Here is a 144,179-nt window from a genome sequence, read left to right as displayed (position 1 = left end):
AAACTCTTTGTCTGGCCATCATATAAGGACAAGGGAACCTTTCCAATGTGTGAAATTGGGTGGCATGAATCATCACCCATCTACACATAACCTGGGTTTTGTAAGTCATGCATCTCTCCAAACCATTCAACATGACTGGTCATATGATTAGATGCACCTGAATCGACATACCATACATCATCATGTGTCCCCTTTCCTGTAACTGCATTTATCATATGTTGCATAACAAATAGACGCTCATTTTTGTCTTCATTCTGTCATGAAGACGATGCATAGTTTCCTTGCTGCAATTTACCACTGCGAATATCATCCTTCTTTGCATAGCAATGGGTTGCAATATGGTCTGTTTTGCCACAATAATGGCAAACAATAGCAGAATTTCCAAAACCTCTATTCTGCCATCCATCTCTTCCTCTAGAGCTCCCCCTACCTCTAAAGTTTCCTCTGCCTCCAGAAACTTGCATTTCACCAAACTGTTGATTGAACCTGTTTTGCTAGTTATCGCTAGCACGTCCCATACCACGGCCTCTCGAAGAGGATCTACCACGTCCCCTTCCTGAACTCGAGTAAAATGCTTGGACCTGTTCACCATTTCTTTCAGACGAATCACCGTGCATATTGATCTCTTCAGTTTTCATGAGAGAGATCAACTTATCAAAATATGGAAATGGCTTCCGTACATATACTGAAGCAACAAATGATTTCCATGCCTTCTCATTGTTAAGGCCACTCAGAGTGGATGAAAGCAAATCATCATCATCTGGCATTGCATCAATCACTGCTAAAGCATCTGCAATGCTCCTCACCTTCAACACATACTCATTGACAGACATTTTTGCTTTCTTCAAGGCATTCAGCTCTTGCTTGAGTTGAATGTTTCGTGCCTTTGTATTTACTGAAAACATGCTCTCAAAAATTATCCAAGCTGCATGTGAAGTTTCTACATTCTTGATATGTTCCAACATAGTATTATCAATGACTGCAAACAGCCAGTACATCACCTTTTTGTCTTTCGCATTCCACTCTTTCCATGCTTTTAACTCATCTGCAGTCAGAGGGATACCCAACTCTGGCTCCTTTTCTTCACCTGAAAAAAATTCATAAAGACCCTTTCCAATGAGGAAGTTCTTCACACGAAACTTCCATGAAGGGTAGTTGTTTTTGTCGAGCTTCTCAATAATGGGATTTACGCTATTCTCTGCCATTATCACAAACAAGGATGCAACACAGCAAGCTAGTCTTCTGCAATCTTTCACAACACGTGCACAACACTACACCAAGCAACGTTTTTCATTGATTGCTTAATAGTACATATAATCTGCAACTTGTTTGCAGATAAACCTTATGTTTGCTTCTTGTAAACACCTCAAAAATTACATATTTGCAATCTGTAATCTGTGCACCCACTTTCGGTCAATACAGCCGAAATCATAGTGTACCTTGAAACTGTTGTCCACAACCTTGCAACTCTAAAATGGGGCCTGAAACGGCCTCATATGCCCAAAATAACTACGGGAAAGCCCTAAAGGACCTATCTGTAGAATATACAGTGCTTTTCTTGCACACCAAATCTCATAGCAATCTGAGATTTTTGCTCCACCCTGCTTCCAGTGCCTCCACATGCACTATCCAAGAGAGAGAGTGGAAGAATGGGATAGCTTCTTACCCGTTTCTTGCTTGCTCAAACCTTGCTTCTTCTCCTTCACTTCAGCCTTCAAAATCAGCCTCTCTCAGTGGCATGGTTCTGATACCATGTCAAGAATCGCGTGGTGGGGGACTTTGCTTAAGCTGCTGCGCCAAACACACACTGTATACACAAGAGGAAGCTCATCAAGAACACAAGTAGAGAGATGGAGGCCAAAACGTTTTCTTGCTGGTTTCTTCTTCTTCTTCCACACACTATACAATGTACACAAAGTATAGATAAGATACAAAATAAAGAAAAGTGGCCTACTAAGTCAAATAGGGCATAATCGACTACACTAATCGACTGGTGCTATATCTTTTTAAGCTGTAGGTAGGTGTAACAAACTAAATATAATAAGTGATAAGTCAGTGGCCATGTGAGTATCATAATTACCACCAACATGCTAAGTGTAGACGTGCGGACCCATCTAGCCAGGCGGTCCATCATCAATATCCGCAGGTATTGAGCTTGCCATCTCAAAAAATATGGACCGAACCCGCCATGAGAGGTCTGGTCTCTCAGTGGATTAATTTGAATGTAGGAGGATGCTTGGATGCCAGGTGGTTGTGGCTGTAAATCCTTGGGTCCTACTCAAATGGTCTATGTGACTCCAGATGGATTCTCGAGGCCATGTTACTAGTGCAAGGGTGAAAACTTAGAGGATAATAATACGCATCCTTACAGATTGCAGGAATTGTTCTATGGACGAAATTTGTATCACAACTAAAATTTTAATATAGAGTTTACTTTTCAAGAAATTTTCCTGAATTGTTTTTGTGTCAGTGCATAAATTACGTAAAGGAACATGTGACTAACGGGTTAATTAAGGAAGCTGCTTGAACGTGTTGCCACTAATGTGCCCTTAGGTAAGTAGAAAACTAAAGTTATCAAGGGAAGCGGGTGGACACGGCTAGACTTGTCCTATGCCAAGATGGTTCGAGAAAACTAGGAGGCTTTTCAATATTCAAATTGCGATGATGTATTGACCTTAGATAATGTAGGGTAAAACCCCGGATCATATCGTTTTAGGGGACCGGAATGGGACTTTACCCTATGGGTAGAGAGGTCGAGCTATGCATCCCTCTCATTTTCCATTCTCTTTGAACCAAGTGCGATATAAGTCTGCTGCCTCGATTTAGATACTCTATGCAAAGTAGATTGTTTGAAGACTGATGCTAGAAGGCTGTAGCATGACTTGACCATTAGAAACCCAAAAGATTCAGGTCGATCCTAACAGGGTTGGCCGACATGCTTCATTGTGGAGTAGACTCGAGATTCACTATCCGACAAAACCCATGACATTTCATGGGCATGTCAGGCAACATCTTTTAGATCAGACTACTAAAATGTATCTCAACCCGAGCATGTTACAATTGGTATTAGAGCAAACCAATAAATAAAATAATCAAGTTAAGAATAATCAAGAAGAGTGAAGTGATGTTTTCACTAGAAAATATTTTTTAAAACTCACTTCTGGATTATTGCTGCTTCCAGACCTACAAAGCATGGAGCAGGTTCCTCATATTTCATATCATTTTCATGATGACTATGAATACTTCAAGTTTTCGCAAAAGAACTGACATGATAGGGACCCTAGATCGCCTCTACAACCCTTCACCACTATATGGAGAAAGGCATTGGACTTGGAGTGCAAGTTACTGCTACATAGATTCCAACCGACTTGCCTATTTTCAAAACAATCTGAAGAGGCTAAAATGGTTGGAGGACTTGAAGGTTATAAAGTTATTCATCTTCCATGAGGCACATGTAAACTTGATCCTACATCGGATGTTGGCAAGTTGAACAAACCCGCTACATCTATGAGAAAGTGGTCAAAGTCTTACCAATAGATAGAATTAAAGTAATGGGATGAAACAAATGTCATGGCTATCAAAAACGGGGATTTCCTGAACTTTCCATGACTTACCGCTTCCTGAGAATCCATTCCCCAAACCCATATTATTCTTCTATTCCTGTAGCTGAATGCAATAAGGAATTATTAACCTGGCACTAATGTATCTCTTGAAAGAAAAATCATCCCAGCCTATCTCTATCTATCCTCAAATAATTGTACTTAAGGCTTATGCCTCTTTATGGATAAATAAGAATTTTATGATTATCTGACTTGTTGCACAGTATTGATGAAAAGTAATTTATGCATTGAGATAAACTGTGAAGAGATGTGTAAATGCAATCCTAATGCGAAAGTTTAAATCGAATAATCAGATGCAACCCCAAATGCAAAATCAGAATCTTGTTCCCACACTAAGACAGAGGCACAAGAGAACAAGTTTCTTCTCAAACAAATCAAACCACCAGAATTTGATGGGAAAGGGAAGACTATTGAAGCTAATTCGGAAGTATGGATTGAATCCTTGGAGGATTACTTTAGTGCAGTAGGAATAGCACCTACAAACCAGGCTATGATTGCCAAGCTCAAACTCATCAATGAAGCTAGGCTTTGGTGGAAGCAGTGGTGTAAAGATCAAGCAGTCATGGAAAGAACGGTAACTTGGGATAAGCTAAAAGAAGTAGTCTAGGGAAGGTACATGTCACTTGCATATAGAACTCAGAAGATGAATGAGTCCTTTAAGTTGAAACAGTTGAGCCTGTCTCTAGAGGCGTACTACTCAAAATTTGTCTCCTTGTTAAAATATGCCCCGACAATGAGTATTTTCCAAAAAATCTCTTAAGTTTTGTGATGAGTTGAATCCGCCAATGAACACTCAATTGGAATCAATGAGTCCTTTGGATTTACAAGATGCATTGATAAGAGCAGGACCCATTGCCCAAGAAGTCTAGCCAAAATCTAGGAATAACAGGCCTTGGTCTTACAAAGACCAGAATCTAGGGTTTTCAAAAGCTCAATTTAAAAGGGCGCAAGGATAGAGTCAAGGCCAATGGAAGAAGCTGAGGGAAAATGTAGTTAGTGGCTTTGTTCCCACTCAAAGAAACGACCAAAGTCTACAATGTTTTTACTACAAGGAACCTAGGCACTTCAAAAGAGAATGTTCCAAACTTAGCGAAGATCATCGTCAAGGAAAATTTAGTGGCCAAGCTAGGGCTACCCGTGGATGCGATCATGCAGCAATCGGAAGGGAAAAATTTTCCAATATCACCATTAAGGAAATCAATGAAGAGGAAGATCCGTCCATGGAAACTGAGATTGAAAGGGTATGACTTCATGCCGCTCTCCATAAAAAGGGTCTGAATCACTAATTTTCGGTGATCCAAATTCCATCGGATTACCAAGGTAAGAAATTCAAAACCCTGATTGATTGTGGCAGTACTCATTCTTTCATTTCACCAGCTTGTGCAGCAAGAAGGTTAGGAATAGCCACTGTAGCTGCACCTACTTTGCTTGTCGAATTAGCAAACAAGCAAGAAATTACTTTCACTAGACAAATTGCTACGGTGGAATTTCTACTCAAAAAAGAGCCCACATTTGTTAAGTTTAGGGTAATGAATGTAGGGGTCCATGAGTACCTACTCGGGATGAATTGGATAGTCCCCAACGATGCTCACATCCATTGTGGAAAGGCCAAGTTTCCTTTGGGAATCCCAAGAGTGGGTTAGTTACAACTCAAGGAGAAGTAGGTAAACCAAAGATCTAGCTAGCCAAGGCAATGCAAATAGCTCAAGGAATAAGGAAAGGATTACCCATCTATGTGATCAAGCTAAACAAGTCGGAATAGGTAGAGGACTCCAATGAAGAACTGTCATGGTTAAAAGAGTACACGGACGTATACAACTTATGTTCTATTTCTATGTTCTCACTCTCTACCCTCTGTCTATCTCTATCACTATCGTAGCAGAAATTGTGTCTCTTTATAGAAGTGAGGCTAGTTTCATTGTGTGATTGTTGAGTATATATGGACTTCTTAGATGATGATGACATATATCTTTATTTTACAATCCAAGCCTTGATTTTAGATGTATCTCCTTGAATCTTACAAGTAGGTGCTTACTGTCTTATAACTATGTAATTCTCAGAGGTAGCTCTACTGGCAATGCAAATGCATAGCATTGTTTATTATCTCTTTACATGTGAAGCTCTTTTCTTTTCTTATTGGGACATAGTAGACATTGAGAGAGTAGTTAGAGATAATGTGATGCAAATAATTCATTCAATCATGTGAATATAAAGCAAGATAAACAATGCAAATACTAATGCACCTTTTAATTATCAAAATAGAAGCTAAACATAGCAAGAAGTTGGATGTCTTCATTATGCAAGTATGTCCTCAATTGTCATAATGTGCACATTGACCCTATCTTCATAGTGATCAAAAGGTCACCATCCATCCAAACATCAATTCTTGAATGCTCCCATCATTCGGTCTTGGATCATTCGCGACTTGGCGAGATTCCAGGGGCTTGGCAAGCTAGGTTGCTTATTTCCCCTTTTTCTTTGGGTTAGGGTTCGGCCCTAATTATCCTTACCTTAGGTCTCCTTGTAAAATAGATCATGGACAACCCCGTCGTCCTCAGTTGGTCAACTTGCTGGTTATCTCCTAGATCCCTTGTAGTACATATGTACCTTTATCTTTGATCTTAATTGATCAAGATTGTCTATCCCCTTGACCATGGTTGGTCAAGATGGTTCTGTTTAGAGCAGTTCCTACTCCGTCTTAAGTATAATCTTCTTAAGCCCTCTTAATAATGCTCGCATGCACTAAGCTTTTACCTATCCCTCTTGAAGTCACTAAGGACTTTGACATGGGACTCATGGATCTCAATGCCATTTGGTAAATTACAAACAACGTTGAATTTTCCCAACAAGTTTAATGCACGCAACATAATGCCATGCCTTCATTTCAATGCTTACAATTTTGATATAATCCATACAATATTTTATGCCACACATGCGAAGGTACTTTCTATGCATGCAATCTTAACATTATCCTCTATGTAATTATTTACATGATCTATAACCTTATTGAATGATCTGATCTTTATAACTTTATGTGATTATTGTATGAGTCTAGCTACACTTTGATCTTTTCTGCAGTTTATTACATGTACCTTAGAATCCATCTGCGATATAAAGATGCACTTTGCTTCTTTTGATGTCCTCTGAAATGTATTTTGCAAGAACTTGTGCTAGGAGCAATGCACTTTATGCAAGAATTCATGCAAGAAATGTTTGGGTAATTTATGATGCCATTACCTAATCAATTTCACCTATTATGATGTCATCTTACAACAAAATTTATCTTGTTTGTTACAAACATCACAACTAAATTCATACCAAGGCAATTACCCATCAATCGCACAATCAATGTGATGCATGTGAATATGATTTTCACCATGATAATTATAATCTATGATTCAATAATAGAGCAACCTGGGTTTGGAGTGATGTCTTGATTCCAATGGTATTTATGCCTGATGATAGACCATTCATGGTTGCGGTACCGTCTTGATTCAAGCCGCCATCCACTCTTGCGGGGTTTTTGAATATCCTTTTAGATCTACGCTTTGGGGCCATACTCAAAGATGCGAGTACGAGAGATAGAATTCTTGCACTCTACGTCAGAGTAGCGTGTCGGGGCATCTCCTTGCGATGATGATGAGGAGGGGGGTAGCATCTTCGGATCACGGGGGAGGGGGGGTTTTTCTTGACGATGAGGGGAGGGAGCTGCCTGTCAACGAGGGAGAGGGGGCTCCCCTTTATAATGGGGAGGGGGGTGGTATATGGGGGGGGAGACAGCCGTCTAACGGCCGCCACCCCTCCACCTGGGGGGATGCATGCCCCCCTCTCCTTCTCTTTACTCCCTCTCTCTCTCTCTCTCCCAAACATGCTATCGACGGGGAGAGAGAGGGAGAGTTTTTAAAAAAAATTAATAATTGAAAAAAAGGGGGGGTTTCATGGGGGAGGCATGGAGGGGGGGGGGAGATATTACATCCTCTCCCCCTTAGACGAATCAAGATGTCCTCATCTCGAGAAGACCTAGGGGTATTGTTGGTTGAGAGTATTCTCATCCATCTAGTTGGCATCCTCTTCTAATCTTTCCACTAGATGAGGTATTCTCTCAATGTCCTTGATCTCAAATGCCTCTCCCTAACATCTAGGATTCTATCAGGCCGTAGCTCAAGGAATCCTTTACTAGGCATTACAATTTGCTGATCGTCAAGTACATGATTTAGATTAGGTAGATACTTTTTTAATAGGCTAACGTGGAATACATTATCAATATTTAGAGTTGCGGGCAACTGTAGTCTGTAAGCATTAGGCCCTAGGAACTTGATGATCTTATAAGGTCCACAATACCTCGGACTTAGCTTATTGTACTCTCCCAAGGACAATGAACTCTTCTTAGGGCATACACAGATGAAGACCATATCACCTTCGATGAAGGATCTGTCTTGCTGTTTCAAGTCAGCGTAAGCCTTCTGTCTATCCTTGGCAGCTTGAATATCTTGTCTTATTGATTTGATTTGATCATCCATGTCTTCCAGCATCTATTTTGAAGCTTCTATCCTCAAAGTTGGATCCGAGAAGTTCAAAGGGGTACGACAATCATGCCCATACAATGCTTGGAAAGGGATCATCTGAATACTTTGTTAGTAAGAAGCATTGTAGACAGACTCAACCAGGGGTAAGTATTGAATCCACTTTTTGGGTTCGCGACAGCAGTATGCCCTAAGCATATCTTCAATGACTTGATTGACTCATTCTATTTGACCATTAGTTTGGGGATGGTAAGCTGTACTGAAACAGAGTTGAGTTCCAATAGCCTCAAAGATAGCCCTCCAGAAGTGTGATGTAAAAAGAGAGTTATGATCACTAATGATTCTTCTGGGTAACCCATGAAGTTTGAATATTTCCTTGATGAATAATCTTGTGATGTCTGAAGCTTTACAGTTTGTCTTGATAGGGATGAGATGTGCGACCTTGGTGAGCATATCTACTATAACCAAAATAGAGTTATATCCTCCCTGAACTTGGGGTAAGCCAACAATAAAGTTCATACTAATGAACTCCCATTTCATTTGTAGAATGTCAAGTGGTTGCAATTTCCCAGGCATTTTAACATGCTCTGCCTTAATGCATTGACAAGACAAACATTCCGTGACATATTTGAGTACGTCTCGCTTGAGCCTTTCCCAATAATAGCTCTTTCTGACCGTATCAAGGGTCTTGGCATAACCAAGATGTCTTGAGAAAGGGGAGCCATGGGCTTCCCAAATTATATTCTGCTTGAGATTTTGGCTTGCAAGGTTACATAATCTTGTCCTAAAGTAGACAAGTCCACTACTGATGGAGAATTCTTGATACTTCATGTTTAGCTTCGAGTCTTGATCCTTGGTGGGGATCTCCCTTAGCATTTTCTAATAGACTGGGTCATGAGGGGCCCCCTCTTTTTCTAGCTCAAGAATCGGGTTGTTTGGCATTGATACCTTTGTGGCTAGAGACCTTGCTGTTGATGGATCTTGCAAAATGAGAGAATTTAGAAATGTCTTACGACTGAGGGAATCGGCAACTACATTCTCTTTTCCAGGCCTATATTTGATTTCAAAATCATATTCTTCCAACGCTTCGATCCATCGACGTTGCCTCATATTGAGCTCATTCTGAGTGAAAATACATTTAAGACTCTTGTGGTCCTTACTAAGGAAATTTTTTCACCTAGCAAGTAATGTCTCCAAAGTTTGAGAGCATGGATGATAGCCAATAGCTCCAGGTCGTGGGTAGCATAATTCCTTTCATGGCTCTTCAATTTTCTTGAATAATATGCTATGGGATGACCTTCTTGCATAAGTACACATCCTAAAGCAAGTGAGCTAGCATCAATTACCACTTTAAACTCCTTACTAAGATCAGGAAGTTTCAGGATGGGTGTTGATACTAAGCTTTGCTTTAGTTTGTCAAAGCTGGTCTGTTCAGCAAGTGACCATACAATTACTACTTGCTTCTTTAGTAGATCGGTTAGAGGTGCTGCAATCAAAGCATAATCTTTGATGAAAATTCTGTACCACCCTGTCAACCTAAGAAAACTACATATTTCTTTGACAAAAGTTGGTGTTGGCCATTCCAGAACATCTCTAACCTTAGCTGGATCTACTGAAATTCCTTATGCTGATACAATGAATCCCACATATTCAATCTGTCGCTTGAAAAATGCGCATTTCTTCTTCTTGGCATAAAGCTTGTGTGCTCTCATTGTTTCAAGAACAATGCGAAGCTGGGGTTCATGATCCTTTCCCTGTTTTGAGTAGACTAGGGTATCGTCAAAGAAGACGAGTATGAAGTCATCAAGATAGGGCCTAAAGATATCCTGCATTAATCTATTGAAGGTAGCAAGAGCATTCATCAGCCCGAATGACATCACTAGGAATTCAAAGTGTCTATACCTTGTACTGAATGCAGTCTTCGGGATATCTTCTTCTTTGATCCTTATCTTATAATATCCAGATCTGAGATCTATCTTTGAGAAGATCTTTGCCCCTTGAAGACGGTCAAGTAATTCATCTATTCTTGGAATGGGGTATTTATTTTTTGTGGTTTCTTGATTCAACCCTCTGTAGTCAATGCATAGGCGAAGCGTTCCATCTTTCTTCTTTTGGAACAGCACTGGAGCTCCCCATGGAGAACTGCTAGGTTGGATGTAGCCTTGATCTAACAGTTTCTTGAGTTGCTCTTTCAGTTTGATAACTTTCGGAATGGACATCTTATACGGCCTCTTTGCAACCGGTGTAGCTCCTGGCACAAGTTTGATTTTGTGATCAACTTCCCTTTGGAGAGGAAATTCCGTCAGATCTTCAGGGAATACATCTACGTATTCCTTTAACCATGAAGGTTCTTCTCCAGATTCCTGATTCTGATCTAGCTTATTCAGTTTAATCACGTAGACAGGTAGACCCTTTTGAACACCTTTTATTATCCGTGTTGCTTCTTCCAACTGTATTTTTGGCTTACCAACCTCACCTTGAGTCGTGACTAGTTCCCCTTCAGAATTTTGGAAGGAGACTTGGCCCTTCCCACAGTGGATGTGGGCATCATTGTGTATTAGCCAATCCATTCTGAGTAAACATTCATGAACATCTAGGTTCATTACCCTGAATCTCACAGAAGTTGGCTTCCCACCCAGTAGGAATTTCACCTTAGCAGTTTGCCTAATACAAGTGACCTCACGACCATTTGCTAATTCCATAAGTAAAGTAGGTGCATCTATTGTGGCTATCCCTAATCTTTTTGCACAGATTGGTGAAATGAAGGAATGTGTACTGCCACAGTCAATCAATGTTTTAAAGCTTTTACCTTGATATTCCGATGGAGTTTGAATCACCGAGAATTGGCAATTTGGACCCTTCTTGTGAAGAGTGGCGTGAACCATTGCCCTCTCAATGTCAGCATCCATGGATGGATCTTCTTCATTGTCCAGCTCCTTGTTGGAAACACTGGAGTTTCTCCCTCTGGCCATAACAGTGGTTCCTTGGCCATGAGCAGCTCTATTTTGACCTTAGAATTGCCCCTGGTGATTTCCTCTACCAAGCTTGGGATAGTCCCTCTTGAAGTATATGGGCTCATTGCAATGGAAGCAATGTGGGTTGTGATCATTGCTTTGTGTTGGAACAAAGTTGTTGACAGCATTGACCCTAGCTTTCTTCCTTTGGCCCTGATTCTGACCTTGCACTCTCTTAGTCTGAGCCTTAGACATACCCTTATTCTGATCTTTGTAAGGCCAAATCCTGTTATTCCTTGGTTTGGTCTGCACCTCTTGTATTATTGAAGCAGCTCGAATGAGTGCATATTGTAGGTTCGTTTAGCACATCGATTCCAATCGAGTGTTTATGGGTGGATTCAACCCAACACAGAATTTTGACACCTATTATGTCATATCCATTGGGGGTGCATACTTTAGGAGTGAAACGAACTTTGAATAATATGCTTCTAGGGATAATCCTAGCTGCTTCAAGTCATAGAATTTATTCATCTTTTGTGTGTGGTAGGCAGGTGGCAGATACCTCCCTCGCACAGCTTCTCTTGTAAGCTTAAGTTTGGCGAGCATGGCTTGGTTAACAGGTGCAGTTCCTGCTACCTCAAAATAGTCCTCCATGGACTCAATCTAGATCTCAGTGTCATCTTGAACAGTCCTTCCCTTGCCATCAAACTCAGGTGGCTTAATTTTCTTGAGAAGGAATTTCTTCTCTTAAGCAACAGCTGGACTTAGTGCAGGAGTAGAATTTGAAACCTGCGCTTGGGGTTGCGTCTGAATAATAAGATTCTATATGTTCACATCTTATCATACGTTCCCATATTATGTTAATATGACTAGCACAGCTTTTAGCTAAGTGATTTAATCACTTAACACCTTAGTTAATATTTATGATCAAGATAAACAATTGTAAAAAGTCTTATTTATTCATGAAAGCATAACCCCTTGAGTACATTTATTTTGGATAAGTAGGATAGGCTGATTGATACAACAGTTTGGGGAAAATAGGATTGTGTTACAATCGGCTACAGGGACGAAATAATAATATGGAGTGGGGTCATGGATTTTCAGGAAACTGTAAGTCATAGAAAGCTTGGGGTATCCCTTCCTTTGATACCCGTTCTTCTCATAGCGCCCCTTTGATTCTGTCAGCAGAGATTACCTGGGTCACTTCTTCATAGACATACTTGTTCTGCTTGACTTACCGACCACTAACATGCAAAGTTGTGTTTACGCGAGCTTCAACAAAGATGAACAGCTTCACGATCTTTAAATCCTCCATCCACTTGATTCTCTTCAAGTTGGTCTGAAGGTACGCGAGTCGGTGGGCTGCTACGTAGTATATTCCTAAGTCTCCCATCCATCTCCGCTCCTCATGCAAGGGCGAAGGATTATAGATGCGGCCCAGAATATTCATCATGCCAAGCCTCTGATGATAATTCAAAGCATGCATTGCAGTCATGAACATGACCTGGAACACCAAGAACTTGTTCCATGCTTCGTGACTCTGCAACCCAGCATCCATAAGTGAGTAATAAAATGTTTTCAATAGAAAACACTACTCTGTTGCACTCACCCTCCCTTGTTTATCCCCTTATTCCCTTTATTTTCCTCCATTAAGTTCCCTTACTACCTTTAGATCTCGTTGGTTTGCTCTAGACACGTCTTAGCAACCCATTGGGAGGGGAGTCTAAAAAGCACCACCTAGCACTCACAAGGAATGTCACAGGGTTTGCGATCTAGGTCTTCTCAAGTCTGCCCCGAAGTGAAAGTAACCGGCCATTCCCACTTAGGACTGACCTGAAGTCAGGGTTTCTTTCCTATCAACCAAGTCTCTAGGCAGTAGCTAGCGTCAAGCTCCAGATGAACCACTTTGCATAGGAACAATAGAGTCGAAGCGGATTAATGTTGCACTTGGTTCATGGAGAATGGGAAACGAGAGGGATGCGAAGCTCAACCTTTTTGCCCATAAGGCATAGTCCCATTCTGCTCCGCTAAAACAGCATAAATCGCGATTCTAACTCTATTGATGCTAGGTCTTCATAGTTTCGTTATCACGTCTTTTGAGAAAAGTTCCCAGCTAACCAGGACCACCCTTTTGTAGGACGGACCCAAGTCATGTCCACCGCACTTTCCTCGGGTTGCTTAGTTATCTAATTACCTACCACATTATGTTTGACATGCAAAAGCATCTTCCTTAATTAATCAATTTAAACATAGGTTCCTTCACGCAACTTAGGCACTGACATTTAAAAAAACAATGTCAAGCAAGTTACTTTTTCAAATATCTGATATTTATTTATCATACTCTTGGAATACATTAAGTATCTTGCCCGAAGGCTATCCCAACAATCAACAAGATTGCTGCTCCAAGTTTCGCCCGTAGACTAGTACACAAGCCTCGAGATCCCATCTCTAGAGGCAAGGAATTTATGGCTAGAGCCTCCCTTGGCACCCAAGCATCCTCCCACTCCAAGCAGCACCCACAAAGAGACCTCTTGTGGGGGTTTGGTCCATGTACCTGGCGTGGCTAACAACCCCCTTGGATAAGGCCAGGCGGGCAGTCGGAGGTAACTGAACCAGCCTCTCCCTCCAAGCTATTAACCTAAAGCATTAAATGTTTGGCCTTGAATTAAATCCTTGAGAAAAGAAGTTCAAACAATGTACCTAAGTGTACAATCACGATTGTTTCTATGGTCGTTCGTACGACCAACTGCTAAGGTGTGATTCCTTCTTCCCGAATGCTCCCAGCATTCAGTCCTGGATCTTTTGAAACTTGGCAAGATTCCAGGGGCTTGGCAAGCTAGGTTGCTTGTTTCCCCTTTTTCTTTGGGTTAGGGTTTACCGGCCCTAATTATCTTTACCTTAGGTCTCCTTGTAAAATAGATCATGGACAACCCCGTCGTCCTCAGTTGGTCAACTTGCTGGTTATCTCCTAGATCCCTTGTAGTACCTATGTACCTTTATCTTTGATCTTAATTGATCAAGATTGTCTATCCCCTTGACCATGGTTGGTCAAGATGGTTCTGTTTAGAACAGTTCCTACTCTGTCTTAAGTATAATCTTCTTAAGCCCTCTTAATAATGATCGCATACACTAATCTTTTACCTATCCCTCTTGAAGTCACCAAGGACTTTGACATGGGACTCATGGATCTCAGTGCCATTTGGTAAATTACAAACAATGTTGAATTTTTCCAACAACTTTAATGCATGCAACGTAATGCCCTACCTTCATTTCAATGCTTACAATTTTGATATAATCCATACGATATTTTATGCCACACATGCGAAGGTACTTTCTATGCATTCAATCTTAACATTATCCTCTATGTAATTATTTACACGATCTATAACCTTATTGAATGATCTGATCTTTATAACTTTATGTGATTATTATATGAGTCTAGCTGCACTTTAATCTTTTCTGTTTTTATTACATGTACCTTAGAATCCATCTTGCGATATGGAGATGTACTTTGCTTCTTTTGATGTCCTTGAAATGTATTTTGCAAGAACTTGTGCAAGGAGCAATGAACTTTATGCAAGAATTCATACAAGAAATTTTTGGGTAATTTACGATGCCATTACCTAATCGATTTCACCTATTATGATGTCATCTTACAACGGAATTTATCTTGTTTGCTACAAACATCACAACTAAATTCATACCAAGGCAATTACCCATCAATCGTGCAATCAATGTGATGCATGTGAATATGATTTTCACCATGATAATTATAATCTATGATTCAATAATAGAGCAACTTGGGTTTGGAGTGATGTCTTGATTCCAGTGGTATTTACACCTGATGATAGACCATTCGTGGTTGCGGTACTGTCTTGATTCAAGCCGCCATCCACTCTTGCGGGGTTTTCGGATATCCTTTTAGATCTACGCTTCGGGGCCATACTCGAAGATGCGAGTACGAGAGATAGAATTCTTGCACTCTACATCAAAATAGCGTGCCGGGGCGTCTCCTTGCGATGATGATGAGGAGGGGGTGGCGTCTTTGGATCACGGGGGGGGGGGGGGGGGGGGAGGGTTTTCTTGATGACGAGGGGAGGGCACTGCTTGTCGACGAGGGAGGGGGGGGCTCCCCTTTATAATGGGGAGGGGGGTGGTATATGGGGGGGAGACGGCTATCTAACGGCCACCACCCCTCCACCTGGGGGGCTGCATGCCCCACTCTCCTTCTCTTTACTCTCTCTCTCTCTCTCTCTCTCTCTCCATGACATACTGCCAATAGGGAGAGAGATGGAGAGTAAAAAAGTTAAAAAATTTGAAAAAAAGGGGGGTTTTCATGGGGGAGACACGAGGGGGAGATATTAGATAAAATTACTATTTGCAACCTTACAGAGATAAAATAGAACCCAAAATGGTCTTATTTGGCTAAAAACATAGTGGGAAATCCTTTATGAGTATATCTGTAAACTATAGACCATTCTACTTACATACTAGATCTCATAACAATCTAAGATTTTTGTTTGGCATACTTTCAAAGCCTCCATAGGCACTATCCAATGAAAAGGGTAAGAGAATAGAGAACTTTTGGATATTGCTTTCTTGATCAAATCCTTGCTCCTTCTCCATTACTTTAGCCTAAAAAACTAGCCTCTCTCAATGATGCAACATGAATACCATGTCACAAATTTCTTGGTGGGGGAACTTGCTCAAGCTTCTGCATCAAACATGCATAATACATATAAAGAGAAGCTCACTCAAGAACACAAGAAGAGAGATAGAAGCCCAAGTGTCTTCTTATTACAGGTTTTTTCTTTTTCTTTTTCTCATACAATACCATGTATACAAAGTGTAGATAGGGTATAACATAAAAGAAAGTGGTGGACTAAGTTAAACAATGCATAACTAACTATACTAATCCTTGAGGGATTCACTATGCATATATCCTCTATATCACAAACATTCAAGTCTTATTTATAAGTAGCCTTATTTGTGAATTTTTTATTAATAAAACATAATCCTTTTCTATTCAATATGTAAATAACCCCTTTATATGATACCCTTGTGTTGAGATATCGAGCTCCACTCGTGATACCTAGGGTGACCGTTGTGTATTTATGTCACCGACTTGTCAGTTGCAGACGCGGTTGGTACACCGCCCATGAATAATAGCTACATGATAGCTATCCTTATCTACTCTAGTTCGTGGCTCAGTTAGTATGCCACCTTAGTTAGTTGAGTTTGGTTTGAGACCCATATATAGGGTTCTTCTATTTCTTTGTACTTGAGTTCTTTTGGCTTACACAACTAAGAAGAGGAAAACTGTTTTCAGCCTCCACCCTTGTGTGTCTTCCCCCATTGTCCAAGCAAGAAAGCTTCAAGCGAGACTCCTTCCTTCTCTCCCACAATCTTGACATGGTATCAGAGCCTTGTTCGTGGTAAGGAGCTCAAGAAAGCAAGCCAAGCTCGCGGTGTTCTGGTAAGAGGAGCAGTGTTGCTTTCATTTTCTGCTTCGGGAGCAGATCTCTGTAGGTAGCACAGCCGGAAAGTGCAGGAGTGCATTGTCTCAGGTTGAGACGCCCTTCGCGGTGAAGCAAAAGGCGACCTTGTTTTTTTTTATTTGAGGCCATTTCAGGGCCTATTTTGGAGGCACAAGTTTTTTGCACACACTCAGGAAAAGGCCCAGTTTTATGCTGTGCAGCCACTGTTCTACAGGTCGGTGAATAGTTACTGTAAAAATTGCATTGTATGCTTGTGCGCAGAGACATTGGGAGTTACAGAATCATCCATGTTGCCTGTTGATGCAAAATCGTCACTAGGAAGTGACTGTGTGGTCAAATACCACTTTCGCCAGTTTTGCAGATTTTCCCTTGTGAGGGTGAAGCTGTGGTTTTTGCAGTGACAGAATTTTTTGCAGTCTTCTGTAATGGCATCTGATTCTCTTTCACAGATTGTCACTGAAAAGCTTGACAAGAACAACTTCCAAGCATGGAAGTTTAGAATGATGAATTTCCTTATGGGAAAAGGATATTGGGAATTTGTTGCAGGAAATGAAGAAGAACCAGTTCTTCCTGATGTTCCCAATCAACAGCAAATGCAGGCATTTAAAGCATGGCATGAGAGAGCCAGGAAAGTTATGTATTGGCTGTCTATCAGCATTTCAGACTCTATGATTGTGCATATTCAGGATGCAAGTACGCCAAAGGAGGCATGGGATACTTTGTCAAAAATGTATAGCACAAATACGCAAGCCAGGAAAATGCAGCTCAAGCAAGAGTTGCACAATGTGCAAAGAGAAAATATGAGCATCAACGACTACCACATGAAGGTGAAGAAGATTACAGATGCACTTGCTTCCATTGGGTCACCAGTGGAAGATGATGATTTAGTTTCTGTGACCTTGAATGGTCTAGGAAAGGATTATGCACAGTTTCGGACATCCATTTCAGTTCGTGAAAGATTTCCTGATTTTGAGGAGTTGATTGCTCTTCTAATTTCTGAGGAACAGAGAAATGGTGGTGCATCTTCTTCAGGAGGAACTTCAAAAGAAGCTGTCTTCTACTCAAATGCTGGAAGAGGTAGAGGCAGAGGTAGAGGAGGCCGATTTGCAGGCCGTGGCAGAAATCAGAATATGCAGCAAACTCAAGAAAACCAGTCCTATGGAGGAGGACGTGGTAACTCTAGAGGCAGGGGGAGCCAAAGAGGTCGTGGTGGATGGCAAAGAGGCCAAAATGCAAACAGTAATGTTGAATGCTACTATTGTGGTAAAATGGGTCATATGGCTAAAGACTGTTATAAAAAGCAGAATGACATCATGAATGGAAAACTGCAACAAGGAAATTATGCATCCTCTAGTAGACAGGGTGATGACAGAAATGAGCATCTGTTTATGGTGCAGCACATTAACAATTCTGTGACAAGTGCAGAAGAAAGCAACGATGTATGGTATGTTGACTCAGGTGCATCAAACCACATGACAGGTCATGCAGAATGGATGGAGGATGCAAGGAAAATGGAAAAACCAGGATTTGTGGAGACTGGTGATGATACTGCACATCCTATTGTGCAGATTGGAAAAATTCCCTTGTCTATGCAGGATGGGAAAAAGAAATACCTGTCCGATGTATTTCATGTCCCGAATATCACCAAGAATCTGGTTTCAGTTGGTCAAATGGTTGAACAGGGCTTGCAGGTCAGATTTAATCCTCATGGATGCTTTGTTGAGGATATGAAAAATAAAGGTCGCTTGATAGCAAAAGGAAAGAAGAAGGGCAGAATGTTTACATTGGATGCAGACATGTCTGAATTGAGTGCAGGAATGTTTGCACATGGGACCGGTGTAGTTGCAGATATTGATATCTGGCATAAACGCATTGGTCATGTTAATGTACAGCGACTTAAATCAATGCAGGCCCAAAATATTGTTGCAAGATTGCCCAAATTCAAGGTTGCAGAAATGCATAAGGTATGTGAAGCCTGTCAGTTTGGAAAACAGGCAAGGAAACCATTTCCTAGACATGTTCAAGAGAGTGAGAAGCCATTGGAATTAATCCACTCTAATGTGTGGACTACTAAAGCTGCATCTCTTGGAGGCTGTCATTATTTTGTCACTTTTATTGATGACTATAGCAGAAAAGTTTGGGTGTATTTTATGAAAAAGAAAAGTGAAGTTTTTGGGCATTTCAAAACCCTTAAAGCTATGGCTGAAAAAGAAACAGGTCTGCAAATAAAATGCCTAAGGTCAGATGGAGGGGGAGAGTACCTCTCAAATGAGTTTGCAAAGTTCTTGCAGGAGCATGGCATAAAGCAGCAATATTCATGCAGTTATACCCCACAACAAAATGGAATTGCAGAAAGGAAAAACAGGCATATTGGAGAGGTATCTCGTGCCATGCTCAATGAAAAAGACTTGCCAGATTTTTATTGGGCTGAAGCAGTTGCTACAGCAGTCTACATAATGAACAGGACTCCCACTGCAGCAATACATTGAATGACTCCAGAGGAGAGGTATACTGGTAGGAAACCAGATATTTCTCATTTGAAAATTTTTGGTTGCATTGCCTATGTACATGTGCCAGATGAGTTGAGATCCAAGTTGGATCCAAAAGCTGAGAAGTGCATCTTTATTGGTTACTCTCTGCAGCAAAAAGGGTATAGATGCTATAACCCTTCTACTCGTAAGTTTACAGTGAGCAGAGATGTTGTTTTTTATGAGATGAGTAGCTGGTATAAACCAGTAAATGTGATTGATGATGTAGATGCACAAAATGGTAATGCTACACAAAATTCACAGCAGCAGTCACAAAATATTAGTGGACCTGGAGCGTCCTCTAGTAGTGGTTCACATTCTTCACCATGGACAGGCAGATTGAGATCAGGAGAATCTTCTCAAAGTAATGCAGATAGTGGTATGCAGGTATCACGAAAAGGAAAAGAAAAGGTTGATCAGTCCATGTTTGATGTGAATGCAGGTCACTCTTATGTGGATGGTGAATCTAGTGGCTCAGAACAGAGCATTGATGATGAGTTGGGTATTCCTTCTATTGTTACACCTGGAGTAAGGAAGACCAGGGATGTTTTGAGAGCACCTGGGAGTGAACCTACTTTGCACAGGTCTACGAGAGCTAGGTATCCTGTGGATAGGCTGAAATATGATGGATTTACAGCCATTCACTATGCATATATGGTCAAAGTGATACAAGAACCAGAACCCACATCTTTTGAGCAAGCCATGGGAAAAGAAAAATGGGAGAAAGCCATGGATGAAGAAATGGATGCCTTGGAAGCAAATGCTACATGGGAGTTAGTACCTTTGCCTAAAGGTAAGAATGCAATTGGCTGTAAGTGGGTTTATAAGGTGAAGCACAATGCAGATGGTTGTGTGAACAGATACAAGGCAAGATTAGTAGTCAAGGGGTATGCACAAACATATGGCATTGACTATGAAGAAACATTCAGTCCAGTTGCAAGGATGGCAACTGTAAGAGCAGTCATTGCTATGGCTGCATCAAAGGGATGGTCTTTACATCAGATGGATGTAAAGAATGCCTTCTTGCATGGTGATTTGCAAGAAGAGGTCTATATGGAGCAGCCACCAGGTTATGTGCATGCTGTTCATCCTGAGTTTGTTTGCAGGTTGAAGAAAGCCTTGTATGGCTTGAAGCAAGCACCTAGAGCATGGTCTGACAAGATAGGACAGTATCTTGTCACTATTGACTTTGTGATTTCCAAGGCAGATTTCTCACTTTATGTGAGAAAAATAGAGAAAGGTATTATGCTACTTGTCATTTATGTTGATGATTTGATTATGACAGGTGACAGTGATGAATATATCCTTCATGTGAAAATGCTATTGAAGCAGAAGTTTGAGATGAAGGATTTGGGAGAGTTGCGTTATTTCTTGGGCATTGAGGTGATTAGATCACCAAGTGGGATACAGCTCTTACAGAGGCAGTATGGATTGGACATGCTGTCCAAATATGGGATGACAGGCTGTAAGCCTATTTCAGTTCCTTTGGAGCAAAATGTGAAGCTGAGCACAAATGCAGGTGAGCTTCTAGAAGACCCTACTATGTATAGATGCATAGTAGGAAGTTTGATTTATATGACTATTACCAGGCCAGATTTGAGCTATGCTGTTGGATTGGTAAGTCAGTTTATGCAGGCTCCAAGGAAACCACATTTGGATGCGGCTAGACGCATACTCAGGTATGTGAAGTCCACATTGCAGTATGGACTATTTTATGAGACTGGGGTTCAGATACAGTTGCATGGATACACTGATGCTGATTGGGCTGGTAGTATTTCTGATAAACGATCTACCAGTGGATATGTGTTCTCTTTTGGGAGTGCTGCAGTCACTTGGAGCAGCAAGAAACAGCCTACAGTTGCCTTGTTGAGCACAGAGGCTGAGTACAGGGGTGCATCAATGGCTGCATGTGAGGTAGCTTGGTTGCATAAGCTACTTTATGATATGCATCAGTCTATAGATGGGCCAGTTGTCATTTATTGTGACAACATGAGTAGTATACGCTTGGCAAATAACCCAGTCTATCATGCTAGAACAAAGCACATTGAGGTGCATTATCACTATGTGCGAGAGAGGGTTTTACTAGGTCTTATTGATCTAGTTTATGTCAGCATAGAGGATCAGGTAGCTGACATATTCACGAAGGCATTGGGCGTAGAGAAGCTGCGCAAGTTCAGAGACCTGCTTGGTGTGCAGGAATTGGGATTGAGCTCGAGGGGGAGTGTTGAGATATCGAGCTCCACTCGTGATACGCCAGGGTGACCGTTGTGTATTTATGTCACCGACTTGTCAGTTGCAGACGCGGTTGGTACACCGCCCATGAATAATAGCTACATGATAGCTATCCTTATCTACTCTAGTTCGTGGCTCAGTTAATATGCCACCTTAGTTAGTTGAGTTTGGTTTAAGACCCATATATAGGGTTCTTCTATTTCTTTGTACTTGAGTTCTTTTGGCTTACACAACTAAGAAGAGGAAAACTGTTTTCAGCCTCCACCCTTGTGTGTCTTCCCCCATTGTGCAAGCAAGAAAGCTTCAAGCGAGACTCCTTCCTTCTCTCCCACAATCTTGACACCTTGTATATGTAAAAATGTATCAAATAGGATATAAAAGATCCCTTATTTTGAACCCACATGCTACATAGATATATTCATGAGTGACACCCCTCCCCCCCTATTGAGATGGCAAGCTCAACGCGTGCGGACATTAATGATGGATCGCCTGGCTAGATGAGTCTGCACTTTTACACTTAGCATGTTGGTGGTCATTATGATATTCACATGGCCACTGACTTATCACTTATTATATTTAGTTTCTTACACCTACCTATAGCTGGCAAAGATATAGTGCAAGTCGATTAGTGTAGTCGGTTATGCACTGTTTGACTTAGAAGGCCACTTTCCTTTATGTTATATCTTATCTATACTTTGTGTACATTGTATAGTGTGTGGAAGAAGAAGAAAAAATCAGTAAGAAAATGTTTTGGCCTCCATCTCTCTTCTTGTGTTCTTGAGTGAGCTTCCTCTTATGTATACAGTGTGTGTTTGGCACAACAACTCAAGCAAATCCCCCCATCATGTGATTCTTGATATGGTATCAGAGCCGCGCCACTAAGAGAGGTTGATTTTGAAGGTTGAAGTCAAGGAGAATAAGCAAGGTTCAAGCAAGCAAGCAATGGGTAAGAAGCTCTCCCATTCTTCCACTCTCTCTCTTAGATAGCGCCTGTGGAGGCACCGAAAGTAGGGTAGAGCGAAAATCTCATATTGTTCTTAGATTTGGTGTGCGAGTAGAGCAATGTATATTCTGCATATAAGTCCAGTAGGGCTTACCCACAATTATTTTGGGCATCTAAGCCATTCCAGGCTCCATTTTAGAGTCGCAAGGTTGCAAATAGCAGTTTCAGGGTACATTGTGATTTCGGTTGTATTGACCGAAAGTCGATGCACACATTACAAATTTTGAATTTGTACTTTTTGAGGTGTTTGTAGGAAGCAAACATAAGGTTTATCTACAAACCAGTTGCACATTACATGTACTATTGAGCAATCAATGAAAAAGGTTGTTTGATGTATTGATGTGCACGTGTTGTGAAAGATTGCAGAAGACTAGCTTGTTGTGTTGTATCCTTGTTTGTGATAATGGCAGAGAACAGTGAAAATCCCATTATTGAGAAGCTCGATAAGAACAAATACCCTTCATGGAAGTTCCGTGTGACAAACTTCCTCATTGGAAAGGGCCTTTATGAGTTTGTTTTAAGTGAAGAAAAGGAGCCAGAGCTGGGTATCCCTCCGACTGCAAATGAATTAAAAGCATGGAAAGAATGGAATGTGAAAGACAAAAAGGTGATGTACTGGTTATCTACAGTCATTTATGATACGATGTTGGAACATATCAGGAATGCAGAAACTTCACATGTAGCTTGGACAATTTTTGAGAACATGTTTTCAGTAAATACAAAGGCACAAAAGATTCAACTCATGTCTGTCAATGAGTATGTGTTGAAGGTGAGGAGCATTGCAGATGCTTTAGTAGAGATAGCTGCAATGCCTAATGATGACAATTTAGTTTCATCCACTTTGAGTGGACTAAACAATGAGAAGGCATGGAAATCATTTTTTACTTTAGTATATGTACCGAAGCCATTTCTAGATTTTGATGAGCTGATCTCTCTCATGATTACCGAAGAGATCAATATGCAGGATGATTCGTCTGAAAGAAATGGTGAACAGGTCCAAGCATTTTACTCAAGTTCAGGAAGGGGACGTGGTAGATCCTCTTCGAGAGGCTGTGGTATGGGACGTGCTGGCGATAACCAGCAAAACAGGTTCAATCAGCAATTTGGTGAAATGCAGGTTTCAAGAGACCGAGGAAACTTTAGAGGCAGGGGGAGCTCTAGAGAAAGAGGTGGATGGCAGAATAGAAGTTCTGGAAATTCTGCTATTGTTTGCCATTATTGTGGCAAAACAGGTCATATTGCAGCCAATTATTATGCTCAGAAGGATGATATTGGCAATGATAAATTGTAACAAGGAAATTATGCATCATCTTCACAATAGAATGAAGACAAAAATGAGCGTCTATTTGTTATGCAACATATGATGAATGCAATTACAGGAAAGGGGACACATGATGATGTATGGTATGTCGATTCAGGTGCATCTAATCATATGACCAGTCATGTTGAATGGTTTGGAGAGATGCAAGACTTACAAAATCCAGGTTATGTGCAGACAGGTGATGATTCATGCTATCCAATTTCACACACTGGAAAAGTTCCCTTGTTCTTGTATGATGGCCAGACAAAGAGTTTGACAGATGTATTACACATGTGCCATCAATCACAAGGAATCTAGTGTCTGTTGGCCAAATGGTAGAGTAAGGGTTGCAAGTCCGAGTAGAGTTGGCCGCATGTTCACTTTAGATGTTGGAATTCCTACAATGGATGTTGCATAAATGTATTGGACATGCAGATGTGCAAAGGCTGAAATTAATGCAGTCTAGAGGATTGGTTACACGCTTGCCTTCTCTTAGAGTTGCAGAATCGCATAAAGTCTGTGAAGCATGCCAGTTTGGTAAGCAGGCAAGACAACCCTTCTCCCATGACAGAGATGTGAGTAGAAAAATACTTGATGTAGTGCATACAGATGTTTAGGGGCCTACACAGAATGTATCTCTTGGTGGCAGCAAATACTTTGTCACATTTATTGATGATTGTTCAAGGGAGATCTAGGTATACTTCATGAAGGAAAAGAGTGATGTGTTTGAGCACTTCAAATATTTTAAGGCAGTTATTGAAACAGAAACAAGGTTAAAAGTGAAGTGCTTGAGATCAGATGGAGGGGGAGAGTACCTCTCTAATGAGTTTAGTGGCTTCTTGAGGACTCATGGGATAAAGAGGCAATTTACTTGCAAGTATACCCCACAGCAAAATGGGATTGCAAAAATAAAAAATAGGCATATTACAAAAGTTGCATGGGCATTAATGGCTGAAAAGAATATGCCCAAACATTTTTTGTCTAAAGATGTCCACACTGCTATCTATATTATGAATAGAACCCCCACAGCTGCAGTTCATGGGATGATTCTGGAAGAATGCTTTACTAGCAAGAAGCGCGATGTATCATACTTAAAGGTATTTGGATGTGTTGCATATGTTCATGTTCCAGATGAGCTATGGAAGAAGCTTGATCCAAAGGCAGAAAAATGTATTTTTATTGGACTCTCTTTAGAGCAAAAAGGGTATTGTTGTTATAACCCTGTCTAGGTGAGTTCAAAGTGAGCAGGGATGTTATTTTTTATGAGATGGACAGCTGGTATACACTTCATGGTGATGTATTAGATGATGATAATGATCAGGACAGTTATGTGCAGGAAGAAAAACAAGAATCACAGAGTCTTAGTGGACCAGAAACATCATCTGGTACTGCACCTACAGTGAGCGCTTGGTTTGGGAGACTAAGAAGTAGCCCCACATCTTCAGGTGTATCTATAAGTGTTGCAGGAAAAGACAAAGGAAAGAAGAAATCATTGGATGGTAATGATGCATCTACCAGTCATTTGGGATTTGATGGAGATTCTAGCGGTTCAGAGAGTTTGGATGATGAGCTTGGTATTCCTTCAGTCAGGACACCAGGTATACAAAGAGTTCATAGTAATGTAAAGGCTCCATTGAGTGATCCAGTGGTATGCAGGTCTAGCAGGGTCAAAAACCCTGTTAAAAGATTTAGCTTTGAAGGTTATGCAGCTCACCATTATGCTTATATGGTAAAACTAGTTCAGGATGTTAAGCCCACTTGTTTTGAGGATGCTGTTGGTCATACTCATTAGGATGCAGAAATGGATGAGGAGATGGCTGCATTAGAAGCCAATAAGACTTGGGATTTGGTACCCTTGCTTAAGGGTAAGAAAGCTATTAGCTGTAAGTGGGTTTACAAAGTCAATCATAGTGTAGATGGTTCAGTTAGCAGGTATAAGGCTAGGCTGGTTGCAAAAGGCTATGCTCAAACATATGGCATAGATTATGAAGAGACATTCAGCCCAGTTGCTAGGATGGCAATTATTAGGTGTATGATTGCCTTGGCAATAGCCAAAGGTTGGAGTTTGCAGCAAATGGATGTTAAGAATTCCTTCCTGCATGGTGAATTGCAAGAAGAAGTGTATATGGAGTAGCCATCAGGTTATGAGGATTTAGAGCATCCCACATATATGTGCAGGTTAAAGAATGCACTCTATGGGCTAAAGCAAGCACTTAGAGCATGGTCTGACAAGATTGGAGAGTATCTTGTCAATATTGGATTTTGTATTTCTGATGCTGATCACTCACTTTATGTGAGAAAGGGAGATGCAAGTTTGTTCATCATAGTCATCTATGTGGATGACTTGATTATTACAGGTGACAGTGACAATGGGATTACTGAAGTTAAGGACTTCTTGAAGGAGAAGTTTGACATGAAAGATTTGGGTGAGCTGAGATATTTTCTTGGTATTGAGGTGATCAAATGTGATAATGCTATATGGCTATCCCAAAGGCAGTATGCCTTGGATATATTATCCAAGTATGGTATGACAAAATGTAAGCCTCTTTTAGTACCAATTGAGCAAAATGTGAAGTTGAGTGCCGACGTTGGGGATGAGATAGAAGACCCTACTATGTTCAGGACAATAGTAGGGAGTTTGATTTACATGACTATCACAAGGCCAGACTTGAGCTATGATGTTGGTCTTTTCAGTCAGTTTATGCATATGCCTACAAAGCCTCATTTGGATGTAGTTAGATATATATTGAGGTATATGAAGTCCACTTTACATTATGGACTTTTTTATGAGGTAGGTAAGGACAAAGAGGTCTTTGGATACACATATGCGGATTGGGCTAGTAGCATGTCAGACAGAAGATCTACACGTGGATTCATCTTTTCCCTTGGTAGTGCAGCAGTTACATGGAGCAGCAAAAAGTAACCTACATTTGCTTTATCGAGTACAGAGGCTGAATATAGAGGTGCTGCTATAGCAGCATGTGAGGTGGTATGGCTGCAAAAGTTATTATAGGTGATTTGGATGTGCAGGGAGATGGTCCAATTGTCATTCATTGTGACAACATGAGTAGCATACAAGTAGCTAGGAATCTAGTGTTCCATGCTAGGACAAAACACATTGAGGTGCACTACCACTTTGTGAGAGAGAAGGTACTTGTAGGAAAGAGTGACCTGGTATATGTTAGCACACAGGATTAGATAGCTAACATTTTCACAAAGGCATTGGGTGTAGAGAAGCTTCAAAAGTTTCGAAGCTTACTTGGAGTTGCAGAGATAGAGTTGAGCTTGAGGGGGAGTGTTGAGATGGCAAACTCAACACCTGTAGACATTGATGATGGATCGCCTAGCTAGATGAGTCCACACATCTACACTTAGCATGTTGGTAGTCATTATGATATTCACATGGCCACTGACTTATCACTTATTGTATTTATTTTGTTACACCTACCTACAGCTGACAAAGATATAGCGACAGTCGATTAGTATAGTCGATTATGCACTGTTTGACTTAGAAGGTCACTTTCCTTTATGTTGTATCTTATCTATACTTTGTGTACGTTGTATAGTGTGTAGAAGAAGAAGAGAAAATCAGCAAGAAAACGTTTTGGCCTCCATCTCTCTTCTTGTGTTCTTGAGTGAGCTTCTTCTTGTGTATACAGTGTGTGTTTGGCACAGTAACTCAAGCAAATCCCCCATCATGTGATTCTTGACACCCCCCCTCCCCCACTGAGTACAAATCAATTGGTACTATAACTATGCCAGCTATAGATAGGTGTAACTAATCAAATAGAATAAGTGATAATTTAGTGGCCGTGTGAGGATCATAATGACCATTGACATGCTAAGTGTAATTGTGCAAAACTATCTAACTAGGAGATCCATCAATGTCCATGCATATTGAACTTGCCATTTCAACACATTGCAAAGAAGCTAATAAGCAATATTATAGAAAGTATTATACAAGGGACTTTAGAGTAGTAAGAGACCAAATGTAAACTAGATAATGATATGGAGATCATCATGAAGTTAATGAGCATTGATCTCTACAAAAGCTCAAATGAAAAATGGGATTAAGATGAAAAGCTTATTATTTCAAGCTCTCCACACTGTATAGCTCTAGGTATCTCTCACATAGTCAAATTGTACTCAAGCTCCAAGTTGGATACAATCTCTATACTAGACTCCATGAATGAAAGAAATCAAGAATAAGTCTTTAAAATAGGTAAGATTAGACTCACCATACTCTACACTCTTAGTGTAGTACGAGACATCAAGAGGAGTGTTGAAAATGACTCAAAAGTAGGCATAAAAACAAACTCTTAGTTTGTCACCTTAGATGGGGGTGAGCTATTTCAGTCACTTCAAAATGTTGTGATCACTTAGATGCATATGTCACTCTCCATTATGACACTTTGTTTATGAGATTATCATTCCTTATTCACTCTTCATGATTGGAAATTTCAACACCCCCCTAATGAGTTGGGTTTCACTTTCCGATGACTTCATCCTAATGTGCTCCCTTTGTGACACATGTAGCTCTCCTATATATCTTGGCTTCACACTTTCTAGAGCTCTTCCTTGCATGTCATCCCATCTCCAACCATGCACCTTATATGTTTTCCAGCTTTCAATTATGTGAAAACTTGTTTTTAGTTGCATGGGCTTCATTTAGAACAAGCTTAAATCACATTCTGATTGATTTCTCAAATCATGATTTTGAGGCCACAAACAACTTCAAAACAAGGGGTTAAACCCCATCAAGATTTCTTGAAATTATTTGAAAACAGTGAATCTATTTCTAGAGGCTATTTTAACAAGCACAACTCCACAGGTTGTGCATGCAAAACGTGACAATGTAGTCCCCCCAAGCCAAGAATGGTTGTTCTAATACTATGCTAAAGAATTTGCAATAATCAATTGTGCACACATAAGTAGCCTCCCAGCTTGTCTACTCAAATGTGAGAGAGCTATTTCATCCAACTTAAAAGGTTGTGATCACATAGATGCTTGTGGGATCTCTCTTAGCTTCTTCTTATTTACTCCCATATTCATGCATGAAACTTTGCTTATGGTCCACACCCATGCTTGCACCTTATGGGATCTCTCTTAGCTTACTCTTATTTACTCCCATATTCATGCATGAAACTTTTCTTATAGTCCCCACTCATGCTTGCACCTTATGCACTTTTTATTATTGCACATTTCAATAAAGAGTGCCAATGCTCTCACAATTCAAGGATATTCCCTTTATCACTATAGCCTTATTCCTTCAATCCAATCACTGCCACCTCAACTAGTCTTAGTTTGGTAAGAGGGCATCCATGTCTTAAGAAAACCCTTGTTGCAAGACCTCTAACCCTGCAAAATAGCATCCCTTGAGGTATTAATACCTTAAGGTCATATCAACCTTTTCATTGCATATTTGTAGAGGTTCTCACACAACTAAAATCCATGGATAACATCATTGGCATCCTCTACCTTGATATAAGAGCATCCTACTTTTACTTTTGAAAAGAAAGGCATTGTCCTCATGTAGTTCAATACCCTCAAGGTACTAGATCAAGGAACTACATGAGGGCTTAGGGTTTTGACCCTACACTCCTTGAACACTCCCTTGAACTCTACTAAAAACTCATTGTACCTATATTAGCCCCCTATAAGGTCACAAATAATCTCCTAATCTTGGCTTTGTGCACTTGTACTTGTTGAGAGAGAGAACCTTCTATGAAGAAAAGAAGACCTTGAGGTATTGGTTTCCTTAAGAATACTTGAATTTGTGGACCTTAATCCCTAGACTTAGTAAAAACATCACCATCTTGAAGACTATAAAGCTAAGGTATCCACATCATTGAACCATTATTTAGAGACCTTGTATGTGGAGATCATGAACCAATTTTCTCTTGAAGAGAACCCCTTACACCATGCAAGCACCCTCAAGATATTGCATAGAATCCCATGATACCCTATGATTTCATCCCCATGCCCCTTGATTGATCTCAAAAATAAGATCTAAACTTTCTCTTGATACTCCATCAAGTCATTAGTTCCCCAGAAGAGTATTTGTGCCAATTTTTTGTTTATATAAAATATTGTGGAGATACCCTTCCAAGGTATTAGAATAAATAATATCTCTAGAGCCTTGGGAAGCAACCTCTTGGACCCTTTAAAACACCATTAGCCAACCTTTCCAAAATTAGCCTAGTATACAAGAAGGTTACTTTCTGAAGAGACCATAGATCTTGAACGATCAAGGGTAGAGAAGGGATAGTCTATGAAAAGACAATAGAGCTTGAACCTTGCCTCTAAATCATTGTGACCATATATCATAGAGATTCTTGAATGTATTAAAAGAATACCTTGTGAGCAAGTAGGACACAACTCCAGGACCCTAGTGTAGAACACTAAAATTAGAGCTCCTATATCAAACTTGTGCCTCACATTGAGGTCTTAGGATAGATTGGACTTGTAAGTTTCTTGAAAATCACTCAATACATGTTAGAACTACCCTCTATAATTATTTCTGCAAGAATACTTTGAGAGTGCACTTTTGAGTATTGGGAACCTTTTTCATCCAAGAGCCAGAGATTTTGATAGTGCTCAGGTAGCAAGCAAAGGGCTTGTGTGTAGATATCACAATATGCTTGTTGCCATGAACAGTGCACATACACCTTGCTTAACTATTAAAGTATCATGGGAAATACTTCAAGTTCATACATGGCACATGTTTGGAGACTAGTGACTAGGTAGCCAAGGTAGGGTAAGATAAATACAAGGTAGGTAGCCAAGGTAGGTTAAGGTAAAGACAAGCCTAGCTCACAAGTGGATCAAGCAAATTGGAGTAGTCTTGACATGAAATGAGTTAAAAAATCTTCGTTGAATTATAAAGTAACTTAGACTCTATAAGAGCACTCTTAAAGAGCAAGATCATAAGATCTTTTCATATACCTTAACCTAGGCAATATATGTTAACCTACCGGACCCTTGACCTTGCAGTACTACCTGGACCAAAGAGGGCTTACTAATGGATTGATATTAGGATTTCTCAAGTACATAATCCTTCACAGTGTCTTTATCAGGAGTCTACCTCCTTTAAGAAACATCCATCCCTTAATTATTTGGCATTGTAGAGTACTAGTAAAGGAATAGCAAAAGAGGATAGTAGACAATAGTATCAACAAACTATCTCAAGCTCTCCAAACCTAGCTTAGGGATTATGTAGAGTTTTCTAGTATAGAGGCAAGGGGATTACATAGGGTTAGCCAATATTAAGGTCGAGGGAAGGATAATAGTGCCAATCATAGTTGATATGGAGGTTGTGTCATGAATCACATGGTGGGGGAACTTGCTTAAGCCATGATGCTAACACACATGATACATGCAAGCTGAAATTTATGCAAGAACACAAGAAGAGAGATGGAGGCCAAAATATTTTATTCTTGGTTTTTTATTTTTTCTTTCTTACAAAATACAATTTAATCAAAGTATGGATAAGATACAATATAAAGGAAAGTGACCTACTAAGTCAAATAGTGCAAAAATGACTATATTAATCAATTGGTACTATAACTATGCTAGCTATAGATAAGTGTAACTAACCAAATACAATAAGTGATGGCCCTATGAGGATCATAATGGAAGGTGGGGGCCGAGTGGAATTATATGCAAGTAGAAGCAACAAGAGAGATAAGCTATGGAGGAAAGGAGCAAGAGAGCAAGAGAGAGAGACACAGGATGTGAGAACTCCAACAGTCACAAATTACAATGTGTGATTGACATTTCCTTATTCAAATGTCACAAAAAGAATAAAGAATAAAGTGATAGTGATGGGCATCCACCGCCTATATTGTACAACTGTGTGGGTATTATCAATGTAGTAAATATATGAACTTGGTTAGGCACATGTGCCTTTACCCCCAACAACCTTCCACTTAAATGAAAATGTGCCTTAAGTGAGAAGTGAAAAGGAAAAAAAAGTATCAATATACATAAAGTAGAATAGGATGAGGAATAGGGATTGTCTCATCAAATGCCCATCAACTTCCTAAGGAAGACAAAATGCTCAGTTGAGCTACTTTTAGTGAGGAAATCTATAGGATTTTGGTTAGTTGAGATATTGACAATGTAAAAAAAAACTATCCTCAACTACCTCTCTAATAACGTGGTAATACACCTCAATGTGCTTTGTGTTCTTCGCCAATTGAATACCACTCATAGAATTTGAATACAATGTAGGAACCACATTAATCATTGACTTAACCAAAGGGCCTACTTGCAAGCCTCAATGGCTGTAATTACTCTACGTCTATGGTAGATAGGGCCATGCATTTCTCTACCATAGACATTTAAGAATAGCACCCCTAGCAAAGATAAACACATAGCCAGAGGTGGACTTCATACTATCTACATATCCTGCATAATCAAAGTCAGTGTATCCCATGGCTCCTATATCCTAGCCACCATAACATATGTGCATATCTATAGTGCCCTTTAGGCACCTCATGATACCCTTCTTGACATCTCAATGATGTCTAGTATGTATAGCCATATAGCATGCTACAACTCCCACTGCAAATTCTATGTCAAGTGAAGTGGCTATCATGGCATTCATCAAACTACCCATTATGGATGCATAAGGGATCTTGACCATCTCAGCCTTCTCCTCATTAGACTATACAATTTTCTTGACTCACCTTCACATGAGAAGGCAAAGGACAACGAATAGTCTTAACATCTTGCATATGAAACTGCTCAAGGACCTTGTGGATATACTCATTCTATGACAAGTAAAGGAGCCCCTAAGAGCAATCATGCATAATTTACATCCCAAGAATATGTGAGGCATATCCCATGTCTTTCATCTCAAAGCTCTTCTTGGGCTAACTTTTCAAAACATCCATCTCATCATGATCTCTCCTAAGTATCAACATCTCATCCACATAGAGTAACAAAATCAACAGGCTACATCATGAGCATTCTTGATGTATAAACACGAATCTATATCACTTTCCATATAGCCCTATGAAGAATGAATAAAAGCATCAAACTTGTGGTATTATTCCATAGGTGTCTAGTTAAGGCTATGCCTATGTAGGAGGATCCTCTTGAAATATAACCCTACATGCCTCAATTATATTCTTACACTACTTATGCATATTCTCCTCATGGAAAAATATATCATGGCTAACCTTCTAAGCCTATCGATCCCACAGGTAATAGCCCATCTCACCTACATTACTATAACCAAGAAAGATGTATTTCATGGATTTAGAATCCAACTTATTGCACTTGTCCTTGGAAACATGGTAGAAAACCTCACAACCAAAGACATACAAATGATCATATGATGGATGTTTCATAGATCATACCTCCTTTGCAACCTGAAAGTTTATAGTACTGCAAGGAGATCTATTAATCAAGTGTACTACTATAGTCACTTCCTTAGCCCAAAATTATTGTGGTAAGGCTATCTGGCTACCCTCTCCTATATCGTTCTATTCATGAACTCAGCCGGCCATACCATTCTAAGGAGGGGTGTATGGGATGGTCAACTAACACTTATATCTTTCTCATTACAAAATCACTCAAAGGCTTTTAATATATACTCAACCCCATTGTTAGGTTGTAGGCATTTTAGCCTAAACCCAAGCTGATTCTCAACCAATGGAATCCAACGCTAAAAGATAGCCAAGATGCTAGTCTTCTACTTTATGGGATAGGCCCAAACGTTATGAAAGCAATCATCGATAAAAGTGACAAAGTACTTTGCACCACCTAATAACTAACAAGGCATAGGTCCACAGATATTTGAATGAACTAGAGCTAAAGGCTCACCCATGCGTGTAATGCCAAACTTCTTATGTGTACTACGTGTCTTACAGAGCCATATATACAATGATCACAAGACTCAAAACACTCATAATCAAGGGATGGAAGATATTGCAAATGTGTAAGCATTTCCATTCCCTTTGCATTCCATCCTTTCTATACTTTTAATTCTTCTATAGTCAGAGAATCACATAGCTCTGGTTTTGTTTTTTCATCTAAAACAAACTTGTAGAGAAATTGTCCAATAAGAAAGTTCATTATAAAGAACTTCCATGGTGGGTAGTTGTTCTTATCTAGCTTGCCAATGATAGGATTTTCACTATTGTTAACCATTATGACAAAAAGGAGTACAAAGAGTAAGGAAGTTTTGTGTAACCCTTTGCAAAGAAGCGCATAGCAATAAACCAAATAGTCTTTTTCACGAACTACTCAACACTATATACAATTTGCAAAACCTAATAAACCTTGCATTTTCTCACAAATAAATACCTCATAACTTAAATATTTGAAACTTGTGACTTCTGTACCTAAGAATGGTTGACACAATTGAAATTATAATACACTCTGAAATTGCTATATGCAACCTTGCATTACTAAAATAGGACTCAAAATGGTCTCAGATAGCCAAAAACACAATGGGAAAGCCCTTATGAGTAAATTTTCAAAACAAATACCATTCTACTTACACACCAAATCTCACAACAATCTGACTTTTTTATCTACCCTACTTCTAATGCCTCCACAAGTAATATCCAAGGAAAAGAGAAAGAGAATGAAAAAGCTTATCGATATTGCTTGTGTGCTCAAATCCTTGCTCCTTCTCCTTTACTTTAGCCTCCAAAACCAACATCTCTCAATGGTGCAGTTTGGATACCATGTCACAAATTTCCAAGTTGGGAGACTTGCTTGAGCTATGCATCAAATTCACACAATATATGCAAAGAGAAGAAGCTCACTTAAGAACATAAGAAGAGATATTAAGACCAAAATGTTTTCTAACTAGTTTTTTTTTCCTCATACACATCATGTATACAAAGTATAGATAAGATATGACTTAGAGGGAAGTGGCCTACTAAGTTAAAAAATTCATAACCCACTATACTATCAAAATTGTGCTATAACTATGCCAGTTGGTATGTGTGACTAACCAAATATAATAAGTGATGAATGAGTGGCTATGTGAGGATCATAATGACCACTGACATGTTAGTCATAATTGTGCAAAACCATATTACTAGGAGATACATCAATGCCCATGTGTGTTAAACTTCTCATGAGACCAAAGAAAAACTAGATAATGATATGGAGAGCATCATGAAGTTAATGAATATTTGTCTCTACAAAATCTCTAATTAAGAATGGGATTAAGATGAAAAAATCATTATTTTAAGCTCTCTATGCTCTATAGATGTAGCTAAGCTATTTCATCCACCTCAACACTTAGATGCATCCTCACTCTCCACATGACACTTTGCTTATGGGATCCTTGATCCTCATGCACTCTTCATGATTACACATTTCAACAAACCCCCCCCCCCCCCCCCCCCAAGTTGGGTTTCACTTTCCACTGACTCCATCCTCATGTGCTTCTTGTATGATACATGTAGCTGTCTTGTATGCTTAGCTTCACACTTTCTAGAGCTCTTCCTTGCATGTGGTTCCATCTCCAACCGTGCACCTTACATGTTCTCTACCTTTCAATTATGTGAAAACTTGTTTTTGGTTGCATGGGCTTCATTTAGGAGCTTATGTCACATTCTGATTGGTTTCTTAAATCATAATTTTGAGGCCACAAATAACTTCAAAAGGGTGTTAAACCCCATCAAGATTTCTTGAAACCCTTTGAATCTCTTTCTAGAGGCTATTTCAAGAAGCACAACTCCATAGTTTGTGCATGCAACATGTGGCAATGTAGGTCCCCCACAATCCAAGAATGATTATTCTAATACTATATTAAAGAATATACAATGAATCAGCTACATACACAAGCAACCTCCTAGCTTATCATCTCAAATGTAAGAGAGATCTTTCATCCACCTTGAAAGGTTGTGATCACTTAGATGCTTATGGTCTCACTCAAATTATTTATACTTACGCCCATATTCATGCTTGACACTTTTCTTATGGAATTTCTCCACACTCATGCTTACACCTTATGCACTTTTCATTATTTCATGTGTTTCAACAAGGAGTGCTAATGCTCTTGTAATTCAAGGGTAGCTCCCTTGTTCATTATTGCTTTATTCCTTACACCCAATCACTACCACCTCCACAAGCAAAGGGTAAGCAGATGAAGAAGAAGAATAGAAACAAGAAGAGGAGAAAAGAAGCTTCTCCCAATTTCACTTACTCTCAACCTCTCTCTCTTTCACGCAAACAATGGCAATGGCCTTCTCAACCTACCTAATTGATTAAAAGAGAAAGAACAAGAAGACAAGAAGTAAGCGAACAAAAAGGGGACTCTCTCTCTCTCTCTCTCTCTCTCTCTCTCTCTCTCTCTCTCTCTCTCTCTCTCTCTCTCTCTCTCTCTCTCTCTCTCTCTCTCTCTCTCTCTCTCTCTCTCTCTCTCTCTCTCTCTCTCTCTCTCTCTCTCTCGTGTTAATTGCAAAAGGTGAAAGAAAAGGGACGATACAAAGGTAAAGTCAAAGTCAAACTACTAGTATTTATTTTTGAAAAATGATTATTTGTTGGGGCTATCTATCTATTGTGAATTCCAACCTTTCACTACTACCAAAGCAATCACATATCTAACAATTGACATCCTAGAAATTGCACTAAATATCTCTTCATAGTATATACCATGTGTTTATCCATATCCTTTCACAACTAGCTTGGTCTTATGCTTGCTAATAGAGCCATCTACATTATGCATTATTTTATAGACTGACTCACACCAATACCTTTCTTGCCCTTTGGCAATAATCCCATTGAGCATGACCAATAGCCTTCTCAAAATAAGTGGGATCAATAACCTCAAGCACCTTCACCATATAAGTATAATGGTAAGCTACATAACCCTCAAAACCAAATCTTCTAATAGGGTACCTCATGTGCCAAACATACATACTACTAGATCACTTTATGGAACCTTTACACTACCTTATGCTCTTTGTACGCCTGGTGTCTTGACTAAATGAATACCAAGTCCAAACTCTCTAACCCACTAGATTTTCCATCAAGAACTAAATGAATAGTAGATGCATCATTACCGTTTGACACTTTCTTATTCCCTTTGTCATTATGTGTAAGACTAATAGATGCACTTGAAGATATGGGATTTCTCCTTAATCTACTAGACCAAGGATTGACTAGAGATCTACTGCTAGATAATGTCTTTGGTCCAATTGGGTTGATGGTTCTTCATTTTCTGTCTATGCATGACTATCATAATCATCAACATCATCTAATGCATATCTAGTAGATGCATACCAACTACTCACCTCATAAGAAATAACATCCCTATTCATTGTAAACTCACTAGTCATAGGGTTATAACAATGATATCCTTTCTTCTCATCTAATGAAGACACAATTTGCAACCTTTGGGTCCAAGTTCTTCCTCAACTCATCAATCACATGAACATTGCAATAAAACCAAACACTTTTCAGTGAGATACATTAGGCTTCCTTTCTATAAAACATTTTTAGGGATCATATCAAAATGGAGTTGTGGGAGTTTTGTTCATAATATAGATAGTAATATGTATAGCCTCAAACCAAAAATACTTTGGTATATTCCTTTTGGGACCTAAAACGGGCCGGACACTGGCTCTCTAGCACTAGCCGGACCTCTACAACACACAAGACACCCCACATAACCTTGCGGCCAGACCATCTACTAAGGCTCACACTACACTAAACTCTAATATCGATTTGCATTTGTAATAGGGCATAGTCCAATGTTTGCCTTCCCCTACTCCTCAAAGGGAGATCCCATACACATTGGTATAACATACTACGTATCACATACATAGGAGACAACCTCTCGACTGAAACATTGCAACCTCACTACAGCTCTCCTACATCAAGGGGATTGGCCCCAAGATGCACTGCTTCAACATAAAGAATAAGCATACAAGCTCCACTCTTTTGTATATCGAACGATCCAGGAGTTGATATTTCCTCACTAGACTTACCCCAAGGAACTGCTCGTCTATCCTACGGCAAGGACTTCCTCACACTCTCAACATTGGTCAATGTTTGGCATACAGGTGCTATGCATCTAGGATTTTATACCATGTAGTATGTAAAATGCAAATGTGGATGCCTATTGTACACAAACATTTTATTTTAAAACAAATCAGTAAAGTGTGTAAAATCAGCCCTTCAATGATTTTCAATCTATGTGTTGTTACTGCATTGCTAGAGACTAGCACCGAGTTCCCTCATGCTACTAGTCTCTTAAGACTTAAGTTTTTATCATCCTATATGACGTGCACAAACAAAAGATCAGACTTTACTTCATTTTTTGCACTTAAACATTTCCACAACCCTTCTTTTCTCCCTTATTGTTTATATGTTGCATCGTTGCATAGGTTTAGGGTTTTGTTTTTTTTTTTCATTTTCAATATATAAAGCAATAAAAACACACTAAAAAATACAAACAAGGATAAGCTGAGGCTATAACTCATGCTTCCACCTTGCTAAACATTCACGAACATAAGTCATATTTTTCCTTAATTTTTAAAGCACAAAAATCCACTTTTATTTCATTTTCCCTATTTTTTCCTATTTATTTATTCATAAAAATAGGCTTTTTTAAATCTATGCTTGATGACTGATTATGATAGCTAAAAAAAATTTTATCCCACGTGAATCTCTTTTCCCCACCCGAAACCAACCAAATCTTCATTTTTTCCTCCAAAAATGTGCTTTTCGGGTTGTAATTTAATTATTGGGACTATGTATCATTACACATCTACATTTGCTTTGTGTGTAGCCCTCAATCATGATGCAAACAAGATCTAAACAAATTTTCATTCTATATGAATTTCATTAAGACCATCAATCATAAAAAAGAAGCAAATTTCCTTTGTAAAAATGAGGCATACTGCTTATTTGTGTGTTGGAGGTTTTTTTATAATTAATACAGACAGCCCACTGACCAACTAGCAATCATTCTTCAGTGCTGAACACCTTCCCTTAGCCTCCTCCTAATCTTGGAGCAATCCGATCACCATCGAATAAGCATCCTTTAGCCCCTCTTCTTCTTGATTCCATCCGCATGAACTACCACTTGGAAGAGAGAGAGAGGAGAGAGAAAGATTAGATCTGTATCAAGCCATCCGGGCAACCAATTTTGAAGGTGAGAGTGGCAATGGAGAGCATAGAGACCCTTCATCCTGCTATTGTGATCGATTTATAGGGGTACATTGACACCCTCTTGCATGGCTTATAGGCCGCCCCTCCATTTCCTATCATGTTGCCACCACCTCTTCTTTTTTTTTTTGCCATGAAAGAAAAAACACCCCCCTGCCTGTTGAGTTTCATTTTTTTTGGGGGGAGGCCCCAAGGGTCACACCCCCTCCAATAAGGTCCATTTACATTACTTCCTTTTTTGGTCCTCCACCTCGGGCACTGCCTCTTCTCCGTCGGCATCCAATTAATGATCCAAAAATTGTCACCTGACCATCTCGAGGTCCCCCACTATGGGCCACTTCTAGGAGTCCAATCTGACACTCAACAAAATTATGAAAATTCCACATGCGTCGCTCGGTGGGTCTTTAAAGCACTTTTGAAACCCGTCTTTTGCTGGCAGATTAAAATCAACCCAATTGCCTCTACCACCTTCGATGGGATTCAATTTTCCCTTGAAATTCAGATTTTTTGGCAAATTTTGAGCACTTTCCTGGGGCAAAAATCCACCACTCACCACAACTCCATCTCTTTATCCATGAGACTTTAAAACCTCACTAAAATCAGTAGAGAGGTGACCTCCCCCTCAATTAACCTCAAACACTTGACTTTCAAGCTTGATTCTATTTCAACAGTAACCTTGAAATTTTTGAAGTGATCATATGCTTTATTCTTTTTCTTTATGAGATACACCCATAGCTTTTTAGAACAATCATCAATACATGTGATGAAATATTTGCTACCACCAAGGATATATTGTACATAGCTTCTCAGACATATATATCCATAACATCAAGTATATTCTTGCTTACATTTCTATCATGCAAAAAGGTTATCTTGCATGTTTTTACAAACTGACATGCTTCACAAACCTTATGTAATTCTACATTCCTAATGCAGAAAATTTGGTATCCAATTCTTTAGAACTATATCAATTTTAGCCTTTATACATTTCCATGCCCAATACATTTGTGACATATTTTTAATATATACAACTACAGCTATATATAATAGCATTCATAACAAGAATTCTAGTATCTAAACTTAAAAACATGTGAACAAAACTCTACTTCCTTTTGTAACTAATTTTCACTTGAAGTCCTATACAAAACAATCCTTTGTATTAAATCTAACTTGCAACCCTTACTCTACTATTTGACCAATATATACTCGATTCTTTGATGTCGTATATAATACATCTGACAAACACTTTGTATAATCATCATGCAAGGATAAGGAAACTTTTCTAACATGTGAAATCAAGTGACATGAATCGTCACATGCATCTACATATATTAGATTATGTAAATCATGCATCTCTCCAAAACATTCAGCATCGCTGGTCATACGATTAGATACACCTAAATCAACATACCATACATTATCACATGTACCCTTTCCTATAACAATATTCATTATATGTCACACGACAAATAAATACTCATTTTAATCATCATTCTGTCTTTGAGACAATTCATAACTTCCTTATTGCAATTTACCACTATGAATGATATCATTATTATTATAACAATAGATTGTAATGTAATCTATTCTTCCACAGTAATTATAGACAATACTAGAATTTCTAGAATCTCTATTCTACCATCCACCTCTTCCTCTAGATCTCGCCTTGTTTCTAGAATTACAAAGCCTCCTAAAATTTGTATGTCACCAAATCATTGATTTAACCTATTTTACTTCTTACTGCAAGTGCATCATATACCACAACCTCTTGAAGAAGATCTGCTATGTCCCTTTTCTGGACTTGAGTAAACTACTTGGACATATTTACCATTTTTTCTAACAATTCACCTTGCATATCTATCTCTTCAGCAATATGAGAGAGACCAACTTATCATATCTAGAAATGGATTTTGTACATACATAGAAGTAAAAAATTATTTATAGGCCTTTTTAGTATTATGGTTACCCAAAGTAGAAGAAACCAAATCATTATGATGAGGCATTGCATTAATAGCTACTAAAGTATCAACAATGCTGCTCTCCTTCAAAAACATTTTCATTTACATACATTTTTCATTTCTTTAATGTGTTCAACTCTTACTTAATCTAAATCTTTTGCACCTTTGTATTTACTAAAAACATATTTTCAAATGTTGTATAAGCTACATATAAACTCTCTACATTTTTAATATGCCCTGGCATAGTATTATCAATTACTATAGACAACCAATACATCACTCTTTTTTCTTTTGAATTACATTGTTTCCATGCATTTATTTTTGCACTTGTCATAGGATCACTTAGCTTTAGATTCTTTTTTTCACTTGAAACAAACTCATAGAGCCTTTTCCAATGCTTCTCAATAATAAGATTTCTACTATTCTCAGCTATTATGAAAAAAGTGAGTACCAAATAGCAAGCAAGTCTTTTGCAACCTTTCATAAGAAGTGCACACAATAACTTAGGTAACCTTTTTCATTAACTACTCAATAATATATAGAATTAGTAATGTACTTGCAAATAAACCTTGTGACAAACACCTCAAAACTTACATATTTGAACTTTGTAATATGTGCATATGAGAACAGCCAACACAACCAAAATTGTGCACATGAGAATAGTGTGTACCTTGAAATTGTTGTTAGCAACCTTGTGAAGCTAAAATGGGACCCAACATGGCCTCAAATTGCTAGAAACTATGATAACTTCTTTCTTACTCAAATCCTTGCTCCTTCTTCACTTCATCCTCCAAAATCAGCCACTCTCAATGGTGTAGATCCGATATCAAATTATTTGGTGGGGGGGCTTACTCGAGCTACTATACCAAAAACACATAATCCATGTATGGATAAGCTCATTCAAAAGCAAAAGAAGAGAGGTGGAGTCCAAAAGTTTTCTTACTGTGTCTTTTTAATTTTTTCACACAAGATAATATATATAAAGTACAGACAAGAAACGACATAAAGGAGTATATCCTACTAAGTCAAAATGTACATAACTAACTATACTAATTGACTAACGCTATGACTATGCTAGCTTGTTATGTGCCGGCCCGTGCTACTTCCTTGGCGCTATGTTCTTAGATGCCCATCAAGAGATATCCTAGAAAACATTGTCCGGGATTTTTATGAAAACCCTCAAAGTTTGCTAACTAGGCTCGTTTGAGTCTAACCCACATTGGAAGTTCCGGCCATCCCCCCCACGAAGATTGACCTAAGTCTTTTTTGTCAAATCGACTACTAACGATTGATTAGTGTCAGCAGTTTGAGTTTCCACCCCTTATAGAATTTGCTGACTGAAATGAGCTTGCATTGTACTAGTTCAAAGAGAACAGGAGATGAAGGGGAGTGTGGCACTTTGATCCCTTTTGCCCATGCAAGTCAGGCTCTCTAATCTCTAATGGTCTATCAAAAATGTGATTTTTTATTCTATCTCAGGAAAGCTCTCGGCTTACCAAGATGACCTAACCATAGGTCTGGATTCGTCAGGGGTCCATCCTCCTGCTTACCTCGAGAGAGTATTTTTAATTACCTAATTATCTACCACTTTAGGTTCAACATATAAAAACACCTTCTTTAAATTTTCTCCCGATACAAATTCGTTACATGCCTTTATTTCATGACACAAAAACAGAGTAAACAAATCCCTTCTCAATAGTTCTTTTAAGAAAAATAACTTTTTACAATTTTTTATGTTCTAGCTAGAATAATGTCAACGCAAAGGTATTATTCTCTCCAAGTTCAATTCCTAAACTAGTATTGAAACTTCCAGGATACTATTTGGAATTCGAAAGGTAGTTGGCAGTTCGTAAGAGCCTAAAGAGTTTATGATCAGATCCCCCTGGTATCCTCACCTGCTCCTGTTGACTAGGATTCCATACGAGAAGACCTTTCATGTCATGATTGGTCTATACTCACTAACACGAAACAAAAAAAAAACCCTTAGAGTAGGCTTTATTCACGCTGGCCTTGGGGAAGTCTAGTGCCATCAAGAACACTGCCTTAGTCGCGCAGCGGGCATTCTATGCTCGTCGGAATATTGTCTCATTTAGTGATCTATACCTGATCATCCATCTTTTAGCCTGATAATTTTAGGAAAGATTAGTGCCTAAATTACAATCACGACATCTTATTTTGAATGTATTATACATAAACTTTTAATAAATTTATTTCCAAGACAAACCTTTTCTTTCCAAAAATAATAATATCAAGGCAAAACTTAGCATAAGTGGCAATACCTTTCAATAGTCTTCTCAAATTTCCCCTTCCTCGGGATCTAGTTCAGATTGAATCTAAATAAGATTTCTATTTTTGAGAATAACTCCCTTGGTGGACTTTTCTCAATGGAGTTTTGTGGGTCCTTGCCCATGATTTTAAAAAAAATCTTGGTTAGTTTTATTACAAAAAGTATTCTTTTGACAATTCCATCTCAAGTACTTTTATATATCGAGAATTAATGTCTGTGTTTATCCATCAGAGGTTTCGTTAGATCAATCCAAATAAAAAATATTAAGTCTTTTAGGGACATAGTACCTTCCTTGTACTCTCCTTGGTACATCTTGTACAAACCCAAATTACCCTTTGGAATTTGCAATTAAGAATTCCTTTAAAATATTATGTGCAGGAAATAAATAAAATCATATTTTACAAATGCACCTTTTTGTTGTCAATTCATGGGATGATGGCCTACTAGCTGTCTTTATTATCAAAATATAGTACCTGGGGATCCATGACGAGTGCTTGGTTGATGGTATTCGCGGCTTCGTTTGTAATTCCAATACTCTTCATTTTGTTTGTAGTGATCGTGTCCGCACAGCTCCTACCTCTGTAACCTTCATAACTTTTTTCTTTGGGACCATGGTCTTTAATAGCAAGATTGTAAAGGGGATTTTGGTAAGGGAGCTTGGGGTTTTTGCAATTGGATTGATGGGAATTTGATTGATGGGGGATGGAGATCACTAGGAATTTAGAAAATTTAAGAAGAGTCTTGATTCCACAGGGAAGTGGGGTAGAAGGGATAGAGGATTCAATCCGAGTATCCTCCTTATCTTCATGACGAGAATTCCCATCCTTTGTGCTTCTCTTGCCTTGCTCCCTCTTACTCTATACTCTTGAGAAGAGCCTCTCCTCTCTTGCTTAGGCCGCCTTCCAACGGCTCCTCATGCCTCGTATTTATAGTTGAAATGAAGAAGAAGGGTTGTGGCCAAGAAGAAGAGCTCTTTGTGGAGGGTATCTTGGCAAATCAGCAATCTTGAAGCTTTCAAGATGCAATCTGATGCTAGAGATTTGATCTTTAAGGTCTAAAGAGCCTGCCAGAGATGCCATGACTGATTTGTGTGGCTCTCAGATGATCTTGCTTCAATCTAAGCATCTCATCGAACTGAGAAGAGGGGGACATTGGCAAAGTTTTCTTCTATGATTGAGGAGGATAATTCAGGTTTTTTCTTGTGTTTTCAGGATCTCCAAATTTAGGAGAATTTGTGCACCATTTTTTTGTCAAAAAAAGGGGGTGGTGTTCGTTGTCATCTTCCTCTTAATCTTCTTCGTTTTTTCATAAAGCTCTAAGCTTTAAAGCTTAAATCTTTTACACTTGCCTTAATTGATAAGTTTTAAATGGGTTTAGTAAATTGTGACTTATAGCCCATGACTTGCGTTCGTGTGGTGACTTTCGTGAAGGATTGCTACATTCCCTATCAACCTAGAAGGTTATGAACTTCAGACTATTTTGTTTGAGACTTCCTCTATTTAATGGTCCAGAATTCTTCAAATCTAATTGCAAGAAGTCGAGAAGATTAAAAATAAAGTCGGAATATCACATCCTCTTCTGCTTAAAGGAATCAAGATGTCCTCATCTTGAATGAAACTGGGGATATTGGTTACATAGCGATTTTTTGTCAACCCAAGTGGCATCCTCTTCAAGGTAGTATTTCCACTGGAAAAGATATTCTCTAAGTGTTTTGCTTCTTAGAGTTTTCTCCTGCATGTCAAGTACCTTTTTTGGGGACTCTTGACTTGGCATCACAATTTGTTGGTTGTTAAGTACATGGTCTAGGTTAGAAACATATGCTTTCAATAAACTAACATGAAATACATTATGTACTTTCAAGTTATTAGGAAGTTGCAGCTTGTAGGCATTTGGTCCTAGACACTTTAGCACCTTATATGGCCCACAATACCTAGGACTTAGCTTCATGAATTCCCCCAAAGATAAATAACTTTTCTTTGGACAAACTCGTATGAAAACCATGTCACATTCTTTGAAAATGTGTTTTTGCCTTCATTGATTGGCATATGCCTTTTGTCGATCCTAGCTTGAATATCTTACCTTATAGTCTTTACTTGCCAATCCATTTCTTCTAGTATTGGCCTAGATGCTTCTACCACTAGGGTAGGATCGGAAAAATTTAATTGTGTAAGACAATCTTGTCCATATAGTTCCTGAAAAGGAGTCATTTGAATAGTTTGATGGTATGATGCATTATAGGCGAATTCAACCAAGGGTAGGTATTGGATCCACCATTTGGGCTCCCTATACAATAAACTCTCAGTATGTATTCAATATCTTGGTTAACCTACTTTGTTTGACCATCGGTTTGGGGATGGTAAGTAGTACTAAAGTAGAGCTGGGCTCCTAGAGCTTCGAATAAACTCTTCCAAAAGTTTGATGTGAAGAGAGAATCACGATTGCTGATGATTCTCTCGAATAATCCATGTAACCTAAAAAAATTCTTAATGAAAAGCCTGGCGATATCGGAAGCCTTGTAATTGATTTTCACAGGAATAAGGTGTGTAACTTTTGTTAGCATATCAATGACTACCATTATGGAGTTATATCCTCCTTTTACTGGGGGTAATCCAATGATGAAGTCCATGCTGATATACTCCCATTTCATTTGAGGGGTGTCAAGTGGCTGGAGCTTTCCTAGCAACTTGACACGATAAGCCTTATTTTCTTCGCAGTTTAGGAATTCGATGGCATACTTGAGTACATCACCCTTGAGTCTTTCCCAATAGAAGCTTCTTTTGACTGTATTATTGAGATATTTGCAATCACACCTACTTTAATCCCTTTATAAGGAGCAGTGAGGGCTCAGAACCAGAATCCCATATGCACAGTAGAAGAAAGTGCCACCACAATTCTTATAAAGCATTGTACTTGCACTATTTTTCTAATGCAATGATAGTACTCTTTTCTTTCCAGTAAAGTGTCTTGTCACTGTCAATACATAAGATTGTGTTTATGAGTCCAAGTCTCAATCTTGGAGCCTAATTCACTTATGTGACAATTTCTCTTTGTCAGGGTCAATGTCTTCATGAGTTTCTTCTTCCTCTTTCAACTTCCATAGCTTCCGCATCTACCATGCTCCAGATCCCGTATAATCTAACATGGTATCAGAGTGCAATCAGGCATGGCACTACTCCTCCAACTTCATTCTACTCTCATCTAGCTCAGCTTGAGCTTAGTCCAGCTCAGATTAAGTCTAGGAGCTCATCTCCTACTCCTTCCTCTCCATTTGACCTTGTGGCAGCCATAGCCACCTTGCACCTATCCTGCTTCAAGCCCTTAGATCTCTTCAATCAGAAGAGATCCTGACAAGATTTCTTCTGGAGAAGTGTTGCCCTGCTCCTAGAGCTCCTCTTTGTCATCTCAGAACTCAACATTAGGCCATTTCAAACTTAGCATTGTGATTCTTCACAGTTGTTGCCCTGTGTGTCTGCCATAGCCTCCAGGACCTACCTAACTTGGAGGGCTGAGATCTCTTCAACCAAGGCACATCTCCCAGAGTTTCTTTATATGAAGATCGTTCCAGGTCAAGGCGCTCCATCCTATCATAAAAATCATTGAGATTTATGCATGCTGAGACCAACATTAAAGAAAGTGTGGAGAACTGTCAAAAAATGCACCTGTTGCTATCGTCCATCCTGTGTGCTTAAATTTGGCATCAATCATGATCATCATTATGGGTAGGCTTTGGTAGAGCATGAAGAGAGCTTCATTTCCATTTTAAAAAAATTCAAAATGATCAAGTGTAGCTCCTGTAATGTCAAAAAAACTAGAATGCCCCTAGAAACCCTAACTGTGACTCCATAGCCAAACTTCACCAAGCTAAAAAATCTCATCATTTTCTCTCTCCTACCACCTGGAACAACCCACTACCACTTCGATCTACTATCCCAGCATCAAATTAAGGAGGAGAAGATCCTGGATTCATTGATAGAAGATCAACAACCCCGAACTAAGAAGGTTTGAGTTCACATAAACCCGGACGACATAGTCTTTACATAGTGTGTTTTCACACTGTCATTACTTGTGTCTCTTGACACACTGTAATCTACTCTTCCACTAATAAAATCTGAGAATTTTGGATTTATTTGCTACTGCTCCAGCCATCTAACATGGGCAAAGACTCTCCAACTACTTGCTTCAAATGAGTTGGGTTTCAAACCTGGCAGACTTGCATCAAACTCATCCTGATGAAGAAGGGCCTCTGGGCCATTACTACTAGAAAACAAAAGAAGCCTCATGATGCGGACCTTACAGTCACTTGGCAAAAGAATGATGATAAGGCTCATGCCATTATTAAACTTGAGCTAGACGACAACTATATCCACCATGTGGATAATTGTGACACTTCACATGATACATGGAAGAGACTTGACACCTTGTTTGGTGCACAGTCTAAATCATCAAAGTATGGTCTCCTGATTGAGTTTTTCAGGCTTGAAATGAAGTCTAGCACATCACTTGCCACACATCTAAATTACATGGAATGACTTCTAACCCAACTTGTAGGAATCAACATTAAAATGTAAGAAGATGTTTGCATCGGTGTTCTGCTTAAGAGTTTGCCTCCTGAATATAATAATGTATCAACAACTCTAATCAATATGCCAAACCCTGAACTTGTTGATATCCAGGCATCATTGTTAGAGGAGGAAAATAAGCTAAAAACTAAGGAAAAACCAAGAATATCTAGAGATGAACATGCATTATATGTTGGCAATAGGTACAAAGGCAAGAGGGATCATCTCTTTTGTGACTTCTACAAAAGGACCGGTCACACTGAGAAGTTCTACCATGCCAAAAAGAGGTCCCAAAAGGCCTATCTAGTTGTAGTCAAAGAAGAAGAAGGAGAAGAAGAAGGAGAAGAAGACCGATCACCAGGAGAAGGACAAACCTCATTGGTCCTTCTATTCAAATAGACCTTTTTAGCCTTGTATTGCCTAGATCTAATGCTTGAGACATAAACTTGTAAACTCCTCAATTAGCCTTGTACTACAACCTCTGTACACTTAGCCTTTTCTGCGATAACCTTTGGTGCTTTGCCATGTTTATGGTGTGCACACACTTTACAGGTGTTGCTTTCACTAAAGCCTCTATACGCTTTGTACTTCTAGTTGTGATTGAGGAGGGGTGTTGAGATATTTGCAATCACAACTATTTCAGTTCCTTTGTAAGGAGAGCAGCGAGGGCTCAGAACCAATATCCCATATGCACAGTAGAAGAAAGTGCCACCACTCAATTCCTATAAAACATTGTACTTGCACTCTTTTTCTAATGCAATGATAGTACTCTTTTCCTTCCAGTAGAGTGTCTTGTCACTGTCAATACACAAGATTGTGTTTATGAGTCCAAGTCTCAATCTTGGAACCTAATTCACTTGTGTGACAATTTTTTTTTTCAAGGTCAATGTCTTCATGAGTTTCTTCTTCCTCTTTCAACCTTCATAGCTTCCACATCTGCCATGCTCTAGATCTCGCATATTCTAACATGTATTAAGAGTCTTAGCATAACTAGGATGACCCAAAAATGGAGAATCGTGAGCTTTCCAATGTATTTTCTTTTTTAGTACCTGACTTGCAGGAATACATGGTCTCGTCTTGAAATAGGCAACCTCCTCGTTTATGGAAAAATCTTGATACTTAGTCTTGAGTTTTGGATTTGAATCCTTAACTAAAATTTCTCTTAACAATCTTTGATAGCTTGGATCCTTCACTGCCTCTTCTTTAGCCATTTCTATGAGAGGGTTACTGGGCATTGAAATCATTGTAGCAAGAGTTCTAGCCCTAGAGGGTTCCTCAAGGATTAGGTCATTAAGAAATGATTTACGCCTTAGGGCATCGGCAATCACATTCTCCTTGCCTGGTCTATGTTTGATTTCAAACTCAAATTCCTACAAGGTCTTAATCCATCGGCGTTGTCTTATATTGAGATCTGATTGAGTAAAAATCCACTTTAGGATTTTATGATTAGTGACTAGAGAAAACATGTTACCAAGCAAGTAATGTCTCCATACTTTAGAGGCATGAATTAAAACAAGTAATTCTAGATCATGTGTGGCATAGTTTCTTTTGTGGATCTTTAATTTTCTTGAAGCATACGCTACTGGATGTCCTTCTTTCATAAGCATGCAACCCAAAGCAAGAGAGTTTGTGTATGTTATGACTTCAATTTCTTTACTTAGGTTAGGTAGCCTTAAGATAGGGGTGGTTACCAAAATATGCTTAAGCTTCTCAAAGCTAGATTGTTTGGCGGGCGTCCATATAATGAGAACTGCTTTTTGAGAAGGTCAGTGTGAGAGGCACAACAATTGAGGCATAATCTTTAATGAAGACTCTATACCAACCTGCTATCCCTAGAAAGCTTTGCACTTCCTTGATCGTTGTTAGGGGTGGCCAATCTTGTACATCTTGGACCTTGGTGGTGGCAGATCCACTGAAATGCCATCTGCTGATACTATGAATCCTAAATATTCAATCTGCTTTTTGAAGAAGGCACATTTCTTATTTTTAGCATACAGTTTGTAGGCTCTCATTGTTTCAAGAACTACTCGTAGTTGTGTTCCATGGTCTTCTTCATTCTTGGAATATGTTAAGATATCATCAAAGAAGAAAAGGACAAAGTGTTGAGACGGCAAGATCAATACATGTGGACATTGATGATGGACCGCCTGGCTAGATGAGTCCGCACATCTACACTTAGCACGTAGGTGGTCATTATGATACTCACATGGCCACTAACTATCACTTACTATATTTAGTTTGTTACGCCTACCTACAACTGGCAAATATATAACGCCAGTCAATTAGTGTAGTCAGTTATGCACTGTTTGACTTAGAAGGCCATTTTCCTTTATGTTATATCTTATCTATACTTTGTGTACATTATATAATGTGTGGAAGAAGAAGAAGAAACTAGCAAGAAAACGTTTTGGCCTCCATCTCTCTTCTTGTGGTCTTGAGTGAGCTTCCTCTTGTGTATACAGTGTGTGTTTGGCATAGCAGCTCAAGGAAGTCCCCCCACCATGCGATTGTTGACATGTATCAAAGCCGTGCCACTGAGAGAGGCTGATTTTGAAGGCTAAAGTGAAGGAGAAGAAGTAAGGTTCAAGCAAGCAAGCAATAGGTACGAAGCTCTCCCATTCTTCCACTCTCTCTCTTGGATAGTGCTTGTGGAGGCACCAGAAGTAGGGTCGAGTAAAATCTCAGATTGCTATGAGATTTGGCGTGCGAGCAAATCACTGTATATTCTACAGATTAAGCTCTTTAGGGCTTACCCGCAATTATTTTGGGCGTCTGAGGCCGTTTCAGGCCCCATTTTAGAGCCGCAAGGTTGCAGACAACAGTTTCAAGGTACATTGTGATTTTGGCTGTATTGACCAAAAGTGAATGCATAGGTTACAAATTGCGAATCTGTAATTTTTTAGGTGTTTGCAGGAAGCAAACAAACTTTTTATCTGCAAACAGGTTGCAGATTACATGTACTATTGAGCAATCAATGAAAAAGGTTGCTTGGTGTATTGCTGTGCACGTGTTGTGAAAGATTCCACAAGACTAGCTTGCTGTGTTGTATCCTTGTTTGTGATAATGGCAGAGAACAGTGGAAATCCCATTATTGAGAAGCTCGACAAGAACAAATACCCTTCATGGAAGTTTCGTGTGATAAAATTTCTCATAGGAAAGGGCCTTTATGAGTTTGTTTTAGGTGAAGAAAAGGAGCTAGAGCTGGGTGTCCCTTTGACTACAGATGAGTTAAAAGCATGGAAAGAGTGGAATGCAAAAGACAAAAAGGTGATGTACTGGCTATCTGCAATCATTGATAATACTATGCTGGGACATATCAAGAATGCAAAAACTTTACATGTAGCTTGGACAATTTTTGAGAGCATGTTTTCAGTAAATACAAAGGCATGAAAGATTCAACTCAAGCAAGAGTTGAATGCCTTGAAGAAAGGGAAAATGACTGTCAATGAGTATGTGTTGAAGGTGAGAAGCATTGCAGATGCTTTAACAGCAATTGATGCAATGCCGAATGATGATGATTTGGTTTTATCCACTCTGAGTGGCCTTAACAATGAGAAGGCATGGAAATCATTTGTTACTTCAGTATATGTACAGAAGCCATTTCTAGATTTTGATGAGCTGATCTCTCTCATGATTACTGAAGAGATCAATATGCAGGGTGATTCATCTGAAAGAAATGGTGAATAGGTCCAAGCATTTTACTCGAGTTCAAGAAGGGGACATGGTAGATCCTCTTCAAGAGGTTGTGGTATGGGACATGCTGGCGATAACCAGCAAAACAAGTTCAATCAACAGTTTGGTGAAATGCAGGTTTCTAGAGGCAGACTACACTTTAGAGACAGGGGGGCTCTAGAGGAAGAGGTGGATGGTAGAATAGAGGTTCTGGAAATTCTGTTATTTTTTGCCATTATTGTGGCAAAACATGCCATATTGCAACCCATTACTATGCAAAGAAGGATAATATTCGCAATGGTAAATTGCAGCAAGGAAACTATGCATCGTCTTCACGACAGAATGAAGACAAAAATGAGCATATGTTTGATATGCAGCATATGATGAATGCAGTTACAGAAAAGGGAACACATGATGATGTATGGTATGTCGATTCAAGTGCATCTAATCATATGAATAGTCATGTTGAATGGTTTGGAGAGATGCAAGACTTACAAAACCCAGGTTATATGTAGACTGGTGATGATTCATGCCACCCAATTTCACACATTGGAAAGGTTCCCTTGTCCTTGTATGATGGCTAGACAAAGAGTCTGACAGATGTATTACATGTGCCATCAATTACAAAGAATCTAGTGTTTGTTGGCCAAATGGTAGAGCAAGGGTTGCAGGTCCGATTCAATGCAAAAGGTTGTTTTGTAGAAGACTTTAATTATAAGTGCAAGTTGGTTGCAAAAGGAAGTAGAGTTAGCCGAATGTTCACTTTAGATGCTGGAATTTCTACAATGGATGCTGCTATGTATGCTAAAGGAAAAGGAGTAGTTGCAGATATTGAAATATGGCATAAACGTATTGGACATGCAAATGTGCAAAGACTGAAATTAATGCAGTCCAGAGGATTGGTTACAGGGTTGCCTTCTTTTAGAGTTGTAGAATTTCATAAAGTCTGTGAAGCATGCCAGTTTGGTAAGCAAGCAAGACAACCCTTCTCGCATGACAGAGAAGTGAGTAGAAAAATACTTGATGTAGTGTATACAGATGTTTGGGGGCCTACACAAAATGTATCTCTTGGTGGTAGCAAATACTTTGTCACATTTATTGATGATTGTTCAAGAAAGCTCTAGGTATACTTCATGAAGGAAAAGAGTGATGTGTTTGAGTACTTCAAATCTTTTAAGGCAGTTGTTGAAATAGAAAGAGGCTTAAAAGTGAAGTGTTTGAGATCAAATGGAGGGGGAGAGTACCTCTCTAATGAGTTTACTGGCTTCTTGAGGACTCATGGAATAAAGAGGCAATTTACTTGTAGGTATACCCCACAGCAAAATGGTGTTGCAGAAAGAAAAAATAGGAATATTGCAAAAGTTGAATGGGCATTAATGGCTGAAAAGAATATGCCCAAACATTTTTGGTTTGAGGTTATCCATACTGATGTCTACATTATGAACAGAACTCCCACAGTTGCAATTCATGGGATGACTCCTAAAAAATGCTTTACTGGAAAGAAGCCCAATGTATCGCACTTGAAGGTATTTGGATGTGTTGCATATGTTCATGTGCCAGATGAACTATGAAAGAAGCTTGATCCAAAGGCTGAAAAATGTATTTTTATTGGGTAATCTTTAGAGCAGAAAGGGTATCGCTGTTATAACCCTGTCACAGGTGAGTTCAAAGTGAGCAGGGATGTTATCTTTGATGAGATGGGCAGGTGGTATGCACCTACTGGTGATGTATTAGATGATGATAATGATGAAGATAGTTATGTGCAAAAAGAAAAACAAGAATCACAGAGTCTTAGTGGACCAAAAACATCATCCGGTACTATACCTGAAGTGATCCCTTGGTCTGGGAGACTAAGGAGTAGTCCCACATCTTCAGGTGGATCTATAAGTGTTGCAAGGAAGGACAAAGGAGAGAAGAAAGTGTTGGATGGTAATGATGTATCTACCAGTCATTTGGGATTTGATGGAGATTCTAGTGGTTCGGAGAGTTTGGATGATGAGCTTGGCATTCCTTCAGTCAGGATACCAGGTGTACAGAGAGCTCATAGTAAAGTAAAGGCTCCATTAAGTGATCCAGTGGTACACAGATCTAGCAGGGTCAGATATCATGTTAAAAGATCTGGTTTTGAAGGTTATGCAGCTCACCATTATGCTTATATGGTGAAACTAGTTGAGGATGTTGAGCCCACTTGTTTTGAGGATGCTGTTGGTTATGCTCATTGGGATGCAGCAATGGATGAGGAGATGGCTGCATTCGAAGCCAATAAGACTTGGGATTTGGTACCTTTACCTAAAGGTAAGAAAGCTATTGGCTATAAGTGAGTTTACAAAGTCAAGCATAATGTAGATGGTTCAGTTAGCATGTATAAAGCTAGGTTGGTTGCAAAAGGCTATGCTCAAACATATGGCATAGATTATGAAGAGACATTCAGTCCAGTTGCTAGGATGGCAACTATTAGATATGTGATTGCCTTGGTAATAGCCAAAGGTTGGATTTTGCAACAAATGGATGTTAAGAATGCCTTCTTACATGGTGAGTTGCAAGAAGAAGTGTATATGGAGCAGCCAATAGGTTATGAAATTTAGAGCATCCCACATATGTGTGCAGGTTAAAGAAGGCGCTCTATGGGCTCAAGCAAGCACCTAGAGCATGGTCTAACAATATTGGAGAGTATCTTGTCAATATTGGATTTTGTATTTCTGATGTTGATCACTCACTTTATGTGAGAAAGGGAGATGCAAGTTTGGTCATCATAGTCATCTATGAATTTCGTGATCTACTTCCCTTGTTAGTGGAATCTTTGTTAGGTCTTCTAGAAAAACATCCACATATTCTTTTAGCCAAGATGGTTGATCCTTGGCTTCATTATCTTTCTCAGTCTTGTTGAGTTTAATTATATAGACATGTAATCCTTTCTTTAGTCTTTTTACTATTCGAGAAGCTTTAGCTAGCTGAACCTTAGGGTTCCCTACTTCTCCTTGAGTGGTTACTTGTTCTTCCTTTGAGTTTTGAAATGTGATTTGGACCTTTCCACAATGGATATGGGCATTATTTGGAATTAACCAATCCATATATAACTAACATTTATAAGCCCTAAGGTTCATAATTTGGAAGCTCATTTTGGAAGGATTCCCACCCAAGCTAAATTCTACCTTGCTAGTTTGTTGTGTTGATAGAACTTCTTTGCGGTTTTGCTAACTCCACAAGCAAACTAGGTGCAAAAGTAGTGTTTATGCCTAGCCTTTTTTCTCATTTTGGTGATATGAAAGAATGGGTACTTCCACAGTCAATTAAAATTCGAAAGAGTTTACCTTGATAATTTATTGGTATTTGAATTACTAAGAATTGGTGATTTAGACCCTTCTTATTGAGAGTGGTGTGTACTATTGCTCTTTCCATATCAGATTCCATTGTAGGATCTTTATCATTAATAACCTCCTTTAGGTTTATTCCAGCAACCTTCCCCTTGGCATCTTGGCTTTGCCCGTGAAACTGACCTTGGTGTATGTTTTGTCCAAGCTTCGAGCACTACCTCTTGAAATGTCTTGGTTCCTTCCAATAGAAGCACCTTGGATTCTCATTGCTCTTTCCTATTCATACAAAGTTCCCCACTACATTTGATTTGGCTTTCTTCATCCTGTTTGGTTGGTACTACCCTTGGGCTCTTTTTGCATAACATTGGAAGTTGCCCTTATCCTGGTTGTTTCTGTTCCAAATTTTTGCATTTCTTGGCCTTTGTTCGATCTCCTAAACTATTGGAGCTCCTTGAATCAATGCATCCTATAAATTTGATGGTCTCATTGATTCAAGGCATGTATTAAGGGGCAGATTTAGACCATTGCAAAATTTGGATACTTGCTGTGAAACATCTATCATAGGTGCATATTTTAGAAGTGTTACAAATTTGGAGTAGTAAGCTTCTAGACTTAGACTTAGCTGCTTTAGGTTGAAGAACTCATTCATCTTTTGGGCTTGATATGTGGGTGAAAAATATCTCCCACGAACAGCATCCTTAATCTTGTCCCAAGTGATAGCACTTTCGAACATTCTTTGGTCATTGCACCACTGTTTTAACCAAAGATGGGCATCTCCTATGAGTTTTAGTTTGGCGATCATGGCTTGATTTGATGGTACATTCCTTGCAGCAGTGAAATAGTCTTCCATAGATTCTATCCATGTTTCTGCTTCAATTGGAATGTCCCTTCCTTTACCATCAAACTCCGATGGCTTGTACAGCTTGAGAAGAAATTTCTTCTCTTGAGCTTCCATAATATTGAGATTTAGGGTGACGTTCTAGGAAATTATGCAATTTTTATTATCAATTTTATCTCCAACCATATTCAAAAATGATGTTTACTTACTTAATCTTCCTCATTATTTTAGGAAGGGAATTATGTACTACTTGGACTTCTGATAATGATCAAGGTTTACACTTCAAAAGAGAGCTTTAATTTTAATCATAAAAAAATTCATCAAACGAATAATATCTTCCCACAGTTCTTGATTATCAAAGAGACAAACGAGTGGACAAAAATAATTATTTACGTCAATAAGAAGTCAATACATTATTCGAGTAGTTTGGGAGCTCATATTATTCTTGGAAAAGTTTTTTCTACCACAATCTAGGCATGGCATTGCGATACATCCATTGCATAGTAATTAGGATTTTGGGAATGGATATCTAGAAATCTATATTTTAGGGGAATATCAGGTAATCCATCTTTCTTGTAGTTGCAACAACTGGAGCGTCCTACAACCATGACTATCAGCCGATATAACCTTTGTAACCTCCTCATAGATGTCTTGGTTTAATTTGACTTATCATCCTCTAGTAAACATGTTTGAGCCAGCCTTTGCATGTTGCCAAAGCAATGACAGTTTTAACTATTGCCATTTTAGCCACCGAAATGAAAGTCTCCTCATAGTCAAGCCCATATTGTTGTGCATACCCTTTTGCAACCAGCCTAGCCTTATAATGTTTTAACAAACCATCTGACTTGCATTTGACCTTGTACACCCATTTACAACCAATGGGGACTTTGCCTTCAAGCAACTCAACCAATTCCTATGTCTCATTTTCAGCCAGGGCTGCATACTCCTCATCCATGGCAGCACACCAGTTATCATCTGTAACTGCATCATCAAACTTTGTAGGTTCTTTGTAACCTATCACACTAGCCATATATGCATAATGGCGGGCTGAATAACCAATGTATGTAAACCTATCAACCAGTTTTTTGACTCTCTCAAATCTCCGTAACTGTGGCTCACTCTGAGCTTTCCTCTCATGAGGCAGTACATAACGACTCTGCCTTGCTCTAGGCATCATAACAGACCAAATGTCCATCTCATTATCCAAACTGTCATTGTTAGATGACTCATAACCTGCTGTAAGTGGACCTGTCACATCCTCAACCATCTTTTCTTTTCCCTTATCCAATCTCCCCCTCACTGACATATCCGTGTCAATGGATGTAGAAGTATGACTCCGCAAGCTTCTTGACCAAGGACTTACTATAGGTGACCCATCACCTATAGGACCACTCATAGATGTACTCACTCTAGGTATATTTTGAACATTACTAGTGCTGGCTAATCCATTAGTAGCCACTGCAATAGGATTACTATACCACGATGCTAGCTCATCAAAAACAACATCTCTACTAATCAATGTCTCATATGTAGACAGTACATAACACTTCTAAGCTTTTTGGTCTTGTGCATAACCAAGGAAGACACTCTTGACAGCTTTAGGATCCAAATCCAATTCCTTCTAGTACCTTATCTCTCACAAAGTGGTAGTGTACCTCGATATGTTTTGTCGTGGCATGGAACACAGGGTTCCTAGCCAACTGTATACTACTCATGTTGTCACAATAAATGACAACTGGACCTTCCACCTACACATCTAAATTAGCCAATAACTTTTGTACCCATACTACCTCACATGATGCTATAGCAGCACCTCTATACTCAGCCTCTGTACTCGACAAAGCAATTGTAGGTTGCTTTTTGCTGCTCCAAGTAACTGCTGCACTACCAAGAGAGAACATGTATCCACTGGTAGATCTTCTATCAGACATACTAGCAGCCCAATCTACATCTGTGTATCCAAACAACTGCACATCTGTACCTGCCTCATAGAAAAGTTCATAATGTAATGTGGACTTCACATATCTCAATATGTGTCTGACTGCATCCAAATGTGGCTTTGGGACATCATTTGCTATCATACCATACTTGGACAACATATCCAAGCCATATTGTCTTTGGGACAGCCATATACCATCATCACATATGATCACCTCAATGCCAAGGAAGTACCTTAGCTCACCTAAATCCTTCATCTCAAACTTCTTCTTCAAAAAATCCTTAACTTCAGCAATCCCACTATCACTATCACCTCTAATAATCAAGTCATCCACATAGATGACTATGATGACCAAACCTGCATCTCCCTTTCTCACATAAAGTGAGTGATCAGCATCAGAAACATAAAAGCCAATATTGACAAGATACTCTCTGATCTTGTCAGACCATCCTCTAGGTGCTTGCTTGAGCCCATAGAGTGCCTTCTTCAACCTGCACACATACTTGGGATGTTCTAAATCTTCATAACCTGCTGGTTGATCCATATACACTTCTTCCTGCAAATCACCATGCAAGAAGGCATTCTTCACATCCATTTGCTGCAACCTCCAACCTTTGGCTGCTGCCAAAGCAATCACACATCTGACAGTTGCCATCCTAGCAACTCGACTGAAGGTTTCATCATAATCTATGCCATATGTCTGGGCATAGCCTTTTTCAACCAATCTAGCTTTCTACCTACTAATAGAACCATTTGCATTGTGCTTAATCTTATAAACCCACTTGCATCCAATAGATTTCTTGCCCTTTGGCAATGATACTAGATCCCAAGTCTTATTGGCCTCTAATGCAGCCATCTTCTCATCCATTGCCGCATCCCAATGAGTATGACCAATAGCATCCTCAAAACAAGTGGGCTCAACATCCTCAACTAGTTTCACCATATAAGCGTAATGGTGAGCTGCATAACCTTCAAAAACAAATCTTTTAACAAGGTATCTGACCCTGCTAGATCTGCGTACCACCGGATCACTCAATGGATCCTTTACATTATTATGACCTCTCTGTACACCTGGTGTCCTGATAGAAAGAATACCAAGCTCATCATCTAAGCTCTCTGAGCCACTGGAGTCTCCATCAAGAACTGCATCAATGCCATTTGACACTTTATTCTTTCCTTTGTCTTTACTTGTAGTGCTACTAGATGCATCTGAAGATGTAGAGCTACTCCTTAGTCTCCCAGACCAAGGACTACCAGATGATGTCTCTGGTCCACTAAGAGTCCGTGATTCTTGCTTTTCAAGCTGCACATGAATGTCATGATCATCATCATCATCCAATGCATCACCACTAGATACATACGAACTGTTCATTTCATCAAAGATGACATCCCTGCTCACTCTGAACTTACATGTGACAGGGTTATAACATCGATACCCTTTCTACTCTAAAGAGTATCCAATAAAGACACATTTTTCTGCCTTTGGATCAAGCTTCTTCCATAGCTCATCTAGCACATGAACATATGCAACAAAGCCAAATACCTTCAAGTGTGATACATCAGGCTTCTTGCCAATAAAGCATTCTTCAGGAGTCATCCCATGAACTGTAATTGTGGGAGTTCTGTTCATAATATAAACAGCAGTATGAACAGCCTCAGATCAAAAATGCTTAGGCATATTCTTTATAGCCATCAAGGTGCGTGCAACTTCTGCAATATGCCTGTTTTTCCTTTCTGCAATCCCATTTTGTTGTGGGGTATATCTACATGTGAACTGTCTTTTTATCCCATGAGACCTCAGAAAATCACTGAACTCATTCGAGAGGTACTCTCCCCCTCCATCTGACCTCAAGCACTTTACTTTCAAGCCTGTTTCTCTTTCAACTGCAGCCTTGAAAGTTCTAAAGTGCTCAAATGCTTCACTCTTTTCCTTCATAAAGTATACCCACAGCTTTCTAGAACAATCATCAATGAATGTGGCAAAGTATGAACTGCCTTCAAGAGATACATTTTGTGTAGGCCCCCAAATATCTGTATGCACAACATCAAGGATATTTCTGCTTACATCTCTGTCATGTGAAAAGGGTTGTCTTGCCTGCTTACCAAACTGACATGCTTCGCATACCTTATGAAATTCTGCAACTCTAAATGTAGGCAAACCTGTAACCAACCCTTTGGACTGCATTAATTTTAGCCTTTGTACATTTGCATGTCCAATGTGTTTGTGCCAAATTTCAATATCTGCAACAATACCTTTTCCTTTAGCATACATAGCAGCATTCATAGTAGGAATTCCAGTATCCAGAGTAAACATACATCCAACTCTACTTCCCTTTGCAACCAACCTGCACTTGTCATTGAAGTCTTCTACAAAGTAGCCCTTTGCATTAAATCTGACTTACAGCCCTTGCTCTACCATTTGACCGACTGACACCAAGTTCTTTGTAATAGATGGCACATATAATACATCTGAAAGACTCTTTGTCTTACCATCATGCAAGGACAAGGGAACTTTTTCAATGTGTGAAATTGGGTGGCATGAATCATCACCCGTCTGCACATAATCTGCATTTTGCAAATCCTGCATTTCTCCAAACCATTCTGCATGGCTAGTCATATGATTGGATGCACCTGAATCAACATACCAAACATCATCATGTGTTCCCTTTCCTGTAACAGCATTCAGCCTATGCTGCATAACAAACAGATGTTCATTTTTGTCTTCATTCTATCGTGAAGACGATGCATAGTTTCCTTGCTGCAACTTACCACTGCAAATATAATCTTTCTTAGCATAACATTGGGTTGCATTATGACCTGTTTTGCCACAGTAGTGACACACAATACCAGAGTTTTTAGAACCTCTATTCTGCCATCCACCTCTTCCTCTAAAGCTCCCCCTGCCTCTAAAGTTACCACGGCCTCCTGAAACCTGCATATCGCCAAATTGATGATTCAATCTATTTTGTTGATTGTCACTACCATGTCCTGTACCACGGCCTCTTGAAGAGAACCTGCCACGTCCCCTTCCTGAACTGGAGTAGAAAGCTTGCACCTATTCACCACTTCTTTCAGATGTCTCACTCTGCATGTTAATCTCTTCAGTGATCATAAGAGAGACCAACTCATCAAAATCTGGAAATGGCTTTCTAACATATACGGAAGTTACAAAAGACGTCCAAGCCTTTTCATTATTAAGTCCACCCAAGGTAGACGACACCAAATCATCATCATTGGGCATTGCACCAATCACTGCCAAGGCATCTGCAATGCTCCTTACCTTTAGTGCATACTCATTGATAGACATCTTCCCTTTCTTCAATGTATTCAACTCTTGCTTGAGTTGAATCTTTCGTGCCTTTGTATTTACAAAAAACATACTTTCAAGTATGGTCCAAGCTACATATGAATTCTCTGCATTTCTAATATGTCCCAGCATATTATTGACAATTACTGCAGACAACCAATACATGACCTTTTTGTCTTTTGCATTCCATTCATTTCGTGCCTTTGTCTCTTCTGCAATTGGAGGATCACTCACCTCCGGCTCCTTTTCTTCACTTGAAACAAACTCGTAGAGGCCTTTTCCAATAAGGAAGTTCGTGATACGGAACTTCCATGAAGGGTAGTTGTTCTTGTTGAGCTTCTCAATGATGGGGTTTCCACTGTTCTCTGCCATTATCACAAAACTAATACCAAATAGCAAGCAAATCTTCTGCAACCCTCAACCTGTAGTGCACAGCAATACACAGACAGCCTTTTTCACTGTCTGCTCAACAATAAATGCAATCTGCAACCAGTTTGCAAATAAACCTTGTGTTTATTCGTTGGTAAACACCTTTGAACTTACAGATCTAAAATCTGTAATCTTTGCGCTTGTATACAGCAGACACAACTGAAATTGCAGGGTATCTCGAACTGATGTCTGCAACCTTGCGACTCTAAAACGGGGCCTGAAACGGCCTCAGATGCCCAAAATAACTGTGGGAAAGCATAAAGGGCTTATCTGCAAAATAGACAGCGCTCTTCGCTCACACCAAATCTCACTGCAATCTGAGATTTTTGCTCTGCCCTGCTTCCGGTGCCTCCACAGGCACTATCCAAGAGAGAGAGTGGAAGGATGGGAGAGCTTCTTACCTATGGCTTTCTTGCTCGAACCTTACTTCTTCTCCTTCACTTCAACCTTCGGAATCAGCCTCTATCAGTGGCGCGGCTCTGATACCATGTCAAGAATTGCGTGGTGGGGGGACTTGCTCAAGATGCTGCGCCAAACACACACAGAATGCACAAGGAGAAGCTCACTCAAGAGACAATAAGAGAGATGGAGGCCAAAACATTTTCTTGCTGGTTTTTTCTTCTTTGTCCACACTCTTTACAATGTACACAAAGTATAGATAAGATACAACATAAAGAAAAGTGGCCTACTAAGTCAAACAATGCATAACGGACTACACTAGTCGATTGGCGCTATAACTATGCCAGCTATAAATAGGTGTAACAACTTGAGTATAATAAGTAATGAGTTAGTGGCCATGTGAGAGTCATAATGACCACCGACGTGCTAAGTGTAGACGTGTGGACCCATCTAACCAGGCAGTCCATCATCAATGTCCGCATGTGTTGAGCTTGTCATCTCAACATATAGCTGCAAGTTAATTGTCTTCTAATCCCATGTTTAGTAAGGTACCTGTCAAAGTAATTAGAGACATATCCTCCACCTCTATCTAATTTAAGACATGAAATTTTACAGCTCAACTCATTTTCAGCATGCTTCTTGAAGTCATTGAATGCATCAAACACATCGTCCTTTTGTTTCAGTATAAAGCCAAGTATACCTAGCTGTGATGGTCCAACCCTCAGAGACCCGCGTGGGACCCCCTTTGGACCCCATCTAGGCCCCAGAGCAGCTCTAGACCCTTCCCCCAACTCTGCCATCTCGACCCCTCAACATGTCACGGGGCACCCCAACACGTCACGGAACGCGACACGGAGCATAACACGCACTCGAGTGCTAAAATCATCAAGGATACATAGTAACAAGCACCACCAAATGAAGAATTATGAGATAGACCCCATAAATCTGAATGTACCAATTGCAAGGGTCATGAGCTATTCCATACATGTCTCATAAATGGAAACCTACTTTCCAAACTGACATGCATCACATACATGTCCAAAGTCATGATACTTGAACTTAGGCAGTCCAAGCACAATCTCATTCTGCTGCATAGATTTTAGCTTTTGTACATTCACATGGCCAATCCACTTATGCCATATCTCAACATCCCGTATAGCACCATCATCATGTGCAAACATGGCTGCTTTCAATTCTGGAATTGATGCATAAAGAGTAAACATTCTGCCATCTCTTCGGCCTCTAGCAATCAATTTGCAGCCATTACCATATTCTTCAACAAAGCATCCATCTCTATTAAATCTCACTTGCAAATTCTGTTCTTCCATCTGTCCAACTGACAAAATATTCTTGGTTATTGTAGGTACATGTAGTACATCATGCAGGCTCTTTTTCTTGCCATTAGGCATCAACAACGAAACAAATCCTGTGTGCTGAATGTCATGTTGGGTGCCATCCCCAGTACATACATAACCATGTGAACCTACAACCATCTCATCAAACCATTCTCCATGGGGTGTCGTATGATTTGAAGTCCCTGAATCAATGTACCATGTCTCATCTCTATTCTGCCTAGAAGTATTCTTAGACACATGCTGCATGGCAAACAATTTGTCAACCTGCTCATCATGAGCACTGCTAGAAGATGCATAGTGCCCATGTTGTTTTCCCTTTGCCTTCATATCTCCCTACTTCTTGTAACAATTTAGGATGAAAGCCACCAGTGCCCTGGAATCACCTGTTGTTTACTGCAGTAAGCAACCAGTTTGCACAGGTCTGTGCTAAATATCTCAAAATCTGTGAGGAATTTGAAAAAACTTTCTTCTGCAAAGTTGTAGATCACGTCGAAATGGTCCTATTCATGGAGTCGTTTCTCCAAAAACCATTTTTGTAGCAAGATATAGCTTCTAAAAAAACAAGCTGCAGGTACAATCTCCTTTGATGATGTTTTCTTCAGATTTGATGTCTTGATGTCAAATGGCCACTACCAAGCCTTCAGGCTTCAGGCATTCAAGCTCTGATACCATGTTGGAAGAGAGGGAGAGAGACAGAGTGGAGCAAAAGATGAGCCTTAGCTCATTGTTTTTCTTCTTCCATTATTCTTCCATCATACAAACTGAAAGAGACTTACACATATATGTATGACTAACCAAGACTAACTGTGGTTAAGTCACTAACTACACCAACTTATTGAATGTGACACACATGTATAGTTGTCTCCAACTAATGTCGGTCACACACATAAAGATAAACTAACTAAAGAGTAGCGGGAGTTTGATATTCTAACAAAGAATAAGTCAATCATGGTTGGTTATGGTCTCGGCTTCCAAGCCATGATACCACATTGTGACTCTTCCTTTCAAAGTCATGTTGAAAATATCATGAGATGTCCTTCATCCTAAATTCAAGAATTGAACAGGCTTCATTGAAGTCAACACCATGTTCTTGCTTGAAACCCTTAGTTACCAATCTTACCTTATGAGTAGGCTTGGGGTGTCCAAGGATACTTTTCAACCTGTATACCCACTTGCATGGAAATGCCTTCTTGCCACTAGGCAAAGGAACCAAATCCCATATACAACTTGTTTAAGAGGAGTCAAAACTTCGACTACATAGCCCTATCCCATGAGTGACTATCATCTCTATGCATGGCCTCATCATAAGAGAGAGGCTCACTTGCATCTATCACCATAACATAATCCATGGAGGGTGTAAAGTGCTCAAGTTAACGTCTATCTCTAGTAGAGTATCTCAAAATAGTTTGAGTTTGCACAATAGAGCATCAACTATTGTAGGTAACCTAGCTTTTTGTACAAGAGCAAGAGGCTCCTCTAGAAAGATCACCCTGCATATCTCAACTACTCATGCTTCTTATGCATCTTTTACTCATGGAAAACTATATCATGGCTATGAATAACTCGGCAAGCTTGTGGATTCCATAGGTGATAGCCCGTCTCACTTGCATCCCCATAACCAAGAAAGATACATTTCACAGACTTAGGATCCAACTTATTAAACTTGCCCTTGGAAATATGGCAAAATGCCTCATAAACCAAAGATGCACAAATGAGTATATGATGGAGATTTTCTAGTCCAATACCTCCTCTACAACCTCACAATCAACAGTAATGCAAGGGGATATGTTAATCAAGTGTACGACAATAGTAACTACCTCAGTCCAAAAGTATTGTGGTAAGCCTATCTAGCAAAGCATACTGCAGACTCTCTCCTAGATCATCATATTCATGCGTTAATACCATTTGGGGGAGGGGTGTAAAGGGCAGTCAATTGATGCTTAATATACTGCTCATTGCAAAAATGCTCAAAAGCTTTCGAGATATACTTACCCCCATTATCGAACCTTAGGCATTTCAACCTATACCTAGTCTAGTTCTCAACAAGAGCAAGCCAATGCTAAAAGGTAGACAATACATCCAATTTCTACTTAATAGGGTAATCCTAGACCTTATGTGAATAATCATCAATGAAGGTGGCAAAGTACTTCGCATCAGCTAGTGGCTAACAAGGTGGCATGGAACCACTTTATATCAATTTTTGGTTGATTAAGCTTAAGAAAGTTAAGAAACTATAAAATCTCACAATTTTTGGCGGAGGGGGGCATGGAGGGGAAGCACATTTTTTCGGCACACCTACTCAATCCCATGAAATGTGATTTTTCAACCGGTAGAGATGAAAGGAGCATCCTTGGCCATGGGATGTTGAATTTCTTCACTTCAAATCACTACATAAATCATGCAAAATGATGCATTCTATTGAGAGTTCATTTTTTGTCTTTCTCTCTCGCCATAATTGTTGTTCATGTGGGATGTTCATGTGGGCTGAGAGGATGAGGGGGAATAGGTATATATCATAAAGTGATATAATGTGAGAAATGGAGCAAAGGATCATGAAGGTGGTTGTTAATGGCTATGTGGAGCATTAGCAGGCTACTTATGCATCCCATAAATCATAAAGAATTAAGTGATTTTATGATATTCTTACGATAAGTCTCAATTTTAAAGAAAATTTGATTTTATTATTATTATCGTTATGAAATTGAGATGTGTATGGATTGAAATTTGATATAGGAGTAATATGTATTGTGTTTAAGGATTGAAATTTCAAAATTTTAGAATTTGTGATTGTCATAATGTAAAAATTAATTGTTTAATCCATGCAAAATACATAAAATTGAGAAATATGTTGGTGATTCATTAAATTGGTGAAAGTAATGGTGCATATGGGACAAAATGATTCATGCTAGTTTCCATGACTGTGTTTCTATGTTTTATGATAAAAATTTGTATAATTATTAGTAATTATTCTAATAATAATTAGAAAAAATTGGAAAATTTTAATTTTGAGCTTAGAAAAATGAAAATTTTTAGAAAAACATGGATGAATGTATAATGAGCAATAGAACATGGGTTTTAGCCTTAACCTACACTCACTTTTGTATTAAAGTGACCAAAAAAGAGTAATTTCTATGGAAAATGATACAAAATATTAAAAAATATATATGCAAGACATAAACATGAAATGAATGCTGAAATTCTACATCTTTTCAATGGAGAATCAAATGTTTATGCATCATAGTTAGGAATTTAGGGTTTTAGCAGTTTTTTAAAGAAGCAAAAGCACGATTTAGCCTGGTTCCATCTCCTCAATGCCGTAGTACATTACAATAAATCATGAAAAGAATGGTTTCACACATCATATCACTATTTTTTCATTAGTAATAATTGTTTCAGCACCATGTGGCACAACACATTGCATATGCATAAAAGTATAGTATCAAAGTAAATCTCTTGGATGCATAGCACTTGTTTGCAAAACCATTGATCCACGTTGAGTGAAAGAGGATCTGTAGCCATAGGTTACACATTTTCTTTTGGGAAATATGATGTAAGGTTCTAAAACTTTTCCTAGAATGATAAACACCAAGAGAGGATTTCATTTCAATGTGTTATATATCTAAGATGATGTAGCATTCTAGGGCCAATCCCTAGGGTATAGGAGAGCCATAAAGGACCACAATAATCAAGCTGGGGGGAAGCCCTTTATATGTGTGATTTGAGGTGGGATAGTCATCTACGTGTGGGAAGTTGTCTTTGCTTGGAATCGGGAAGGGTGATTCATTGGACACAATTTGAAAATCATATCCACAAACACAATAGTTAGATGAGTTATTTATAGTACCTAGACGTTTATGGCCCCACGAGGCCGTGTGGGTTCCTATGGTGTGTTTGGGAGCCTTGATGACTAGAGCCGTCAGAGCTAGTATTGGGCCCATTTTTTGTCCCAACAATGATCAATATGATATTTTGTGTATCATGACCACCAACCTTTTATGCATATGAAAATCTCATATGTTGAGACTAACTAAGACATATATCATGTTAAATATTGGCCTAAAGTAAGAGAACATGGTTAACCAAGGTACACTGTGAACAAGGTTACCTTTGAAGCCTATAGAGTAGGATGAAATCCAATTTCTTTTACCTTGTGATTGAACAAATACTTGATAAAACCCTCTACCAGCAAATCTATAATAGACTAAACTATAGTTAGTTTGATAAGTGCTCACAAACCACTTTGAGAAGTCCTCATCTGAAGGTACTCTATCCATGAAGAAGAAATAGAGACCATTACAGGAAAAATCAAAATCATGCCCAATAGATAGCTTCCATAGGGAGTTCCATCTCAACCTTATGGATCTTCTTATTCGTGGGGTAAGAGGAGTTCTCACTTTAGCATCATTGACCTTTAGCATGTTAAAAAGAGAGTGAACTATTCTCAATACTATGCACAAAAGGGTAGAGGGGTAGAGTTTTCTTGAAAGTGGTATCTCTTATGTTTTTGCTAAAAGAAAAAGGAAACCAAAAGGCAAACATTGGAAAGAAAAAGGGAAAAAAGTAAGGTATGCTTTTCTCAAAGCCATATAGGTGACATTAAGAAGGTTCAAAGGAGAGAGGAATCTACATCCTTGTTTTGGTGATTAGCAAGATGAGGAGACCTCTTGCTACAACACACCTTTCAAAGTGCACTTTAGCCATCAACATCACCATCAAACTTGGGTTGCCTATGTCTTGAGGCTTAGGTATGCTAAAAATTTGAAGCCTTTGTTGATTTTTTGTTATGGTAGTGTGATATCATTAATGAAGTATGGGTTGCCTATGTCTTGAGGCTTAGGTATGCTAAAAATTTGAAGCCTTCGTTGATTTTTTGTTATGGTAGTGTGATATCATTAATGAAGCATCTATCTATATTACTTTAGAATTGAGCACAAGAGGGTCTTCTAGATTGTTTTGAGGTCAATTGATTGAGCAAGGTATCCTTAAATAAAATAATTTCTCGATGAAACTCAAGAGATTATTCTATTAAGATGCTCAATAATTTGAGAAATAATGATGCATGAGAATATCAATTCATCCACCTTCTAATAGGCATCATACTTATGTAGCTCATTGAATTTGTGTGGTTAAAGACACATAAGCATCTCAATTCCTCCACATTCTAATGATGTCATACTTATGTAGCTCATTGAATGTGTGTGGTTACACTAACATTGTTCACTATGTATCAACTTCTATGTTTTTATGCATGCTAGTCTTATGTACAATAACACATTGTTGTTATTTGTACCCCATGGTTATTTTCAATCTTTCATAATAGTAGTACTATTTGCATTGGTGATATTAGACTGTAATTTACTTCAGGCAACACTTTTGTTTTGCATGATGTACACCATGTTTTAGCTTTGAGCAAAAGCCTACTCTCTATTGGATAGTTGGATTATGTAGGATATCATGTATCTTTTTGTTATTTTGAGTAGAAGATTACCCATGAGAATCTTGTCTTTGCTTGAAATACCAAGGCTAGTAGTGTCTATCCCTTGCATCTAGGTCTATCAACCATGTTTTGGCTATGTCAAACATGCCACATGTATCTTTATGGCATCATTGCCTTGGGCACATGTCCTTAAAAGGAATGAAAATTCTTTCTCATTTGTAGTATCTTTCATCCTTTGATTACAAATATTTTGATTTATGTGATCATTGTCTTTATGGTAGGTAGACATGCAATTCTCATAAGAAGTCTAGCATTATGTGCATGGGTGAGCCTTTAGCCTTGTTTATTTTGACATATGTGATCCCATGCCCTGTCAATCACTAAGTGGTGTGAAGTATTTTGTGACTTTCATTGATGATTATTTTCATAAGGTCTAGGCATATCCCATAAAACAAAAATTTGATGTACTTGCTACCTTTCAATGTAGTGTTAACCCATGTGTAAAGAAATTTAAAAAGGCGCATGGCAAAGTAGAAAAAGGCAGCTCGACTGAAGAAATAGAAGGAAGAAAGGCCAAAAGCACAAGGGAAACCTTAAAAGTTCAGGGAAGGTGCAAAAGAGGAAAAATGCATTTTAAATGCAAATGCGCACCCTAGATTTTTGTAAGAGAGCGCCGGGTCCCTCCTATGTAATTTGTAAACGTAGACAAGCATGGGTAAATGCATAATGTAAATAGGAAGGGAATAGGAAAAAATGACCTAGACTAAAATGGCCAGTCATGTAAAAAAGGATGGGTGTCCAAAGGGGATTATGGCTTGTATAAAATGCAAAAAATAAATGGAGAAGCTCATTCTTGTATGTGGCCAAAACTAGCTCTCCTCTTCTTCTTCTCCTTCTTGTTCTTGCCTGCTTATGCTTGTGCATGAGAGAGGGAGTGTGAGAAGTAAGTGTGTGAGGGTGAGGGACCGTGGTGGAGAAGCTCTCCATCTTCTTCTCTCTTCTTCTTCTCTTCTCTTCTTTTCTCTTGTCTTGTGTGTGGCAATGGAGCATGGATCTTGGAGCTTGAGGATCGAGCTTGCTTGAGCTTACACCTTGGATCATGAAGCTACCGAAGTGCTTGAGGGAGGAGGCAACCCGATTGAGCACAAAGTTAAGCTCACTACACTTGTAGGTGTGAGAGTGCACATGGCTATGTGAGAGCTAGCCATTGCACTTAGCTTGAAACACTTAAAGCAATAAGCAGTTAGTGGATCATGGCAATTAAGTGAGAGCTACCGAAGTGCTTGAGGGAGGAGGCAACCTGATTGAGCACAAAGTTAAGCTCACTACACTTGTAGGTGTGAGAGTGCACATGGCTATGTGAGATCTAGCCATTGCACTTAGCTTGAAACACCTAAAGCAATAAGAAGTTCGTGGATCGTGGCAATTGAGTGAGAGCTACCGAAGTGCTTGAGGGAGGAGGCAACCCGATTGAGCACAAAGTTAAGCTCACTACACTTGTAGGTTTGAGAGTGCACATGGCTATGTGAGAGCTAGCCATTGCACTTAGCTTGAAACACTTAAAGCAATAAGTAGTTCGTGGATCATGGCAATTGAGTGAGAGCTCCCACATTCTGATCCTATTGTCGAGGTCATGGATTCAAGCTTTGAGTGCTTGTATGCTCCAAATCAAGTATTGAAGTAGGGTTTTCCCCCCCGAACCAGTGCTTGAGATAAGTAGGGTTTTCCCCCCCGAACTAGTGCTTGAGATAGGTAGGAAGCAAGGAGTTGATGAAGAGATATTCAATCTCCTTTGCAAGTCAGTTTTTTAGTTGTTTGGATTTAGGTAAGTGGGTTGGATTAGTATAAGTGGTTGCTTGTGATTTGGATACATTTAGGTAATGAAAAAACAAGGAAAATAGATAAACACACACTAGGATTTTTGCTCTAATAGTAGGCCCAAAACAGGAAACAGAGAGCTTCAAGGAATTAAGATGGTAGAGATAGAGAACGGGGAGATAAAAGACTAAGCAAAGAGGAGTTTATGAAGCCAAGAGGGCAGGGAGAGAGCTCATTTGCCACTTCTGAGTTGAGGGAGAGAGCTAAGAGAGAGAGAGAGAGAGAGAGAGAGAGAGAGAGAGAGAGAGAGAGAAGAGAGAGAGCTACATGGCTGGGAATCATTTCGTGCTTGGCAATCTTCACCATGACATCTTCAAGCCCTGCAAGTAAGCTCTGAGTATGCCTTTGTGTTGGATCATTGCTTTTAGGATTATAATTGAGAGATTGATCAAGGCCCTTGTGAGATTCAGCATGATTTTGGTCGTTCTAGAACTTTTGGCACAGCACTTGGATTGAGTCTCAGTTGTCCGAGTCTTGCTACTACTCAGACAATCCAAGTCCTCAGTTTGCTCAGAGGAACCATACCAATCTGAGTCATAGACTTGGACTCGAACAAAACATTCGGACGTACACTTGGCCTCAGATGACTGATATCGGCCTCATATGACCAAATTCAAACTCCTTAATGAGTCCACTTGGACCTGCAAACATTTGGCCTGAGATGGCCAAGTGCCCATTCACTCAGACTGCTCGGACTTGAACAGTTTGAGTCAACCACTCGAACATTGTCATTCGGACACTATCACATAAACAAACTATGCAAAATCCAAATTTTGGCAAATTGGACCTAACCCAAGGCAGGTAAAGCCTAGTCCCCCCAAGCTAGACGATACCCCCGTAGGCCTCCAAATGCATAGAATGGCTCACACAACCACCATACAACTCACAAATCGTGACCTAATGGTCCAGACAATGACTAGAGTCATTGACCCTCAACCAAATTCCCTAATAGAGACCCAAACTAACTAACTGACATGCTACCCCTCAAACCACAGGTCTAAAATGCCATAGAGACTAGAATGAACCAGCTAGAGTGGCCATCACTTGCACAAAAGGATTAGAAAAAGTGTGTGTTGCACTATATTGTTTTCATTGAATTTGCACACTACATCAATTAAACATTTGACTACACCAGAAAATATGAAAGCTTGATTTCACACAGCGCACCTTGAGGAGTATCCCACTAGTATCTAAGTGTCGGTAACATTGAGTATTATTTTAAATAACAGGAAATTCATGCTAGATAAGATAAGTTGAATGAACCCGCTAGTATAAGAAGACCCCCAGTCATTGAAGAGAGTGGCCGAGGATGCCCATCTCACCAAATACTAGAAGACTTGAATCGTTAAGCTACTTAGGGAGCAACAATGATGATAGGCATGATTAGGAATACAACTCTATCAACCAAATCAACTTGATTGACACCCTAGTTACTCAAGAATCAGCAACATGTTAGGAACCATCACCAACCTTGAAAATGACGAGCTTAATTTGGGGGAATTTCCAATTGACATCCAACAAATGATAACCTGGTATGACTTGCAAACTAAGATGGAACATCATGGTAGACCAACCGAGGAGATCATAGCTGATCTCAAGGAAGAGCAAAAGTTGGCAAGGAAAGTGCTACAAGGTATAGCTACCTACAACCAAGAGCAATAAGCTCAAATGATGAGGCAAGATATAGAAATGCGCAAAGTTCAATGCATCTTAGCACTCACCAACCATCAAACACTAAGAGGAAGAGAGTACTAGAGGCCGATCTTATGCTAAGCGAGCTGCTCACAAAGTGTGGATAACATGGCTGCATAGCAAAGCAGAGTAGCCCTAGCAACTTCGTTGCTAGCAAGACTAGGAATCACCCCGAATTCTAAGAGCCAGACCAAGATACTTTTGGTTGCTAAGAAACTCGACAAGTATCAGCACAATAACCACCTATCTAGCTTTGTGGAGCAGTTTGAGCAAGTATGTGAGACAAATGGCCTCATGGACCTTGCTTAATGTGCACAAGCTTTCAAACTTTGCATAGGAGATAAAGGACAGATGTGGTACACTAGTCTAGCTAATGTTGAATGTAATAACTTCAATAACATCAAGATTCTCTTCATCAAGATATTCTCTATGACATGATACTTTGACAACCTCATTGCTAGGTTGATGAATGTTAGTCAAAAGGACAAGAATGATATCCGAGACTACATCACCCATGTGTGAAGTCTCTTTAAGAGAATCTCAGGCGCCCTCAGAGCGACCTAGTGAATGAGTGGTCTCCATCGTGCTCATAAGTAGAATCCAAAGTGAAGAGCTTTACAAGGCCTTGGTGAACTCAAACCTACAAAGGGACGTGCTAGCTAGGGTCTTTGAAGAAGCCATATGAGTGGATGACCTGCTGAAGGACCGAGACAGCACTGTCTCTAGAACCTTAGAAAGATCTACGACCATTAGTGAAAGATCTAGCCAGAGCACCCAAGACAAGAGAAAGAGTGTCAGAGTTGATGCATGTGAAGCTAAAGTTGGCTAGGCTTCAAGATATGATGACAAGGCCCACATGATCTCATGTGCAATGCGTGCATTGTAGAGAAAACCACCTTCCAATCCAGTGCATGGATTCTAGGTCTAGACCACCCTGTGCCAATTATGGTAGGTTTGGCCATGATGCAATGCATTCCCAATTACCGAGGCAATTTCCATACTCACAACCATACAATTAGCCTTACTACCTAGGGAATAGACTACCACATTTTGAAAGGGGAGCCCTACTAGCTCTCCCAGCACCTAATGATTCAAAGCTAGCTATCCCTAGGATGGATATCAACCCCACAAGGATACCTAGACCCATCGTGACCCATCCAGCGAGCGATGCTTTGATATACATTACGTAGAGGAGCGAAACAAGGACAAATCATATGTGAATCCTTACATCTTGTATGACAAAGAGGGTAATCCCACTTTGATGGATTTCAAACTAGTGTTGGTGATAGCATTGGCCAAGGGAAAAGGTAAAGGTCTAGGAGGATAGAATCAAGAATCCATTGCATGCTGTTGGACTTGCCATCACCCAAGGCATATCTCATCTCAATGCCCCAATAGAAAGCAAGCCAATCGAGACAAGACTGACCTGAGATACCGTTGGTGAGTGTGGGATTACACATTTGTATGCCAAGTGCCCTCGGCAAAAACCTTCCACTATTTTGGCTATCGTGCCATCTATACCATTGGGGTTGTTTAGAGTTGAGACACTTGATGGCCAAGCCATGCCAATTATACTAAATGTCATGACCTGAGCATAGGCAAACCACGTTAGTATTTCATTACCTAGACCTAGCAACCATGACACAGCTTCAATAGGGAAGAAAATCCGTAGAAGAAGGAGAAAGAGGGCTAAGACAAAGATTACACTTAAGACAAATAGTGCCAACATATTACCAAATGGGAAGCAAGTCGTCACTGACCTAGAAGCAAAGACATTTGCTTCTAAGACAGCAAAAAAGGGATGTGCTAAGGCTAGAGAATATCAAAATCTGAGATACCAATTAGAAGTGGTTCATAAGGTCAAGGAATGGGTGAGAGAAGCCCAAGCGCACCTAAAGGATGAGGGATCCATTATTGAAGATGAGATCAATGAGCTCTCTAGTGTGAGCACACCAGTCTTGCCTACTTGATTGAGATCAACAGGCTATTGAGAGTGGAAAAAGACAGAATTTTTGACTGATTTTTGTTGTTTTTGAGGTCTAAATGATTGATTTTTCATGGATTTAGAATGATGTATGGTTGATAATGGAAGTGTTTGAGAGTGTTTTGGATGATATTGATTATTTTTTGGAAGTTCATGATGATTCTCAATAGAAATATGAAGCTCTGTGATGTGATGATAGGTTCTGTTGAGGTTCTGATTGGTTCTGTATACCTTCTATAAAGCTTCTATTTTGTTCTGATTTTCTTCTGTATGAAGCACGGATTGATGATTAATGAAGATTGAAATCTTTTGAAAGCTTATTGAATAGTTTTTGATAGTTTGGAAAGTTTTTATTATGATTTATGAGGTTCTAATGACCTTCTGTAACCCTCTATAAACCTTCTGTAGAGCCTCTGTCTCTACTCTATAACTGTTATGTATCTGCTCTGGTATTGTACTGTACTGTTTTATAGATCTTCTGTAAGTGTTCTGTAGAAATTATGTATGACTTTGGGAAAGTTTTCTAACTTTTGGAAAGGATGAAACTAAGTTCAAAAGAGCTAAAACAAATGGAAGAAGCAGCTGCTGAAGACTGAAGAGAAGACTGGAGTGACAGTGACAGTAGTGAGCTGTGAAGAGACACTGTAGTGGCTCTGGTACCTCTTCACATCAAGCATACCTCTTGGGAGGTGTATCCATGACCTGAGAAGGATTATTGAGAGTTATTATGAGAGTATTGTAGTGAGGAGATGATGTACTATTGAGAGAGAGAGAGAGAGAGCTAGAGATAGCCAATTCTATCAAAACAATGTAACTGTATATGAGAGATTGAGAGAGAGATGTAGACATTGAAGATGAATACTATGTGATTGATTTCCATTCAAAAATGGTGTATTATTTTATGTTCATTGTTCTATTGATGGATTCTATGAAGAAGTTGAAGATTATGGTTGATTCTATCAAATCCGTGGGAGATATCTACTATGATGCTGCGTGAAGATTTGATGTTTTCTTTGTTTTGGTCATCAAAAGAATGAAATAAAAGCTTGTTGATGTTACAAGATAGATTTTCTTGCAGTAGAATCCCATTTTCCTTGGTGTTCCTCTTGGGGCTCCATAGGCACATTTGCACCCCACGTAGCACTGCATAGATAGAGCCTAGACGCCATAGATAGGCAGACTGCCCAAGATCATTGGCAAAATAGTCTAGAGCCTAACAAAAAGTAGGCAGTTGGCAACTTGCTCACAACTATAATATCGGCCCCTATGACTCTGCCTTTTGGAGAACTGCTTAGGCAAAATCCAACCTTATGGCAAGTTCTAAAGCAGTGGGTGGAAAGACCAAACGAGCTAGAGAAGGCAACTTTCCCAACCATGACATAGCCATGCAGATATCTAGCTTGACCCTAAACTTAGTGCCTAAGTCCTTATACATGAATGCTTTCTAGGAGGGCACGAAAATGCACACAGTTCTAGCTATCATAGCATTAGGGGATGCCATGAGAACGGGGATTGTGGAGATAGGAGCATGAGTGAGTGTGACTAGCCATGCAGACTTGCATGCTTGGGGTGACCCACCAATGGAGACCGCAAGATTTAATGTCATGTTGGCCCCCGAAATGAAAGTTAGGCCATTTGGGATACTGAAAGACTAGCCCTTGAAGATAGCTAGAATCTAGTTCTCAATTAACTTCATAGTCATAAAGGGAGTGGACTACTACGACATCCTGTTAAGCCAACCTTGGATGCAAAATGCACGAGTGATAGAAGATTGGGGCAATAGTCTCATATTCTTGGGCAACAGATTGGAGGCTGCAAGAGTCGAGATGGATACCTGGAAGACCGCACCAATCAACCTAGATGCCATCTTCGCTATCTTGAAAGGAGACTTATAGGTTAGGAATTCTTATGAGCCACTAATGAAATATATCCCTTGTCTTAAGGGGCGAGCAACCCCAAGAGAGACACCAAGGAAATAGGGTTTCTACTGCAAGAAAATCTATCTTGTCATCATCAACAAGCTTTTTTATTAGGTTTTATATGATCACAATGAAGAAAAGAACACCAGGCACAACAAATCTTCATGCAGCATCAAGTAGATCTCCCACGGATTTTATAAAATCAACCATATTCTTTATAATCTTCATCATCTCCATCAAAATAACAAAGAACACAAAGAATACACCATCCTTAAATGGAAATACATCACATAGTATTCATCTTCAATATCTTCATAATTCTCTCTCTCAATCTCTCACATACAATCACACTGTTTTCACAGATTTGACTATCTCTGACTCTCTCTCTCTCTCTCCATCAATAATACATCATATCCTCACTACAATACTCAATAATCACTGTCAATAATCCTTCTTAGGTCGTGGATACACCTCCCAAAAGGTATGTCTGATATGAAGGGTCACCAGAGACTTCATAGTGTCCTGTGAGATCTGTCTTTTGTCACTGTCTTCTGTATCCTTCTGTAAATCTTCAACAGTTACTTCTTCACTTCAATTAGCTTGGATAGAGCTTCCATTCATCCTTTCCTAAGACAAAAACACTTCCCAAAATATCCACACATCCATCATAACACTCAACAGAAACAACAAAACAGAACCACAAAGCAACAGAAGTACAAAACAACAGAGCTACAGAAGCTTACAGAACTTCACAGAAGATCAACAAAACCCATAAAAACATCATATTGGGGAATATGGGAATTTTTCATAAGTTTGGGACACATGGTCAAATCTTTGGATTTGTCATAACTTGAACACTGTAACTCCAAATCGAGTGCTCTATAGCTCAATAGATTCCATTTTTCAAACGCTTTCCAATGATAGGTCACATCATATAGTTTTGAGAAACTTATGGGCATGTTATCCGAGTGCCACCTTTTTAGTATTCAAAAAATGGGAATTGGTAGATTCCCAAACTCACTAATATTGTGTTTAAAAATCATAAAAACCAAAACAAACCCAATTCAATCTTTCATAAACCTCTTCACACCACTTCAATCATCTCTCAAAACATTCATTCATCCATCTCTACTACCAAAACAGAAACAAAATAGAAGAAAATAGAAGAAAACAAAAGAAAATCAGACCTTACAGAACCAAACATCCTCATCAAAAACCATCAAAAACCATCAAAAACCCTTCAAACTTATCCCAACCTTTCCAAACACTTCAAAATAAACAACCATTTATCATCAAAAACAACAAAAAATCTACCCAAAAACCAACATATTTCACACTCAACATATCCCCACACTTAGACAAGGAAGCGTCCTCGCGACCTCAGGAAAAAATGAATAAAGGCTCTAATCTCTCTGCTAAAAATCTTCAATCAGCACAATGTACCAGCTACAATCACGACCCCAACATCAGCTTCATAAAACCTATATAATATGTTTCAGCTTCCAAATCTTCAACTGCAACTTCATCCAGCTAATAAGCAACATCATTAATCTTCACAGCTCCATCTTCATCAGCTCCTCATCCACAAAGAAAAACAACAATACCCAATACAAAAAATACCCATACACAAATATAATCTGAATGGCACATCTCCTCAAAAATGTTGAAGAGAAAGAAGAAATTTCCATTAAAAAGAAGAGAGTGGATATAATCAAGAAAGCCCTCCTACTAAGTAGGATGAAGGTATCTCTTCTTAAACTGCAAACTAATTTTAAGACGGTCCAAGGCTTTGTTTTCATCCACAAAGTACTGAGGTACATTTTGGAGGAATCGTAGGCAACACATCCTTTCCAATAAAATGATGAATCTGGTAGGGAAGGCCTATGCAAAATAATATAAAAGATCCATTTGAGCAACTGCTACATCCTCATTTGGATTAATCAGCATCTAGGGGATACCCTTGCGAGTATTCAAATGTGACTGATGATGCATGAATGCAAGATACCAACAAAAATGAGCACCAAGACGAACTGTAGTATCTCCAGAAGTACCATGTACCCTAGCAAAGTGGAGGTAATATTTCGAACACGCTGCAGAAGTATCCCAGGACCCTGGAATGAGAGGCCAATCAAACACTAGACCTGCTGAATCATGTAATGTCCATTGTCTTCTACGAAGGATGTCACCATCATACCCTGGGGTATCCAGCACTGTTTGGGGAGGAAGGTTAATGTAATCTGTCGGAGAGGGTAATGGAATGAAAGGAGAGCATTGTAATGGAGGATAGGGCAGATCATAAAAAGAGGGTAATTGAAGGGATAAAGAAGGTGGAAAAAATGGAGAATACATCAAAAATGTATGAAGAGATTCTGTTGGAAAAACTAAAGGAACAAGAGGAACAGTAGGTGGAATGTCAGAAGGAGTAGGACATACTATAGGATCAGCAATGAAAGGACATGTACTAAACACTAGAATGTGAGGAAATCCTGAAGGGGTAAATGATAAGAGAGGAATATTATCAGGACTAGATGAAAGAAGATAAACATATAATGGGAAACGATAAGACATTAGGGAATATGATAAAAGATCAACAGGATCTAAAGGATAAATAGAACATCGAAAATTTAAATCCTGAAAGAAAGACTCGGTAAATAATGGGTTATCAGCACAATGAAGCTCAACAACTGAGATCGAAGAGGCTGGATATCTGATTTATGAAAGACACTTCTGAGGCGGCAAGGTTCCAAAGCAACATCCTCCAAAGGCGAATGCCAAGCATATCCCTTGCACCAAGACGTATGCTCATGATAAGTTCGTAAACTCTCTGCTAACAGAAGCTCAATTGAATGTACATACATCACTGCCTGTAAGATGACATCTCCCACATAAACGTTTAAATCTTCCTCATCAGGGATCTGTAAATAGCCTATAAGATACATGAAAGAGAGTAACTGGACCTCATGGAAAATCAAGTCATCCACAAATTTGTCAAAAACAGCTCATAAGAGATCCGTAGGCCAGAGATTGGACCATCCATCCTCTGGAGGCTCTAAATCCACATTGCTCAAAGAGATATATAAGGCAAACCTTTTCCCACAATTTTATAATTTTTCTGCTTGAAAAATCCTATTAAAAAATTCTTGAAAATTCCAAATTGGCTGAAATTCTTTTTAAATTGATGGAAATGGATTTAAAAAATCAAGAAAAATACATAAAAATAAAAAAAATTAACAAAATTCAAGAAATCACATTTATCCTTTTTTCTGTTTTGGAAATTTTCTTGGAATAAAAATATTCACATAATTTTGGGAATTTATTTCTTTTTTGCAACATCTCATGATAATGTATTTATTATAAACAAAAAAATTTCGAAACTCCCCAACATTAAATGGACATTTTCATCACATTGAAACAATATGGGTTTCTGTCCTTGCCGTGGGAAAATTTGGATTCTTGGTTAAATTTAAACTTTACAATTTATAAAAACCAAAAAAAAAGAAAAAAAACAAAACACAACCAAACAAAAAACACCACAAACAAAAAACATAACAACCCTACAAATCAACACATCTAAATAACTCCAAGACATACATTTTTTTTCTTCTTTTCTTTTGGTCATCCGTTTCTTTGTTTTTTTCGTGGTCATGGTGTTAGCTCGTTTTTGTTTTTCTATCCAACAGGACGACTCTTGGCAGTCGACTGTTTGACCTTTTCTGGATTTTTGTGGACTGGTCATTCCACTTTTGGAGGTTGTGATTTCAGACTTCGCAGGCAGACCCACACATTACCAGGTTCTTCCTTTCTCCCTCTCTCACTTGCACAATAACACACATTAATTGTAAATAAAATCAATCGAACGTTGCACCCACATAATTAACAGACTGCACTTCATAAATTTTAAATAAAATAAATTGGACGTTAATTGTAAAAAGAACCCCCACCGTTGCACGAGCACCTTTGCACCCTAACCCACATAAGTTGTAAATTAAAATTAATTCACAAATGCACACGCACACGCGTTTCAGACACATTAACTTGTAATTAAAATCAACCCCCGAAGTCACACATGCATGCACGCAAGTGCCACATATAATCTAATTATAACCAGGAATTGCATTTGTAGAGACTCAGTCAGTCAGTCCAGTCGTGTCAAAATCTGAGTGGGGCTGGGTTATGATGTCGACTCACCATGCATTAACGGGTTAATTTAATAATGAACGATGCTAATTGTTCACCTAATAAAAAATGAGTCATTAGTTTCACTCACACACTCCACGGCACTGTAGGACGTGAATGCTACGTGGGAGTGGGAATAGTAATGTGACATTGGTCAACATGGTATTTATGATTGTGTCACGATTATTTTTTGAGTCTCTATATGGGCTACGGAATGTAGTTTTATTTTATTTTCTGCCTGATACGGGGTTACAGGGTGCATGTATGTGTGCATAGCATGAAGCTTTCGGTCGCACCTGTGTAGAGGTCATGCTATTTTTTTTCTAGGATGTGGTTTGCCTGGGGGTTGTTATGGTCGAGTCAGTCATGTTAATTAGTTGGTTTCCTATCAATGGTCTCAGTCTTAGTTTTGTTTTTGGGTTTTGCAGGTTTTCTTTTTGTTTTCCTGGTTGTGTGTGTGGATTTTTTTTCTACCATAGTCTGAATGGCACCTCTTTCTACACCTCCAATTGTGGTCCAGCATGTTCCTCTTGCGGTCCATGACTATTCTCTTCTGTTAGAGGAAAATTGTATTCGATGAGCTGACCTTCGCTCATTTGTGGCTCTCACTTTACCACTTGTGGATGAGAAGCTGTATTATTCTTTCCTTGCTTCTTACAAAAACCAATCTGTCCTGGCTTACAATCGGACATTCTGTTTATCAGTAGCCAATATCAGTGAAGCATTATGCTTGCCCTTATCTACTTCCTTTGTGCCCAGTGGTAACCAGCTCTACTGATGGTGGCTGATGGATGCCTTGGATGGCTGGTGGTTGAGATCTGGCACATGTACATAGGCTGATGGATGCCTTGGAAGCAAATGCTACATGGGAATTGGTACCTTTGCCTAAAGGTAAGAATGCAATTGGCTGTAAGTGGGTTTATAAGGTGAAGCACAATGCAGATGGTTCTGTGAATAGATACAAGGCAAGATTAGTAGTCAAGGGGTATGCACAAACATATGGCATTGATTATGAAGAAACATTCAGTCCGGTTGCAAGGATGGCAACCGTAAGAGCAGTCATTGCTATGGCTGCATCAAAGGGATGGTATTTACATCAGATGGATGTAAAGAATGCCTTCTTGCATGGTGATTTGCAAGAAGAGGTCTATATGAAGCAGCTACCAAGTTATGTACATGCTATTCATCCTGAGTTTGTTTGCAGGTTGAAGAAAGCCTTGTATGGTTTGAAGCAAGCACCTAGAGCATGGTCTGACAAGATAGGACAGTATCTTGTCACTATTGGCTTTCAGATTTCCAAGGCAAATTTCTCACTTTATGTGAGAAAAACAGAGAAAGGTATTATGCTACTTGTCATTTATGTTGATGATTTGATTATGACAGGTGACAATGATGAAGATATCCTTCATGTGAAAATGCTATTGAAGCAGAAGTTTGAGATGAAGGATTTGGAAGAGCTGCGTTATTTCTTGGGCATTGAGGTGATTAGATCACCAAGTGGGATACAGCTCTTGCAGAGGTAGTATGGATTGGACATGCTGTCCAAATATGGGATGACAGGCTGTAAGCCTATTTCAGTTCCTTTGGAGCAGAATGTGAAGCTGAGCGCAGATGCAGGTGAGCTTCTGGAAGACCCTACTATGTACAGACGCATAGTAGGAAGCTTGATTTATATGACTATTACCAGGCCAGATTTGAGCTATGATGTTGGATTGGTAAGTCAGTTTATGCAGGCTCCAAGGAAACCGCATTTGGATGCGGCTAGATGCATACTCAGGTATGTGAAGTCCACATTGCAGTATGGACTATTTTATGAGACTGGGGTTCAGATACAGTTGTATGGATACACTGATGCTGATTGGGCTGGTAGTATTTCTGATAGACGATCTACCAATGGGTATGTGTTCTCTTTTGGGAGTACTGCAGTCACTTGGAGCAGCAAGAAACAGCCTACAGTTGCCTTATCGAGCACAGAGGCTGAGTACAGGGGTGCAGCAATGGCTGCATGTGAGGTAGCTTGGTTGCATAAGCTACTTTATGATATGCATCAGTCTACAGATGGGCCAGTTGTCATTTATTGTGACAACATGAGTAGTATACACTTGACAAATAACCCATATAGTTCGTGGCTCAGTTAGTATGCCACCTTAATTAGTTGAGTTTGGTTTGAGACCCATATATAGGGTTCTTCTATTTCTTTGTACTTGAATTCTTTTTGGCTTACATAACTAAGAAGAGAAAAACTATTTTTGGCCTCCACCCTTGTGTGTATTCCCCCATTGTGCAAGCAAGAAAGCTACAAGTGAGACTCCTTCCTTCTCTCCCACAATCTTGACAGAGTGATCCTTCTTCGTCTTGGAATTCAACTTGCGAAAATCCACACATATACGAAGCTTGCCATTCTTCTTGGGTACAACCACGATGGGTGAAACCCATTCTCTGTTGGCCACTGGATAGATGAACTCCGCTTCCAAAAGCTTTAGCAGCTCTACTTTCACCAGTGTGGAATAATTCGGGTTCATTCGCCTCTGTCGTTGCTGTACTAGCTTGGCATCAGGCTCCAAGTCAATATGATGCTGACATATTGTGGGATCAATCCCCTTTAGGTCTTTGTAGGACCATGCAAACACGTCCAAATTCTCTTTCAACAAGTTGTACAAGGTTGAAAACTCCTCTTCTGGTAGGCTGCTACCCACCTTCAAGTGGCATTCAGTGCCATCTGCATCCACAAAGGTTAACTGCCTTTCACCTTCTACTTCACGGATGAAGGTCCCACGGACTGCTTCGACTCCTTCAAGGGGGTGGTGACCTCTTCTGATGTCCCACTAGACCCAACGTCTTCTTTCAGTAAGGACTTAGGTTGCTCCTTAAAATGCTGAAATGGGATCAACACTGTCTCGTTTTGGTTTGAATGTTAATTACCTTAGAGCTTGAGGATTCCTCTTCAGAGGATGCATCCAGGAATGTTACATAAAAGGAGCTCTCGGAATTCTATTATGGCCTTGGGACTGGTACTTGTTGACAAGGAGCATCATCATCATTCTTTCTTGACAAGTGTGGATGGGTGCGACAAGAACCACTGATAAAAGACGGCTTATTTTTCTTGATCCACTTCTTATATAGGCTTTGCCTATGGAAAGATCCATTTACCAATCCAAAGGGTACCATTGCCATTCTGTCCCACAACACAGAGTCTTCTGCTTCTGGAGCTTCTGGAACTCCCTCCTCATCTATGTCTTCTGTGGGTGGAGTGATTTCTTCTGTCTTGCTTTCAAAGTCTCCTTCTTCAAATTCTTCATCATCCTCTTCAAACTCCGGCTCTGCCTCTGTAAGCACTCTGTAAGAGAAGAACATGTCCTCTGCTTTGCCTTCTGCCTCTATCTCTGGCTCTACTATGGCCATGTAAAAGGGAGAGCAGTACTTACATCCATGCTTCTATCTCACTGTCACAAGTGATTTCACAAATCGTTCTTGGTTCAGGTAGGAAGTATTCACCCATTGATAATGGCTTTGCATCTTTTGGGAGTTGGCTTACAGTACCCATTGTTAGGGAATGTGCCATTGTTTTCTTGGGAAGGATCTGTTTGACAGCATCTTCTTCTCCTGATGTTCCATCTGTAGCCTCATTGGGGGAGTCAGAAGATAATTCCAAGGAGGTGGATCCATGTCCTTTTTGAGCACCATATAGCTTCAACACCACAAGGTCAAGGTTCCTTTGAACCAATCCGTCCTTGCTCTAGCTTCAAAAAGCCATGGTCTGCCCAGTAACAGGGGGTAGGATGTACCATAAGAGTTTGGCTTTACCACCAGATAGGTTAGCCAATAATCTTTCCCAACCACTGTAGTCTTCACATATGGGAGAATGCCCAAAGGCTTGATTCTGCTCTGATCCGCTAGTCTGATGAGCCATTGAGTTGGTTGCATACCTTGTAGGCCTAGATCCTTCATTGTCAAATCCGTCATAATGTTCACTGATGAGCCACCATCAATCAGTGCATTTGCAATAAAGAAACCTTCTATCCACACACCAGTCTTTGGGGTACCAGGATCTAGGAAGGCGTTAGCCACATCCACTTTTTTTACAGGCTCTAGAGCTTTGTTGGACTTTGTTGCTGTTGAGGGAGCAATTCTTAAGCCACGTCCTCTTGTCAGTATACTTTTGAACCTTTTTCAGGGAGACAACATCAACAATTGTCGAAATGTGAGGTTTGGTTTAAAGGTATCTAGATCTCTGACCAGATCGTATTCCTTAATAGGATCCACTGGCTTCTCTAACCGGTTAGGGAATGGGGCAATACCCATTTTCTTTTTCTTTTTTTCTTCCAACAGGGGCATCATGGGGACTTCTTCTGCCACTTATGGCATGTCCTCCTCTTCTATCTCCTGGACTTCTGGTCTTGTCTCTGGAACTGTCTTTGTGACTCTCTATGCACTGTAGTGCTCTGTACGGCATGTCAAGAATCGGGTGGTGGAGGGGGTTGCTCAAGATGCTGCGTCGAACACACACAGAATGCACAAGGAGAAGCTCACTCAAGAGACAAGAAGAGAGATGGAGGCCAAAACGTTTTTGCTGATTTCTTCTTCTTCTTCCACACACTTTACAATGTACACAAAGTATAGATAAGATACAACATAAAAGGAAAGTGGCCTACTAAGTCAAACAATGCATAACCGACTACACTAGTCGACTGGCGCTATAACTATGCCAGCTATAAATAGGTGTAACAACCTGGATATAATAAGTAATGAGTCACTGGCCATGTGAGAGTCATAATGACCACCAACGTGCTAAGTGTAGACGTGTGACCCATCTAACCAGGCGGTCCATCATCCATGTCCGCATGTGTTGAGCTTGTCATCTCAACACTCCCCCTCAAGCTCAACTGCATCTCTGCAACTCCAAGTAAGCTTTGAAACTTTTCAAGCTTCTCTGTACCCAATGCCTTCGTAAAGATGTCAGCTATCTGATCTTGTGTGCTGACATACACCAAGTCAATCTCACCTGCTAGTACCTTCTCTCTCACAAAGTGGTAGTGTACCTCAATATGTTTTGTCCTGGCATGGAACACAGGGTTCCTAGCCAACTGTATACTGCTCATGTTGTCACAATAAATGACAACTGGACCTTCCACCTGCACATCCAAATCAGCCAATAGCTTTTGCAGCCATACTACCTCACATGCTGCAACAGCAGCACCTCTATACTCAACCTCTGTACTCGACAAAGCAACTGTAGATTGCTTTTTACTGCTCCATGCAACTGCTGCACTACCAAGAGAGAACATGTATCCGCTGGTAGATCTTCTATCAGACATACTACCAGCCCAATCTGCATCTGTGTATCCAAATACCTGTACATCTGTACCTGCCTCATAGAAAAGTCCATAATGTAATGTGGACTTCACATATCTCAATATGCGTCTGACTGCATCCAAATGTGGCTTTCTAGGTACTTGCATAAACTGGCTCACAAGACCAACAGCGTAGCTCAAGTCTAGCCTTGTAATGGTCATGTAGATCAAACTCCCCACTATCCTCCTGAACATAGTAGGGTCTTCTATCTCATCCCCAACATCAGCACTCAGCTTTACATTCTGCTCCAACGGGACTGAAAGTGGTTTGCATGTAGTCATACCATACTTGGACAACATATGCAAGCCATACTGTCTTTGGCACAGCCATATACCATCATCACATCTAATCACCTCAATGCCAAGGAAGTACCTTAGCTCACCTAAATCCTTCATCTCAAACTTCATCTTCAAATAGCCCTTGACTTCAGCAATCCCACTATCACTATCACCTGTAATAATCAAGTCATCCACATAGATGACTATGATGACCAAACTTGCATCTCCCTTTCTCACATAAAATGAGTGATCAGCATCAGAAACATAAAAGCCAATATTGACAAGATACTCTCTAATCTTGTTAGACCATGCTCTAGGTGCTTGCTTGAGCCCATAGAGTGCCTTCTTCAACATGCACACATACATGGGATGCTCTAAATCTTCATAACATGCTGGCTGATTCATATACACTTCTTCCTGCAAATCACCATGCAAGAAGGCATTCTTTACATCCATTTGTTGCAACCTCCAACCTTTGGCTGCTGCCAAAGCAATCACACATCTGACAGTTGCCATCCTAGCAACTCGACTGAAGGTTTCATCATAATCTATGCCATATGTCTGGGCATAGCCTTTTGCAACCAGCCTAGCTTTGTACCTGCTAATAGAACCATCTGCATTGTACTTAAACTTATAAACCCACTTACATCCAATAGCTTTCTTTCCCTTCGGCAATGATACTAGATCCCAAGTCTTATTGGCCTCTAATGCAGCCATCTCCTCATCCATTACTGCATCCCAATGAGCATGACCAACAGCCTCCTCAAAACATGTGGGCTCACCATCCTCAACTAGTTTCACCATATAAGCATAATGGTGAGCTGCATAACCTTCAAAACCAAATCTCTTAATAGGGTATCTCACCCTGCTAGACCTGCGTACCACTGGATCACTCAATGGAGTCTTTGCATTAATGCGTGCTCTCTGCATACCTGGAGTCCTCACTGAAGAAATGCCAAGCTCATCATCCAAGCTCTCTGAGCCACTAGAGTCTCCATCAAGAACTGCATCAATGCCTTCTGACACTTTATTCTTTCCTTTGTCTTTACCTGTAGTGCTACTAGATGCACCCGAAGATGTAGAGGTACTCCTTAGTCTCCCAGACCAAGGACTACCAGATGATGTCTCTGGTCCGCTAAGAGTTCGTGATTCTTGCTTTTCAGCCTGCACATGAGTGTCATGAGCATCATCATCATCCAATGCATCACCACTAGATGCATACCAACTGCTCATTTCATCAAAGATGACATCCTTGCTCACTCTGAACTTACATGTGACAGGGTTGTAACAGTGATACCCTTTCTGCTCTAAAGAGTATCCAATAAAGACACACTTTTCAACCTTTGGATCCAGTTTCTCCCGCAACTCATATGGCACATGAACATACGCAATGCAGCCAAATACTTTCAAGTGTGAAATATCAGGCTTCTTACCTGTAAAACATTCTTCGGGGGTCATACCATGAACTGCAGCTGTGGGAGTTCTATTCATAATATAAACAGCAGTATGAACAGCCTTAGACCAAAAATGCTTAGGTATATTCTTTTCAGCCATCAAGGCACGTGCAACTTCTGCAATATGCCTGTTTTTCCTTTCTGCAACCCCATTTTGCTGTGGGGTATACCTGCATGTGAACTGTCTCTTTATCCCATGAGACCTCAGAAAATCACTGAACTCATGGGAGAGGTACTCTCCCCCTCCATCTAACCTCAAGCACTTTACTTTCAAGCCTATTTCTCTTTCAACTGCAGCCTTGAAAGTTCTAAAGTGCTCAAAAGCTTCACTCTTTTCCTTCATAAAATATACCCATAGCTTTCTAGAACAATCATCAATGAATGTGACGAAGTATGAACTACCTCCAAGAGATACATTTTGTGTAGGCCCCCAAATGTCTGTATGCACAATATCAAGGATATTTCTGCTTACATCTCTGTCATGTGAAAAGGGTTGTCTTGCCTGCTTACCAAACTGACATGCTTTGCATACCTTATGAAATTCTGCAACTCTAAATGTAGGCAAACCTGTAACCAACCCTTTGGACTGCATTAATTTTAGCCTTTGTACATTTGCATGTCCAATGTGTTTGTGCCAAATTTCAATATCTGCAACAATACCTTTTCCTTTAGCATACATAGCAGCATTCATAGTAGAAATTCCAGCATCCAGAGTAAACATACATCCAACTCTACTTCCCTTTGCAACCAACCTGCACTTGTCATTGAAGTCTTCTACAAAGTAGCCCTTTGCATTAAATCTGACTTGCAGCCCTTGCTCTACCATTTGACCGACTGACACCAAGTTCTTTGTAATAGATGGCACATATAATACATCTGAAAGACTCTTTGTCTTACCATCATGCAAGGACAAGGGAACTTTTCCAATGTGTGAAATTGGGTGGCATTAATCATCACCCGTCTGCACATAATCTGCATTTTGTAAATCCTGCATCTCTCCAAACCATTCTGCATGGCTAGTCATATGATTGGATGCACCTGAATCAATATACCAAACATCATCATGTGTTCCCTTTCCTGTAACAGCATTCAGCCTATGCTGCATAACAAACAGATGTTCATTTTTGTCTTCATTCTATCGTGAAGACGATGCATAGTTTCCTTGCTGCAACTTACCACTGCAAATATCATCTTTCTTAGCATAACATTGGGTTGCATTATGACCTGTTTTGCCACAGTAGTGACACACAATACCAGAGTTTTTAGAACCTCTATTCTGCCATCCACCTCTTCCTCTAAAGCTCCCCTTGCCTCTAAAGTTACCACGGCCTCCTGAAACCTGCATATCGCCAAATTGATGATTCAATCTATTTTGTTGATTGTCACTACCATGTCCTGTACCACGGCCTCTTGAAGAGAACCTGCCACGTCCCCTTCCTGAACTGGAGTAGAAAGCTTGCACCTATTCACCACTTCTTTCAGATGTCTCACTCTGCATGTTAATCTCTTCAGTGATCATAAGAGAGACCAACTCATCGAAATCTGGAAATGGCTTTCTAACATATACGGAAGTTACAAAAGACGTCCAAGCCTTTTCATTATTAAGTCCACCCAAGGTAGACGACACCAAATCATCATCATTGGGCATTGCACCAATCACTACCAAGGCATCTGCAATGCTCCTTACCTTTAGTGCATACTCATTGATAGACATCTTCCCTTTCTTCAATGTATTCAACTCTTGCTTGAGTTGAATCTTTCGTGCCTTTGTATTTACAGAAAACATACTTTCAAGTATGGTCCAAGCTACATATGAATTCTCTGCATTTCTAATATGTCCCAGCATATTATTGACAATTACTGCAGACAACCAATACATGACCTTTTTGTCTTTTGCATTCCATTCCTTTCGTGCCTTTGTCTCTTCTGCAATTGGAGGATCACTCACCTCCGGCTCCTTTTCTTCACTTGAAACAAACTCGTAGAGGCCTTTTCCAATAAGGAAGTTCGTGATACGGAACTTCCATGAAGGGTAGTTGTTCTTGTCGAGCTTCTCGATGATGGGGTTTCCACTGTTCTCTGCCATTATCACAAAACTAATACCAAATAGCAAGCAAATCTTCTGCAACCCTCGACCTGTAGTGCACAGCAATACACAGACAGCCTTTTTCACTGTCTGCTCAACAATACATGCAATCTGCAACCAGTTTGCAAATAAACCTTGTGTTTATTCGTTGGTAAACACCTTTGAACCTATAGATCTAAAATCTGTAATCTTTGCGCTTATATACAGCAGACACAACTGAAATTGCATGGTATCTCGAACTGATGTCTGCAACCTTGAGACTCTAAAACGGGGCCTGAAACGGCCTCAGATGCCCAAAATAACTATGGGAAAGCATAAAGGGCTTATCTGCAAAATAGAGAGCGCTCTTCGCTCACACCAAATCTCACTGCAATCTGAGATTTTTGCTATGCCCTGTTTCCGGTGCCTCCACAGGCACTATCCAAGAGAGAGAGTGGAAGGATGGGAGAGCTTCTTACCTATGGCTTTCTTGCTCGAACCTTACTTCTTCTCCTTCACTTCAACCTTCGGAATCAGCCTCTATCAGTGGCGTGGCTCTGATACCATGTCAAGAATTGCGTGGTGGGGGGACTTGCTCAAGATGCTGCGCCAAACACACACAGAATGCACAAGGAGAAGCTCACTCAAGAGACAAGAAGAGAGATGGAGACCAAAACATTTTCTTGCTGGTTTTTTCTTCTTTGTCCACACTCTTTACAATGTACACAAAGTATAGATAAGATACAACATAAAGAAAAGTGGCCTACTAAGTCAAACAATGCATAACGGACTACCCTAGTCGATTGCCACTATAACTATGCCAGCTATAAATAGGTGTAACAACTTGAATATAATAAGTAATGAGTTAGTGGCCATGTGAGAGTCATAATGACCACCGACGTGCTAAGTGTAGATGTGTGGACCCATCTAACCAGGCAGTCCATCATCAATATCCGCATGTGTTGAGCTTGTCATCTCAACATATAGCTGCAAGTTAATTGTCTTCTAATCCCATGTTTAGTAAGGTACCTGTCAAAGTAATTAGAGACATATCCTCCACCTCTATCTAATTTAAGACATGAAATTTTACAGCTCAACTCATTTTCAGCATGCTTCTTGAAGTCATTGAATGCATCAAACACATCATCCTTTTGTTTCAGTATAAAGCCAAGTATACCTAGCTGTGATGGTCCAGCCCTCAGAGACCCGCGTGGGACCCCCTTTGGACCCCATCTACGCCCCGGAGTAGCTCTAGACCCTTCCCCCAACTCTGCCATCTCGACCCCTCAACATGTCACGGGGCACCCCAACATGTCACGGAACGCGACACGGAGCATAACACGCACTCGAGTGCTAAAATCATCAAGGATACATAGTAACAAGCACCACCAAATGAAGAATTATGAGACAGACCCCATAAATCTGAATGTACCAATTGCAAGGGTCATGAGCTATTCCATACATGTCTCATAAATGGAAACCTACTTTCCAAACTGACATGCATCACATACATGTCCAAAGTCATGATACTTGAACTTAGGCAGTCCAAGCACAATCTCATTCTGCTGCATAGATTTTAGCTTTTGTACATTCACATGGCCAATCCACTTATGCCATATCTCAACATCCCGTATAGCACCATCATCATGTGCAAACATGGCTGCTTTCAATTCTGGAATTGATGCATAAAGAGTAAACATTCTGCCATCTCTTCGGCCTCTAGCAATCAATTTGCAGCCATTACCATATTCTTCAACAAAGCATCCATCTCTATTAAATCTCACTTGCAAATTCTGTTCTGCCATCCGTCCAACTGACAAAATATTCTTGGTTATTGTAGGTACATGTAGTACATCATGCAGGCTCTTTTTCTTGCCATTAGGCATCAACAACGAAACAAATCCTGTGTGCTGAATGTCATGTTGGGTGCCATCCCCAGTACATACATAACCATGTGAACCTAAAACCATCTCATCAAACCATTCTCCATGGGGTGTCGTATGATTTGAAGTCCCTGAATCAATGTACCATGTCTCATCTCTATTCTGCCTAGAAGTATTCTTAGACACATGCTGCATGGCAAACAATTTGTCAACCTGCTCATCATGAGCACTGCTAGAAGATGCATAGTGCCCATGTTGTTTTCCCTTTGCCTTCATATCTCCCTACTTCTTGTAACAATTTAGGATGAAAGCCACCAGTGCCCTGGAATCACCTGTTGTTTACTGCAGTAAGCAACCAGTTTGCACAGGTCTGTGCTAAATATCTCAAAATCTGTGAGGAATTTGAAAAAACTGTCTTCTGCAAAGTTGTAGATCACGTCGAAATGGTCCTATTCATGGAGTCGTTTCTCCAAAAAACATTTTTGTAGCAAGATATAGCTTCTAAAAAAAACAAGCTGTAGGTACAATCTCCTTTGATGATGTTTTCTTCAGATTTGATGTCTTGATGTCAAATGGCCACTACCAAGCCTTCAGGCCAACATCAGCACATCCAAATCAGTCAATAGCTTTTGCAGCCATACTACCTCACATGTTGTCACAATAAATGACAACTGGACCTTCCACCTGCACATCCAAATCAGCCAATAGCTTTTGCAGCCATACTACCTCACATGCTGCAACAGCAGCACCTCTATACTCAGCCTCTGTACTCGACAAAGCAACTGTAGATTGCTTTTTACTACTCCATGCAACTGCTGCACTACCAAGAGAGAACATGTATCCGCTAGTAGATCTTCTATCAGACATACTACCAGCCCAATCTGCATCTGTGTATCCAAATACCTGTACATCTGTACCTGCCTCATAGAAAAGTCCATAATGTAATGTGGACTTCACATATCTCAATATGCGTCTGACTGCATCCAAATGTGGCTTTCTAGGTACTTGCATAAACTGACTCACAAGACCAACAACGTAGCTCAAGCCTGGCCTTGTAATGGTCATGTAGATCAAACTCCCCACTATCCTCCTGAACATAGTAGGGTCTTCTATCTCATCCCCAACATCAGCACTCAGCTTTACATTCTGCTCCAACGGGACTGAAAGTGGTTTGCATGCAGTCATACCATACTTGGACAACATATCCAAGCCATACTGTCTTTGGGACAGCCATATACCATCATCACATCTGATCACCTCAATGCCAAGGAAGTACCTTAGCTCACCTAAATCCTTCATCTCAAACTTCATCTTCAAACAGCCCTTGACTTCATCAATCCCACTATCACTATCATCTGTAATAATCAAGTCATTGTTGAGATGGCAAGCTCAATACATGTGGACATGGATGATGGACCGCCTGGTTAGATGGATCCACACGTCTACACTTAGCACGTCGGTGGTCATTATGACTCTCACATGGCCACTGACTTATTACTTATTATATTCAGGTTGTTACACCTATTTACAGCTGGCATAGTTATAGCGCCATTCGACTAGTGTAGTCGGTTATGCATTGTTTGACTTAGTAGGCCACTTTCCTTTTATATTGTATCTTATCTATACTTTGTGTACATTGTAAAGTGTGTGGAAGAAGAAGAAGAAATCAGCAAGAAAACGTTTTTGGCCTCCATCTCTCTTCTTGTCTCTTGAGTGAGCTTCTCCTTGTGCATTCTGTGTGTGTTCGGCGCAGCATCTTGAGCAATCCCCTCCACCACGCGATTCTTGACATGGTATCAGAGCCGCGCCATTGAGAGAGGCTGATTTCGAAGGTTGAAGTGAAGGAGAAGAAGCAAGGTTCGAGCGAGCAAGCTACGGGTAAGAATCTCTCCCATTCTTCCAGTCCTTCTCTTGGATAGTGCCTGTGGAGGCACCGGAAGCAGGGCAGAGCAAAAATCTCAGATTGCAGTGAGATTTGGTGTGCGCGAAGAGCGTTGTATATTTTGCAGGTAAGCCCATTAGGGCTTACCCACAGAGATTTTGGGCATTTGAGGCCGTTTCAGGGCCCGTTTTAGAGCCGCAAGGTTGCGGACAGCAGTTTCGGGGTACACTGTGACTTCGACTGTATTGACCGAATGTGGGTGCGCAGGTTACAGATTTCAGATCTGTAAGTTCAAAGGTGTTTACCAGTGAGTAAACACAAGGTTTATCTGCAAACTGGTTGCAGATTGCATGTATTGTTGAGCAGACAGTGGAAAAGGCTGTCTGGTGAATTGATGTGTACTACAGGTCGAGGGTTGCAGAAGATTTGCTTGCTGTTTGGTATTATTATTGTGATAATGGCAGAGAATAGTGGAAGCCCCATCATTGAGAAGCTCGACAAGAACAACTACCCTTCATGGAAGTTTCGTGTCACGAACTTTCTTATTGGAAAAGGCCTCTACGAGTTCGTTTCAAGTGAAGAAAAGGAGCCGGAGGTGAGTGATCCTCCAACTGCAGAAGAGACAAAGGCATGAAAGGAATGGAATGCAAAAGACAAGAAGGTCATGTATTGGTTGTCTGCAGTAATTGACAATAACATGCTGGGACACATTAGAAATGCAAAGAATGCATATGCAGCTTGGACCATACTTGAAAGTATGTTTTCTGTAAATACAAAGGCACAAAAGATTCAACTCAAGCAAGAGTTGAATACATTAAAGAAAGGGAAGATGTCTATCAATGAGTATGCACTGAAGGTAAGAAGCATTGCAGATGCACTGGCAGCGATTGATGCAATGCCCGATGATGATGATTTGGTGTCGTCTACCTTGGGTGGACTTAACAATGAAAAGGCTTGGAAGTCTTTTGTAACTTCCGTATATGTCAGAAAGCCATTTTCAGATTTCGATGAATTGGTCTCTCTTATGATCACTGAAGAGATCAACATGCAGAGTGAGACATCTGAAAGAAGTGGTGAACAGGTCCAAGATTTCTACTCCAGTTCTGGAAGGGGACGTGGCAGGTTCTCTTCAAGAGGCCGTGGTGCAGGACGTGGTAGTGATAACCAGCAAAACAGATTGAATCAGCAATTTGGCGATATGCAGGTTTCAGGAGGTCGTGGTAACTTTAGAGGCAGGGGGAGCTTTAGAGGAAGAGGTGGATGGCAGAACAGAGGTTCTAACAACTCTAGTATTGTGTGCCACTACTGTGGCAAAACAGGTCATATTGCAGCCCAATGTTATGCTAAGAGAGATGATACCCCCAGTGGTAAGTTGCAGCAAGGAAACTATGCATCGTCTTCACGACAGAATGAAGACAAAAATGAACGTTTGTTCGTTATGCAGCATATGCTGAATGCTGTTACAGGAAAGGGAACACATGAAGATGTTTGGTATGTTGATTCAGGTGCATCCAATCATATGACCAGCCATGCAGAATGGTTTGGAGAGATGCAGGATTTGCAGAATGCAGGTTATGTGCAGACGGGTGATGACTCATGCCACCCAATTTCACACATTGGAAAAGTTCCCTTGTCCTTGCATGATGGTAAGACAAAGAGTCTTTCAGATGTATTACATGTGCCATCTATTACAAAGAATTTGGTGTCAGTCGGTCAAATGGTAGAGCAAGGGCTGCAAGTCAGATTTAATGCAAAGGGCTGCTTTGTAGAAGACTTCAATGACAAGTGCAGGTTGGTAGCAAAGGGAAGTAGAGTTGGACGTATGTTCACTCTAGATGCTGGAATTCCTACTATGAATGCGGCTATGTATGCCAAAGGAAAAGGTGTTGTTGCAGACATTGAAATTTGGCACAAACGCATTGGACATGCAAATGTACAAAGGCTGAAATTAATGCAGTCCAAAGGGTTGGTTACAGGTTTGCCTACATTTAAAGTTGCAGAATTTCAGAAGGTATGTGAAGCATGTCAGTTTGGTAAGCAGGCAAGACAACCCTTTTCACATGACAGAGATGTAAGCAGAAATATCCTTGATGTTGTGCATACAGACATTTGGGGGCCTACACAAAATGTATCTCTTAGAGGCAGTTCATACTTTGTCACATTCATTGATGATTGCTCTAGAAAGCTGTGGGTATATTTTATGAAGGAAAAGAGTGAAGCTTTTGAGCACTTTAGAACTTTCAAGGCTGCAGTTGAAAGAGAAACAGGCTTGAAAGTAAAGTGCCTGAGGTCAGATGGAGGGGGAGAATACCTCTCAAATGAGTTCAGTGATTTTCTGAGGTCTCATGGGATAAAGAGACAGTTCACATGCAGGTATACCCCACAGCAAAATGGGGTTGCAGAAAGGAAAAACAGGCATATTGCAGAAGTTGCACGCGCCTTGATGGCTGAAAAGAATATGCCAAAGCATTTTTGGTCTGAGGCTGTTCATACTGCTGTTTATATTATGAACAGAACTCCCACAGCTGCAGTTCATGGTATGACCCCCGAAGAATGTTTTACAGGTAAGAAGCCTGATGTTTCACACTTGAAAGTATTTGGCTGCATTGCGTATGTTCATGTGCCAGATGAGTTGCGGAAGAAACTGGATCCAAAGGCTAAAAAGTGTATCTTTATTGGATACTCTTTAGAGCAGAAAGGGTATCGTTGTTACAACCCTGTCACATGTAAGTTCAGAGTGAGCAGGGATGTCATCTTTGATGAAATGAGCAGTTGGTTTGCATCTAGTGGTGATGCATTGGATGTTGATGATGATCATAATACTCATGTGCAGGCTGAAAAGCAAGAATCACAGACTCTTAGTGGACCAGAGACATCATCTGGTAGTCCTTGGTCTGGGAGACTAAGGAGTACCTCTACATCTTTGGGTGCATCTAGTAGCACTACAGGTAAAGACAAAGGAAAGAATAAGGTGTCAGAAGGCATTGATGCAGTTCTTGATGGAGACTCCAGTGGCTCAGAGAGCTTGGATGATGAGCTTGGCATTCCTTCAGTGAGGACTCCAGGTGTGCAGAGAGCACATGTTAATGCAAAGACTCCATTGAGTGATCCAGTGGTACGCAGGTCTAGCAGGGTAAGATACCCTGTTAAAAGATTTGGTTTTGAGGGTTATGCAGCTCACCATTATGCTTATATGGTGAAACTAGTTGAGGATGTTGAGCCCACATGTTTTGAGGAGGCTGTTGGTCATGCTCATTGGGATGCAGCAATGGATGAGGAGATGGCTGCACTAGAGGCCAATAAGACTTGGGATCTAGTATCATTGCCAAAGGGAAAGAAAGCTATTGGATGTAAGTGGGTTTATAAGATTAAGCACAATGCAGATGGTTCTATTAGCAGGTACAAAGCTAGGCTGGTTGCAAAAGGCTATGCCCAGACATATGGCATAGATTATGATGAAACCTTCAGTCCAGTTGCTAGGATGGCAACTGTCAGATGTGTGATTGCTTTGGCAGCAGCCAAAGGTTGGAGGTTGCAGCAAATGGATGTAAAGAATGCCTTCTTGCATGGTGATTTGCAGGAAGAAGTGTATATGGATCAGCCAACAGGTTATGAAGATTTAGAGCATCCCACGTATGTGTGCATGTTGAAGAAGGCACTCTATGGGCTCAAGCAAGCACCTAGAGCATGGTCTGACAAGATCAGAGAGTATCTTGTCAATATTGGCTTTTATGTTTCTGATGCTGATCACTCACTTTATGTGAGAAAGGGAGATACAGGTTTGGTCATCATAGTCATCTATGTGGATGACTTGATTATTACAGGTGATAGTGATAGTGGGATTGCTGAAGTCAAGGGCTGTTTGAAGATGAAGTTTGAGATGAAGGATTTAGGTGAGCTAAGGTACTTCCTTGGCATTGAGGTGATCAGATGTGATGATGGTATATGGCTGTCCCAAAGACAGTATGGCTTGGATATGTTGTCCAAGTATGGTATGACTGCATGCAAACCACTTTCAGTCCCGTTGGAGCAGAATGTAAAGCTGAGTGCTGATGTTGGGGATGAGATAGAAGACCCTACTATGTTCAGGAGGATAGTGGGGAGTTTGATCTACATGACCATTACAAGGCCAGACTTGAGCTATGCTGTTGGTCTTGTGAGTCAGTTTATGCAAGTACCTAGAAAGCCACATTTGGATGCAGTGAGACGCATATTGAGATATGTGAAGTCCACATTACATTATGGGCTTTTCTATGAGGCAGGTACAGATATACAGGTGTTTGGATACACAGATGCAGATTGGGCTGGTAGTATGTCTGATAGAAGATCTACCAGCGGATACATGTTCTCTCTTGGTAGTGCAGCAGTTGCATGGAGTAGTAAAAAGCAATCTACAGTTGCTTTGTCGAGTACAGAGGCTAAGTATAGAGGTGCTGCTGTTGCAGCATGTGAGGTAGTATGGCTGCAAAAGTTACTGGCTGATTTGGATGTGCAGGTGGAAGGTCCAGTTGTCATTTATTGTGACAACATGAGCAATATACAGTTGGCTAGGAACCCTGTGTTCCATGCCAGGACAAAACATATTGAGGTACACTACCACTTTGTGAGAGAGAAGGTACTAGCAGGTGAGATTGACTTGGTGTATGTCAACACACAGGATCAGATAGCTGATATCTTCACGAAGACATTGGGTACAGAGAAGCTTCAAAAGTTTCGAAGCTTACTTGGAGTTGCAGAGATGCAGTTGAGCTTGAGGGGGAGTGTTGAGATGGCAAGCTCAATACATGTGGACATGGATGATGGACCGCCTGGTTAGATGGATCCACACGTCTACACTTAGCACGTCGGTGGTCATTATGACTCTCACATGGACACTGACTCATTACTTATTATATTCAGGTTGTTACACCTATTTACAGCTGGCATAGTTATAGCGCCATTCGACTAGTGTAGTCGGTTATGCATTGTTTGACTTAGTAGGCCACTTTCCTTTTATGTTGTATCTTATCTATACTTTGTGTACATTGTAAAGTGTGTGGAAGAAGAAGAAGAAATCAGCAAGAAAACGTTTTTGGCCTCCATCTCTCTTCTTGTCTCTTGAGTGAGCTTCTCCTTGTGCATTCTGTGTGTGTTCGGCGCAGCATCTTGAGCAATCCCCTCCACCACGCGATTCTTGACAGTCATCCACATAGATGACTATGATGACCAAACTTGCATCTCCCTTTCTCACATAAAGTGAGTGATCAGCATTAGAAACATAAAAGCCAATATTGACACGATACTCTCTAATCTTGTTAGACCATGCTCTAGGTGCTTGCTTGAGCCCATAGAGTGCCTTCTTCAACCTGCACACATACGTGGGATGCTCTAAATCTTCATAACATGCTGGCTGATTCATATACACTTCTTCCTGCAAATCACCATGCAAGAAGGCATTCTTTACATCCATTTGCTGCAACCTCCAACCTTTGGCTGCTGCCAAAGCAATCACACATCTGACAGTTGCCATCCTAGAAACTCGACTTAAGGTTTCATCGTAATCTATGCCATATGTCTGGGCATAGCCTTTTGCAACCAGCCTAGCTTTGTACCTGCTAATAGAACCATCTGCATTGTGCTTAATCTTATAAACCCACTTACATCCAATAGCTTTCTTTCCCTTCGGCAATGATACTAGATCCCAAGTCTTATTGGCCTCTAATGCAGCCATCTCCTCATCCATTGCTGCATCCCAATGAGCATGACCAACAGCCTCCTCAAAACATGTGGGCTCAACATCCTCAACTAGTTTCACCATATAAGCATAATGGTGAGCTGCATAACCTTCAAAACCAAATCTCTTAATAATGTATCTCACCCTGCTAGACCTGCATACCACTGGATCACTCAATGGAGTCTTTGCATTAATGCGTGCTCTCTGCACACCTGGAGTCCTCACTGAAGAAATGCCAAGCTCATCATCCAAGCTCTCTGAGCCACTGGAGTCTCCATCAAGAACTGCATCAATGCCTTCTGACACTTTATTCTTTCCTTTGTCTTTACCTGTAGTGCTACTAGATGCACCCGAAGATGTAGAGGTACTCCTTAGTCTCCCAGACCAAGGACTACCAGATGATGTCTCTGGTCCGCTAAGAGTTCGTGATTCTTGCTTTTCAGCCTGCACATGAGTGTCATGAGCATCATCATCATCCAATGCATCACCACTAGATGCATACCAACTGCTCATTTCATCAAAGATGACATCCCTGCTCACTCTGAACTTACATGTGACAGGGTTGTAACAATGATACCCTTTCTGCTCTAAAGAGTATCCAATAAAGACACACTTTTCAACCTTTGGATCCAATTTCTTCCGCAACTCATCTGGCACATGAACATACGCAATGCAGCCAAATACTTTCAAGTGTGAAATATCAGGCTTCTTACCTGTAAAACATTCTTCGGGGGTCATACCATGAACTGCAGCTGTGGGAGTTCTATTCATAATATAAACAGCAGTATGAACAGCCTTAGACCAAAAATGCTTAGGCATATTCTTTTCAGCCATCAAGGCACGTGCAACTTCTGCAATATGCCTGTTTTTCCTTTCTGCAACCCCATTTTGCTGTGGAGTATACCTGCATGTGAACTGTCTCTTTATCCCATGAGACCTCAGAAAATCACTGAACTCATGGGAGAGGTACTCTCCCCCTCCATCTAACCTCAAGCACTTTACTTTCAAGCCTATTTCTCTTTCAACTGCAGCCTTGAAAGTTCTAAAGTGCTCAAAAGCTTCACTCTTTTCCTTCATAAAATATACCCATAGCTTTCTAGAACAATCATCAATGAATGTGACGAAGTATGAACTACCTCCAAGAGATACATTTTGTGTAGGCCCCCAAATGTCTGTATGCACAACATCAAGGATATTTCTGCTTACATCTCTGTCATGTGAAAAGGGTTGTCTTTCCTGCTTACCAAACCGACACGCTTCACATACCTTCTGAAATTCTGCAACTTTAAATGTAGGCAAACCTGTAACCAACCCTTTGGACTGCATTAATTTCAACCTTTGTACATTTGCATGTCCAATGCATTTGTGCCAAATTTCACTGTCTGCAACAACACCTTTTCCTTTGGCATACATAGCAGCATTCATAGTAGGAATTCCAGCATCTAGAGTGAACATATGTCCAACTCTACTTCCCTTTGCTACCAATCTGCACTTGTCATTGAAGTCTTCTACAAAGCAGCCCTTTGCATTAAATCTGACTTGCAGCCCTTGCTCTACCATTTGACCAACTGACACCAAGTTCTTTGTAATAGATGGCACATGTAATACATCTGAAAGACTCTTTGTATTACCATCATGCAAGGACAAGGGAACTTTTCCAATGTGTGAAATTGGGTGGCATGAGTCATCACCCCTCTGCACATAATCTGCATTCTTCAAATCCTGCATCTCTCCAAACCATTCTGCATGGCTGGTCATATGATTGGATGCACCTGAATCAACATACCAAACATCTTCATGTGTTCCCTTTCCTGTAACAGCATTCAGCATATGCTGCATAACGAACAAACGTTCATTTTTGTCTTCATTCTGTCGTGAAGACGATGCATAGTTTCCTTGCTGCAACTTACCACTGCGGATATCATCTCTCTTAGCATAACATTGGGCTGCAATATGACCTGTTTTGCCACAGTAGTGGCACACAATACTAGAGTTGTTAGAACCTCTGTTCTGCCATCCACCTCTTTCTCTAAAGCTCCCCCTGCCTCTAAAATTACCACGACCTCCTGAAACCTGCATATCGCCAAATTGCTGATTCAATCTATTTTGTTGGTTATCACTACCACGTCCTGTACCACGGCCTCTTGAAGAGAACCTACCACGTCCCCTTCCTGAACTGGAGTAGAAAGCCTGGACCTGTTCACCACTTCTTTCAGATGTCTCACTCTGCATGTTGATTTCTTCAGTGATCATTAGAGAGACCAACTCATCGAAATCTGGAAATGGCTTTCTGACATATACGGAAGTTACAAAAGACTTCCAAGCCTTTTCATTGTTAAGTCCACCCAAGGTAGACGACACCAAATCATCATCATCAGGCATTGCATCAATTGCTGCCAATGCATCTGCAATGCTTCTTACCTTCAGTGCATACTCATTGATAGACATCTTCCCTTTCTTTAATGTATTCAACTCTTGCTTGAGTTGAATCTTTCGTGCATTTGTATTTACAGAAAACATACTTTCAAGTATGGTCCAAGCTGCATATGAATTCTCTGCATTTCTAATGTGTCCCAGCATATTATTGTCAATTACTGCAGACAACCAATACATGACCTTTTTATCCTTTGCATTCCATTCTTTCCATGCCTTTGTCTCTTCTGCAGTTGGAGGATCACTCATCTCCGGCTCCTTTTCTTCACCTGAAACGAACTCGTAGAGGCCTTTTCCAATAAGGAAGTTCGTGACACGGAACTTCCATGAAGGGTAGTTGTTCTTGTCGAGCTTCTCAATGATGGGGCTTCCACTGTTCTCTGCCATTATCACAAAATTAATACCAACAGCAAGCAAATCTTCTGCAACCCTGGACCTGTAGTGCACAGCAATACACCAGACAACCCTTTTCACTGTCTACTCAACAATACATGCAATCTGCAACATGTTTGCAGATCAACCTTGTTTTTACTCACTGGTAAACACCTTTGAGCTTACAGATCTGAAATCTGTAACCTGCGCACCACTTTCGGTCAATACAATCGAAGTCACAGCATACCCTGAAACTGCTGTCTGCAACTTTGCGGCTCTAAAACGGGCCCCGAAACGGCCTCAGATGCCCAAAATAACTGCGAATAAGCCCTAAAGGGCTTGATTGCAAAATACATAGCGCTCTTCGCGCACACCAAATCTCACTACAATCTGAGATTTTTGCTCTGCCCTGCTTCCGGTGCCTCCACAGGCACTATCCAAGAGAAAGAGTTGAAGGATGGGAGAGCATCTTACCCGTGGCTTGCTTGCTCGAACCTTGCTTCTTCTCCTTTGCTTCAACCTTCAAAACCAGCCTCTCTCAATGGCACGGCTCTGATACCATGTCAAGAATCGCGTGGTGGAGGGGGTTGCTCAAGATGCTGCGCCAAACACACACAGAATGCACAAGGAGAAGCTCACTCAAGAGACAAGAAGAGAGATGGAGGCCAAAACGTTTTCTTGCTGGTTTCTTCTTCTTCTTCCACACACTTTACAATGTACACAAAGTATAGATAAGATACAACATAAAAGGAAAGTGGCCTACTAAGTCAAACAATGCATAACCGACTACACTAGTCGACTGGCGCTATAACTATGCCAGCTATAAATAGGTGTAACAACCTGAATATAATAAGTAATGAGTCAGTGGCCATGTGAGAGTCATAATGACCACCGACGTGCTAAGTGTAGACATGTGGACCCATCTAACCAGGCGGTCCATCATCCATGTCCGCATGTGTTGAGCTTGTCATCTCAACACGGCACTGTCAGGCTCTGTTCTGTTCTGTTCTTCTGTTGGAAGATTGAACTTCACTGTTTTGGAAGGAGAATTATTTTCTTTCTGGACAGGTGGTTCCTTCTTCTTTGCACACGTGATGGCAGCAACTTCCAATTCCACTAAATTGGAGGTAGACTCTTGGGCCTTGGACGGATTATCAGTAGCACTATTTTTCACTAGGACTGGGCTTGGACAGTCTTTTGCAGTGTGGCCTTCTCCTTTGCATCGACTGCATAAGGGCTTGTAATCCACTGACCTTCTAGGATTGGACAATTTGGTGAAATGTATCCCTTTCAGTGTCTGCAACTGCTCTGTAATCACATCCAGAAGCTCTTTCTTGATATTTGCAATTGAGTTGGATAAATAATCCTTCAAGCTTTCTCCTCCTGAGGCACTAGCAGTAGGGTTTTGAGGAGTCTCTGTAATCACTGCATAAACAGTTTGGGCTGGTGCAGAGGGGTCTCTATTCTGATTCTGATTCAGAGCTCCTATTTGAACTGTTGGCTATTTGCTCCAGTTGGTAGGGTTCCATTGTTGCTGCTGAATTGGCATTGGGGGAATTCGTTTGGGACCATTGTTGTTGTGGTTGAACCATCATCTGAGGCATTGATTGCGGCCACTATGGATTTGGTGCACTGTACTGTGATACTGGGGGCATCTGTTGGTAGGGGTAGGGGATAGTCCCTGGGATTGTATTTGGTGGGTACATCAATCCTGGCATCAGAGGAGGTGGGACTCCTCTTCCTAGATTCATCTCCAATCTAGCTTCCACTTCATCGTACAGTCTTGCACCTTCTGTTGCAGCTTGCACTGTGGCTGGTCTTTGCAGCTCCACAAACTTACGGACTTTTGGTTGTAATCTTCTAAGAAACACTCCCTTCTGAATGCCATCATCTAGATTATGGTTGGTCCATCTCTTCAGGATGGATTCCATTCGCGAGACATAAGCTTCTACTCTTTCTCCAGAGGACTGACTTAAATTCATGAACTCCTCTCGCATCCGCTCTTCAAAACCTTCACGCCTGAATTTAGTGAGGAAGGCCAAATTCAGGTCGTCCCATATGCCAAAAGTTCCTACTACTTGTCTCTCATACCATTGAAACGCCGTGCCCTTGAATGTGGCGGGGAATATTGCTAACCAATGCTCAAGGGTTATGGCATTGTTAGCCACACATGCTACCATAAACTCTGCTACATGAAGATCGGGGTCTTCATTGTACTCTCCTTTAAAAATTGGCAACGGGACTACATTCGCTGGCCTGTGATCAATATTTCCAGGACAGATCTGGCTTGGAAGTGGACCTCTAGCAGGAGGAGGAAGGGCTTGATGTGCCATTGGGACTTCTGTAAAGAGTTCCGCAAGGGCGTCAAAGGAGGCTTCTACTGCGAGCTCGTTCTCGGCTTTGATTCTTTCTTTCTCTCTTCTCACGTACCTCTGGACTCGTTCTAACACTTGCCTCTTTATTACGTCATTCATCAGGGGGTTGGCTCCACTATGTTGTTAGTGCTCCACAGAGGGATAACAGAAGGCTTCAGTCTCTAGAGGACTCTCTTGCCAACATTTCTTCTACTTCTTCCTTTTCAACGTCTCTGAATTCTGGTTTCTACAAAAGGAAGGTATTCGGTTCTGAAGGTGTCAAAATGCATACGTCTATGCATTGTGGTGGTGCCATCATCGTAGTAATGCCAGCTCCTGATGGTTTCAACAGTGTATGTTGTAAAGAACACTCTATCTACCAACTTCCAGTGGGTTGCCAATTGGACAAAAAAAAGATTGTCAGAACACCAAGCATCCCACGTATCTTGCTGTTGAGCATCTATGAACAAGTCCCAGCTCTGTTCCTTCTTATTTTTGTGAACCTCCACAGACCACGACTCCTGAAGCTTCTTGACTATCTTATTTCTCTATTGGGGGATGAATCTTTTGTAGAATGTTGCCTTGGCAATGAAGGATTGAAATTCTTCAACAGTGGCAGGAACTCTACTATCCATTGATTTACTTCTTTTTCCACAGTGCCACTTCTTCCATTTTCAGCCCCGTTGTTTGTGCTCGTTGATGGCAGTTTCCCCGGCTGCGCACCAAAAACATGGAGCCCCAAGAGAGACACCAAGGAAAAGGGAATTCTCTTGCAAGAAAATCTATCTTGTAACATCAACAAGCTTTTATTTCATTCTTTTGATCATCAAAACAAAGAAAACAACAAGTCTTCATGCAGCATCATAGTAGATATCTCCCACGAATTTGATAGAATCAACCATAATCTTCAACATCTTCATAATCTCCATCAAAATAACAAAGAACACAAAAGAATACACCATCTTTGAATGTAAATACATCACATAGTATTCATCTTCAATATCTTCATAATTCTCTCGCTCAATCTCTCATATACAATCACACTGTTTTCATAGATTTGACTATCTCTGACTCTCTCTCTCTCTCTCCATCAATAATACATCATATCCTCACTAAAATACTCAATAATCACTCTCAGTAATCCTTCTTAGGTCTTGGATACACCTCCCAAAAGGTATGTTTGGTATGAAGGGTCACCAGAGACTTCATAGTGTCCTGTGAGATCTGTCTTCTGTCACTGTCTTCTGTAACCTTCTGTAACCTTCTGTAAATCTTCAGCTGTTACTTCTTCACTTCAATTAGCTTGGATAGAGCTTCCATTCATCCTTTCCTAAGACAAAAACACTTCCCAAAATATCCACACATCCATCATAACACTCAACAGAAACAACAGAACAGAACCACAAAGCAATAGAAGTACAAAACAACGGAGCTACAGAAGCTTACAGAACTTCACAGAATATCAACAGAACCCATAAAAATCATAAAAACCAAAACAAAACCAATTCAATCTTTCATAAACCTCTTCACACCACTTCAATCATCTCTCAAAACATTCATTCATCCATCTCTACTACCAAAACAGAAACAAAACAGAAGAAAACATAAGAAAATCAGACCTTACAGAACCAAACATCCTAATTAAAAACCATCAAAAACCCTTCAAACTTATCCCAACCTTTCCAAACACTTCAAAATAAACAACCATTTATCATCAAAAACAACAAAAAATCAGCCCAAAAACCAACATATTTCACACTCAACAAGAGGATTAAAAACAAACTACAAGGATAGCCAATAAGTCCTATAAAGCCACAACATCTAAGTTGCCGAAGGGTAAGGTCCCACCCATCAATACCACTTTGCATGATGGTCAAGAGCCCTAGTAGACAGCCAACGCCTATTTCTTTCCACATTCCGTCTAACAAACTCGAGCTCCAAGGGATCCTTGAAAACTTAACAAGAGTGTTAGCATGTAACCTAGCTGCCAATCTCTAACCCCTTAAGGATCTCATGGGTGAGCCAAATGTTGAGGAATAACAAATTATGTATGCTCTAGGAAGAGATGTCCTGAATCCCATATACACAGTGAGGATAATGGAGAAGATGGAAAGTTATAAAGGCATGTACTTGGTTCACTTTTGAATAGAATGTTACTGTACTTTGTACTACACTCAAAGTCATTGTCACATCCTACTTGAGATTGCATTTGTGAATCCAAGCATTAAATTTTGGAACCTAATTCACTCAAGTAACAGTTAGTGTCATATGTCCATGTTGCAATGATTCTAGTTATCACTTTCCAACCTCCATGGTTGCAGCCATGCTCAAGACCATGCATTCTCACATGGTATTAGAGCCATGGTGAGCATAGGCTAACTCTCCTCACTACTCTCTTAGTCTCTCACAACCTCTAGAAAACTTAGCCCAAACACATAACTTCATTTCTTACTCCCCTTTTCACTCTATTCCTTTGGTCTACCATAGCCAGTCTGTACTAATCTCTATTGGAGGACTCTGGGAGAACAAACTAAGTCATACTTCACTAGCATCTTTCTAGAGTTTCTTCCCTCAACTCCCTGCGCTCCTTCCTAGTAGGCCACTGCAAGACATTGTGTGCCCCCCAGCACTTGGCATTGCAAGAATTGTAGCTCATTGTTCAGAATGTGTTGTTTACTGGTCATACAGCTCCCGCCATCTACATGCAGCGCAATTGACCCTGTGACCTTAGAGCTTTTGAAGCCTACCTTCTAAGCTTCCTCCTCACAAATATTTTGTCAGATTATCATTTCCATGAGCTACAAGGAAAGAAAAAACAGTCGACTTGGTGAAACCCTAAAGGAATCCATAACTCATTTTTATTAGAACTTATAAAACTCCTCATTTTTCTCACTCTAGTGTCTGCCACCTTGATCTGAGTCTAAACTCAATCTCCAGCAAAGAATTCAGCAAGAGGAAGGTTCGAGAAGTCTAAGCATCAACATCAAGTTTAACATCAAGGTCTTCATTCAAGACAAAGTATCTATTAATACTCAAATAATGCTTCTTAGCACTTGAGTTTTCAGCTTAGTCAAGAGTAACTCACCTTCTAATTCATGTTTCGAAGATTATTCTCAGTTTGTGTAATGATTTAAAGCCACATTGATCAAATCCCTTGTAAATCTCAATCTTCTTGTAAAAGGGTAGACACTACCCGAGAATTCTCGTGGTAAGACCTCCTTCTAAGATGACTAAACTAGAGCATATAGCAAAGTTTAATGGTGAAGGCTTTCATGCCTGGAAGGAGAAAACCATGTACCATCTCATGAGGAAAGACCTCTGGGATCTCTTTCAGGAAGATGATGCCGATGACAATGCTAAAGAGAAAATTGTTGCAGAAGACCAGCCTAAAACAAAGGCATGGAAGAAGATGAACAAAAAAGCTCTAGGTATTATTTCCTGGGGTCTATCAGATGATGTATTACACCACATCTTTGGCATTAGGGATGCTGTTAACCCCAACACGAAGAAAGCAAAAAGAAGTGGAAAAGACGCAGGGCAAAGGCAGAAAAAAGGTAGCCTGACTGAAGAAAGAAAAGGAGAAAAGGCCAAAAGCGCAAGGGCAACCTTAAAAGTCCAAGGCAAAGGCAAAAGGGGAAAGGCGCATTTTAAAATAAAAAGGCGCACCCTGAAATCTTGTAAAAGAGCGCCAGGCTCTCACCTGTGCAATTTGTAAATGTAGACGGGTGGTGGAAAGGAAGCTAGGAAGAGAGAAGGACAATGGGAAAAAGGGCCTAGGCTATGGCCGGCCATGTAAAAAAGGGGATGACCGCCCAAAAGGGATTTAGGGTTTTGTATATAAAGTTGAAAAGTGAATGAGAAGCTCATTCTTGTGTGTGGCCAAAAGTAGCTCTCCTCTTCTTCTTCTTCTTCTTCTTGTTCTTGCTTGCTTGAGCTTGTGCTTGAGAGAGGGAGTGTGGGAGTGTGAGGGAGTGAGTGTGTGAGTGTGAGGGACCGAGGAGGAGAAGCTCTCCATATTCTCCTCTCTTCTTCTCTTCTCTTCTCTTCTCTTATCTTGCTCGCGGCAATGGAGCTTGGAGCGTGGAGCTTGAGGATGGAGCTTGCTTGAAGCTTGCATTTGGATCGTGGAGCTACCGGAGTGTGCGGGAGAGGAGGTAACTTGAACGGCAGCTCACTACACCCGTAGATATGGATGGCGCGTCGGCTATGTGAGAGGTAGCCATTAGTGCTCGGCTTGGAACGCTTGAAACAATAAGCGGTCCGAGGGTCTTGGCGGTTGAGTGAAAGCTCCCACAGATGCAAAGAAGGCATGGGAAGAACTTGACAAGATCTTTAGTACACAAGTAAAGAACGCGAAGGTAAAATTACTTATGTAGTTTTATAAGTTGGATGTAAAAGATAGTTTATCTATGATTGTACACATCAATAAGTTCAAGAGCCTTAAAACTCAGCTAGCAACTCTTAAAAAGAACATTGATGAAGATGAGGCAATACAATGCTACTTGCCAGTGTTAATCATGAATCGTATGAGAACCTTGTTTCAACACTAAGTAATGTTCCTAGTCTCTCACTCAAAGACATTGAGCACTCATTGCTTGATGGAGAAAGCAAATTTAAAAGCAAAGATGTAAAAGAAACCAGTTCAAGGAAAAATCTCTTATACACTAAAGGAGGTGTTGGACCCAAAGGAAGAGGTCGAGGATTCAACACCGACAACAAAAGTCAGATGACATGCCATTACTGTGGTAAGACTAGCCATATTGCCAATGAATGCTTCCACAAGAAAAGAGCACAGTAGATGTAGAATGACCACCACCAAAGTCAATTCATGAATGAAGAAGAAGAAGAAGATGCTTCCATTACCATCAACAACTCTGACAGATTTTTGTAAGGAATTTTGTTCCCATAGTGGATCTCTATGTTTCCCTTAGTGGATTTGCTTTGTAAAAACTCTTGCCAAAGATGTAAAGTCTCAAGCTTTAACTTGACTAGGCTGCCTATGAGCTAGTCTCCCGGGCCATGTTATCATGTAGGGGGGCAAAAGCCAACAAGTATAGGGACTCATCATTTGAGGGGGATGTTGAGAAATAACAAATGATGTATGCTCTAGGAAGAGATGTCCTGAATCCCATATGCACAATGAGGATAGTGGAGAAGCTAGAAAGTTATAAAGGCATGTACTTGGTTCACTTTTGAATAGAATGTTACTATACTTTGTACTACACTCTTTTTCACTGTCACATTCTAATTGAGATTGTGTTTATGAGACCAAGAATTCAATCTTGGAACCTAATTCACTCAACTAACAGTTAGTGTCATCTGTCCATGTTGCAATGATTCTAATTATCACTTTCCAACCTCCATAGCTGCAGCCATGCTCAAATCCATGCATTCTCACACCAAAGTGGTGGTGGACCAAAGTGCACAACTTGAATCTAATGTAAAATTTGACACTAATCACAAATGAGAAGAGGGTTGAGAATTGAAACCTAGGAGATGATGAGCAGTTAGGAGGTAACAATTCTTTGGACGACGAGTTGTATGAAGACTGCTACTCTCCAAATGAGGAAAGTGAGAAAGATGCCGAGATAATAGAGTATGACATGGATAGTCAAGTGCTTGAATAGATACAAATACACTCCAAGCCATGGAAATCCAATGTCTTTAGGATCAAAAGAGGAATCTTCATCAGAATAAAATATGACCTTGGTTGGGGACCACCTAGGAGTTGTAAACTATAAACAAGCTAGATTAGTTCAACCAAGTACTACACCACTCATTAGAACAGAATCGGTCTCAAATTTACAACCACGAGGGGAGACTCCTTCTTTTAGAAAAGGTTGTGAGTTTGACTTTGAGTTGGAAGAGAATAGAGAGTGAGGAAATTACAAGAAGTAGCAAAAAGCCTACACAAGGAAGGGGAAGAAGACACTACTAAAGCTATCTCAGGTCGACAGAATAGCTTGCCAGGGAGAAAGAGTTAGCCTCCATGAGCCCACTAATAGACGAAGGTCCAAGCACTCAACAAAGCAAATGGCACAATCATCTAATAGCCTTGAGCAAATCGTTCATTCAGTGCCAAGTCCACTTAAGAGTCCTAGATCTCCTACATCCTCTTTTTTCAAACGGACACAGGAAGCACTACAGCAGTTGTCAAGGGAGACTGCTCAATTCCAATCTCTATCTCCATCTAAGCTTCCAACCGTCCAAGAGGCAAGACATGATGCCATCTGTAGCTCTCGACCCAAGGATATGCATGAGCAACCTAATGTGACTAAATCAACTCATGCTCAATCTACATAGATGAGTGCTCAAAGGCCAACAAAAGACACAACCACTTCTGATCGCCCTAAGGACTTGACACCGCAATCCACCAAGGGTAGCCAGCCCACTAAACTAGCTGCTACTACTTCCAATCAGGGATCACAGCAGTCACAGCCCTTGGCCGTGACAATGCCCCTTGTGGAACATGTCCTTAGAAGTTTACCTGTGGAGGAGGTGTCACAACCAACTTCCTCGACAACTCCAGCACTTTCAAAGTGCCTAAAGCCTAGTACGGAGGAGTCAAACACAAGGCGGTTGGCCGAGAAGCTAGACTCTCCGAAAAGAGCGGCAGTTGTACCCTCACAACCGAGCAAGGCTACTCATCAGACCATGGCTACGTCCCATAAGGACACACTAGAAGAGGGAAATGCTGAGGCCTGACCAAGCACATCTGCGGTCGATATAGCCCAGGGTCCTGAGTCATTGAGAGAGGCACCTTCATTGACCAAGAAAAAGAGGAGAAAGTAGAGAAAACAACAACAGTTGTTGCAGGTGGTTGTGGACCCCAAGAACATTGAGACGAAGGGCGCTGGAGAGCTGATGAATAAAGCATCGAGTCCATCCACCAATGAACCCATTGATGCCTCTCCTAATAGCGGTGAAACCTCAGACACATCTGTGTGCTCTGACAAACCAAAGCAACAGTTTCCATCAACAGTTGCTTGCAACACTCTATCCACTGACAATAGAACTCACATTGATCAATCAAGAGTGGATACAACGTTGTCACAACAGGGTGACAAATCTATACCAGTCACATCCGAGATGAACCATGACGAAATAACAGCAAAACCTCAGGAGAAACGTGAGAACCCCAAGAGCATGAGAAAACCTAGCGTGGACCAATCTTGCTCATCTAGGCCTGAGCCCCCAAGCATGCTAAAGCCTAAGGAAACTCTTAGAACTTTGCATGAGATAGCAACCGAGCAAGCCCTCGTTGAACATAGAAGTGTCGCAGAATGCTTAACTGAGTTGGAGGCTAAGCTCAAAGTGGTCGCGCTTGTCTACGTCCTTGCGGACATGGGCACGATCCCCAAGGAGAATCTTGGAGATTACTTGACCTTTCTTCTATCATGGGAAGAACAAGAACATCTTAACGGGCACTACGACAGGCTCCTGCATGAACATATGCGACTCATCCCTAACAAGGAGGCTGATGAACTGCGCTTAACTGTCATGTTCAATGAAGTGCTCTGCCGACAAAATCTTGTAGACATAGAGCTACTAAAGCGACTGTCAGTAGGCCAGAGTCAATTTGAGCAGCGTTGGTGCAAAAGTCGTGTGGTAATGGCCGAAATAGGGGCTCAGATCATGACGGTCTCAGAAGAGCGATTGGCCAAATGGCGGTCTCAAAGAGACCCAACCTACGTGGCACCAACTTCCCTTCGAGTGCTCACTGACATTCGGGGTGCGGACTTGGCTGGGACTAGGGTACAAGGCCCTTTGATTGATAAGGTTCTCACTAAGGAGGAGTTACATATTTCCAGTAGACTCGGTCAAGGTTCCATGCTACTTGACGTGGCAAAATATCTATCAGTGTTAAGTCAGCTGCCACGAATACTGGATGCATGTGCCACGCTCCGGTACAACCCCGAGTTCTACACTTGGTTCTTATCCTCGTGATGTGACATGGATTCATAGATATGTATATAAATAAATACTGATTTTTGTGTCACCATGTATAAACAATATCAACACACACAAGCAATGATAGTCAAGTGCAGGGAGAAGAGTCGGGTTTGACAGGCTAAGCTCCTCAGGTCCTCCTCACATCGCACTTTTAAAAGTCATGTGACCAGCCCCACCTCCAAGTGAAGGGCATGCAACCCATATTGCCGCCATAGGAGGCCTTGACCAACAACTCTGATGTAGACAGGGTGTAGTCCCTTACTATACACCTTCTTCCCTTTTTGGTCTATCCTCCCGAGGATGTACCCTGTCCCACTCCACGACAACCAGTCCACGCGACTTAGCATAAACTAATATCCGCTAATTTGACTGGAGGCAACGTGAACATCAGCATGGGGACCATTCCCTTACAACAAACACCGCATGCCTCACCCCTCCCCTTCTTGTCATATGCGCTTCATAAACCACACTAAAATCCCTTCCATGCGAACAATTGTATCCTATATCAAGGTCTAACCCTTGGTTCGCACCTTGCAGGGTTCCTTTTTTGGTGAAACGCATGGAGAATCATGGAGAGTTGGCTTGCAAAGACGCTCTTCGCAAGAGACGGGAGCATGTGGCACGCGCCCCTCCACCGGAGCGCTACGTGCCCACCATCAAGAGGTATGCCAAGAAGCGAGGCCCTAAGCGACATTGCCTAGGGCGAAGGCCAAAGAATCCTCGAGTCAAGAAAGTCGAGACTCGAAACACACAACAGGTGGCAGCACTAGTGGCACGCACTCCCAGCTCCCGCTCGGGCGCCAGACACTCAAAGGCAGAAAGGGCAGCTCGGGAAAGAGAAGAATTTAATGAATTATTTAAAAATATTCTGGAGACAGTAGCGGCCGGGATTACATCATTCATGTCCCGGTTGACATGTTCCCTGCTTACCCCCACGGGAGTCCCACACCAGCAGAGCCCCAATCACCCAGCCACCCAGACTCGCCCCGCCTCGTACAAATCGAGTAGCCCATGATGCGCAAAGGGCTTATCAAATGATAACTGGCCATAACTTTTTGTTTTTAAATGGTTAAGTGTTCCCGACTTGTTAAGTGTTGACATGTTCCCGAATTGTATGAACTTTTCATATCTACGTTTAATATTTTCACGTCTTTAGCAAAAGAGAAAGCTAATCAAGCGTAGGTGATAAATATCTAAGTCAACACCATAGAATCCCGATAAGTGATGTCTCCTTGCATTGCACTGGTTTATTATAGTTGCGGCATACACAATGCATATACTCTCATGATGCGACAAGCGGATGCAGGATGATACAGGTCGTTGTGCGAAAATGTTCAATGCCCAATCACTGCAACACCCACAACCCCACAATGAGCCGCGGCAAAGCCACGCTGCCGAAAGCACCCTTGCCAACTGCCCACATCGCATGGCCCACAAAACATTCCTGGGCCACACCCCCTTTCTAGGTCAAGCTCTATAGTTGGCTCACGGCAGCCGTTACCTCAATTGTACCCACATCGCATGTGCCGCAAGGAGGGTTGCAATAGCTCAAGTATATCTCCCCCTTTCACCAATTGCTTCTCTAACAACGAGGCTAGGGCACCATCATCATTGTACCATTCATTTTCGGAGCCTTCGAAGCTTGACATTTTCCAACCCATTGAAAGGCTGATAGCCTCAACATATTGTAATGGTTGTACTCAGGCAAAAAAAAAAAAAAAGAGAAACGAAAAGAAAGGAAAAGGAAAAGAAATGAATGGAAAAATAAGAAGCACCCACGACCACAGCACAGCACCTAGGGGTCCTCAAATTAGGTACGTCTGGTGACCTTGGTCGACCAGCTTCATCCCTAGCCCCCTAGCCCCCTACAATCACCCACAATTGTTCAGGGCACATCAAGGGCAGGACATACCTGGGGAGCTTGTCTCGCCTAGGGTTAGACCTGTCACCCTGACCCACTTGCACAATTTTCTTTTGCACTTTGCCTTAGTACCATTGCAATTAGTGGTGATAAGCACCGCACGATTGGCCATGAAAAGTACATTGTACTCACCAAGCAAGTCCAATAGTTTCCAGCTACTACTGAAAGTGCGGTGTCCCTGTATTCAATTATGCTCCGTCGTGCAGTCACAATGCAAAGGATGTCTCATATACCTTCACGTGTACTTCTTCTCAACATGGACAACTTTGCTTCATCCACGAATTGTTATGAGAAACTAGCCCACGGTCTTCTAACTATGTAATATCTAAGTATGCACGAGCACTCACATAATATTTGCACCAAAATATATCCACAGTTTGGGTCCTCAAGAGCAGGACAATACTCTAGGCTTGCTTAGCGTGACCTGTCTCTCCCAAACTAATCAAAATATGTCTTGTGCACGATGAGAAGCCTAGCACTACCCCTTAAGGAGAGATCACAGGTGAGGTTTTCCAATTGCAGGTATAAGGTGTTGTTTACTCTTCATCAATGCTCAACTTTGATACTTGCCCCTTACCATCCAACAAGCCCGCAAAGAATCGTCATGTGCAGAATCCCCAACAAACCAACACTTGTACTGGCCATCAATGCAATCCCCAACACAGCATAGCCCCACCACCAACTCCAACAACCTTCCACCAACCACCTTGGCCACCAACAAGCCCCCAGGACCTTCTCCCACACCACCACCAACACTCCTCCACGGACACCACAGGCGTCCTTGTCATCCACGTCTTCGGTGCATGCTACAGCCTGCTACCTACGACGGTGAGTGCCATGGGACTGGCACTCGTCTAGGAGGGGGGTAATGTTAACCCCAACACGAAGAAAGCAAAAAGAAGTGGAAAAGACGCAGGGCAAAGGCAGAAAAAAGGTAGCCCGACTGAAGAAAGAAAAGGAGAAAAGGCCAAAAGCGCAAGGGCAACCTTAAAAGTCCAAGGCAAAGGCAAAAGGGGAAAGGCGCATTTTAAAATAAAAAGGCACACCCTGAAATCTTGTAAAAGAGCGCCAGGCTCTCACCCGTGCAATTTGTAAATGTAGACGGGTGGTGGAAAGGAAGCTAGGAAGAGAGAAGGACAATGGGAAAAAGGGCCTAGGCTATGGCCGGCCATGTAAAAAAGGGGATGACCGCCCAAAAGGGATTTAGGGTTTTGTATATAAAGTTGAAAAGTGAATGAGAAGCTCATTCTTGTGTGTGGCCAAAAGTAGCTCTCCTCTTCTTCTTCTTCTTCTTCTTGTTCTTGCTTGCTTGAGCTTGTGCTTGAGAGAGGGAGTGTGGGAGTGTGAGGGAGTGAGTGTGTGAGTGTGAGGGACCGAGGAGGAGAAGCTCTCCATATTCTCCTCTCTTCTTCTCTTCTCTTCTCTTCTCTTATCTTGCTCGCGGCAATGGAGCTTGGAGCGTGGAGCTTGAGGATGGAGCTTGCTTGAAGCTTGCATTTGGATCGTGGAGCTACCGGAGTGTGCGGGAGAGGAGGTAACTCGAACGGCAGCTCACTACACCCGTAGATATGGATGGCGCGTCGGCTATGTGAGAGGTAGCCATTAGTGCTCGGCTTGGAACGCTTGAAACAATAAGCAGTCCGAGGGTCTTGGCGGTTGAGTGAAAGCTCCCACAGATGCAAAGAAGGCATGGGAAGAACTTGACAAGATCTTTGGTACACAAGTAAAGAACTTGAAGGTAAAATTACTTATGTAGTTTTATAAGTTGGATGTAAAAGATAGTTTATCTATGATTGTACACATCAATAAGTTCAAGAGCCTTAAAACTCAGCTAGCAACTCTTAAAAAGAACATTGATGAAGATGAGGCAATACAATGCTACTTGCCAGTGTTAATCATGAATTGTATGAGAACCTTGTTTCAACACTAAGTAATGTTCCTAGTCTCTCACTCAAAGACATTGAGCACTCATTGCTTGATGGAGAAAGAAAATTTAAAAGCAAAGATGTAAAAGAAACCAGTTCAAGGAAAAATCTCTTATACACTAAAGGAGGTGTTGGACCCAAAGGAAGAGGTCGAGGATTCAACACCGACAACAAAAGTCAGATGACATGCCATTACTGTGGTAAGACTAGCCATATTGCCAATGAATGCTTCCACAAGAAAAGAGCACAGTAGATGTAGAATGACTACCACCAAAGTCAATTCATGAATGAAGAAGAAGAAGAAGATGCTTCCATTACCATCAACAACTCTGACAGATTTTTGTAAGGAATTTTGTGCCCATAGTGAATCTCTATGTTTCCCTTAGTGGATTTGCTTTGTAAAAACTCTTGCCAAAGATGTAAAGTCTCAAGCTTTAACTTGACTAGGCTGCCTATGAGCTAGTCTCCCGGGCCATGTTATCATGTAGGGGGGCAAAAGCCAACAAGTATAGGGACTCATCATTTGAGGGGGGTGTTGAGAAATAACAAATGATGTATGCTCCGGGAAGAGATGTCCTGAATCCCATATGCACAATGAGGATAGTGGAGAAGCTAGAAAGTTATAAAGGCATGTACTTGGTTCACTTTTGAATAGAATGTTACTATACTTTGTACTACACTCTTTTTCACTGTCACATTCTAATTGAGATTGTGTTTATGAGACCAAGAATTCAATCTTGGAACCTAATTCACTCAACTAACAGTTAGTGTCATCTGTCCATGTTGCAATGATTCTAATTATCACTTTCCAACCTCCATAGCTGCAGCCATGCTCAAATCCATGCATTCTCACACCAAAGTGGTGGTGGACCAAAGTGCACAACTTGAATCTAATGTACAATTTGACACTAATCACAAATGAGAAGAGGGTTGAGAATTGAAACCTAGGAGATGATGAGCAGTTAGGAGGTAACAATTCTTTGGACGACGAGTTGTATGAAGACTGCTACTCTCCAAATGAGGAAAGTGAGAAAGATGCCGAGATAATAGAGTATGACATGGATAGTCAAGTGCTTGAATAGATACAAATACACTCCAAGCCATGGAAATCCAATGTCTTTAGGATCAAAAGAGGAATCTTCATCAGAATAAAATATGACCTTGGTTGGGGACCACCTAGGAGTTGTAAACTATAAACAAGCTAGATTAGTTCAACCAAGTACTACACCACTCATTAGAACAGAATCGGTCTCAAATTTACAACCACGAGGGGAGACTACTTCTTTTAGAAAAGGTTGTGAGTTTGACTTTGAGTTGGAAGAGAATAGAGAGTGAGGAAATTACAAGAAGTAGCAAAAAGCCTACACAAGGAAGGGGAAGAAGACACTACTAAAGCTATCTCAGGTTGACAGAATAGCTTGCCAGGGAGAAAGAGTTAGCCTCCATGAGCCCACTAATAGATGAAGGTCCAAGCACCAGTGCCAAGCAAGTAGAGATTGAGAAAGGAAAAGGCAAGGGCTTGCTACATCCGATCCCACCAATTCTCATGGCTCCATTTACAACTACAAAAACTGCCCAAGGCACCACAAACACGGTGAATGAAAGTAATCTAATGGCCTAGGTGTAGTATTTGGTGGATCAAGTGCAAGAAATAGCCCCAATCTCAAGTGAGGAGCTCCAACTGTGGGAATGAAGAGATTGGCAGTAGTTGTGAATGCCGAATCACAACAAGATCCTAAGAAGCAGAAGGTAGAGGCATCAACAACGTCGATACCTATAGCAGTGCCATAGTTGATGGAGTATGATGAGTATGTCAAGGAGCTTCTTACGCAGCTGGAAAAAGAAAAGGAAGAAAAGAAGACAATTGTGGTTGAGCTAGAGGCTGAAAAGGAAGCATTCCACAGCTGGAGAGGATGCGCCAAGTAGCAAGGTATCAAAAGGACATGCATGAGCTAAAGGAAGAGTTCAAGGCCAAGGAAGAGGAAGATAATTGGCAAGAAAGGTTTGAGAAAGAAAGACAAGAGCTGATAGGGTTACAAAGAGAGTATAAGCTCCTTATTGTGAAACAAGAGGAATTAAGAGGGCAGTTGGAAAGGATAGAGGAGGCAACAGATAGACTTGTAGCAGAAGATACCACAAAATCTCATGAAGAGGAAAAGCACCGTAAAGAAATGGAGGAAATGGAGAATAAGTTGCTATCAGAGCTAGAAGAGCAAGAAAGGTTGAAAGGTGAGATGAAGTGCTTGGAAGAGGAGAAAGAAAAAGTAACCCAAATGTGAAAAGAGTAGGAACCAAGAATGGTGGCTTTAGCCCAAAGACAAAACAAAAATCTAGAAGAAATGAAGCAAAGAGTCGAAGAATGGGTAGCTAAGAGCGAGGAAAGAGTGAAGACTTGGCAAGCTGTCTAGCCCATGCAAAAACCAAGAGATTGCTAGCAGAGAGCAAGGCAGAGGTCGTGGAGACAAGAATGATGGGCCAACAACGGGCTTTCCTCAACACCATTCTAGATATCACACAACTAGAGGAGGAGGAGGCCACGGAAGTTTTGAAGAAGTTAGAGATTTCTTGGAGAGCTATAAGGCATGGCTTGTGTGCCCAAATGCAAGAAGCAGAAGCCAGTCTAAGCCAGCAAGAGCAAAGAGAATACTTTCTAAGGGCAAGGTTGACAACTCAAGAAGTAGAATTGTTAGGGTATAAAGAGGAACAAAGACCACTAAAGTTTGTGAGAGGAGAAGAGAAACAAGTGCCATCTATTGGAGGAGGTCCGAATTTTGAGATGGGCCAACAAGAAGAAGAACAAGTTCCACAACCAAGCCCTCCATGATTAGAAGCACAACTGGAAGTTCCACAAGAAGATCCAACTCCAGAAAGGAAAGCCAAAGTCAGAACAAAGAGAGAGAAGATGTTGGAGTAGGCATGAAGAAGGCTAAGGGCACAACCCCTAGTAGTTCCAAAAGTCCCTATCCCATAGAGAGAAGAGTGATTTCCTATAAATTGGAACATGGAACTCGTAGTGTGGGAAAAATGGAAAAATAAATGCCAACCCTTAGCGTTTACCTTGCAATTCCCACCTACAATGAGTTGAGTGCTATCCCCTAGAGTGGTGGAAGAGGTGATAAACATGGGCAAAAGATTTGGGGATCGATGGAATGAAGAAAGAGAAAAGAACCCAACACTATGGAGAAAAGAATCACTAGATTGTTGGGAAGATAAGGTCATGGAAGTGCCCAAGACTGTGAAGGGGTAGTATGAAGCACAACCCAAGTGGAGGAGAAGGATTGGTGATGCAAACATAGATGCATGGATGTCTTTTTGCAACACCCTACCCTACGAGAGAGATGACCCGACCTACATGCCATATCCAAGAAGCGTAGGAGTGGATTTTAATTCCAACATCCATGGCCGCTATGACTTCCCCAAGATATATAATGCAAATGCTACTAAACCAAAAGAAGCCCTCACATTCTCCATAGATGACCTTAGGCCCTCCGTTTCTCACTTCTTTAGTGAGTTCTCATCTTGCCCTGATCCAACCTTCTTTATAATTTGCAATTACCTTAGATTACTTATTAGGGTGCTACTCAGAGAGGATCCTACCACTCAGGAATATCACCTACCACCCCTCTTTTCTAACTTTAACGCCGACATAGACAACTACACACTCATGATGCAATCCATACTTCTTCCATCTTTTTGCATGGCTCTACTAGAGGATATGAATGATAGTCAATTCAGTAGATGTAATCATCCATTCTTGTCCGCAACCCCTCTAAACATACACATAAATCTAAAGGGCTATATGTAGGGTTAAAGCTTTCTTAGCAAGTCCCTCAAGCCCCCAGCTTCTTCCTCCCAAGACAATGAACACGAGGACTAGTTCTTCGCATACCTTCAAAAAAAAGAAGAGAAAGACAAGACAAAAAGAAAGAGAAAAGGAAAAAGAAAAAGAGTAGAGAAAAGGAAAAGAAAATCAAAAGAGAAAACAAGCAATACATCTCGCTTTTTATGAGTGCCACAATAATTGCACTTATATCCTCAAGTTAGGTGTGTTAGATGCCCTCAATTGGCGGGCTCTATGCCTCTTACCCCCCCTGGCCCCTTTTGTTCCCCCACTTCACACACTTAGGGTGCATCAAGGGTAGGACACACCCAGGGAGGTCACACTCACCTATGGTAAGATATTTCTTCCTAAGCTACACCCATGGCACCTCCCCTATGCATGAACGAGGCCCTTAAGTATGGGACACCATCCCAACTCCTAGTGCCACTGGCACGGACACAATGCACTACACAGTTTGGTAGACACAACCCCCATGAAATGCACTCTCTTTTCCTTTTCAGGTTAATCCGACATCCTGCAACCAACCACTGACTTTGGATGCCACATCACTTGCTCGATCCACCCTTAGCCTCCACAACCTCCACATTTTGAAATGCTTCTTCTCCACGTCAAATCCCCACAAGGCTCCATCATCGACCCACATGGCAAAATTTCAACTATCTGAGTCCTCATTAGCAAATATCCACAAATGGCATGGGACTGGCACTCAATTAGGAGGGGGTGATGTTAATCCTAGTGCAAGATAGAGAAAAAGAAAGCAAAAGAAAATTCAAAAATATGGAGAAAGTGTCTCGATGGAAGGAATAAGAGGAGAAAAGGCCAAAAGCACAATGAAAACCTTAAAAGTTCAAGGAAAATTCAAAAGGGGAAAGGCACATTTTTAAATGCAAAACTGCCCCAAAAATTTTGTAAAAGAGCATCAAGCTCCCTCCAATGCAATTTGTAGTGTGTAGACGGCCATAGGTGAAGGGACAGTGTAAATAGAAGAAATAGGAAAAGAGGACCTAGGCAAGATGGCCGATCATGTAAAAAAGGGGATGGGTGCCCAAAAGGGATTAGGGCATGTATAAAAGCCAAAAAGTGAATAGAGAAGCTCATTCTTGGTGTGTGGCAAAAAGTGGCTCTCCTCTTGTTCTTCTATTCTTCTCTTCTTCTTGTTCTTGCTTGTGCTTGAGAGAGTGAGTGAGGGAGTGTGAGAGAGTGAGGGAGTGAGGGTGTAAGGGTGAAGATCCGTGGTCGAGAAGCTATCCATCTTCTCCTCTCTTCTTCTTCTTCCCTTCTTCTTCTCATCTCTTGTCTCACGTAACTATGGAGCATGGAGCTTGAAGGTGGAGGATTGAGGTTGCTTGAACTTGCATCTCGGATCATGGAGCTACTGGAAGGTTTGAGAGAGAAGGGTACTCGATCAAGCATGGAGGTAAGCTCACTACACTTGTAGGATAGAGGGTGTGTATGACTATGTGAGAGATAGCATTAGCATTTGACTCGAAACACTTGAGCAATAAGTGGTTTGTGGGTATTGGCGGTCAAGCAAAAGCTCCCACAGTCAATTTACCATCACCCGCGAACTATAAAAGAGTTCATTGCTTCTTACACAATGTACTATCAACGATTTGTTTTGAACTATGTATTAATCACTAGACCCCTTTACAAATTGCTAATCATATTTTAATACCATCACAATGTATTGGTAGAGAAAAGTACCAACATAGATAGTACTAATGTTGATAGTGCTGCCAAATAGTACTAACAGCGAATACCATTAGTAATTAGGCTTAACTCTAACATAGATTACTAACATAGGGTACTAATTAACGTTTATAAAGGCTAACATATAGCACTAATGTAAAAGAATAATATAAAATACGGATACTAGTATCATATAGTACTAATAGTGAAGCACAAAGCTTGATGCAAATAGAGGGATGTTGCTCTTTGAAGTCCATGAAAAATTTTACCTATGTCACTAGAACACAATGAGAAAAATCAAGAAATACCAAGGATGAACTTTGATACTTGTTGAAAAACATGGATCTAGAGCTAGTTAACTATCATGGTGGATGGAAATCAAACATACGATACATGATTAGAATGAGAAATTGTAACTCAAGTGAATTAGGTTCCAAGATAGATTAGGACTCATAAACACAATCTTGAGTGACTCAAAATGATTGTACCATATATATTGCAATGAGTGTCAAGTACATGCCTTTATATCTTTTTGAATAGTACCACTTTTCCTCTCAATGTTTATGGGATTTAGGACATCTCTCATAGAGCTCTTAGAGCATACATATTTTCTCATAAAGCCACTTATGGGCAAGTCTCTATCCAACCTCTATGGCCATAACCGTTAAGTATCATTTGATATTCTCAACACCCCCCCTCAAATGATGAGTCTCTACCCTTGTTGGCTTTTGCCCCCCCTTCATGTGAACATGGACCAGGAGACTAGCTCTTTGGCAGCCTAGTCAAGTTAAGGCTTGAAACTTTACATCTTGATAGGGTTTTTACATCCACTATGGGAAGCGAATCCACTCAGGGAATTTGAGATCCTCTATGGGAAATTTTTGCGAAACATTGTGTTGGTTTGTAGCAGCGTAAAGTGTGCTTCTTTGGCATTCTTTGGATTTCTTCTTTGTCTATTTCATGCTCCTTGACTTCTATTGTGCTCCTTATCCCTTTGTTGACATGTGGTACTTCTCCTTTTTGCTTTATGCTTTTACAAATGAACACATTGATGGGTACATGGCCTTGTCTTAGGATTTCTTTGACATACATGGCATTGATCATTTGCACATGGTGCAGACAAATCTTTTTTTTTTTAAAAGTGCGGGAAGGTCTTACCAAATGGCATTGTCTAATCATGATTACACAGTGCTTTGACAGATATTGGAATAGATGCACTAGTACTAGTGTCAACAAACCCTCGATGACATAGATGCTCAATTAGTTTTTGCAAGGATTCAAGCACTTTTTATAAACTAATGGAAATCAATTTGAGTGTGTATGAAAGTAAAGCTTAGTGTGAGAAAGGATTGGTGTGAGCAGACTTTAGTGATAAGGATTTCCAAACCTTAGATAAGAAAAAGAAAGGATAATGAAAGTAATCATCGTGACAAATAGATATGGTCTCCATCAAGAATGGCGCAATTTCAAACAGGTCACAATTTCAAAAAGAGATGATCTTTCAGATTCTCTCTTCTCGTCTCCTCTTTGACTCGTCTTCTCTTATCTGTCTCTGTTGTAGACAGAAGCAAATCTTCTTGGCCATGCCTATGCTTATCAGAGCAGCGCGATGCCTGCCAGCGTGATGTCTCATGCTTCTTCTGTCCCAAGCTAACATGATGGGCATACATGCCTCCTGCTTTACTGATCAGGTGTTTATGGCTCCCATGCTCTAAACCTGCCCACCTTGCAAGCCAACAATAGAGTTTGCACTGCGTATGGTCGAAAGCCGATGTGCAACCACAACAGTGGTCCTACCTCTCATCAGATGATCAAGGGCATCTTGGACGACCTTCTCAATTATGGAGCTTTGGGCACCCTTTGAAACTTCCTTCCTCTTCTCTGTCTCTATCCAGTTGCCTTGCTTGTTTTTGAATAGTAGCTAGACTTCAATGGTTCTAGCCTTTCTCTCTTTTCTCCCAAATGACAACTTGAGGATAAGGAAATGACAATGGACCTCAATGCCTCCAATGTGAACTCCAAATAGATCTTCTTCACACTGCAACACTTCCTTCCTTAAGCTTCTTCACCTCGTACACAGCAATGGGTGTTGAATAGCTTGTACAAAGGGAAAAAGAATGAGATAGAAAGGATTTAGGATATGCAATGAGAAGGAAATGTTGAAAACCTATGCCCACTAGCTACCTAGCTCAGCCATGGCTCTGATACCATGTTGAAAAACACGGATCTAGAGCTAGTTAACTATGGTGGACGGAAATCAAACATACGATACATGATTAGAATGACAAATTGTAACTAAAGTGAATTAGGTTCCAAGATAGATTAGCTTGGACTCATAAACACAATCTTGAGTGACTCAAAACGATTGTACCATATATATTGCAATGAGTGTCAAGTACATGCCTTTATAGCTTTTTGAATAGTACCACTTTTCCTCTCAGTGCTTATGGGATTTAGGACATCTCTCATAGAGCTTCTAGAGCATACATATTTTCTCATAAAGCCACTTATGGGCAAGTCTATGGCCATAACCGTTAAGTATCATTTGATATTCTCAACAATACTATCAAGAGGAGTTTCAATTGTTATAGTACAATGGTAATAGAACTGTCATTGGATAATTTATTTGTTGAAACTATCTACATTAGTGCATTCAAAGAATCCTTTAAAAAATCATTTATTTTGTGAAAAAATAAGTCTTGGATAGTTCATTGAAAAAAGTAAGGCAAAGCTAAGTTATACTATGTTGAACGCAGTAATGTTTGATGTAGATATAGCTCGATAAATTCTAGGTAATGGCAGGGATGAGTTATATACTTTTTTTTGACTTAGTTGCTACTTATAGACATCCTTCTTGTTTGGAGACACCCTTGTGTTTCTTGTACAAAACTCAATAATGGAGTGAACAACCTCTTCACTTGAACAATCAATCCTATATTTGTAACCTTCTCCTACCCATTTGAAATTCTGAACTTTCACATTGGCACAAGTTTCCCAAAAGTTATTGCTTAGATACCAAGGCTTTAGCAACTTTCCTATTGTTGTGTTTCCTTTCTGTTGCATTGTTAACTATGTGATGTGTTGCTCTCTTTGCAACTAGCTTATCTACACTTTCCATAGCTTTGACCATGCCTAGTGATGTCTTCATGTTCTCTACAATTACCTTTGAAATTGTTTGGTTAGAAGAGATTGTCTTCTTCACAATTCTTTGTAGTTTCAAATATCGTAAAATCCTTTCAACTATCTATGATCATCTTTCTCTATCAAAACTGCTGGTAAGAAAGTAATGTATTACAGATAGTACAATACCACATTTGTGGATACACATAAATGAGATAAAGAATATGTGTGCTGGTGGGAGAGCTAAAGAGCGAGGGGGTCAAGGGAGGCAGTGAAGTAGAGAGAGAAGGTTAGATAGAAGGGAGATGCAAGGAGAGAGTGACACAGAAGAGAGTAGAAGCAGGAGCTTTGGGATAGATTTGGTCAAAAGCTTGAGGGATGAAGGTTGGTACACAGAGGATGAGAACAACGTGAATGCAAATTATGCAATAGTAACACCAATGTAAAGTGTGGAGAGGGAGGTGACACAAACTGTTTTATTTTAATTGAGTTTTGAAATTCTTTTTTCCACCATTTTTAGTACTATAAGTGTATTTAGCATCATTCATTTTTTTTGCCAAAAACACTACTAAAAGGATATATTGTACCATGCTTTCACCCACCCATATGTATGTATGTATGTATGTATGTATGTATGTACGTACGTACGTACGTACGTACGTACGTACGTACGTACGTACGTACGTACGTACGTGTGTGTGTGTGTGTGTGTGTGTGTGTGTGTGTGTGTGTGTGTGTGTGTGTGTGTGTGTGTGTGTGTGTGTGTGTGTGTGTGTGTGTGTGTGTGTGTGTGTGTGTGTGTGTGTGTGTGTGTGTGTGTGTGTGTGTGTGTGTGTGTGTGTGTGTGTGTGTGTGTGTGTGTGTGTGTGTGTGTGTGTGTGTGTGTGTGCGCGCGCACGTGCGTGCATGCATGCATGTGTGTGTGTAGATAGATACATACATACACACATATGTGTGTACATGTGTGATGAGGTGGCTGATTTAGGGGATGGGGGTGGCAGTCGAATTCGGGGTAGTAAGTGACTAGTCAATGAGGGGAGGAGTCCTCTTGGTTAGGCAAAATGGCTGCTTGGGATAAGGCCATTTGATCAAGGTGATGCATTGCTATTTTTTTTCCCCAAAAAATTCTATACAAATCAACACAGGCCTAGGCAGCCGATTAATTATTTTCAATGGTGGTTGCCTCATGGCAATATCAATCATTTAAGCTAGTAAGGCGGCCTACTTAGCTGATTTTGATATGCAAGGCCATGAAGTCCTTAGTTAAGGCCTTATTGGCTAAAATACATGCTGTAGCCTAAGAAGGCCAATATGAAGGCCTAGAGTTTTCAACCTTATGGCTTTAAAAAAGCCAAGCAGCTTATAATCATCCTAGTTTTTGGTCTTAAGACCTTATGGCTTTTGTAAAGACCATGCAACCAATTCCTTCTGCCTAAGGGTTTTGAGCCTATCCTTTTGGCTTTTTGGTTGATTTGAATCAGGAAAGGTCCCCAAGGCCTTAATTCAAATGAATGTGGTTGAGGATACTTGTTCAAGCAAGATGAGGGGGAGATGGCCAAGTGGAAAGCTCGAAGGTTTCATGACTATTGTTGCATTGTCTTTAGATATAGATGATGGAGAGGTCCACATGGCACAATACCTCTTCTTCTTATTCCCTAGTCCTGAAACTCACCAAGGACAATATTCATGTCCCAAAATCTCAAAGAGCAAATTCAACTAGCAAGGACTTAGCTATTCATTCAATCAATAAGAGCCCTAGAGATATAAAGGATGTCTTAAACTCCTTGCTTTCACAAGCCCCTTGCTTTGGCCTCACCTTACCAATTCCATGGGATCTAAAACAAATATTTAAAAATATATATTTTTTAAATAAATGATTTTTATTTTCTAAGGTTGGTTCCCTAGGCTTTGCTAACTCACCAATCTACTTCAAATCCAAAATTTTCAATCTAAAGTCATCTACTCTCTTCTACTCCATCCATCGTACTCTAGCTCACACTCGTTTCAACCTCCGCTCCTAATCCATTTTGGAGTCATGCTTTTATTCCTATAAATGATGAAGAGAATATATTTTATCATGGGTGATTCTATTGTGTCTTGATATTAGAACCAAAATGTCAAAGCTTTTGTAAGCTCAAACAACGGACTTAATGAAACACTTATATTTCAAACACTTTATCCAATTTGGCAATGGATACCTCTCACATAGTAGATACATCTCTTGCTCTTATTGATCTATCCATTCTTCTCCCAAATCAGATGAAAGCAAGCAAGCACCGATTCAAGAGAGGAAATGAGAAGAAGAAGAAAGGTAACCCAATCTCTCCTTCAATCTTCCTCCCACCCAACAAGGGGAAGAAGAGAAGAGTGCGTGCAAGGAAGAAACTTCACCTCTCAAGTCTCTTACTCTCTCCTTCACTTGCATATACTAAGTCTCCCTTGCTCTCAAGATGGAGCACAAATAGATATAATAGAACCAAGAAGAAGAAGCCCATCTCTCCTATTTGGCTCTTGATTGTTCTTTCCTAATTTAAGCATACATATCTAGATTACATTGACAGTCACAAAAGTGAATGGAAGCTAGTGTCTATACCCTTGGCGAGCTATAGGTCTTTCCTCCTGGTAGAAAATATTACAACTCGCATGTGCACTACACCTAGCTCTCAAATAATATTACAATTAATTGTGTGAGTGTGGATATTGATAGAAAATTATTGCATGCATTGCACCCTTTACTTAATTTGTAGTTCTCTTTGCTTTTGCTGCTATAGTATGCCTTTGCTAATTGGCTCTATTATTCTACCGCCTTTCCATTTTATGGTTAATACTCTACTTACCTTTCTTGTAGTCAATTTATTGGCTCACCTTGTTCTTGATCCATTGGGGAGGTGGAGGTGGTGGTGGTGGTGGGGGGGGGGGGGGGGGGGGGGGGCGGGAAGGGGCAGATATGTCAAGGGTGGGAGGGAGGAGGAGGTGGTGTGGGAGTTAGAAGGTAGGGGGTGATGAAACTCTTGCATGGAGAGATTGCCACTATGAGGGATCTTGTTGGTGGGGGGGCCATTTGGTACACTCGCTCTTGGCTAGGTCTTTTAAGGATCAAGTAAGCCCCTACCTTGGAGATGCTAACTTTGGTAAAGTTAGCCTTGTCCACTAATAGATGTGCCTCTAATTGATGAAGTAGTCTCCTTTTGAGTGGCCTTTATACCCAAAACATGTGCACTTAAAGACCTAGTATCCAAATGCGCGGTATCCAAAAGTTGTCTTTGTCCACTGTAACTGACATAGGTAGGTGACATGAGCATAAGTGCATGTCCAAAGCAGTCAAGCATAGATTGATAAGTGCCAAGATACATCCAAGATAAATATCCAAATGCTATGGAAAGTAGAGCTCAAGCTCAACCAATGATTAAGAAGCAATGTCGAACTCTTTTCCAATCCCTGATGCTCAATACATCAATGTACATCTCCAAGACATGACCCGAATAACATAAGCATAAGCATACATGAGTAGAATAGCTTTAGTCCAACTGTTTACATCAAACATTCATTGCTCCAAACTGAGTATTTCGGGCCTCAAATCAGTACCAAAATGATTGCAATCCATTAACAGAGCATCTCCATACATGTAGACATCATTCGAGCATCAATATGCATCAAGTGATCAACCCCGATAAGCATAAACTTCAAAAGATAAGGTACTGCCCTATTTTGACCAGATCTGGGACTATTCAAAATAGTCAATGGCTGAGATAAATCAGCTCCAAATATGTCTCACATAAGAGTCATAACATCCACAAGTGATCCGGTATCAATAGTCATCTGTAGAAGCATCACATAAGCCATAGGTATACAAATACATGCTGTCTCAGAACTGAAATCTATTACAGAATATTCTATCATCAGAATTTGGCAAATCCGACATCACCATCACGTCCGGAGCATACCAAAACTCCAACTTAGACTCTTACCTTGCCTGAATTGGTTTCCGAATGCCCGAGATGTGACAAAAAGAGTGATTTTTGAGCCATTTTTGCAAACATGCACAAATAAAAGGTGAGCATGCTGCTGTACTTGAGGGGCAAAATCAGGGTGGGTAGGGGATAAGGAAGAGTCCAATGAAGGCCTACAATAGGCCTACATAAGCCTAGGACAAGTTCAAGCAAGAGGTGAAGAGAACAAGCTTCAATGATGGAATCTATGGCTGCCTCTTCATGAAACCCTGCTGTTCATGTCAAAGAATGGCTGAGAACTACGTGAGAAACAAGCTCTCATATCTCGTGTAGATGCTCAGGAAGGCCAAGAAGTGCTCGCAAAGGACCTGCTCTAATACCAATTGAAAGATGAGAAGGATGAAGCTTGCATGTAAGAGCTATGGCAGGAGAGCAAGAGCAAGAAAGAGAGAGACAAGAAATGGGAACTCCAACAACCACAATGTGTGGTCGGGCCTTCCTTTATTCAAACTGTCACTAAAAGAATAAAGAATAAGAGACTGTGGCAGGTGCCCGCCACTTGCAGTGTGTAGTGGCGAGTACTATCACTGTAGTATTACATGGGCGGCTAGGCGGAGGTGCCTTTACCCCCAATAGTGTGTGAGCTGCCCGGAAGTACCTTCCCTACCCCCTAGGCTTGGATGGGGGTGAGCTTGTGCTCCTAAAGAAGTAAGATGTCGATCTATATGGCAAGGGTAGGCTATAGCTCCTGCCAAACAATCAACTTCCTGGAACCACGTGTCCCACTGTAGTTGAGACTATTCACATTCCAAGGTGCAAGGTGTAAGCTCATGGGGAAACTTGTGACTGACCAGACTTGGTGTGGAGGCTACTGAAGAGGAGGAGAAGCTATGAGGCATGCAAGTACGCTTTGCCACCGGTTTGGACGATGAACTCCAATCCCCTATGGTGGCCCTCGATGGACCATAGGGGTGATAGATGCTCCAGGTGGTACTATCAATGCATCTATCAGCCATGCTAAGAGTTGTGACTCTATACACTAGTAGAAACGGGCCACCTATGCTAGGGGCCACTCGATCACATCCCTCGGAGCTCTCCACTATGGGGGGGCTTGAAAGATGATACTCAAGTGTGGGACCTCAGCACTAGCCCACCAGTTAATGTCCATCATGCAACCAGGCCACTGTTGTGCAAATAGTACTAGTCCTTCTTCTCCCATCCACTGGGAGATGCAGTCTGCCGCCTGACTTTTCAACTCCTCCTCTATTTGTGTAGTCATCCACTCCCCTGAGTGAGAGGACTGAAGAAAAAAGGTGTAGTTTGGTCCATCTGGTGGTGCTAGTACATGGACCTTGCCCCTCCTTGACTTACAAACCATGAAGATCCCCACCTCTAGAGGTAGTGGGAACTCTCTGCGCTCCACAACTCTTAGGTAAAACTAGGGGTCGCTACGAAAGAACTCATGTGGCAATATCTGTGCCTGTCTTGGGAAAGTGTGACAGGTGGCAGGGGTAGATGAGCTGGTGGCTGTATGGGAGGGAAAAGATTGTTGGTGTGAGGAGGATGTAGGCGTGTGTAGCTCATCACTTGCTGTGGGAGGAGGGGGGTGGGGTCACCTAAACTGGGTGTGGATCAGGGGGGGTACTCAGTAGGGGAGTTGGTGGAGGGGAAGAGGATTGAGGGATGGTGGAGGGGAAGAGGATTGAGGGATGGAGGGATGGGTGTGGGGGCTATGGGATCTCAAGTGAGGTAGTCCGTGGTGTGGGTGGTGGATGTGGGGAGTTGCGGTCCTACTAGGTGGGTTGGGCAGGGGGATTGTGGAGTGCTCTGTCGAGGGGGCATTGCTCATCCACCAGCTCCCTGCTGACGAGGCTGGGTCTGAGTAGCTGGATGCACCTCCCCTGCCGTCTCCCTCTCTGTCGTCTCTCGACACATGTGAAGCCGTCAGTGTCCACCTGCAAGCCTGTTGGCGGAGCCGCCTTGGCTCCGAAACGCGTGAAAAGTGCTGCATGATGCCCAAAGTCGTGGCAATGCAGGCACTACCTTGGTTGCCTAGTCACAATGACCTGCTGCCTAAAGGAGTGCCCGCCCGCCTCAATCTCTAGGAGCTGTGGGATATTCTTGACCTCTTTCACTGCCACCCGTACCTTTTGTTGAGATATCGAGCTCCATTCGTGATATGCTAGGGTGACCGTTGTGCATTTATGTCACCAACTTGTCAGTTGTTGATGCGGTTGGTACACCGCCCATGAATAATAGCTACATGACAGCTATCCTTATCTACTCTAGTTCGTGGCTCAGTTAGTATGCCACCTTAGTTAGTTGAGTTTTGTTTGAGACCCATATATAGGGTTCTTCTATTTCTTTGTATGAGAGTTCTTTTTGGCTTACACAACTAAGAAGAAGAAAAGTGTTTTCAGCCTCCATCTCTGTGTGTATTCCCCCATTGTGCAAGCAAGAAAGCTTCAAGTGAGACTCCTTCCTTCTCTCCCACAATCTTGACATGGTATCAGAGCCTTGTTCGTGGTAAGGAGCTCAAGAAAGCAAGCCAAGCTCGCGGTGTTCTTGTAAGAGGAGCAGTGTTGCTTTCATTTTCTGTTTTGGGAGCAGATCTCTGCAGGCAGCACAGCCGGAAATTGCAAGAGTGCATTGTCTCAGGTTGAGACGCCCTTCACAGTGAAGTAAGAGGGTCGTATATGCTACGGGACAGGGCTTTAGCCCTAAGCAACCCTATTTTTTTGATTTGAGGCCATTTCGGGCCCTGTTTTGGAGGCGGAAGTTTTCTGCACGTACTCAGGAAAAAGCCCAATTTTATGCTGTGCGACCACTGTTCTACAGGTCAGTGAAAAGTTACTGTAGAAATTGCATCGTATGCTTGTGTGCAGAGACATTGGGAGTTACAGAATCATCCTTGGTTCCTGTTTGTGCTAAATCGTCACTAGGAAGTGACTGTGTGGTCAAATACCACTTTCGTCAGTTTTGCAGATTTGCCCTTGTGAGCCTGAAGATGTGTTCTTTGTAGTGACAGAATTTTTTGCAGTGTTCTGTAATGGCGTTTGATTCTCTCTCACAGATTGTCACTGAAAAGCTTGACAAGAACAACTTCCAAGCATGGAAGTTTAGAATGACGAATTTCCTTATGGGAAAAGGATATTGGGAATTTGTTGCAGGAAATGAAGAAGAACCAGTTCTTCCTGATGTTCCCAATTAACAGCAAATGCAGGCATTTAGAGCATGGCATGAGAGAGCCAGGAAAGTTATGAATTGGCTGTCTATCAGCATTTCAAATTCTATGATTGTGCATACTCAGGATGCAAGTACGCCAAAGGAGGCATGGGATACTTTGTCAAAAATGTATAGCACAAATACACAAGCCAGGAAAATGCAGCTCAAGCAAGAGTTGCATAATGTGCAAAGAGAAAATATGAGCATCAATGACTACCACATGAAGGTGAAGAAGATTGCAGATGCACTTGTTTCCATTGGGTCGCCAGTGGAAGATGATGATTTAGTTTCTGTGACCTTGAATGGTCTAGGAAAGGATTATGCACAGTTTCGGATATCCATTTTAGTTCGTGAAAGATTTCCTGATTTTGAGGAGTTGATTGCTCTTCTAATTTCTGAGGAGCAGAGAAATGGCGGTGCATCTTCTTCAGGAGGAACTTCAAAAGAAGCTGTCTTCTACTCAAATGCTGGAAGAGGTAGAGACAGAGGTAGAGGAGGCCGATTTGGAGGCCATGGTAGAAATTAGAATATGCAGCAAACTCAAGAAAACCAGTCCTATGGAGGAGGACGTGGTAACTCTAGAGGCAGGGGGAGCCAAAGAGGTCGTGGTGGATGGCAAAGAGGCCAAAATGCAAACAGAAATGTTGAATGCTACTACTGTGGTAAAATGGGTCGTATGGCTAAAGATTGCTATAAAAAGCAGAATGACATCATGAATGGGAAATTGCAACAAGGGAATTATGCATCTTCTAGTAGATAGGGTGATGACAGAAATGAGCATTTGTTTATGGTGCAGCACATGAACAATTTTGTGACAAGTGCAGAAGAAAGCAATGATGTGTGGTATGTTGACTCAGGTGCATCCAACCACATGACAGGTCATGCAGAATGGATGGAGGATGCAAGGAAAATGGAAAAACCAGGATTTGTGGAGACTGGTGATGATATTGCACATCCTATTGTGCAGATTGGAAAAATTCCTTTGTCTATGCAGGATGGGAAAAAGAAATACATGTCCGATGTATTTCATGTCCCGAATATCACCAAGAATCTGGTTTCTGTTGGTCAAATGGTTGAGCAAGGCTTGCAGGTCAGATTTAATCCTCATGGATGCTTTGTTGAGGATATGAAAAATAAAGGTCGCTTGAAAGCAAAAGGAAATAAGAAGGGCAGAATGTTTACGTTGGATGCAGACATGCCTGAATTGAGTGCAGCAATGTTTGCACATGGGACCGGTGTAGTTGCAGATATTGATATATGGCATAAACGCATTGGTCCTATTAATGTACAGCGACTTAAATCAATGCAGGCCCAAAATATTGTTGCAGGATTGCCTAAATTCAAGGTTGCAGAAATGCATAAGGTATGTGAAGCCTGCCAATTTGGAAAACAGGCAAGGAAACCATTTCCTAGACATGTTCAAGAGAGTGAGAAGCCTTTGGAATTAATCCACTCTGATGTGTGGACTACTAAAGCTGCATCTCTTGGAGGCTGTCATTATTTTGTCACTTTTATTGATGACTATAGCAGAAAAGTTTGGGTGTATTTTATGAAAAAGAAAAGTGAAGTTTTTGGGCATTTCAAAACTCTTAAAGCTATGGTTGAAAAAGAAACAGGCCTGCAAATAAAATGCCTAAGGTCAGATGGAGGGGGTGTTGAGATATCGAGCTCCACTCGTGATATGCTAGGGTGACCGTTGTGCATTTATGTCACCGACTTGTCAGTTGCAGATGCGGTTGGTACACCGCCCATGAATAATAGCTACATGACAGCTATCCTTATCTACTCTAGTTCATGGCTCAGTTAGTATGCCACCTTAGTTAGTTGAGTTTGGTTTGAGACCCATATATAGGGTTCTTCTATTTCTTTGTAAGAGTTTTCTTTTGGCTTCCACAACTAAGAAGAGGAAAACTGTTTTCAGCCATCACCCTTGTGTGTATTCCCCCATTGTGCAAGCAAGAAAGCTACAAGTGAGACTCCTTTCTTCTCTCCCACAATCTTGATAGGGGGAGAGTACCTCTCAAATGAGTTTGCAAGGTTCTTGCAGGAGCATGGCATAAAGCAGCAATATTCATGCAGTCATACCCCACAACAAAATGGAATTGCAGAAAGGAAAAATAGGCATATTGAAGAGGTATCTGGTGCCATGCTCAATGAAAAAGACCTGCCAGAATTGGGCTGAGGCAGTTGCTACAGCAGTCTACATAATGAACAGGACTCCCACTGCAGCAATACATGGAATGACTCCAGAGGAGAGGTATACTGGTAGGAAACCAGATATTTCTCATTTGAAAATTTTTGGTTGCATTGCCTATGTACATGTGCCAGATGAGCTGAGATCCAAGTTGGATCCAAAAGCTGAGAAGTGCATCTTTATTGGTTACTCTCTGCAACAAAAAGGGTATAGATGCTATAACCCTTCTACTCGTAAGTTTACAGTGAGCAGAGATGTTGTTTTTGATGAGATGAGTAGCTGGTATAAACCAGTAAATGTGATTGATGATATAGATGCACAAAATGGTAATGCTGCACAGAATTCACAGCAGCAGTCACAAAATATTAGTGGACCTGGAGCATCCTCTAGCAGTGGTTCACATTCTTCGCCATGGACAGGCAGATTGAGATCAGGAGAATCTTCTCAAAGCAATGCAGATAGTGGTATGCAGGTATCACAAAAAGGAAAAGAGAAGGTTGATCAGCCCATGTTTGATGTGAATGCAGGTCACTCTTATGTGGATGGTGAATCCAGTGGCTCAGAATAGAGCATTGATGATGAGTTGGGTATTCCTTCTATTGTTACACCTAGAGTAAGGAAGACCAGGGATGTTTTGAGAGCACCTGGGAGTGAACCTATTTTGCACACGTCTACGAGAGCTAGGTATCCTGTGGATAGGCTGAAATATGATGGATTTACAGCCATTCACTATGCATATATGGTCAAAGTGATACAGGAACCAGAACCCACTTCTTTTGAGCAAGCCATGGGAAAAGAAAAATGGGAGAAAGCCATGGATGAAGAAATGGATGCCTTGGAAGCAAATTCTACATGGGAATTGGTACCTTTGCCTAAAGGTAAGAATACAATTGGCTGTAAGTGGGTTTATAAGGTGAAGCACAATGTAGATGGTTCTGTGAACAGATACAAGGCAAGATTAGTAGTCAAGGGGTATGCACAAACATATGGCATTGACTATGAAGAAACATTCAGTCCGGTTGCAAGGATGGCAACCGTAAGAGCAGTCATTGCTATGGCTGCATCAAAGGGATGGTCTTTACATCAGATGGATGTAAAGAATGCCTTCTTGCATGGTGATTTGCAAGAAGAGGTCTATATGGAGCAGCCACCAGGTTATGTGCATGCTGTTCATCCTGAGTTTGTTTGCAGGTTGAAGAAAGCCTTGTATGGCTTGAAGCAAGCACCTAGAGCATGGTCTGACAAGATAGGACGGTATCTTGTCACTATTGGCTTTCAGATTTCCAAGGCAAATTTCTCACTTTATGTGAGAAAAACAGAGAAAGGTATTATGCTACTTGTCATTTATGTTGATGATTTGATTATGACAGGTGACAGTGATGAAGATATCCTTCATGTGAAAATGCTATTGAAGCAGAAGTTTGAGATGAAGGATTTGGAAGAGCTGCGTTATTTCTTGGGCATTGAGGTGATTAGATCACCAAGTGGGATACAGCTCTTGCAGAGGCAGTATGGATTGGACATGCTGTCCAAATATGGGATGACAGGCTGTAAGCCTATTTCAGTTCCTTTGGAGCAAAATGTGAAGCTGAGCACAGATGCAGGTGAGCTTCTGGAAGACCCTACTATGTACAGACGCATAGTAGGAAGTTTGATTTATATGACTATTACCAGGCCAGATTTGAGCTATGCTGTTGGATTGGTAAGTCAGTTTATGCAGGCTCCAAGGAAACCGCATTTGGATGCAGCTAGATGCATACTCAGGTATGTGAAGTCCACATTGTAGTATAGACTATTTTATGACACTAGGGTTCACATACAGCTGCATGGATACACTGATGCTGATTGGGATGGTAGTATTTCTGATAGACGATCTACCAGTGGATATGTGTTCTCTTTTGGGAGTGCTGCAGTCACTTGGAGCAACAAGAAACAGCCTACAATTGCCTTGTCGAGCACAGAGGCTGAGTACAGGGGTGCAGCAATGGCTGCATGTGAGGTAGCTTGGTTGCATAAGCTACTTTATGATATGCATCAGCCTACAGATGGGCCAGTTGTCATTTATTGTGACAACATGAGCAGTATACACTTGGCAAATAACCCAGTCTATCATGCTAGAACAAAGCACATTGAGGTGCATTATCACTATGTGCGGGAGAGGGTTTTACTAGGTCTTATTGTTCTAGTTTATGTCAGCACAGAGGATCAGATAGCTGACATATTTACGAAGGCATTGGGCGCAGAGAAACTGCGCAAGTTCAGAGACCTTCTTGGTGTGCAGGAATTGGGATTGAGCTCGAGGGGGAGTGTTGAGATATCAAGCTCCACTCGTGATATGCCAGGGTGACCGTTATGCATTTACGTCACCGACTTGTCAGTTATAGATGCGGTTGGTACACCGCCCATGAATAATAGCTACATGACAGCTATCCTTATCTACTCTAGTTCGTGGCTCAGTTAGTATGCCACCTTAGTTAGTTGAGTTTGGTTTGAGACCCATATATAGGGTTCTTCTATTTCTTTGTCTGAGAGTTCTTTTTGGCTTACACAACTAAGAAGAGGAAAACTGTTTTCAGCCTCCATCTCTGTGTGTATTCCCCCATTGTGCAAGCAAGAAAGCTTCAAGTGAGACTCCTTCCTTCTCTCCCACAATCTTGACACCTTTGGGACTCTTGCAGCTATTATTGCATCCGCGAAAGACGTGGGAAGGACAGTGCCGAAGAGCCATCCAAAGTCTTCCACCAACTGGTGATACTCTATCGCTAGACTGGGGAAAATAAGGGTGACTGGGTGCCGAAGAAACCTATTGTTGAGTGCAAATGCCTCCATAGTAAAGCCACTATACCAAGGGACCATGTATATGACCCCCTTTGTGGACGCATATGGTGAACTAGCAAGTAACTCACGAGTTGCATCTGTCGAACTGAGCCGGACCATGGAGATCCCTTGGTGCTTAGGACCGCCTTCATGATATGTGTTGTGCCGATGCCTAGTGTGGAGTGAAGCCAATCCCAAAGCTGGGCCCTGGTTGGGGAATGTTCTACTATTTGACCATAAATAGTTGTTTCTTTTAGCTCTAGCTCCTTAGCTCAGATGGCTAAGAGCTGCTCCTTAGAGAGGACGACACACAAGGTGTTTGACTGGGGCCACTCGCTGAGTGCGCCGCCATCTGACTAGAGGTTTCCATTGCATGTCCGTTCTAGGAGAACTACCAATCACATTGCGGTACTACCTGCAGGGGGGAAGTTGCTGCAAATAAAGGGAGTAATTGGAGGGTGGGGAGAACAATGGCGAGGGGGAAACTAATGTTTTTGGCAGTGGGAGGGGGTTGCTTTACACCGCTAACGAAGTTGGGATTGAGGTAGCATGCCGGGGGGGAGTCTGTAGCAAAGGGTGGCTTGATGGGAGGGGGTAGTAGAGCGGGGGAAAATGGCAGGAATAGCAGGGTAGACAAGAGGGTAGTAGGGCAGGGGGAAATGGTGGGAACAGCAGGGCGGGCGAGGGACAGGGCGATCGAATCAGTTGAGGTGGGGGGGAAAGACAACTCCGTTGGAGTGGGGGGGAGAGGATGAATCCTTGGCCAAAAATATTGGAGCAATCTGAATCCATTGGGGGGGCCGAGAGTGGGACATGGCAAAATGTCAAGGTGGGGAGGAAAGATGGCAACGGAACACAAGCGCGAGCCGTCGGGGTGGGAGACTCAACCTGGGGGGGCGAGTTGTCGGGCTGGGTGTTGGCGATGGCACAATTGAGTTGTGGCGGGCGCGATCAGACAGAGCAGGGGGGAGCTTGTGACGTGACGGGTTAAGCCTTGTTTTCCTAATGTAAGACCCATACCTCCTACATATACAACAAGAGGCATATGCATAAAATGTCATTTGGCCACCCTATGGGTCCACCTATGGGTCCAAGATAACAATGTTAAATGGGTCTTGGCTACTCTTTGTATTACCCATACTAACCATCGCATGCCATATAAAGCATGTTCTGATAAAAATCTCCATAATCGACAAGGTCCTATCTTATCATCAATGGAGAGATCTAAACAAGGACCACAGTTGAAAAAGAGGTCTTCTTCATAAGCACGGTTTGCTAATGAATCAACATTCCATACTATGTACATCCCATTCAGTTGATTCAAAACCAACTTGGAATCCCCTTTTACTAGTAACTGGCAAATACTACCTTTCTTAGCAATATTCAGTCCTATGATCTGGGCTTTATATTCTACCATATTATTAGTAAATCCTACCCCAAGCTAGGTAGCTAATTTCATCGTGATTCGATGGTGGGGATCTCTAATGCCTATCCTAATACTCCCTTTCTTATTGGGACCCCTAGATGCTCCATCAAAATATAACATATATGTCCATAAGGGGTTCATGCATCTGGTCATTGTCAGCTCCTTTATTCATAACTATGATAGTCGAAATTCACCATATTCAAAGGATGAACCAAAGGATCTATCCCACCTTCATTGAATCCAATATGGATGCTCATCAAAATCCTAAAACAATGATAGCAGAAGACTTTGATATCCCAAATAAATATTATGTCCTCTTGCTCAATCACTTTATAACATTTGCTCCACTAAACAAGTCTTCCCTGATGGTATCTTTGTTCCAAATATGGGCGTTCCACATATGGGTGTTCTAAGTAGGGAATTAGCTGCCCCATCAACTAACTTTCATCCTCTCTTGCAAGTTTTAAATCAATCCAACCTTAACCTGCAAGATAGTTATCTTGTCATATGCCTAAAGATAATAAGGTTCAATCTTATTTAGATTAACCTTGTTTTTAAACTCCACTCCTTGCAAATCTGCTAGTAATGATGTGGACTTTATTTTTTCAATTCTAACGATTTTGTAGGGACCATCCCACTTAGGCTCTAGTTTCCTAGGAAACAACTCCCTATATGCATCATAGTATAAAACTAATTGCTCTTTCTTAAAGTTATACTTCTTTGCTTTTAAAACATGAAGCTGCTTCATTCATCGCTTAGCTACCTCCTAATGTAACAAACTCTATAGTATGAGCTCATCGAAGTGTGCTAAAGTTGTAAAGTGCTCAAAGAGTGCATCTTCATTCCCCAAAGAATGGTTAATTGCAAATCTTATAGTCGGTAGCTCGATCTCTAGGGGTAGTACGCACTCCTCACCATAAATTAACTTGAATGGGGTGTGGCCAATAGCTCACTTAAAGGTAGTATTATATGCCCACAGAGCCACATATAACTTCTTATCCCAATCACTTTTCTTCTCCGATACTATCTTTGATAGAATACCCACAAGCTAGTTATTGGTACTTTCAACTTGCCCATTCACTTGTGGATTATAAGGTGTCATTTTATTGTGTTTAATTTTCCATGCTTCAGTCCAGCAGGCTCTTAATCATCTTATTTAGAAAATGGGTCCCGCAGTCCGACACACTAACTCCTTTGTGGTGAACCAAATTAGTAGATGCAAAGCTGGATTTGATTATTTTTCTTTTCCTAATAACTATCAACAAACACCACTCAGTGTGCTATACATGAAATATTAGGTCAGCCTTATAGAATTTTTGTAACTCCTCAAATAGTCCATCCCTTAGTTCAAAAGGCATACGCCTCACTTTTTGTCGCACAGGGTGGCTACCTTCCTTCAAGGGATTGGTATACACATCTAAACTGGGAGGAATACCCCTCAACTCATCATAGCTCTAGGCAAAGATGTCATGGAATTCTTGGATCAAGGATACATAGTCCTTCCTTTCTTCCAAGTTGAGCATAGATCCTAATTAGTCATGGATCAGCCAATGTATTGAGGTCCAACTCAATCACATCTACATCTCTTATTCTATCCTGAGCTTTTGTCGGCTCATTTAGAGTCACCTTGTAGACATCCTCTGTAGTGGACCCCTCTTTTGATTCATCAATTGACGAATTCTCACTGCCAAGTAGATCATCTAGTGCTTCTAATTTTGACAAAGATAAAGGTACTCTCTCACTTCTTTGAAGAGATTCAGTATATCCATCCCCATTATCACATGTTGGGCACCTCTATCGAAAATCGAGCGACTAGCTATTATATCAACTTGACAGTCAGATTGCAAGATCCATGGCCTTTCTAACAATACTTGATAGCTTGGCCGCCCTACAAACCTAATAACCGTAAAGTCCACAATGCATTCCACACAAAATTTGGTAATGCAACCTTCAGTTTGTCTTAAACTGTCATCAGCCATTCAGAGAATTGTGAAGGCATCATTTTGGATGTCAAGCCCTAATCTTTCCATCAATTCTGAACTCATGGTGTTGATGGAGGATCCCGTATCCACAATGGCATGTTCTACTAATATGTTGTTATCGTATGTTGCTACCTTTGGGCAATGCTTTTCAACATGTTTAAACCAATCATTTCCCACCCGAGCTATTCCCAATGGCTCAATAATATACCCAATGCAAAGAATCTTCTTGAACTCTTTATGCACTCCTGGAGATAGCTTGATCAATTGCAATAGATTCACATTAGGCTTTACCTCACAAAGAGAATTTTTTGCTAAATCAAATTCATGATAATTAGCAATGGTTCTCTTCTCCTGCCAAACCATTCTTTCTCTTGGTTGATTGAACGGGATTTGGTACCTTTTCCTGGCTTTTACTTTCTTCTTTGGCAACACTTTATTGGGGTCGGTTTTGCTAGCCATCGATTTTTATGGACTGGACATCAAGGTTAAGGACTTGCATCCCCTTATCGTCCTATTTGGGGTTTATCTAAACAAGTTTTACATTATCCTTGTCACCCTCTTTAGCTTTTTGTCCTCTTGTGATAGCTTACAAATTGGAAGCCTTAGTAGCATTAACATGCATAGCTTCTTTGATAAGTCTGACACCATTACCATTGGGTAGCTCCTCTACAATAGCTTTTCATCTTTGCAATATCTATTTTGATCCTTCATCTCATTGAAGATTGTTTCCTTGTGCTTGATGATTTATTAGACATGGCTTCTTTCTCCCTTGCAGAAGAGATCTAATCTTACTCCAATAAGTACTAGCTAAATGGTCGGACTTCCCACATATGTCACATTTGACATTGGGGCACGTTCTCAAAAAGTGTTTACCGCCACACCATTTACAATTTAATCTTGATGGACCACCCTCTTTAAGGCATCGACTTCCTATCAAGTCCTACTGTTTCTTTAGGAAATTAACACCTATGGATATTTGTCTTTATTGTTCCATTATCATATCGGTATAATGCTTCATCATATCCTTGACTTTGCCAATAACATTTGAAGGACTAGATTCATAGCCATGATCATCTACTTGCTGTTTAGTGGGTCTAACCAACTAATTACAGATCGACTCTACTACTGCTGATTGATTGGAACAATGTAAGGGTTTGTCATTTGGCTTCCATTATTTAGTGGAGCCATTTGACTAGCTATCAGCATAGTCACATTAGAGGGAGCTGGTAACATAGGCATATTTTGCATTATGCTTCCTCTCCCATTCAAATTGGTCATGGGTATTCCTTGACTTCAACCACTCAATGCCAAATTACTTCCAAGTGCCCTAGACTAGAATTCAAGTTTACCTTGGAGGCGTAGGACGCTTGTAATTGTGACTCTACCTCCTCTGCTCATGTAATAAGCATATCAATGTTGGCAAGAGCAACACTGCTCAATTGCACCTGGATATTAAAGTCCATCCCATGCAAAAAGTATTGTAGTTGAGCAGTAGCTAGAATGGGAATATAAGTCTACAATGTACTACAAAACATTGCTCAAACATTCTCATGAGGTTCTTGATGTGTTACATTGAGAACACATAGCCAACACTGACCACCTCTTTTAGGGGCAAACCGAAGGGGATGCAATGGCAGTGGAGAAGGAGAAGAGAAATATTTGGGATAGAAGAGCACACACAATGTAGATGCTGTCAAGAATGATATGACAGCCTTATTTCACTAACTCATATATATGAATAAAGAATATGGGCAGTCAGTGTACACGAGCAGGCCTAAGGGCCTTTTATCCCAACAACCTCCCACTAAAAGGCCAATGGGCTAGGGAGTGAAAAAACAAAAAAAAAAGGAAAAGAGACAAGGTGAGGAATTATGACATCTCACCTAACGCCCAATCGAAAAGTGAGTTGTGCAATAAGCGGGAACCTCTATGAAAGAAGAGTCAAGCATCCCTGAGTCCATGACATTTAGGAGATAAGCGATCCCGCAGCTCCATACAACGGAGCAATCCAAGAATGCTTCTCATGAAGTAAGCACAACTCATGAGTGCAAGGTTGTAATGCATAAGCATCAGAGTAGCACATAGCATTAGCGTGGTGCATAGGAGACAACTAGGAGCACTTCAATCTAGACTGAAGTAATGCTGGGCCAAGCTCCACGATCAAGCTCTGATCCAAAGCTCTGATACCAGTTGAAGGGGATGCAATGGTAGTGGAGAAGGACAAGAGGAAGATACGGGAGAGAAGAGCACATACAATGTAGGTGCTGTCAAGAATGATATGATAGCCTTATTGCACTATCTCATATATATGAATAAAGAATATGGGTGGTCAGTGTACACGGGTAGGCCCAAGGGCCTTTTACCTCAACACAAACTCTCTTCGAAAGGCTACAGAAAATAGATCAATCGTAGTTATGGTTCCAGCTTCTAAGCTATGATACCATACTATAGCTCCTCCTTTTAGAGTCATATTGAAGAACATCATCAAATGCCATTCATCTTGGATTCGACATTTGAACGTTAACTTTTGGAACTCATTAATATGAAGCTCCGTATCTTCCTTTGCTAACCCATTAAAAATGGGTAGAGAAAATCCTAAGGCTGGCAAGTTTGGTGTCCCTATTGGGATTGCAATGGATTGCACCATGACAACGATTGGATTTGTTAAAGGTCTCTGAACTATTAGAACTATTACCTCACTTGAAGTGGGCTAACCGATTGGGAAAGTGAAAGTACTAGAACTTCCTCCTCCTCCTAGTGAACTGTTCGTAGAACTAGGGTTGCTAAGACCCCTCCCTTGTAGGGATATCGGACTACTCCATTGAGGAGAATATCTCCTAATAATTTTGGCTGTTGTCTAGCCCTTCCAGCTCTTTCTTACTTATGAAGGTCGGTTTGACGGTCCTTTGGGTCTATTTTATAACCTTTTGGCATACAGTAATCAACTGGTCCTATTGACCAAGATTCGGAAACCACCACTTATTAGCAGCTCTCGGTACATGCACCACATGTCGCAACCTAAAACAGACCCGACACTAGCTCTAAGGCTCCAGCCTAGCCTCTATGCTCACCAAAACACCCCATGGCCTTACAGCCAGGAGTGTCCAAAGGCTACATACACTTATCTAACTTAAATACACATTTGTATTGTTTATAGTTCAATGCATCCCTTCCTAACTTAGAGGGAGTACCCAAACAGCCCAAACAGATCGTATCACATACACAGGGCTCCCCTCAACTGACTGTTGCCACAACTCACTTAGGCTCTCCTACACCTTCGAGGATTAGCCCCAAGATGTGTCGTTCACACATATAACACGTACGATACATAGTCCTCTCTTATCAAGATCATTCTAGGAGATAAAGTATAATCCTCACTGAATAAGTCCCCAAAGGAAATGGATCACTAACTCTATAGCTTAGGACTCCTCACCCTCTCAACATAGGTCAACGTCCATAAAAACATGTGCTATGTATCCAGGATATATATTTCCAATACCATGTAATGAATGCAATGCAAAAGTGGATAATGTATCGTGCTTAACCATTTTATTTATCCAAAACAACATTGTGATAATGCACAAACAGTTCTCTTCATGCTTTCATACTAACACAAATTTGCTTCCTTACATAGGGAATAACACGAAGTATACTCGTGCTACTAAACCCTTTAACTTTTAAAGCAAATGTGTCCTACATGCAAAGTGTATCATAAAAATAAGATTTCAGTCTTTATTCAACACTCATGAACCCCCTTCTCCCTATTGTTAAGTGTTGTGCATGTGGTGGTAGGTTTAGAGAGTGCTTCAATGTATTATTTTTGTATGAAAAGTGATAAACACACACTCTAACATAGAAATAGGGTTAAACTGAGGCTAAACCTCATGCTTTAGCCCTACCATACATCCATGGTCGCATGTATAATTTTTCCATAATTTTTGAACATATAAATCTTTTTTTTTATTTTCTCACTTTTTCTCTATTTATTAATTAATAAATTACTATTATTTATGATTTTCTAATCCAACATAATTAGGATTACTAAGATTCGTCATTATCTTTTATTTTATTCCGTAAGAACATGATTTTCCCACTCAAAATGGTAAAACTCCCTATTTTTTCACTTAAATATCGTATTTCGAGCCTTTAATTATTAATAACAACCACATTTAATTATGGGTTCTATATATTATTACTTGCAACCCTCAAAGACATGTCAAAGAAGGTGCATACAAATTTTCATTCCATATGCACTTCATTTGGATCATAAATGGTCAAAAACAAGCAAATTTTCTTCATAAAATTTGACATACCGTTGAATTGCATGTTTCGGGTCATAGAAATTGAATATGTGGATAGGCATCGATCTCTACACATCATGGATCATCGATTCTCAACATATTGC

Source organism: Lygodium microphyllum, chromosome 4 (assembly GCF_053477565.2).
Source record: "Lygodium microphyllum isolate KBCC chromosome 4, Lygodium_microphyllum_v1.1.10, whole genome shotgun sequence".
In the NCBI taxonomy this organism is placed as follows: Eukaryota; Viridiplantae; Streptophyta; class Polypodiopsida; order Schizaeales; family Lygodiaceae; genus Lygodium; species Lygodium microphyllum.
Note: the sequence above shows the minus strand (reverse complement) of the source record.